General features: G+C 45.1%; 12 protein-coding genes and 1 long non-coding RNA gene across 19 annotated transcripts; 6 read left to right on the top strand and 7 right to left on the bottom strand.

Annotated features, from left to right (window-relative positions):
• The first annotated feature begins 7,277 nt into the window (after window positions 1-7,277).
• adora1b (adenosine A1 receptor b) lies at window positions 7,278-13,615 on the top strand. Its single transcript, XM_060050664.1, has 2 exons — window positions 7,278-8,825; window positions 11,089-13,615. Exons 1-2 carry the CDS (start codon window positions 8,485-8,487, stop codon window positions 11,876-11,878), a joined length of 1,131 nt encoding a protein of 376 aa, XP_059906647.1. The 5' UTR covers window positions 7,278-8,484; the 3' UTR covers window positions 11,879-13,615.
• An 8,973-nt stretch (window positions 13,616-22,588) lies between these two features.
• Window positions 22,589-27,303, top strand: LOC132456279 (matrix metalloproteinase-9-like). Its single transcript, XM_060050626.1, has 13 exons — window positions 22,589-22,889; window positions 23,064-23,302; window positions 23,491-23,639; window positions 23,736-23,864; window positions 24,049-24,222; window positions 24,348-24,521; window positions 24,639-24,812; window positions 24,927-25,082; window positions 25,201-25,366; window positions 25,476-25,609; window positions 25,891-26,041; window positions 26,426-26,529; window positions 26,639-27,303. The coding sequence occupies exons 1-13, from the start codon at window positions 22,755-22,757 to the stop codon at window positions 26,761-26,763; spliced, it is 2,010 nt and encodes a 669-aa protein (XP_059906609.1). The 5' UTR covers window positions 22,589-22,754; the 3' UTR covers window positions 26,764-27,303.
• Window positions 27,304-32,956: 5,653 nt separating this feature from the next.
• On the top strand, window positions 32,957-37,680 carry LOC132456286 (matrix metalloproteinase-9-like). The gene is made up of 13 exons (XM_060050636.1): window positions 32,957-33,237; window positions 33,453-33,679; window positions 33,868-34,016; window positions 34,113-34,241; window positions 34,426-34,599; window positions 34,725-34,898; window positions 35,016-35,189; window positions 35,304-35,459; window positions 35,578-35,746; window positions 35,856-35,989; window positions 36,272-36,422; window positions 36,807-36,910; window positions 37,027-37,680. Exons 1-13 carry the CDS (start codon window positions 33,103-33,105, stop codon window positions 37,149-37,151), a joined length of 2,001 nt encoding a protein of 666 aa, XP_059906619.1. The 5' UTR covers window positions 32,957-33,102; the 3' UTR covers window positions 37,152-37,680.
• LOC132456314 (uncharacterized) lies at window positions 37,486-38,058 on the bottom strand. The gene is made up of 2 exons (XR_009525426.1): window positions 37,917-38,058; window positions 37,486-37,881 (listed from the first exon to the last, which is right to left on the bottom strand). It is a non-coding gene; the product is annotated as an uncharacterized LOC132456314 (long non-coding RNA).
• A 68-nt stretch (window positions 38,059-38,126) lies between these two features.
• Window positions 38,127-59,226, top strand: znf335 (zinc finger protein 335). 6 transcript variants are annotated; one of them, XM_060050613.1, is made up of 33 exons: window positions 38,127-38,259; window positions 39,133-39,326; window positions 39,957-40,233; window positions 40,794-40,871; window positions 41,135-42,367; window positions 42,612-42,803; window positions 42,909-43,106; window positions 44,454-44,712; window positions 45,336-45,513; window positions 45,833-45,945; window positions 46,077-46,095; window positions 46,224-46,340; window positions 46,497-46,573; window positions 46,785-46,945; window positions 47,367-47,593; window positions 48,383-48,482; window positions 48,575-48,663; window positions 48,756-48,988; window positions 49,915-50,029; window positions 50,314-50,511; window positions 50,900-51,042; window positions 51,345-51,487; window positions 51,838-51,932; window positions 52,066-52,152; window positions 52,380-52,463; window positions 52,845-52,901; window positions 53,004-53,109; window positions 53,296-55,244; window positions 55,331-55,639; window positions 55,850-55,973; window positions 56,110-56,219; window positions 56,411-56,457; window positions 57,213-59,226. In XM_060050613.1, the coding sequence occupies exons 2-28, from the start codon at window positions 39,135-39,137 to the stop codon at window positions 53,427-53,429; spliced, it is 4,905 nt and encodes a 1,634-aa protein (XP_059906596.1). In that variant the 5' UTR covers window positions 38,127-38,259; window positions 39,133-39,134; the 3' UTR covers window positions 53,430-55,244; window positions 55,331-55,639; window positions 55,850-55,973; window positions 56,110-56,219; window positions 56,411-56,457; window positions 57,213-59,226. The 6 variants fall into 6 exon arrangements, with proteins under 6 accessions (XP_059906596.1, XP_059906588.1, XP_059906570.1 ...); XM_060050605.1 differs by having other exon boundaries at window positions 51,835-51,932; XM_060050587.1 differs by having other exon boundaries at window positions 46,770-46,945.
• Window positions 57,918-61,622, bottom strand: LOC132456298 (pepsin A-like). The gene is made up of 9 exons (XM_060050645.1): window positions 61,368-61,622; window positions 60,833-60,974; window positions 60,574-60,691; window positions 60,292-60,410; window positions 60,004-60,200; window positions 59,797-59,913; window positions 59,550-59,694; window positions 59,256-59,354; window positions 57,918-58,177 (listed from the first exon to the last, which is right to left on the bottom strand). The coding sequence occupies exons 1-9, from the start codon at window positions 61,421-61,423 to the stop codon at window positions 58,043-58,045; spliced, it is 1,128 nt and encodes a 375-aa protein (XP_059906628.1). The 5' UTR covers window positions 61,424-61,622; the 3' UTR covers window positions 57,918-58,042.
• A 4,002-nt stretch (window positions 61,623-65,624) lies between these two features.
• On the bottom strand, window positions 65,625-68,163 carry LOC132456303 (pepsin A-like). Its single transcript, XM_060050655.1, has 9 exons — window positions 68,041-68,163; window positions 67,661-67,802; window positions 67,414-67,531; window positions 67,157-67,275; window positions 66,763-66,959; window positions 66,554-66,670; window positions 66,303-66,447; window positions 66,002-66,100; window positions 65,625-65,866 (listed from the first exon to the last, which is right to left on the bottom strand). Exons 1-9 carry the CDS (start codon window positions 68,094-68,096, stop codon window positions 65,732-65,734), a joined length of 1,128 nt encoding a protein of 375 aa, XP_059906638.1. The 5' UTR covers window positions 68,097-68,163; the 3' UTR covers window positions 65,625-65,731.
• Window positions 68,164-72,300: 4,137 nt separating this feature from the next.
• Window positions 72,301-74,913, bottom strand: LOC132456230 (pepsin A-like). Its single transcript, XM_060050552.1, has 9 exons — window positions 74,791-74,913; window positions 74,408-74,549; window positions 74,149-74,266; window positions 73,869-73,987; window positions 73,484-73,680; window positions 73,275-73,391; window positions 73,028-73,172; window positions 72,758-72,856; window positions 72,301-72,547 (listed from the first exon to the last, which is right to left on the bottom strand). The coding sequence occupies exons 1-9, from the start codon at window positions 74,844-74,846 to the stop codon at window positions 72,413-72,415; spliced, it is 1,128 nt and encodes a 375-aa protein (XP_059906535.1). The 5' UTR covers window positions 74,847-74,913; the 3' UTR covers window positions 72,301-72,412.
• Window positions 74,914-75,521: 608 nt separating this feature from the next.
• On the bottom strand, window positions 75,522-78,809 carry prok1 (prokineticin 1). Its single transcript, XM_060050565.1, has 3 exons — window positions 77,718-78,809; window positions 76,831-76,956; window positions 75,522-76,177 (listed from the first exon to the last, which is right to left on the bottom strand). The coding sequence occupies exons 1-3, from the start codon at window positions 77,793-77,795 to the stop codon at window positions 76,058-76,060; spliced, it is 324 nt and encodes a 107-aa protein (XP_059906548.1). The 5' UTR covers window positions 77,796-78,809; the 3' UTR covers window positions 75,522-76,057.
• Window positions 78,810-81,410: 2,601 nt separating this feature from the next.
• Window positions 81,411-83,203, top strand: lamtor5 (late endosomal/lysosomal adaptor, MAPK and MTOR activator 5). The gene is made up of 4 exons (XM_060050532.1): window positions 81,411-81,571; window positions 81,655-81,716; window positions 82,050-82,167; window positions 82,864-83,203. Exons 1-4 carry the CDS (start codon window positions 81,537-81,539, stop codon window positions 82,922-82,924), a joined length of 276 nt encoding a protein of 91 aa, XP_059906515.1. The 5' UTR covers window positions 81,411-81,536; the 3' UTR covers window positions 82,925-83,203.
• A 2,638-nt stretch (window positions 83,204-85,841) lies between these two features.
• On the top strand, window positions 85,842-104,498 carry slc16a4 (solute carrier family 16 member 4). The gene is made up of 11 exons (XM_060050360.1): window positions 85,842-86,530; window positions 86,923-86,981; window positions 87,978-88,093; window positions 91,481-91,616; window positions 91,699-91,831; window positions 92,243-92,386; window positions 92,640-92,801; window positions 92,979-93,704; window positions 98,105-98,316; window positions 98,806-98,899; window positions 101,611-104,498. The coding sequence occupies exons 3-11, from the start codon at window positions 88,071-88,073 to the stop codon at window positions 101,799-101,801; spliced, it is 1,821 nt and encodes a 606-aa protein (XP_059906343.1). The 5' UTR covers window positions 85,842-86,530; window positions 86,923-86,981; window positions 87,978-88,070; the 3' UTR covers window positions 101,802-104,498.
• Window positions 104,499-107,831: 3,333 nt separating this feature from the next.
• On the bottom strand, window positions 107,832-112,006 carry rbm15 (RNA binding motif protein 15). Its single transcript, XM_060050257.1, has one exon. The coding sequence runs from the start codon at window positions 111,846-111,848 to the stop codon at window positions 109,260-109,262; it is 2,589 nt and encodes an 862-aa protein (XP_059906240.1). The 5' UTR covers window positions 111,849-112,006; the 3' UTR covers window positions 107,832-109,259.
• A 3,461-nt stretch (window positions 112,007-115,467) lies between these two features.
• Window positions 115,468-121,313, bottom strand: alx3 (ALX homeobox 3). Of its 2 annotated transcripts, none has more exons than XM_060050236.1 (4): window positions 120,890-121,313; window positions 117,814-118,082; window positions 117,218-117,343; window positions 115,468-116,293 (listed from the first exon to the last, which is right to left on the bottom strand). In XM_060050236.1, the coding sequence occupies exons 1-4, from the start codon at window positions 121,251-121,253 to the stop codon at window positions 115,904-115,906; spliced, it is 1,149 nt and encodes a 382-aa protein (XP_059906219.1). In that variant the 5' UTR covers window positions 121,254-121,313; the 3' UTR covers window positions 115,468-115,903. The 2 variants fall into 2 exon arrangements, with proteins under 2 accessions (XP_059906219.1, XP_059906227.1); XM_060050244.1 differs by having other exon boundaries at window positions 117,281-117,343.
• Window positions 121,314-140,555: the final 19,242 nt, after the last annotated feature.

The following is a 140,555-nucleotide window of genomic DNA, read 5'->3' as shown; positions in this document are numbered from 1 at the left end:
AAACACAAATCGAGGATTAGGCATTTTGCACATGAGCGGAAGGGAGTCAGACTGGAATAGGACCCATCAAAGCGTCACGGATGAAGACCAGAGAATAAATAATGGACAAATCGGCCAGTATTTAAACAGATAAAATATATTGAAAGATACCCTGTGTAGGGCTGAGCCCCCCAAACCACAGGGGAAGGTCCCCCCTTTACTCTTCTTTGGCGACTTGAATGTGTCAGACTGGGGACCCAATGTCTCTCGTCTCTAATTATTGTACATGAAGCATCCCATGGCAATGAAACATCATTGGAATGTTGGATATTTAGTTAGTAGTCTATTTTTTTGGTTTGTGGAGGATCAGAAAACCCAAAATTGGAGAGAGGGCAGGCGTTTCATTAAAGGTCCCATGGCATGCTACTTTATGGATGCTTTAGTATATATATTAGTGGGCCCCTAACATAGTATTTGAAGAAGAAGTACATCTATAACATATAATAAATATTATCAGGGCCAAAAGCTGTGTGTGCCTCCAGACGATAATATGAATCGCAAACGACTGCGTCGGATTCTCCGACGTCTCTGGTTCTTCCACTTCCACATCAATCTGAAGTAGACTGAACCGCACGCTGCCGGCTTCCCGCTGCCGGCTGTCCGCTGCAGGCTGCCTACTGCCGGCTGCCCGCTGCCGGCAGTAGGCAGCCTGCAGCGGGAAAAATTGGCTCCGGCGGGAGACAATCGCGGGAAACAATCCCTTTCTCCTCCATGTCGCAGTCCATGTACTACAGGGAGTCAAAGTTCCTTTCCCCCAATTCCTTCTCAACCATGGCTGAGATAACCCCAACTACAGTCTCGTTGTGGAAATACCCGAGACGCCAAAGAAACAACGTGTTATGCGCAGTGGTATTTCTGGACACATTTTACTAGGAGGGCCAAGGAGGGGCCAGTGTTTAACTAGAGGGGCACAAAAAAAAGGCACACTTTTTTATTTAAAGATTATAAATTATATTTTACTTTAAAATCGAAGAAAAAAAAGAAAATAAATGCAGGGGCCTGCATTCGATTTCGTTGCATAACCATCCCTCCCTACTTAACACGGGCAGATAGCCTACTACTCTTTGCTCAAATGTATTTGTTATCTCAATGGAGCAGCCAAAACGGATGAAATACGTGGTTAACACCACAACATTGTGTAGCCTAGACCTAGCAAGGATACTGACATTTGGACCACTGCTTCTGCTTCGATGAGTTAGCTAAGATATGATTAAGTAACTTAATTTCATCATCAGTGTGAGGAACTACATCAACACGGTTATGTGCGAGAACAAGTCTCTTATGAAATGAAATCGTTTAGCTTAGCTTCGACTCTTGCAACAGGATAAAACTTGGTTCCTATCTCCAAGAGTAGTCACTATCTTCATTTATCTAGCAACAGCAGCACGTTGTTTGGGTGCGGCGCTCTAATTTCCACGTGTAGAATGATGCATCGCATTAGTTCTGTAAAATCATTGAAATCATAATTGTTAAATAAGAACAACTTTCCATTTGTTCACTTTCTTTAATGAAAGATTGCAGTGAAATGACAATAACCAAACATGTCATGAGCAGCTAAAGGTGCTGGTATGTTTACATCTAAATAGTCATTAACTTCCGGTTCCGTTATGTGTAACAACATAGAGGTCCGTAGTGCAATATTCCCTATCTCCCCCTGAGCCTTTAACACTCTAACACAAAGGCTGATTAAAACAACAAAACAGCACCAAACGAATGGTTGGACGCACTATGCGCCACGAGCGGAAGGCCCAACATGAACACAATGCCCACAGAACCCATCAAAGACTACCCCATAGCAAAGTCCTTATGCCAGGCAGGCACACCGGCCCTCCTGGTGGACCGGCGCAAGTCTGTCGCCGGCGGCACATCGGGTGGCGGTGGGAGAGGGGCCATAGGGGCCACAAAGCCCGGCGGTGGCGTACGAAGGACGCCCTGGGCCGGCACCACTGGCACGATAGGGGTGGGCTGCATCCCGCGCCGGGGAGAGCCTGCAGGTGGCAGTGCCGGTGGTGGAGCGGGCCCTGACTCCGTCACAGGCCTCACCGGGCCGCTCACAAGACCAGGCAGCCGCGGCGTTGCACTAAGTGCTGGTACAGCGACACGAGACGCCAGATCGTCATAGATCGATCGAGGCGGGGGCCGGTCGCTGTGGACCGGGTAGAACTTGCGCAGGAATCTTCGGTTCCGATTTGAGATCCTGCCCGACCCGTCAATCTTGATCACGTACTGATCGTGCTGGCGCACCTCAACGACACTGCCCGTCCTGTCCCACTTGTTTGGGTGAGTTCCCGCCTGGTTCTGTACGCGGACAAAGTCCCCCACCTCGAGAGGAGGGAGGCGTTTGGTGTGCTCCGCCCAAGCGTCAGCTGTGCGGATGTGGCGTTTGCGGAGGGCCTCCTCCCTTGCCGTCAGCGTCTCACGCCATGTTACGTGCGGCCTGTACCTCCCGGGTGGAATCGGGATGAAGTCGCGGATGGGCCGGCCGAAGACACACATCGCCGGGGATAGCTTTGTGTCAGGGTCCGGCGTATTACGGTACTGGAGTACCGCCCTCTGCACAGCGTCGGTGTCGAGTTCGCCTTTCGGGCCTGTATTGTCAGTGATGAGCCGCTTCATCGTCTTCACCCCGATCTCTGCGCGGCAGTTGCTGTGGGGGAAGGCCACTGATGAGAGGCGGTGGTGTACGCCCCATCTGTGAAGGAAAGACCTGGTCTCGGCGGAGGTGAACTCTGGCCCCCCGTCCGATGCAAGCTCCTCCGGAGTCCCGTACGTGGCAAAGGCACGGCGTAGGTGGCATATGAGGTTTGCGGCGCCACCCGTCGACCTCGAGACGATTGGCCAATTCGAGTAGCGGTCAACTATCACAAGATAGTGCACACCCCTGTGCATGAAAAAGTCTGAACACACAGCCTGGAAGGGGTAAATGGCCATGACAGGCGGGGTCGGCGGCGCCGCGGGCTGAGAAGGCGCCATCCGGTGGCAGTGTTCACAGTTATTCCGAGTGGCGCAGATGTCAGCTGACATGCCTGGCCAGAACACAGACGACTCCGCGCGGGCGGTCATCATGGAGACGCCTTGGTGGGCAGCGTGCAGGGCGCTCAGCACTTCGCCACGGAGTGAGGGTGGTATGACTACCCTATCCTTGTACAGGACCACCCCATCAGCTGATGTGATATCCTCGCGGTACTGGTGGAAGCCACGAATCGCCGCCGGCATCCCAGCCCTTGACTCGGGGAAGCTGTCTGCCGCCATCTCCTCCAACGTGCGCATATCATCGCTGCTGCTCATGGCCTCCCTGACACGGTCCCATGTCACGGACTGCAGCGATTCAAGCCCCGCAGCGCACCAGGCCAGGTCGCCCTCCTCAACATCATCGGCCACCGGCCCTGCCCACCGTATGAGAGACAGCACATCAGCGTGTGCGCTGGGTGAGAGGTGGGTCACCATGGCGGTATTGTCGTCTGGAAGATCCATGGGCGACGGGCACGGTGTGCCGACCGGCCTGCGCGACATGGCATCTGCAGCCCTGTTCTTCATCCCGGGGACATGAATGATGCGGAAACGATAGCGCAGGGTCTTCTCCTTGAGGTTCCTGAGACGGGGGTTGGGTATGTCGTCGAGTGCTCTGTCGCCAAGGAGTTTGAGTAACGGCTTGTGGTCGACTGCCACAATCAGGTCCCTGCAGCCCAACACGAAGTAGCGCGCTTTGTCCAAGGCGTCAGCGACCGCAAGCGCCTCGCCCTCTACAGGCGCGTATCTGGACTCGGCCGCGTGTGTGAACCTGCTGCCAACCAGGGTCACCTTCCATCCATCAGCGCAGCAGAAGGGCCTGACCGGCGTGCACTGACAGTGCTTCTGGAACAGCCAGAAGCCGACGCCCTCCTTTGACCAGTCAGTTGCGAGGCATGTTGGCTTGGACTTGTCAAAGATGCGGACGCCACGCTCGATCTCCTGGACGATCTCCTCCTTTGATTCGCGGAAAACGTTCTCTAATTCCGGAGACCACTCGAAGCGTACCCCATGCAGTAGGAGTTTCCGGAACGGTTGCATGCGTTCGGCCATACTGAAGGCGTAGGCCACCTGGATGACCAGTCCGAACCAGGACCTGACATCGGTGACGTTGCGCGGTCGTGGGAAGTCTCGGATAGCCTCCAGGTAACGGCTGCATGGCCGTACGTCAGACATGGTGATTGTGAAGCCCGCGAAGTCCACCGAGGGTGCGGCGAAGACAAATTTTTCCGGGTTGAGGATGATTCCGTTCCTGCCACAAACGTCCAGCCATTGTGCCGCCTGGAAGTAACTCTCCTCAACTGTATCAGCCCACAGGAGTGTGTCGTCCACACACTTGGTCTTGTTGCCGATGTCCGCAACCACCTCATCATAGCGCCGTGAGTAACCGTCTCCCGACGCTATGTACCCCTGTGGCGCCGAAAGGTACCGGTAGCGCCCCCATGGCGTGATGAACGTCGTCTTGTGGCGGTCATCTTCATGCAGTGGGACGCTGTGGTAGCCATTCCAGGCGTCGAATACAGTCTTGCATTTCCCACTGGGCACCTGTCTCGCCTGGTGGAAGGGAGATTGCGTGTGGTGGGTCTCACGGAGCGCATGCTTGTTCAGTGCTTGGAAATCGACGGTACGTCGTGGCTTGCCGTTCTTCTTTGCGCAGATCACCATGCGATGACACCACGTCACTGGCGTGCCAATGGGCACTTCTTCCAGCACGCCAAGACGAACGTCCTGGTCAAGGCCCGCCTTCACCTCACCTTGCCAGTGTATGGCGACTGGGATGGGGGTGTGGCAGGCGACCGGCGTTGCATTCTCATTGAGCATGAGACGAAGAGGTGGACCAGACATTCTCGGCAAGGGCTGGTGGGGACATGTATTGAATGTGCTCTGAGCGTATAGTCCAAGTAAGTGTTTCCGTAGAGCTCCCCTGTTAGCCTCCGTGGCCGGCATGGGGAGCGTGGTTGGCTTGGTCGGAGGTTCCGCACGCCGCGGGCAGTCACATGGGTCTGAGGTCGCAAGGTTGACCTCCCCGAGTGTTGGGAACCTGTCTGAGATCATGCCCAGGTCCACACAGGCTGTACGAGACAGGAATATACGGTCTGAGGTGTCAGTCACGTACGCGATCTGGCGCGTCTCCAATCTCCGGGCGTCGCTGCTGTTACCGGCGAACCTGACGACGGCGGCCCCGAGGATCCGTATGCCCTCATTATTCGCGGCCTTCATGGTCATGGATACAGGAATGAGGTCGTCTGTGTTCAGGCCCATCTGTTGGGCGACCTTGACGCCGATCAGGCAGCTCTGGCACCCCGTGTCAGCCATGGCAGGCAGGGTCACAGTGCGGGTGCGTTTCCGGAGGTCGAGGCCCAGTGCTTTGTAATCCTCGTTTTCAATGCTGAGTGTGAGGTGGATGTATGGCTGTGAGTTGGACGGGCGCTTCATCCACTTGTCACACATGTCATCATACAGGTGGTGAGCGAGGGGGAGTGTGCGTACCATGTCGGCGGTGCTGGTGAGTGTGCACAGCTCGCCGAAGGCGGTCGCCTGCTGTTCGTCGCACACCCCATCAGTCTCCTCCGGTGCGGGCCTAGATGACCGGCCACCCAGGCAGGCCTTGTCGAGGTGGTTTTGACGGTTGCATTTCCGGCACGTCTTGCCGTACGCGGGGCACTCGGCGCGCCTGGCACGCCACTGAGGCGTCTTGCCGTGGCCTGCCTCGCCGCAGTAGATGCACGTCCCCTCGGCCTTGACCTTGGATTGCTCCGCTCTGGCGCCCCCTCTGGCGCGGACGTCCTGCTGCTTCCCCCGTCGATATGAGCTGCTGACAGTGTCCGTGCTCTGAGGGTTAAGCAGGCGTGACGCTGAGCGCTTTCCTGACTCTTTGGCTTCGATGTACTCTATTATGTCCTTTAGTGGCATATCCTGATTCTTTTCGCCAAGCAGATCGAGCTGTATTTCTTGGTCTGCTATGCCGCGGGCGATCACATCGCGCAATATTTCCTCTGTGAAGTCGTTGACTTGGTCACACCCCTCCTTAGTGCATGTCATTTCGTATTTACACGTGCCTGCCTGCCCCTTTAAGCGAGCATGAAATGATCGGATGGGCTCTTCGTGTCCCTGTCGCATGTTAGATAGGGCCACTCGAGCTACCATTGTGTTTTCTGCACGGACAGAGAGTGCCCTTATGGCAGAGAGAACGTCCTTTTCATCACTGTCCACTAGGCTTTTGCCTGCATTACGGGTGAGGTCTTTTCTCAGATCCTCCTCACAGCACTCCAGCAGTTGTGTGACAACATCTGATCCAATTAGTTTAGTGCCCCTCTTGTACTCACCCCAGCGGGTTAGGAAGTATGACCAGGTCTCGGCTGTCCCAGCCAATGCTATGGACGGGCGCCTGAGTTTCTCCACTTTGGCGTTTGCGCGCGGTTCCCTGGGGGCTGCAGTGTGTGTGGTCGCGTGTATGTTCAGCATGGCCACCACCACCGCTACTTCCGCATGTGTAGCCACATAGTCACACTCCTCGATAGGGCAAGGCACATCCATCCTTGGTTCCACAGTTTTATAAAAATTATTATTTATTTTTTTCATGCGCTCATATATTCAGGTTCCCGGGCGACGTCACTTGTAAATACACTCGCGGCCCGCTCGTTCGTTTGATCGCATTTTTTCGCGACGTCGGAGGTGTCTGCTTGGCTTCATCCAGGTGTTTGGTTATAAATAAGAACAACTTTCCATTTGTTCACTTTCTTTAATGAAAGATAGCAGTGAAATGACAATAACCAAACATGTCATGAGCAGCTAAAGGTGCTGGTATGTTTACATGTAAATAGTCATTAACTTCCGGTTCCGTTATGTGTAACAACATAGAGGTCCGTAGTGCAATATTCCCTAATTGTTTTATTGGTCAGCACGGGGGGGGGGGGGGCACAGACATGTCTACAGGGGCACTGGCCCCCGTGTAGAACCGCCATTGGTTATGTGCCATAACACCAACAGCAGAACGGTTATCCAAATAACAAAGAAGATAACAAATGTGTGGCTCGCACAGTCATAGCTCATTGTCGGGCCAAATTCTCTGGGCGGGTAAGGCAGAGAAAGGGGAGGTAACTTGGCCCCTTATGACGACATATGGGACCTCATTCCAAATCAGCGCGCCTCAGCTTCCATTTTTTCAAATGCGAGCAGGATACCTAGTGCTTGTTTTACACCAATTACAAGTTTAAGCAACTGAAGGACGATAGGCAGGCTAGGGGAACTCATATTAATGTTAGAAAACCTCATTAAGTGAGATTTTCATGCAATGGGACCTTTAACCTCTTCTTGGTGGACAAGGTCAATCAATTAATCTATCTTTAAAGAAAAGGCCAATCAATGAACCTATCTTTAAAGACAAGCAATTAAATCGATAATCGTTAATTATGTTGTTTCTAAGACGATTGTGATTTCCTAATTTTAGGTTGAGGCCATGGCTGGCCGTAACACTAAAACATGTGGCATTGTTATACATTTGCCACACAATGTTGTAAATAAGCATAGCAGAAATATGGCAAACACGGTCCTTGGTATTTCCATTGGTTGTTTGCTGCCCGTGGGTGTTGAGACGGGCTACAACAGCAGGAATAAAATATCTAACGATTAGAAAGCATAAGGGAGGGTAGGTGAGAGGCACAAGTAACATGACGTACCGAGTGTAGGAAGTGTGATTTTATAGCACCTATGCGCCACCGGACTTCAACGGGACGGTCCTGCGCATTTGTTTTTGAATGGTCGCCACTCGCCAGCAAGACGCACCAAAGAACACGATCTACCAAGATAGATACCAGAGATAACTTGCTGATACGCATGCATGAAGACATTTCCGTGTGTATGGACAGTGCTCGGAGCACAAAGCGAATAACACTCGACTCACTGGGACACATGCAGCCCGGGAGCGCGCTCCTTCGCCCCGAGCATAGAGTTGGCTTCTTCGTTAACGAAACCAAATCTATATTAGGCATACATAACAGCTGGGACCGGATACATCAATTCGAAGACAGACCGAAGCGCACCTCTGTTGGATGCATGGACCCCGCGCGTAAGCATGGCTCTGTCTGAAGCGGGGGGAGTTGGCGGTCGCAGCAGCACAGCACAAAAGCGGGATAGCGCACCATAGCCGCAGGAGAACGGCACCTGCTTCCATGAAGAACAATTGTATTTATACATAATTGTATTTCTGGCTTGCAATTTGGTTGAATATTCTCTGAAATATTCCAACGTGGTAGCCTACCCAATGGATTCCTATAGTTCAACTTTGGCGACATCCCCAAACGAACGTGGATTGCAGCGCTGCAGCCTAGGTTTGGTGTTGTGAATTCGGAACTGAGTGCGGAACGATTGCCTGGTCGTTTTTTTTTGTGTGTGGAATCAATTTGTTTCCCATCAAGGCCAGTATCATCCGTGAACATGCCAGAGCCATTCTCCCCAGCCCAGTTGCTCTACATCGGAATGGAGGTGGCTATCGCAGTCACTTCTGTTGTGGGGAACGTGATGGTGGTGTGGGCGGTGAAAATTAATAGATCGTTGCGAGATACCACGTTTTGTTTTATCGTGTCTCTGGCTCTGGCGGACATCGCGGTGGGCGCCCTCGTTATACCTTTAGCTATAACCATCAGCATCGGACTCCAAACCCACTTTTACAGCTGCTTGCTCGTGGCGTGCACGGTGCTCGTGCTCACCCAAAGTTCAATCCTTGCCCTCCTGGCCATAGCGGTCGACCGCTACCTCAGGGTCAAGATCCCAACCAGGTAAATATCTACGTATACTGTCAGTAGGTCACAACTTTCATTCACCCTAATAATCCTGATAGCCCATGCATTCCGGTATATTAACTACACATAAGTACACCGTTTCTGGATAATAAGGAATTCCCCCCTGATTGTTTGTGAATGGAGGCGGCCAGGTCGTTAAAACAATGTTGGTGCTGAGGCTGACGACTATGACTGCGGTGATGGTTGTGCTTGTGGAGAGGATGGTGTTGGTAAGTCACGGTGACTCTGAGAAGTTGAATGTCCTAGTATGTGTTCCCTGGCACAGATGTTCTCAAGGGTGTCATCTGGCTGTGTGGTAGGGGCACACAGGGGCACCATGTAAGTTACATGGTGATCTGATTCCCTCTACATTGCTGACGGGACAGCACACCAGAGCATGGGTAGATCAAAATAATTTAGTTGGCAGAGAAAATGTCCATCTTTGGTAATGTATTTAGTAAGTCTGCCTCTGCACTAAATATGGTCATTCAATGAGAGCAAAGTGTTTTTATTTTGTATTCAAATATACCGACCGCCGGGGTGAGAGCAGAGCAGGGGAACCAGCTGAGATCTGGGAGTGAGGCAGGTAACAGACGATGGGCATTGTATTTGCATGCTGATATCAATAGTAATTTGCCATTTAAGAATTTATATTGAGGAAATACTTTGGGATCAAATTGTGAGGCTATACATGCTGCAGCATTTGTCTGTTTGGATATCGGAGGATTAAAAAATGTCTTCAATGTAAAATGTGCTAGATTGTCATTTACAACCCATCAATGAATTTACAACCCATCTGCTAATGCTGCCAATCCTTGTTATTCCCTTTTGTTTTGGATAAATGTACTCATGTCAGGGAATGATTATTCACATTTCTTATATTAATAGAATGGTAATCAACCTAGAGTGTGCAATTTCAAGCCATTTAGAATAATATCTGCATATTAACACACACATTGTCTCCCTCCTCTCTCTCACTCACTCACTCTCTCTCGCAAATTAGTACAAAGGTCTTGACGCCTTGTGCAGTGGCGATTCGTCATTCGTCCTGCTTGATAAGATATTGGCATGGATCGTTCACCCCCAGCATGTGTTCCTATGACAACAGTGTGTGTTTACTGGTTTCACAGCGCTCCCATGCAGTGTGCCCAGTCTGGGTCTCCTTGCACCAGTCCCGTGTGGTGCACATCAGTGTCACCAATGTTCCCCCTCTCAGCGGTCCTGTGGCTCATTATCAGAATAATTGTGTTGTGCTACTTCAGAATCAGGGCCTTTCATAAGACTGTAATGTCTAATCATTGTTTTAATCAAGTAGTTATTAGACCATACAGTGGCTTCACCGTGCAGCCCGTGGAGACGCAAAGGCTAGACGGATATGTTAAACCTATAATTACTGAGCATCAGCGATCTGAAAACACATCCTGTTCTTGTTTATTTTCCCTTTGGTTAACCTCAAATTGATTTAGGCGACAGAGGCCAACAGACTACAGACCCTCTGCATCATCCCCTAGCCATCAGCCATCAGCTCTCTCTATATGGGGAAGTGGAGCATTGACATTTTCACCTCGCACAGCCTCTGCCCACAATGAAGGCTGCTGCTCCGCGGTGACCCGGCAAGACGACCTATAAGAACAGGGTTAGGAATGGAAAGGCCAGAGGGCCAACGGGAAACTCTGCTCACCGCTCGGTGCCGCCTGTGTGTTCGCCCCTGCTTGGTTCATTGGCGTGAAGTCGTGGGAGTTGGTGGGCGATGTGCAGACGCTCTGTATCATGGTCTGTAGCATGATCAGAGGCTTGAGGCTGTCAAGGGATCTGAGGTTATCAAGATATTAAGATGTGCTTTAGTTTGAGTTTTGGAGGGAGCATGCAGGGAAGCAATTTTCTCTTCAAGATGAATCTATGAGGAACAATGCCACGTCTGCACTATATCATATCATATCATTATCATATCATGAGATATGGATCAGCATCTTGTCCATTGTGCACATTCCGTATGCAAAGTGGTAATAGTGAGTGGAGAACAATGAACAATTTATCTCATTACCAAACATAATGGGCAAAATCATCTATACATAATTAAAATGCAGATTTATATTTCATGATATGAAAAACGTTGGTTGGTTTTGTAAACGATAAAACGAGTGAAGAACGTGAAGATCATTCAATGTCTCGATAAGGATTTTCCTCGTAGTGGTAATATAAGAAGGATGCCCGGTGCGATGCACGACTGAGCCTTTGCCTTGTCCTGTCATCCATGCAGCTACCGCAGGGTGGTGACCCCTCGGCGGGCCGGCCTGGCTGTGGTCCTCTGCTGGACGGTGGCCTTCATCGTGGGCCTGACGCCCATGCTGGGCTGGAACAACCTCTCGGGCCTCCGGGAGAACGGCTCCATCAGCCCCGACCTGGTCATCACCTGCCAGTTCGAGAACGTCATCAGCATGGACTACATGGTCTACTTCAACTTCTTCGGCTGGGTCCTGCCCCCGCTGCTGCTCATGCTGGTCATCTACGCCGAGATCTTCTACATGATCCACAAGCACCTGAACAAGAAGAAGGGCGCCGGCGGCCACTCGGACCCCCACAAGTACTACGACAAGGAGCTCAACCTCGCCAAGTCGCTGGCCCTGGTGCTCTTCCTCTTCGCCGTCAGCTGGCTGCCGCTCCACATCCTCAACTGCATCACGCTGTTCTGCCCCCACTGCCAGACGCCTATGTTCCTCCTCTACATCGCCATCCTCCTCACGCACGGCAACTCCGCCGTCAACCCCATCGTCTACGCCTTCCGCATCAAGAAGTTCCGCACCGCCTTCCAGAAGATCTGGGAGCAGTACTTCTGCTGCAAGGATGTGTCGGCGCTGGAGATGCAGGCCAGCGAGCGGAAGGAGATGCCGGAGCCAGACCCGAGGCAGGCGGCCGCGCCCCCGCCACCGCTCCTGCTCAAGGACATGCCAAACAACGGTCCCCCGAAACCACAGTCGCCAACCTCCCGACACCCGCTGGAGCTGGGCCCTAAGCAAGCACTGTCCATACTGGAGCAGAACTCTGTGTAAGGTGGCCAGCGGGGATCCCGGTCGGGTGATGATGCGTTACTTGGATGCCCTCTCACGCTGGATGTATTCCCGTGAGGGGAAGGAGTCGGTCCAACCTCCAAAATGCTTGGATGCTAAATAGTCACAGACTACGAGCATGACATTGGCGCCTAGCAGTTTAACAATATATGAATTGTGTATCTACACTCTACACGCGGAATGTGTGTGTTAGTGTGTTTGACGGTACAAAAGAGTGGAAGACAAGGAGGGAGATTGTGATTTGAGCAGGAGTGCAACAACTATGGCAATGAGGGTATACATTAATTTGCAATAATGCACCTCTCTTTGACGATAAGGTGTCCATTTTAGACTTAGACTTTAGGACATTTGTTATCTTTATCTACAAGGTTTTTTCTTCTGTATATAATGTCAACTCGTCCATGTGGCCATTACATAGTGTGCAATGTATATGAATGTTATTGTTCTGTATCCGGATTCAAGATCGTATTACCACAAGATGATGGGATTTGCAACAGGGATTACAACCTATTGTAGTGGTGATAGACAAGATCTGTCTCGCTACACAAACGTGAGTGCTGGTTTGAACTGTCAATGGCTGAAGAAATATGAATGTAACGATCATGTAACTTCTAATACTGTAGCAAAAGACTGTTTCTGTGGCGTGCTGTGAGCATCCTCCTCGCATCCTTCAGGGGCCCCAGAGGCCTTGTGGGCCCCTAACTGGCGGACGGTGAACCACCCTTGGAAGAGCCAACTGGGACAAAGAGATGTGCTGACAACGGGACTTTGGAATCCCTCTTCTATTATTATTATCTGGGGGTTTGAGTCCCACCGTTTACCAGTAGCTGGGTTCAGGTGCAGAGCGGACAACTGTGAGGTATGGACAATGGACATACAATGTTCTCTCAGAGGCTGTGTCTGTGCATACGTTCTGTGTATAGAGGGAGGGATCAAAGCTACGCTTCTGAAAAATTTTGCACTAAATGTTTACAGATGCACCAACGTACAAGCAAAACTGTGCATGTGCAAAACACACGCACAAAGCACTCAAACACATACACATCGACACACACAAACACACACACACACACACACACACATATACATGCACAGTGCGCACATACACATGTTCACAGAAGCACCACCATAATTCAGTGTGAATTGCAAACTGTTATCTGAGGGAGCTTGCAATTTCCTTTCATCCTGAGTAGGACATTTTTCTGGGAAACGAGGCATCCATAGCCTGGATGCTTAGTTTTCTGGTGTACTCATGTTCAAGAATAGTTGACATTGTGACCATCTTTACAACAGTGCTATATCATCAATGTACAGAACGCAAAGCGTGTGTCATCCGACAAAGACATTTACCTTTTATTTTGTACTTTAATGGCAAAAATGCAAAGGATGTAAAGTTTCATTCTGTGGTTTTGAAACTGGTGAGAGCGTCAACACAGATGTTTTCGCAAACTGAGTAACAATCCCTGAGTCCAGTTTTAGCTGTCCTTGACAACTGTGTTGTCAATGCTTTTCTGTGGAGTTACAATGAACAAAGAAGCCCTAATGCTGAGATTATATCGATTTTACATATTGTCAGAAACAAGAATCGTTCATGCAAGTCACACTGTATGTATCTTGACGGGCTCATTAAGTATTAAGGCCGGTTGTCCTGTACATAGCACACTTGAGGGTAAAAGTGAATGAATAAAGATAAAATGAAAAGATTTTTTTCCCTCCAGAGTACCAAGAGTGCTTTACTACTTAATGCATTGCATGTATGTGCCATTTGTTTCTGCCCTTTCCGGGTCAATTGACTTGGTTTCCCTTCCCATGGTGAGGTCTGATATCTTGCTTGGATTGATTCTGTCTTCTAAATAACACACCAGATGCTATTTAAAGGTCTGATGTTCAATAATACGTGACAGTGTGCGAAATCGACCAGTTCGAAATAAAGCGCATTGGCTGGAAGATGTACATAAGCATGCATAATTTGAGCAGCGGAGGTTAAAACTTAACAATGCATGAGGCAAAATGCAACAAGGGATAGCTTCCAGCATCATTTCCATGAAAAGATCTCATGAAAATGTTGTTGTGCAAACTGCGATACAATGCAAATGAACAAACGCAAACTTGCCTTCGCTTTCCTTACAGTGATCAAAGGGACAATTTGATTCCTTTCCAACTGTATTACCATGCATACCCTGGGTGTCGGCTGATAAATGCTATGGTGCAGCTTCATTCAAATCCTCAGACCACAAAGCTTGAGTAAGGCTAAGCAATCCCAACTGTATTGGTGCCTGCACGATGGCCTCAGCAGACCCCTGGAATTCCTATTACTGTTCCTACCTTGGGTCTGGGCAACATAGTGTGTGTTTCTGAGATAAAACTGCTTGTGTCTCCTCTCTGAGGATATACTGTTGAATAATTACAGGACGCCAGTAGTTTCTGGACAAACTGTACTGAGTATAAAGTGCTAACTCCTATTCTCCTCCTCCTCCTCTCTCTCGTTATCTCCGTTTCTTTCTGTGAGTTTGTGTGTGTGTGTGTGTGTGTGTGTGTGTGTGTGTGTGTGTGTGTGTGTGTGTGTTTCTCTCTCTCTCTCTCTCTCTCTCTCTCTCTCTCTCTCTCTCTCTCTCTCTCTCTCTCTCTACTAGGGGACTGGATATCGAATAGCATTGCAATCTTTTTAGTCTCATCTTTCATATGTTGCCACCCTTGAATCAATACCACAGGAAACACACCAGACATATTGTACCTTAATACCATGCAAGGCCACCCAAATGGCCTATTCAAATCAATTATCCTGGTCTGATATCCCAGATGTGTTTACATGCAAAAAGTCAGCATTTCACGTGTGAATGTTATTTTTCTCAAACGGTTGCTTGCCAGTCGACCTCGATTTCCGGGCAAAACAGGGGTATGTGTTTAGGGAGTGAGTTCAGATAAGAACTTAAAACGATCTAGAGCCAACTTCAATGTGTTTATCTCAAGGCGAGCGGCGGAGGTGACCCTTCCAGATGCGACCCCCCCCTCCCAAGGACTCCACGACCTTGGGGTGATAGCGCTTCCCGGAGGGGGCTTTGCCAGTGGAAGGGGTCTCCGCCCAACATTTAAAATTCACATCGTGCAGCGCAGGTACGTCGTCTGGCTTAGACCCATCCGTCTCTGAGATGAATCGGCCCGCGAGTTGACTGAACAATCTAGGAATACATAATAGCGGTGTGCTGTTTTCAAAGAGGATTTCAAAGAATCTCATCCGACGAGGCTTAAAGGGTGGCCTATTTGCTGGACGTGTCCACCTGATCTAAACATCTTAAGTACCCCTTTGTTTTTTCTCCTTCCTCTCGGTTGAATCGCTTCCTCTCACCATTTGGCAATGCCGCCGCGCTGTCCACAAAGGCATGCCCCCGCCTGGTCAGGCTTAGGGGGGAGAGATGGATATTTATGCCCCGCTGAAGGGCTTCTGGCATTAAAAATGGACGAGTGGTCTCATCTACCTGCCGGACCACAGGTCATGAATAGCCAAGCGGACAGGGCTCCAGGTGGCACTGCTCGGGGGGGGGGGGGGGGGGGGGGGGGGTGGGGGGTCGGGTGCCTGGGGGACTGGGGGGCCGGGGGCCCGTGTCAGATGGCGTGACATGACAACACTGACTGTAGGAGAGGGCAATAAAACACACACAAACACAAGGATGTCAACAATATAGCAGAACAGAACAACACGACGACGAAACAATACAAACAAACCCATTATAAACACAACCACTTTAATGGTTGTATTAATACAATACAGTCATATGAAAATGAACCATCCTAATAATATATTTGGAAACATACTAAAAGTAGATGCAACAATAAACTACAGCAATAGAAAAAAACAAATCTACACGATACAACAATACAATGACGTTGCAGATCAATTCTGTGGAAAAAAAAACACCTTCATGAAATCCAAAACACTTTTTTCTTCCTTTGTTTACTGTCAAGTTTTCCGAAATGGTTATTTTCTGTCCTACACGCAAAATGAAATGTCGTTGTGATTCACTGTTGGCTCTTAAATAGATGATATGGATAATTCAAGTCAATTGTTGTTTTTTGTTCTCATGTACGAACACGTGCGCGCGCCCGCACACGCCCGCCCGCCCGCCCGCCCACCCACCCACCCACCCACCCACCCACCCGCACGCACACACACACACACACACACACACACACACACACACACACACACACACACACACACACACACACACACACACACACACACACACACACACACACACACACACATTAATTATTAACAGAACATGACTTTGAAAATAAGGTCAGTTTCGATATTACATTTTCAGGCGTCAGCATGGAATTATGGCCACAAACTGCCAAGTAGAGTGTCACATGTAAATCTACACTGGTTGTGCTTTGCAAAGAAATTGAAGAAATTTGAAAAGCAGCCTTGTAGAAGTAGTTTACAAAAGCAGATTTAGCTTCATTGATGGGGTTGAATCAGTTTCTGCTTTAACTTTTGGCAAATTTCGTTTTTCTTTGTCTGACTCGGCTGAAGCTCGTAGCGTTAGTGACAGACCGCCCCCTGCTGGGAAGCCATGTAGTTGCATGGTTTGATAAAAAATACGCTCAGTGCCAAGAGAGAGAGAGAGATAGAGAGAGATAGAGAGAGAGAGAGAGAGAGAGAGAGAGAGAGAGAGAGAGAGAGAGAGAGAGAGAGAGAGAGAGAGAGAGGGAGAGAGAGAGAGATTTCTAGTCTTTCGATTGCCGCCCAAAAAGGCCTACTTAGATCCTCAAATAATTCATCAATATTCAGAAGAGTACATCAATTAGATCACATAACTGAAAGAGAGAGAGAGAGAGAGAGAGAGAGAGAGAGAGAGAGAGAGAGAGAGAGAGAGAGAGAGAGAGAGAGAGAGAGAGAGAGAGAGAGAGAGAGAGAGAGAGAGAGAGAGAGAGAGAACCCCAGGTGCTCCACTGTCTCCCTCATTAACTTCTCTCACAGGTCCTGATGAGAAGATGATCGCACACTATATTGCTATTGTCTTTTGATTGCTGCCCAAAAAGCCCTGCTTAGCTCCTCAAATAAAATGCATTAATATTCAGAGAGGTACATCAATTAGATCACCAAAATTGGTTAAGAATATCAAGGTACGGTAAGTTCTAGATTAGGTGCCTTGTCTACATTTTGAGCCTTGAAATCCTGTTTTCTTTGAAACTCCTTGAACTTGGCTTTAACTTTCCCCCCACCATTTGTTTTGCGGTTAATACAAGTGCAGTGGGCTGTTTGAACTGAGGCCTGTGGTTTTATTAGAGATATCCAGATTCCTAGGTTTCTAGTTTAGTGTGGTTCTCGGGTCATTTAACACCCTGTGGTTGTAGATTGAAGCAGCTAACAGACTGTAGTTCTGATACAGCGCTGAAGGATATTATATATCAGGGCAGGTCAAGTTTAAAGGAAAATCTAAAGGTAAGTTGTGTCTCATCCAAGTGCTGCTGGTCCAGCAGTGCTTTCAAAACATGATTCCATCGAAAAACAACTGCGACCGAATCAACCAACGTGTGACCATAGACGATGACAATGCTAAGGCACAGAGCAAGCAGTTTGGTGGGCATTCCAGGAAAATCATAGTCTTCCCGCTAATGACCCATGGCAGATGCCTCCGACCTGTTGGTTGCACGCAGGCAGCGCCTCCTATTGCACTAGATTGCATAAACTGTATTGTGTGTGTTTGTGTGTGTGTGTGTGTGTGTGTGTGTGTGTGCGCGTGTTTTTGTGTCCGAGAGTGAAATAAGATGTTGTAATCCAATAAACTATGGTCACATAAATACAAGCATTTTTTGTTTAGTCTGGTACTTACTTTAGCATGGCAAGTGTTTCCTGTTATGGAAATTTTAATTGTTAGACATTTACAATTTTCAATCATAGAGACATGTTCTTTGAATATAAATAAGGCTCCAGAGGTCATCAAAAAGCATCAGAATATAACTTGTTACGCATAAAAAGGATCCTCTCCCAGGGATAAACCCCGCCCCCCAAGTGACCCCCCTCCCTAAAAGCGACCCTTCACGACGGTACACACTGCAGCTAGCCATGCGTCCCTGTGGCTTAGGCCTTACACATGGATTTGTTACTGCGTACAAAGATGTGAATGAGTCTGCTGCATCAACATACCAGAACATGCTGAGCCTGACTAACGTCCCCAGCTTCCTACTATCAGCAGTCTGTCCTTAAAGTGAAGGGGGAAGTTCCCATCTTTCTTTCCCCTTTTTTCTCCACTCCTGGATCCATTTTTAAAGTCTCCAGTGACACACAGGCACAGGCACATACACGTTATGATATATTATCTCTGCTATCCATCCCTGCTATGCTGCCGTTCTACTCGGGCCTGCAAGTCTGTTGTCCCGAGGCTAAGATTGCAAGATAAGTGTCCAATGCGCTGTTCTATATTTTCCTTGTGCTCATCTGCGTAACACAAAACAGATTTATGTCGATGTTTTAAGACAGCTCTTTAAATAGGATTTCTTAAAATAAGTCATGAAGGCGTTGTTTCAACCAAACATCCACAGTTGACTTTTCAATAATATTGTTCACTGCAGCATGATCAGTCCCCCCATGACCACACCCATAAACCCAACCACTGTTGCCTGGTAGACATTAGCCTTTAACTGCATTAGTAGGAGGCAGCTTTCCATAAAGCCCCTACAGCCACACACATCTGTAGCCAGCAAGTCCATGCCACGGTCCCTGGCCTCGGGGGCCAAGGGCCTCAGCAGTTGCAGTCTTGATGTGTCCCACAGTGGAATCCACCCCTTCTTTGGTTCAGATAAAAAGTTTGCGTAATCTCATTTTGAGGAACCTCCACCATCAATCCCCTCTATAATTTCAAGACATTTGTTACGGTTAAGGATCTACTGTGAGGAAAGCAACATAACCGGTTCTCGCGCTCAGCTTGTGCCACACACTGCTGGTTATCTGTCACATCCTGTTTGATTCATTCATTCGAGTCACAGAGTTTGCTCACCTATTGGGATCGAATTATGGAAGTGAGTTATTCAATGTGACGCACTGCAGTGGTCCTCAACTTCATTGGCTGCTAAGACAGCAAGCATATTGATGAGAGGGAGCCTGAGTGCTGACGCTGATGTTTTTGGGATTGAGCTCTCAGTAGTATTACCTTACTGGTCATTATAGGGTTGAATGGGTTATTGGCACTATTTAGATGAATTAAAATATGTATGAATACCTACCGCTGTGGCACCTCAATTATATATGTGTTGTATGTCTTTAAGTCGGTCAGCCGGTCTGCTGAAACAAACAAGGAAACTAACAACAGGCTAGGTCTAATATGACTCATGGTCTTAAACATCTAAAAGAGGCTTATCTGATAAAGGAAACAGCCAGCCCTGTCTGCTGCTCCAGGCCAGCATGATTCAGTGCTGCAGTCCTCCATGGCAAACTTTAGCTGATTGACCCAATGTTGGTGGTGGAGATGTTTCACAAGTACGCTTCCATAGTCTCAGCTTATTTACATTTAATCATTCTCCCTGAGTTAAAAATACTAATCTCATTCAAAGGAGTTCCATAGTCTCAGTTTATTTACATTGAATTATTCTCCCTGAGTTAAAAATACTAATCTCATTCAAGGGAGTTTGGAAATGCGCTCTCAGCAGAGCTGAGCAGGGAAAAGTACCGTGACACACTTCAGAGTAGCATGGCCACAACGTCACAATGTCAACACAGCTCTGTGGTGGGCTTATGAGGAGTGGAGCTGGACAGAAACCATACCAGACAGGAAGTGATTTTGGTCACTTAAACGACCCGCGAGAAACACTGTAGTTTATATTGCAGTTTGAAAACAAACAGGGCTAGTCACAATCACAATTGGTAGTAAAATAGAGATGTTGAATCATAAATATAAAAAAAAAAGAAATGCATGGTTTTGCTAGGATACATTCTGCTGGACCGTATTCACTGTTGTGTTTCTTCAGTGCTCTCTCACGCACTCTCTTCCCTAAACAAATAGGAAGGTGGTGACGTCTGCAAAAGCTAGACCCCACAGGCCAACGTTTCCTAACCTAATCCTATACATTCCATCTATGTTTACGTTTTGACATGAAGGGCCGACTTCTCAACCATCATGTTTTCCTCTCATGCACTCATGACGTAGTCTGGCTGCGTGCTGTGTGCCAACAGACTCATGCATGGAGATCCAGGCTAAATTTGGAAGCGAAGCCCAACAACAACAATGTTAATATTTTAAGCGTCAGTGTTTGTTTGCAAGAAGTGGCAGAGCCAAATGAAATTTGGCGTGTGTTCACATTCATGGAGCCATGTTCATTAAGCCTTTGACGCCATGTAAAATCAGTGGCAGATGTTTTCAAAGGAGGCCTGGGGATGCTCCGGGGAGCCACACAGAGGCAGAAATAACCTTGTGATTGTGTCTCTATGAGTGTGAAAACATCATGAGATGATAGACAGTGTATGCTGGGGATTCTGTTTGAAGTTGGCCCAAGATGCTCATGCAGTGTCAATAAAACCTGGCCAGTGAACTGCAATAACACCAGAATATTCAGGCTATCATAAAAAAAGATAAACAGTTCTTGGTCAAATTACATGAACGGATAAGTCTCAACATACTTGGTAAGACATTTCTGATGAACCAAAAAAATCGGATGTAATTTATACCTGCACAAAAGCACATGAAATCTAAATGAAAACATTGCTCAGACAGCATTAAAAAACTATTTCCTAAATATAAACTTAAATGAAGATGAATAACTCCATTAAGGTTGCTGCTGTTGAGCTTCGCTGGTAAAATATACAATAATGTTCATAAAATGTGTTTTTAAGAGGGATTCAATGGTTTTAATTTCCTTCTTTTAAATGCCCTTGTAACCGTATGATGAACTACTTTTATAGTATATCCTTGACAACACCCTTGAATTTGCCCTTGAATCATCTTGAGAGGATGGGAGCTTGGGGTTGAATATAAATTAAACGTATCTGCGTTTTTGGGAATTATTCATTCAAAGTTATATTGTTCATTTAATCATTAATATATGATTCAGGCCATTTGATAATTGGTCCCTTCTCCATTTCATTGACAAGTAACATCAAATCTACAAACATCCAACCAGCATGTTTGATCCACTGTAGGCATTTTGTCTATTGTAAATGTTTAACATAATACCTTTAACCAAATGTAAAGTTTGAGTTACTTCTGCAAATTATTTCTTTCATGTTGTGGTTGGGTTTCATGATTTATGTTTGACTTCATCATGAGATGTGACTGGGAAGGCATATTCCATCATGATGATTCATAGTGACAATGGTAATGTTGGTAATTTGTGTGGTAACCTAGTGAGTCGCATCGGAATGACGGATCAAAACATAATAACTGCATCACTTATCCACAACAATTGTGCACACGCACGTAATTACAAAAAACTATTAATTCAGCAAAGCTAATAGGCCTATATTAGCGTCATCAAATTTAAAACTGTTAAATGTGTTTTGAAAGTATAGAAAGAAGAAACATGGCCTCTATGTAAAATATACCTCACATTCAAGTGCACACTCATGCATGCAGACAGAAATGGTTATGCAAGTGATAATGATAGTAATAGTCATAAAACATATACAAATAGTCCAATATGAGATGCAATTCAATGCAGTATTAAATGTGTTTTCTCAACAAGGTAAAAGAAAACATTAGAGCTGAACTTGGGATATTGACGCATGAGGAAGTCAGCAAGATCCCCTTTAAAGGCAAAATACAACAACATGTATAGTCTTAGAAGAATGACCAAATAAGGCCAGATGCAAGCTCTTGCAACTGGTAATTTGGTCGTTGTGGGAAAGCTGGTGTGAAAATTGCATTTGTCTCGACATAGATTAGCAATGACTTAACATTTATTTCCTGTATATGTGGACATAAATATCGCCATCTATTTATTAGGACTTTATTGCTCTGTCAATTTGTGTTTCAAATATTTGTGAATTTGACATGCATGGGTCTTATAATGCATTTATACTCACAAAAAAAGTGTCAGGTTCTGCACAATCATAAGGGTGTTATCATGTTTGTATATTTGCAACCATAAAAACGCCCTTTTATTATTAGCAGTTCCAATTTGTCCACTTCTTTTCGAAATCATATTTATTTCTTGAACTTGTTGTAGAAATGGCCATGCTAGATGTTTTTTTCCCTAAAACTGTCATGACCTGTTCATAAAAAGAGATCTTATCCAGTAAACATTTATAAAATAAAACAAAACAAAAAAATAATGTAATACAATTATCAGGTTCCCAGCAGGAGTGATACCTGACACAAGCCCCACAGCCAGCATCTGTCTGTATCTCAGGTGCATGAACCTAAAGGGAAGCTAACCTTTATTCAAACTCTAAAGATTTTAACCAAACCATTCCATGTGTCAATACTGTTGCCAGTTTGAAGTGAACCATTTGTTTTAGTGACTGTAATTAGATGAACAACTTACTAACAATCCACCCCCTTTAAATTTGAACAAAAAGAGAACAAAACAATCACACTTCATTGGGCTCTTGTGAAAGGCTAAATTGGGACAGTTTGGAAGTTCCCCACTCCTGTGCATCAATCTACGTTTCTAAAGGGGAGGTCTGAGGTTGGGTGTAAGAGGGGTTGAGGTCTAGTGACTAAGACTCTATGGTGCATATATACAGCAGTGCTGCCCTAGGAGTGCACAAAGGAGAACAACACTCACCACTCGTCAAAACAAAGGAGAGAAGCCAACACATTGAGATAGTTTACTCTGCTGGGTGTTTTAGTTTTTAGTGGATCTGCTCCTCTCTGCCTGAGTTCTTTCCAGCCACAGCTCAGATTGTTTTGACCTCAACATGAGGTCCACTGCGATAGCGTTGCTGGTTTTGGGGATGTGCACAATGGAGACGTTGAGCCTTCCTGTCAAGTCTGTGTTCGTCACCTTCCCGGGAGATGTCATCAAAAACATGACTGATGTGGAGATGGCAGATGTAAGTAGCAGATGGCATGATCACTTGTTAAAGGATAGATCAGCTTTTACCCCAAAAAAAGCATCAGCCATCGAGGCGGCGAATATGTTTTGACCAATGTCAAAACATATTTTTGATATGCAGTGAGCTCTCCCTGTACTAATTTGCATGTGCATTTGTGTTCTCAACCACCAGAAATACCTGAAGAGGTTTGGCTACTTGGAGACTCTGCAGCGCAGCGGCTTCCAGTCCCTCGTGTCCACGTCCAAAGCTCTGAAGACGCTGCAGAGGCAGATGGGTCTGGAGGAGACCGGACTGCTGGACAAGACCACGCTGGACACCATGAAACGCCCCCGCTGTGGGGTCCCAGACATTCGCAGCTACCAGTCCTTCGACGGAGACCTCAAATGGGACCACAACGACGTCACCTACAGGTGGGCGGAAAAGGGACAGGAAGTGAACAGTTAGGATTGCTGAAAGGGAGTTTTAAATAACCATGGTGATGCTTCAATACTTCTGCCATGCGGTGCCATAGATTACATAACAGTATCCAGATACATTTTTATACACCATTGTCCCACTATGAGTGATGTTAATGAATGAATGGCTGTCTCCTATTTAGGATATTGAACTACTCCCCTGATATGGCACCCTCCCTGACCGACGACGCCTTCGCCAGGGCCTTCAGGGTGTGGAGTGACGTGACTCCTCTCACCTTTACCCGTCTATTTGACGGAACCGCCGATATCATGATATCCTTCGGGAAAGCCAGTAGGTCAAATCTCTTTCAATCCTTACCATGATGAATTCTGAATCTTTGAAAATGAGTTGTTCTGATATACTATTTCATACAATTGTCTATGCTAGATCATGGGGACCCGTATCCATTTGACGGAAAGGACGGCCTCTTGGCCCACGCCTACCCCCCCGGCGAAGGGATCCAGGGTGACGCCCACTTTGACGATGATGAGATCTGGACCCTAGGCCAAGGGACAGGTAGGAACATAGATATATATAGAACATCTATGGGTAGGAACACGAAGGCCTTTATTACACCATGAGGGAACCGACTTCCACATCCCCTGCAGTATTTAGCCGAACACCTCCCCCTAGTGGTCACTTCATTAATGGCAATAAAATCTAGCTATTTATTTTCTGTTTTCCCTCTTTCCCACACAAGTTGTGAAGACGTTGTACGGCAATGCAGAGGGAGCTTTGTGCCACTTCCCTTTCACCTTCCTCGGAAAGTCGTACAGCAGCTGTACCACGGACGGACGCTCCGACAACCTGCCATGGTGTTCCACTACAGCCGACTTTGGAACGGACAAGAAGTTTGGCTTCTGCCCCAGTGAACGTAAGATCGACAATTTATATTGAGGGCCATGACATGGCCTCTTAAAAATGAAGCTTTCTGGGGGCTGGGGGATTGCTGACAACATCGATAATCATTTTCCATCCGTTCCTGTTTACTCCTGGCAGTTTTGTACACGTTCGGAGGCAACAGCGATGACAAACCATGCGTATTTCCCTTCGTATTTCTTGGGGAGACGTACGATAGTTGCACCACGGAGGGCCGTAGTGACGGCTACCGCTGGTGTTCCACCACTGACAACTTTGACAACGACAAGAAATTTGGATTTTGCCCCAGTCGTGGTGAGTAGCCAACCTTTGCCTGGTGTATGATCGATGAATTACTGCCCACACAGCACATTGTCTTTTTCCTCTTCTACTTTTTTAAAATTGTACAATTGAATTTCTTTGCTCCACCAGAAACGGCTGTGGTCGGAGGAAATTCAGAGGGCGAGTCTTGTCGCTTCCCCTTCCAGTTCCAGGGGAATTCGTACGACTCCTGCACTAGCGAGGGACGCAATGACGGAAGGCTATGGTGTGCCACCACTGATAACTTTGACACCGACACCAAATGGGGATTCTGTCCTGACCAAGGTGAGTAAAAAAAGAAGACTATTAATGCAACACTGAGTCTTCTTCTTATAAGATGACAGATTGAATGTTGAATGATGATTTCTTAATTTTAAGTGGCTCTTTTTCTGCCCCCAGGGTACAGTCTGTTCCTGGTAGCAGCCCACGAGTTTGGACATGCCCTGGGCCTGGACCACTCCAAAGTCAGAGACGCACTTATGTTTCCCATGTACAGATTCATTGAGAACTTTTCCCTAAATGAGGACGACGTTGAAGGCATTCAGTATCTCTACGGTAAGCCCACTTGCTTAAAATAAAAACAAAAAATCATTCAGTATAGTTCTCAATAAAATATTGCAAATTCGATGACAAGCAAACATTATCCTCCAATTCTAAAATTGTGTTTCCCCAGGACCTAAAACCGGCCCGGAACCCAGTCCCCCGGGTCCCATCACCACGACGACCACCAGACCAACAACAACCACCACACCTGTAGATCCAGACAATGATGTCTGCCAGGTCACGACCTTTGACGCAATCACTGAGATTGGGAATGTGCTGCACTTCTTCAAGGATGGGTAGGTCAATACGCAATGTACCTGTCTGTCTACGTTCAGGAAAGAAAACATACATTGGAAATTGCGGGGCCTTTGTTCTAACTTTTAATAATAATATTTTCTCCATCAGATATTACTGGAAAAAGACCAACAGCGATAAGGCTAAGGGTCCATTTGCTATTTCTGAGGGGTGGCCGGCCCTGCCAGCTAAGATTGACTCTGCCTTTGAGGACCCGGAAACCAAAAAGATGTACTTCTTTGCAGGTGAGCGATCTTCCCTCAGTTTGCTTACGAAACACATAAATCAATTGCTGTTAGATTTAATTATCTAGCAGCCACCTTTATCTTATCTCAATCAAAGTGAACAAGATACATGCACTGAGGAGTAAGGAGGGGTTAAGCATTTTGTTCAATGTTGCCCACAGAGGGAGGCTGCGGACATTGAGGATCAAACCAAGCACCTTATGGCTGGGATTGTAACACTAGTAGCCACTACACTATCCTGGCCCCTGCATTAACATAAATGTTTCCAATTGTGTTCAAAGGAACTCAGTTCTGGGTGTACACTGGCAAGAAGGTACTTGGACCCCGCAGCATCGAGAAGCTGGGCCTGCCGAGCAGTGTTCAGACGGTGGAGGGATCCGTGCAGAGAAAGGGGAGCAAAGTCCTGCTCTTCAACGGGGAGAACTACTGGAGGTGAGATTCGCTGGGCACTGAACCTTTATGCTTGGGTGCAAACATGGTGGTTGAAGAAAACCTGCAAACATAACAAAAACAGGCAAACCTCTGATTGATAGATGGATGGGTGAATAAGAACTTTATTAATCCCTCGGGAAGGTTCCCTCAGGAAATTGCACTTCCAGCAGCAGCAAACGCCAACAATTTTATAAATGTGCAAAAGTACAAAATGCTAAAAATATATATGCTAGGAAACAATATACAAGAAGAATGGTATACAAGCAATATTTACATGCAGGAATATGTTATATCAACAATAATTTCCAAAGACTTTCAGAGAAACTCACTTTCTTTGCCTGTATTAAACAATAATGGTCATTATATTGTATTTCATGCTACCAGGCTTGATGTGAAGACTCTCAAGATGGACAGAGGATATCCTCGGACAACTGACATGGTCTTCGGCGGAGTTCCCAGTGATGTCCACGATGTTTTCCTGTACAAAGGTAAACATCTGAATAGTTTCAGCCATTATTTGAACTATTATAAAAATTTGAAGTACTTTAAAAAGTTTTCTACATCTTACATGTCAATCTGAATCTCCTTCAACTCTAGGTCACATTTACTTCTGCCGTGATCGCTTCTACTGGCGCATGAATTCTCGTCGCCAGGTCAACCGTGTTGGCTACATCAAGTATGATCTCCTCAAGTGTTCAGACGCCTCCGACCTGCAGGCCTGAGAAGCCCACTTGAAGAACACTTATGCGATCAAATTAACATTTAGTAATAATTTGTTGGCAGTTCCTCTTGAACTGTGAACAGTAACATGCAATGCAAAATTGTTAACTGCCATTTTTGGGGTCCTGAGTCCCACTCAATCACATACACAACATCACGCTGTTTAGTTGAATGACTCAGATGAAGGTACTTTAAGTGTGAGACTTTGTTGTTGCATCACTCTTCATTTGTGAACAGGTTATGGATGCGAACAGCAGGAATAGGAACATAACTGTTCTCTCCAAAACAGAATCTGCATCAGATCAGAATAAGGTTTTATGTCTGACAGGCTCAGACTGTTTCAGTATTTAGTTTTTAAGCAACAGATAGGCCAAATGTTTATCCTGTCAAAATATTGTTTGTTTTGTGTATTTTGGCTTGATGCCAGTTATTTGCACTGGGTGGCATTGCATGTCTCCATCACTGAAATAATTTATAAAATGAGATATTTTGTATTGTATTTAAGTTGACATTTAATTCCAATAAATATACAACTAAATATTTTCAGAGTCCAGACCGAATTCTTAATTAATGCACAAATCATTGATAGTTATTAAAACGACGTACGGCGCATATAGGGACACCATGATGTTTTCCTTTTTTTTTTTACCATAATAATAATAATAATAATAATATAATAATACATTTAATTTAGAGGCGCCTTTCAAGACACCCAAGGTCATCTTACAGAGCACATAGCCATCATTCAAAACTATGTAAAACAGACTAGGAATAAAAGGAAAACAGAGGTTAAACATGAATAATAATAATAATTAATAACACTCAAACACTAAAGTGAAGGGGGGACCTCACTAACCACCACCAATATGTAGCACCCACTTGGGTGATGCACGGCAGCCAATCGGTGCCAGAACGCTCACTACACACCAGCTTGAGGTGGAGAGTTAGGGATGAGGTGGAGAGTGAGGGAAAAGAACATATTTAAACACTATCGACCATATTTAAACACTGTCGATCACATTTAAACAATATCGACCACATGTAAACACTATCGACCACATTTAAACACTATCGACCATATTTAAACACTATGGACCACATGTAAACCCTATCGACCACATGTAAACACTATCGCCCACATTTAAACACTATCACCCACATTTAAACACTATGGACCACACGTAAACCCTATCGACCACATTTAAACACTATCGCCCACATTTAAACACTATCGCCCACATTTAAACACTATGGACCACATGTAAACCCTATCGACCATATATAAACACTATCGACCACATTTAAACATGTAAACCCTATCGACCACATTTAAACCATGACGAGATTAATGTCGAAATGTCCACTTAAATCTCGGAATTTCGAGAATAAAGTTGAAATACCATGAAATATAATTTCAAGATAAATCTCGACATTTCGAGTATAAAGTCAACATGAGAATAAAGTTGAAATATCAAAAAGACAAGCATGATTTTGACGTGTCCATTTCAATCCCTCTGTCAGCGCGCAGTCGCTCCATGCATCCACCCAAGCGAGCAGCGGATGAAACGAAGTAGTCTATTAAAAGCCCAATCAGGTGTAAAATGGATCTTGGATATGTTTAGTATGATAACGAGTTGGGATGTTCGTTTGGGAGCAAAAAGTCGCATGTATACGCATTCTTAAGTTGGCTGTTTTTAGCCGATTCTACCAAAAAGCTATGAACTTGGAATGATGGGGCATGTGTTATGGTAAAACGAAATCGTTATTTTAAACCCCTTAAAACTCTTTGGCTCCGAGATTCCACGGCTGTCAGCCCCTCGGCCCCTTTTCCTTCCGACCACATTAGTAGTCGGCAGAGGTGGAAAGTAACGAATTACATTACTCGCGTTACTGTAATTGAGTAGCTTTTTTGTGTACTTTTTAATATGTGTAATTTTACTTTTACTTAAGTACATTTTCTTTGGAGTAATGTACTTCGGTACATTTTACAGCACAAGCGTTACTGAGTAAAAAAAAATCTCACTGAAACAAAAAAAACGTGTTCTGGTAATGAATTATGGGATGTAAAAAACTGAACGTTGTGCCCCTGCGCGCCGGCAGCTCTAGAATTCTAGCCTAGAACCTAGTTCTTTTATAAAGAGTGTTGGCGCGTACGATCTGTCTCTCACTGAAACGATGATGGCTGACATGGAGGCAGACGATGGAGATTCACCTGCTACTTCAGAGGAGACCAACACGAGCCGTTCATCCTCTAACCTAGTGCACCCCTGGCCCTATCTTGAAAACATGTTCAGCTTCGTGGAGAAACGTGGAGAAAGCTATATCATGCAATGTAAACTATGTGTGCCGAAGAAGTCCAACATATCAGCTTACAAGAATTCGACGTTGAATCTCCGAAAGCACGTTGAGGTAAGTCATGTTTCTCGTGCCTTTCCAGGTTTAAACTGACAACAAGCTAGCCATATCCCGAAAACTGTGTATGGTACTGCTAATACTGTAATACAATATTGAAGTAGCAACCTGTTGGCACTGTGACGGCAGTTAGCTAGAACTATGCCCACTAATGTGCTTATTCAGTTGGCTAATAATAGTATAAGCACGTTAGCTTGCTAACCTGCCGTTATCCGTCCTACCAAATGCATCCATCAGGCCAGAAAGCATATTAAACAAAACAAATAAGCCCAATGTTTCAATTGACAGCCGCAGATATGTAAACGGTCAACTGTCAACTGCCATTGCCAATGCCAACTACGACAGATTTGAGCTGAAGCATACTATGACAGAGGTGATCCCGTGCTGTGTTTTGGAAATGATTTTACCGTGAGTAGTCATTTTGCCATTTGGGGCTGCTCCCTTGCATGGGTGAGGCATAAATGCAATTTTCTTGTGTGCAGTGACTGAGCACTGTGTGCTGATTTTTTGACCGGTAAATTTACTCGTACTTTTTCAACAGAGTAACAGTACTTGTACTTGAGTAAAATATTTTAGTACTCTTTCCACCTCTGGTAGTCGGAGACTCCAGGAACACACGCTTTTTCAACGCTGCAACTCACTTTTTCCCCGGAGCCACGGTCCCTGTCTCATCACCAGCAAACTTCCGGGGCTTCAGAATATAAGCCCCGGAAGTTTCCGGGGCACCAGAATATAAGATAAACAGTTCTTGGTCAAATTACATGAACGTATAAGTCTCAACATACTTGTTAAGACATTTCTGATGAGGAATGAGAACCAAAAAAATCGAATGTAATTTATACCTGCACTAAAGCACATATAAATGAAAACATTGCTCAGACAGCATTAAAAAACTATTTCCTAAATATAAACTTTAATGAAGATGAATAACTCCATTAAGGTTACTGCTGTTGAGCTTCACTGGTAAAATATACAAGAATGTTCATAAAATGTGTTTTTAAGAGGGATTCAATGGTTTTAATTTCCTTCTTTTAAATGCCCTTGTAACCGTATGATGACAGACTTTTAAAGTATATCCTTGACAACACCCTTGAATTTGCCCTTGAATCATCTTAAGAGGATGGGAGCTTGGAGTTGAATATAAATTAAACGTATCTGCGTTTCTGGGAATTATTCATTCAAAGTTGTATTGTTCATTTAATCATTAATATATGATTCAGGCCATTTGATAATTGGTCCCTTCTCCATTTCATTGACAAGTAACATCCAATAACATCCAACCAGCATGTTTGATCCACTGAAGACATTTTCCCTATTGTGAATGTTTAACATAATACCTTTAAACAAATGTAAAGTTTGAGTTACGTCTGCAAATTATTTCTCAACAAACATTTGAATGGATAACTTTCATGTTGTGGTTCGTTTTCAAGTTTAATGTTTGACTTCATCATGAGATGTGACTGGGTAGCATATTTAATCATGATGATTCATAGTGACAATAGAATGGTAAGGTTGGTAATTTGTGTGGCAACGTGTGTCATAATAACATGGAACGACGGATTCAAACGTAATAACTGCGTCACTTGTCCACAACAATTGTGCAGACCAACATAATAAGTAAAACTATTAATTTAGCAAAGCTCATAGGCCTTTATTGGCGCCATAAAATATTAAACTGTTAAATGTGTTTTGAAAGTATGGAAAGAAGAAGGAAACATGGCCTCTATGTAAAATATACCTCACATTAATTTCATTTTTCATTTAACCTTTATTTATACTCGAAAGATCAATTCAGGGGTGACCCTCATTTGCAATGATGTCGAGTCAAACAAATGCAAAGCAAAAACAACCATACATACACAATAAACAATGCAAATACATAAAATATACAACTGATAAAGAGAAAAAAAACAATTATTTTTTTTAACATTTACACAGAGGTGTAGAATGGCTGGAATTAAAATGAAATAAGTGATATAGCTTTATTAAAACAGTTACAGGTAGAGATGGCAGATTTAAGATAATATGCCTAAATTGGTTAAAGGATATGAAGGTATTAATTGTAATTTGTTGCTATAAGTTGTTCCAGGAGTCAGTGGCACTGAAGCAAAAAGCTGTCTTTCCAAGCTCAGACCTGACTTGAGGAGCATTGATCCTCAAGTTTGAAATTGCATTCATCTCGACATAGACTAGTTATGATATAACATTTATTTCCTGTATATGTAGACAAAAATATCGCCATCTACTTATAGGATTTTATTGCTCTATCAATTTGCGTTCCAAATATTTGGGAATTTGACATGCATGGGTCTTCTCATCAAAATAATTGTAAAAATGCATTTATACTTCAGATTCTAGACAATCATAAGGGTGTTATCATGTTCCTATATTTGCTTCCATACAAACACCATTTTGTAGTAGGGCCCGACCGATATTGATTTTTGAGTGCCGATGCCGATTATTTTCAGAGAAAAATTACGATTACGATTTAATCGGCCGCTTTAAAAATAAAAAATAAAAATAAAAATAAAAAAACATATAAAACGTAGTTTTTGATACCTTAAATATACTTTAAACACTTTTGACGAATATGTGAATTGAATGCAGAATCTTGCATTCAATGCAGTGTTTTAGAATACATTTACAGTCAAAAATGAGTGTAATGTAAAATAAATAACTAACTCCCAATGTGCTGCGCTCGTGAGCAGTGACTAACACGTGCGTGCTGAGCAGTATGGTCTCACCGTTAGAGTCTACAGTATAACAAATTAACATGGCCTGGGACCTAAAGAAAAACAGGCACAACATGCTCAAACAACGCGTCTTGTGTACATTGGTGAGGTGAGCGCGCAGCTGCCTGAGCGAGCGTGCTTTCATGTTGTACGGTAAAATTCAATCTCCTCTTTTTTACTCCAGCTAAAGTTGTTAGTTAGCAAGGCGAGTAGGAGCGCAATCTGCAGGATACTAATCGCAATAACATTTATAAAAAAAAAAAATAATAATAATAATAATAAAAAAAATCGGTTGTAATCTGCGTCTTTTTGGCCGATGCCGATTATTTTCAAAAAGGCTATAATCGGCCGATTAAATCGGCAGGCCGATAAATCGGTCGGGCCCTATTTTGTAGTTTGTTTGTCCAATTTGTCCACTTTTTTTCAAAATCAAATTAATTTTTTTAGCTTGTTGTAGACATGGTAATGCAAGATGGTTTTTTTTCTTCCTAAAACTGTCGTGACCTGTTCATAAGAAGAGTTCTTATCCAGTATACGTTTATAAAAAAAAAAAAATCCTCTGCATGAGTAATACAATTATCCGGTTCCCAGCAAGAGTGATACCTTACAGTACACAATCACCACAGCTGGCAGAGGGAAGCTAACCTTTATTCAAACTCTAAAGCATTGACACATGTAGGGTCAATACAGCAGTTGGACATTGATACATACATATAAAGTGTAACAGGGATTTTAACCAAACCATTCCATGTGTCAATACTGTTTTGCCATTTTGAAGTGAACCATTTGTTTTAGTGACTGTAATTAGATTAACCATGCACTAACTAACAATCCACCCCCTTTAAATTTTAACAAAAAGAGAAAAAAACAATCCCATTTCTCTTTTTCTTTGGAAAGGCTAAATGGGGCCAGTTAGGAACTCCATTCCAGGGTATCATTATACGCTTCTAAAGGGGAGGTCTGAGGTTGGGTGTAAGAGGGGTTGAGGTCTAGTGACTAAGACTCTATGGTGCATAAATACAGCAGTGCTGCCCTAGGAGTGCACAAAGGAGAACAACACTCACCACTCGTCAAAACAAAGGAGAGAAGCCAACACATTGAGATAGTTTACTCTGCTGGGTGTTTTAGTTTTTAGTGGATCTGCTCCTCTCTGCCTGAGTTCTTTCCAGCCACAGCTCAGATTGTTTTGACCTCAACATGAGGTCCACTGCGATAGCGTTGCTGGTTTTGGGGATGTGCACAATGGAGACGTTGAGCCTTCCTGTCAAGTCTGTGTTCGTCACCTTCCCGGGAGATGTCATCAAAAACATGACTGACGTGGAGATGGCAGATGTAAGTAGCAGATGGCATGATCACTTGTTTAAGGAAAGTTCTCTTTTTTTTTTTTAATTAGCTTTTACCCCAAAAAAAGCATCGGCCCACGAGGCGGCGAAGCCTTGAATTTAGATGAACATAGCTAATCTACCGGTATGTCGAAAAAGATTTTTGATTTGCAGTGAGCTCTCCTTGTACTAATTTGCGTGTGTCTTTGTGTTCTCAACCATCAGAAATATCTGAAGAGGTTTGGCTACATGGAGTCTCCGCAGCGCAGCGATGTTTCCACGTCCAAAGCTCTGAAGACGCTGCAGAGGCAGATGGGTCTGGAGGAGACCGGACTGCTGGACAAGACCACGCTGGACACCATGAAACGCCCCCGCTGTGGGGTCCCAGACATTCGCAGCTACCAGTCCTTCGACGGAGACCTCAAATGGGACCACAACGACGTCACCTACAGGTGGGCGGAAAAGGGACAGGAAGTGAACAGTTAGGATTGCTGAAAGGGAGTTTTAAATAACCATGGTGATGCTTCAATACTTCTGCCATGCGGTGCCATAGATTACATAACAGTATCCAGATACATTTTTATACACCATTGTCCCACTATGAGTGATGTTAATGAATGAATGGCTGTCTCCTATTTAGGATATTGAACTACTCCCCTGATATGGCACCCTCCCTGACCGACGACGCCTTCGCCAGGGCCTTCAGGGTGTGGAGTGACGTGACTCCTCTCACCTTTACCCGTCTATTTGACGGAACCGCCGATATCATGATATCCTTCGGGAAAGCCAGTAGGTCAAATCTCTTTCAATCCTTACCATGATGAATTCTGAATCTTTGAAAATGAGTTGTTCTGATATACTATTTCATACAATTGTCTATGCTAGATCATGGGGACCCGTATCCATTTGACGGAAAGGACGGCCTCTTGGCCCACGCCTACCCCCCCGGCGAAGGGATCCAGGGTGACGCCCACTTTGACGATGATGAGATCTGGACCCTAGGCCAAGGGACAGGTAGGAACATAGATATATATAGAACATCTATGGGTAGGAACACGAAGGCCTTTATTACACCATGAGGGAACCGACTTCCACATCCCCTGCAGTATTTAGCCGAACACCTCCCCCTAGTGGTCACTTCATTAATGGCAATAAAATCTAGCTATTTATTTTCTGTTTTCCCTCTTTCCCACACAAGTTGTGAAGACGTTGTACGGCAATGCAGAGGGAGCTTTGTGCCACTTCCCTTTCACCTTCCTCGGAAAGTCGTACAGCAGCTGTACCACGGACGGACGCTCCGACAACCTGCCATGGTGTTCCACTACAGCCGACTTTGGAACGGACAAGAAGTTTGGCTTCTGCCCCAGTGAACGTAAGATCGACAATTTATATTGAGGGCCATGACATGGCCTCTTAAAAATGAAGCTTTCTGGGGGCTGGGGGATTGCTGACAACATCGATAATCATTTTCCATCCGTTCCTGTTTACTCCTGGCAGTTTTGTACACGTTCGGAGGCAACAGCGATGACAAACCATGCGTATTTCCCTTCGTATTTCTTGGGGAGACGTACGATAGTTGCACCACGGAGGGCCGTAGTGACGGCTACCGCTGGTGTTCCACCACTGACAACTTTGACAACGACAAGAAATTTGGATTTTGCCCCAGTCGTGGTGAGTAGCCAACCTTTGCCTGGTGTATGATCGATGAATTACTGCCCACACAGCACATTGTCTTTTTCCTCTTCTACTTTTTTAAAATTGTACAATTGAATTTCTTTGCTCCACCAGAAACGGCTGTGGTCGGAGGAAATTCAGAGGGCGAGTCTTGTCGCTTCCCCTTCCAGTTCCAGGGGAATTCGTACGACTCCTGCACTAGCGAGGGACGCAATGACGGAAGGCTATGGTGTGCCACCACTGATAACTTTGACACCGACACCAAATGGGGATTCTGTCCTGACCAAGGTGAGTAAAAAAAGAAGACTATTAATGCAACACTGAGTCTTCTTCTTATAAGATGACAGATTGAATGTTGAATGATGATTTCTTAATTTTAAGTGGCTCTTTTTCTGCCCCCAGGGTACAGTCTGTTCCTGGTAGCAGCCCACGAGTTTGGACATGCCCTGGGCCTGGACCACTCCAAAGTCAGAGACGCACTTATGTTTCCCATGTACAGATTCATTGAGAACTTTTCCCTGAATGAGGACGACGTTGAAGGCATTCAGTATCTCTACGGTAAGCCCACTTGCTTAAAATAAAAACAAAAAATCATTCAGTATAGTTCTCAATAAAATATTGTAAATTCGATGACAAGCAAACATTATCCTCCAATTCTAAAATTGTGTTTCCCCAGGACCTAAAACCGGCCCGGAACCCAGTCCCCCGGGTCCCATCACCACGACGACCACCAGACCACCAACAACAACCACCACACCTGTAGATCCAGACAATGATGTCTGCCAGGTCACGACCTTTGACGCAATCACTGAGATTGGGAATGTGCTGCACTTCTTCAAGGATGGGTAGGTCAATACGCAATGTACCTGTCTGTCTACGTTCAGGAAAGAAAACATACATTGGAAATTGCGGGGCCTTTGTTCTAACTTTTAATAATAATATTTTCTCCATCAGATATTACTGGAAAAAGACCAACAGCGATAAGGCTAAGGGTCCATTTGCTATTTCTGAGGGGTGGCCGGCCCTGCCAGCTAAGATTGACTCTGCCTTTGAGGACCCGGAAACCAAAAAGATGTACTTCTTTGCAGGTGAGCGATCTTCCCTCAGTTTGCTTACGAAACACATAAATCAATTGCTGTTAGATTTAATTATCTAGCAGCCACCTTTATCTTATCTCAATCAAAGTGAACAAGATACATTGCACTGAGGAGTAAGGAGGGGTTAAGCATTTTGTTCAATGTTGCCCACAGAGGGAGGCTGCGGACATTGAGGATCAAACCAAGCACCTTATGGCTGGGATTGTAACACTAGTAGCCACTACACTATCCTGGCCCCTGCATTAACATAAATGTTTCCAATTGTGTTCAAAGGAACTCAGTTCTGGGTGTACACTGGCAAGAAGGTACTTGGACCCCGCAGCATCGAGAAGCTGGGCCTGCCGAGCAGTGTTCAGACGGTGGAGGGATCCGTGCAGAGAAAGGGGAGCAAAGTCCTGCTCTTCAACGGGGAGAACTACTGGAGGTGAGATTCGCTGGGCACTGAACCTTTATGCTTGGGTGCAAACATGGTGGTTGAAGAAAACCTGCAAACATAACAAAAACAGGCAAACCTCTGATTGATAGATGGATGGGTGAATAAGAACTTTATTAATCCCTCGGGAAGGTTCCCTTAGGAAATTGCACTTCCAGCAGCAGCAAACGCCAACAATTTTATAAATGTGCGAAAGTACAAAATGCTAAAAATATATATGCTGGGAAACAATATACAAGAAGAATGGTATACAAGCAATATTTACATGCAGGAATATGTTATATCGACAATAATTTCCGAAGACTTTCTGAGAAACTCACTTTCTTTGCCTGTATTAAACAATAATGGTCATTATATTGTATTTCATGCTACCAGGCTTGATGTGAAGACTCTCAAGATGGACAGAGGATATCCTCGGACAACTGACACGGTCTTCGGCGGAGTTCCCAGTGATGTCCACGATGTTTTCCTGTACAAAGGTGAAAATCTGAAGTTTCACACATTATTTGAACTATTATTAAAAATTCAAAGTACTCTATGCATAAGATGAGTTTTCTACATCTTACATGTCAATCTGAATCTCCCTCAACCCCAGGTCACCTTTACTTCTGCCATGATCGCTTCTACACGCGTGTGAATTCTCGTCACCAGGTCAACCATGTTGGCTACATCAAGTATGATCTCCTCAAGTGTTCAGACGATTCCGCCCTGCAGGCCTGAGAATTCCTGACTTGAAGAACACTTATAACACATGCAATCAAAATAAAATTTAGTAATAATTTGTTGGCAGTTCCTCTTTAACTGTGAAGTCACATGCAATGCAAAATTGTTGACTGCCATTTTTGGGGTCCTTAGTCCCACGCAATCACATACGCAGCAACACACTGTTTAGTTGAATGGCCCAGATGAAGGTACTTTAAGTGTGAGACTTTGTTGTTGTATCACTCTTCATTTGTGAACAGGTTATGGATGCGAACAGCAGGAATAGGAACATAACGGTTCTCTCCAAAACAGAATCTGCATCAGATCACAATAAGGTTTTATGTCTGACAGGCTCAGACTGTTTCAGTATACATTTTTTAAGCAATAGTTAGGCCCAATGTTTATTTGTTTTGTATATTTTGGCTTGATGCCAGTTATTTGCACTGGGTGGCATTGCATGTCTCCATCACTGAAATTATTCATAAAATGAGATTTTGTATTGCATTTAAGTTGTCATTTAATTCCAATAAATATACGACTAAATGTTTCAGAGTCCCGACCGAATTCTTAAATAATGCACACATCATTGATAGGCATGAAATAAATGCATTACTTGACAATATCATAATCTATTTTGGGATGAAGCTGCAACCGATAATGCTTAAATGACACCCAAGGAATATACATGTTCCATTGTGCGAACACTATAAATTCTCTAAATTCAGATGATAGTTGATATTTTAAAATCCTTCTACTCGAGGAATCAATAGATGTATGTTAAACTAACTACTCGAGGAACGTATTACTCCGCACCGATTTGCGTAGTATGCCTTCCACTGAACACAATAGTCCACCAAACGTCCACAAATATCTCGAATTGAAAAAAGCCGCGTTTGACCAGAATATTAAAAAAATAATGTAGCACTTAGATCACTTAATAAAAATATATTACATTCTACGACTGTTTGTTTTCAGCCTAACGATAAATAAGATCCGGTTTGAAGAACAGGAAGCAAGGACATACTCATGGCGCCCGACTAGAATGGCGGAAAAAGTACCGCTCGCAAATGTATTTTCTTTTCAACCGGCCTACAACTAGATATACGATTCAACTCGTGAACACACGGTAAGAAAAACAGACGCGAATCACGGGATGGGGGGTGGAAATTAAATAATTTTCTTCAGGGACTGCATTTGGGCGGTCTGTTGTAGCTCAGGCCCTCGAGGTCCCCAGTAGAGCTTCTAGAATGCCTGAGTGGAAAATAGGAGCTCGGAAATGGCGACGCCGAGCAGGCAAGAAGAAGGACAGCTAGGCCTGTTTATATTAGCCACATAGCTAGCAGGCAGCTAGTCAGTGTTCAAGGTTGTAGTGTATGTTATGATACACTCAAGCAAGAGCTCTGCGTACAAGTCAAATATGTCTGGCCATAATAGTTTTCGCATGCGACTTAATTCTGTTCTCTCGATAAAACGCCGAAGTATAACGTGAATACAGTTTGCAGATTTGTTGTATCGTATCCTTGTAATGGATAGAAGTACGAAATGAAAACCAACATCTGGTGAATTTACTTAGCATCGTTGGTCCTTTATTGAACGTACTGCTTTATCTAAACAACTCAATGTGTGCTATGTAAGACTTCTTGATTTAAATATTATCATGTCAAGTACATACTTATTTTCGGTTTTATTTTCATTATGTTTTAAAACATAGATTAACCAGTCCCGCAAATAAACAACTTCTTCAAACAGTCCTGGGTGCTTTTCTTTTGGAACACACTCCAATCAGTGTGAAAACAAACACAAATATATTCAATTATTCCTTAATAAATATTCTTCTTATTTTTTTGTTGTTTCTTATCTGCATACATGATGTTTAGTTACATCATGTTCGTCCTGTTTTCTGTAATAGAGAAATAATAAATAATTCCCTAAGACATGTATGTAACAATGTATTTTAACACATGGTAATACATTGATGTCTTGTGTGTTCTGCGGACAGTGATGGATTTGGAGGAGAATGAGGTGGAGAGCAGCAGTGATGCCGGCCCCTCTGGGCTGGAGGAGCCCTCAGAGAGTGGCATGGGTGTGGAGTCATCAGAAGCCATGTCTGCAGACAGCAGCGATGCAGCTGCTCCACATGGACAGATCCCAGATTCTGACTGCCACGTGGGACAAAGCTCAGAGGGTGTTTTGGTAATACCCTTTAAAAAGCTCTTTTGAGTTCATAAAAGGGGATACAAATTAAAAGCAAAAAAAGTGTCGCTAATGTACAGGCTGTTCTCAAAGAAGTTGATAATAATTTCATTGCCTTTTTACTAACTCATAACTCAACATTAGTTCACCCTCCTTTACTACTGTCCTTACTACTGCTACATCTTCCTTGGTCACACCTCCACTTGCAATTTAGTATGCAGCCTTATGTCTGTATATTTATTTATGTTGCCTAGTGTCTATTTTTTATGCATCTACCTATATGGTAGATGTATTTTTTATACGTCTACCTACGTTAAAGAGAGTCAACACCTGCCAGAGTCAAATTCCTTGTATGTGTGCCTACTTGGCCAATAAAGCTGATTCTGATTAAGCAGACGCTTGTATCCAAAGCAACCTACATTGAATTCAGTTCCCTGTCAATAAGGAGCAGGAAGGGGGTTATGCATCTGTCTCAAGGATGCCTACAGGTAGATTGCAGACATGGGGGATACGTTCCTTTTGGATTGGTCATCAACCACTTTAGCCACTTGACTGCTCGGAAGGGACTTGAGTGTATTTTCAATCCCTCCTCCTGAGCACCTGAGCAACTTTTTATTTTTCATCCACAAGCTGTTCGTCCCGGAGACCAGCTCAAGCACGGACGTCCGGGTGTCTTCGGTGCACCTCCCGGACTCCTCCTCGGTGGCCCAGTCCACCAGCGTTTCCAGCGTCTCCACGGTGACGCAGTCTGTGCTGGTGTCCGAGTCGGCCCAGATGCTGGTTCACTCGAGCGTGGTGTCCGACGGAGCCATGATGGTGTCCGACTCGACCGCGTCCACCTCCTCAGACCTTGGCTCCGCCATAGACAAGATCATAGAGTCGACCATCGGACCCGACATTATGAACGGTACGGGGCTAGGTGGTAGGCGCTGAGATATTATATACAGTTTTATTTTTGGGGGGGGGGGGGGGGGTAGTCCTTTTAAAGTTTTAGTTACCGTTGTCTGCTGGAAGTTATTTATTTATGTAGCACTTTTCATACACGAGGCACACTCAAAGTGATCACGTAGAAACATCGTCTTACAATAAAATAAAATGGATAAGTAAAAGAATACAAAGGCAAAGTGCAATTTTTTAATGCATTGTAGAAAGTGCAATGTGTTAAGCAAACATACAATAAAATGAAATAATAGCTCACAGAAGGAGGGGCGTGTTATCCCAATGGTTATGACCCATTCTAAGATAGTATCTTTGTTGGGTTGGAGCATTATAATGAGCAATTTTGCATTTGATATGCACATAGATAGATTGCTACATTACTATGTGGATGATCATATAAGACATTTTCATTTCATGTTCATTTTTTATTAAAAATAAACAAACAAACGACCCAAAATAGAAACCGTTTGGCTTCACCCTACTTAAAAATCAACTAAGGATTCTTGACTGGTGTGATATGTTTCGTAGGATGCATAGCAGTAACAAGTGCAGAAGATGGAGGAGCAGAGACCACCCAGTATCTGATACTGCAAGGGCCGGATGACGGTAAGCTAGGTGTATCCTTATGTTGTTTAATATTTCTCCTCAATACATCTATTCAACTTCAATTGCGTTGCTCCTTTCTTCTTAGTGTTGAATAGCTAATTACATCACATTTTTGTTTGAGTTGGACAATTTTTAGATTACCATTATGACAATTTAAGTTTAAGAAGGACTAGAGGGGGCTTACCCTCAAACGGGCCACAGGTTTGAGTATTTTGCTTTCGACCTGTGTTTGAGTGGCCACCTATGCCATGTCTCTCCACCAGGTGCTCCTATGGTAGCCCAGATGTCCTCGGCACTGTCCAGCAGATCAGCCACCGAGGCGTCCGGAGAGGGACCGACCTCGACCTGTGTGGACCAGGGAGACCTGCACGGCCACCTGGAGCCCAGCTACCGGGCCGGATACTCGGGCTACGCCGAGGAGAGCGGCGACCAGCGGCCCGACCAGCCCGAGCACTCCCACCCCTCCCAGTACATGGACTGCGGCCCCGACCAGACGGGCGAATCCTCCTCGTCCGCCTACGGCGAGTGTTCCGGCGACGAGCCCGACCAAACGCGCTCCGGGTCGGGCTTCGCCGACTACAGCGGGGGCGACCGGGACCTGCCCGGCTACGTGGAGTGCAGCGGGGCGGACTCCAACCCCACCAGCCACGGCCACTACGTGGTGGAGTGCAGCGAGGAGTACCTGGAGTGCGGCGGCGAGGCGGAGGTGGAGCGTCCGCGGGGCTACATCGACAGCAGCGCCGACCACGGCGCGCAGACGGGCCGCCAGTACCCCGGCGAGTACCGAGGGGACTGCGTGGCGGCGGCCGACTCGGAGCAGCCGGGCTACTCTCACTGCACCGTCGGAAGTCACGTGAGCGATGACGAAGACGACGAGGAAGAGGACGAGGAGGAGGACGACAACGACAACGACTTTGGTGGCTTCGACGTCGAAACCCACGACCTCGATCGGCCCCAGCACTCCCACCAGCAGCAGCAGCAGCAGCAGCAGCAGCAGCAGCATCCGCTGAACTGCTATGTGGAGAACAGCGGAGAGGTCTACGCGGACGAAGGCTCTTCCTCCTCCTCCTCCAACCACCACCACCCCATGGCGGACACCGCGGGGTCCGGCGGGCTGCCAGAGGCCCTGGAGAGCAGCGAGAGCCAGCCGGGGCCCTTCATCAGCAGCAGCGGCACCTACAACGCCAACCCGGACCCAGAGCCGGAGCCGGAACCAGAACCGGAGTTGGGGCCGACGCTGGACCCCAGCGGGGAAGAGCCCCAGGGCTCCCAGGGCTCCCAGGGGCCCGAGGTGACGCCCGGACGGCTGGGGGACTCGGACATGTCGGTAGAGATGGCGGAGGGCAGTGGGGACCGCCAGCCGAACCTGGCGGAGCTGGAGGAGATGATGGAGGTGGTGATCGTGCAGCAGTTCAAGTGCAAGATGTGTCCGTACAAGAGCACGTCCAAAGACACCCTCATAAACCACATGCGGGATAAGCACTTCAGAAGCGCAGGTATTGGTTCTGATCCATAGTGAGTGACATCTTGCTCGGTGTTGAGTCAGAAATGTATACTAAAGACCCGCCTCTTCCTGATTCATATAGCTCTCAAGCAGCTCTCACATTATTGGTTTCAAATTTGAATTGAATTGGCTTGAATTGTCTCACCCGCAAGTCGCTTGAGCTAGAAGTAAAATGAGTAAATCTAGAACAATGTAATAAATATTATTCGTCTTGTCCTCTGGTGCTGGCTCTGCAGGGGGTGCTCAGAAGAAGCGAGGGCGTGGACGGCCCCCTAAGAGCGAGACCCTGGCCCGGCGGAAAGCGGAGCAGGAGGCGGCCGAGGAGCGGAGGGCCGCCAGGCACAAGGCGGACGAGCCGCCGCCGCCGCCGCCGGCAGAGGAAGAGGACGACGAGGTGGTGGACGCCGGGGCCATCGACGACCCAGCAGGTCCGGCTGCTTTTAAACCATGTGCTGATGGTCATTAATGTAGTTGTACATATTTCCCTCTTGTGCTCATTACACTATTACCCCCCCCCCCCCCCCCCCCACCAGAGGATAGCGACTATAACCCAGCTGACGAAGAAAACAGCTGCAAGCCGCAACCCACTACTGTGAAGCCCCCCCATCTTCCTCCTCCAATCTCCTCCTCTCCCTCTTCCTCCTCCTCACAGGGACGCCCTCGCCGCAAGGTGGGCCGTCCCAGGAAGTTCAGCCTGGTGGAGGAGGGCTACGGCAGTAGAGAGGGGATCGGTGAGAGCAAACAAACAATTCATAGCCTGATAAAGTGATTTACACTTTTTATGCAACGAATGATCATTAAAGGGGTAGTTCGGAATTTTGGACATAGGGCCTGATTCCCAAGTGAGCATTGGTATTCTATATCACTGGAGACAGTTTTCAACACATTTCATACAGTCCTTCTAGTTGCAGAGTTCGCTCGTGCTAGGCTAGCGCAAGTCAACGGGCAATGCTAGCCTGCTATTAAAAACAGTCTTACCCACTCCACAGTACACCCGAGGTAAATCAATTATAACGCCAGACTATAGATTTAAATGTCTGTGTTGATAGAATAATGTTAGAAATAAAACTAACCTTGCATCGCATGAATCATCGAGGGACTACTCTCTCAGCAGAAGCGGAATTTTACTATGCGCTGGTTAGGTTTGTAACCGAATCACGACAGAAGAACGTAAACAGAGAAGCGTGGGACAGAAGCGCAATTGAACGACTAGGCAACATGATGGTTCAGTGTGCTTTTAGAAATTGTAGAAATAAACGGTACAGATGGGCACCACAAAGTTTCCACCAATTTCCAGTGCGAGATCCAGAAAGGACTCAACTGTGGCTTGTTGCTGCTGGCTTGGACATCAAAACACCGGCTCGTACATGTACGGTTCGTTGGATACAACAAATTCCTCATGATCGTCTTCAAAAGCAGATGCATCGCTAACTCCTCCAAACGTGGGCATATCTTGTTAATTGAATACGCTTATAGAATTCCTTCGTTCACTGTACTCTGCGTTTGTAGCAATGACAGCGGCAGGTAACCTAGGTATCAGTCCGCCGCTGCCGTAGCCTACGTACAGGAATATAAACACTGCTGCTGAGACCCCGCAATTCCCTCAAAATGCAATGCAATGCAAGGTTGGTTTTATTTCTAACATTATTCTATAAACAGACATTTAGATTTATAGTCTGTCGTTATAATTGATTTACCTCGGGTGTACTGTGGAGTGGGTAAGACTGTTTTTTTAATAGCAGGCTAGCATTGCCCGTTGACTTGCGCTAGCCTAGCACGAGCGAACTCTGCAACTAGAAGGACTGTATGAAATGTGTTGAAAACTGTCTCCAGTGATATAGAATACCAATGCTCACTTGGGAATCAGGCCCTATGTCCAAAATTCCGAACTACCCCTTTAATGTGAATCTGTTGACGTGTGACTGGTGGGAGCATAGTGTTGCTTATGGATAGGAATCTAAACAAAACTGTGGCCCAATGGGCATGGACGAGTTCATGGCCTGGGCCACAGTCCTGCCTTTACATAAAGCTCCATGCACCTCCACCAGCGACTCATATTATACGCTCGCCTCTTCCAGAAGAAGAGGGCAGTCCTGCCAAGAAGCTCAAACTGGAGATGGAGGCTGCGGACCCTGATGAGGCCAGTACTTCTGGCCTGGGCAATGCTCCCACAGAAAACGGATCTCCAGACGCGGCTGAGCCCTCGGTCAGCCAATCAGACTCCGAGAACAAAGACCCGTCCTCACACGCCGGGCAGGAGGAGGACTTCCCTAAGAAAAGAGGACGGCCCTCCAAGAGGTTCCTCCGGAAGAAGTATAGAAGATACATGAACCGCAAGTAAGAGCTTTGCGATTTTGACACCATGCCCGGAATTTCTTTCCTACAGTCGTAATGTTTTAGGCCCAATCACATTTCTACCCCTTACCCCTTCCCCATAACCCCTCCCCCTTGTTTTGAAGGGGTGAGGGGTAAGTAACCCCTTCAAACCCCTTCAAAATCGCAAAGTAAGAGCTTTGCGATTTTGACACCATACCCAGAATTTCTTTCCTACATTAGTAATGTTTTAGGCCCCTTCCCCTTCCCCTTCCCCTTCCCCTTCCCCTTCCCCTTCCCCTTACCCTTACCCCTTCCCCTTACCCCTTCAAAACAAGGGGGAGGGGGAAGGGGTTAGGGGTAGTAATGGGATTGGGCCTTAATGTTTGTTGATATCACTCATTATCTGGGGAGCAGGATTGTGTAGATGCTAGGGTTATTGACTCTCAGTCAAATGGTACTGGGTTTGATCCCCAATGTCAACAGCCTTATTTTTTGGAATTGTGGAGAAAGATACCGTACCCTAATTAGCTCCATTGATCTGAATTCATTGTACTTCGCTCTGGATGTAATCATCTGCTCAATTACAAAATAGTGATCATAATTAGTTCTCGCCCTAAGCTCATCACTGCCCCACTATCTTGCAGTCGCTATTACAAATCCCTCAAGCCGCTGCTGAGGCCACATAACTGCTGGATCTGCGGCTCGCGCTTCCTGTCACAGGAGGACCTGCGCTTCCACGTGGACTCCCACGAGGGCAACGAGCCCGAGCTCTTCAAGTGTCTGCAGTGCAACTACCACTGCAAGCGCTGGTCCTCCCTCAAGGTCAGTCCGTGGCACTCTGCACAAGCTGCCCCCTGCACGGTTGAGTAGCAATGCAAGGAGCGGTTATGCATAAGAAACATGCATAATTAAAACAAAGGCATGCTTTAAATAGGTAGGGAAACCTACAACCGTTATGTTAATGTTTAACCGCATAGATTTTATTGATCGTGTTGTTGTTGATAAAACATTTTTACAATCATTTCCAAAAAAGGGAAAAGAAATGTAGAGGTAAACTATAAGAAGATGAATTAATTCATAAGGTCCACGACGATGAATTAGATGTATTGTGGTTGTGATGGTTTGTGGCCGTCTATTGCAGGAGCACATGTTTAACCATGAGGGCAAGAAGCCGTTCAAGTGTGAGGAGTGTGACTACAGCAGCGTGTATAACAAGGATGTTCTGCGCCACTCCGCCGTCCACAACAAAGAGAAGCAAGTGCCATAGATCTGCATACGCACTAGCTGTTCAGAACTACCAATACAGACAAGACACCGTGACATTTTTTTTTGTAAACTTATGTTTTACTTGTATTTCTGCTAATCTACTCTCGTTTTTCTTATAGGAAAAGAAAAATGGAAATGGTAAGAATAATTTTTATTTTGTAACTTAAATAGCATTTAAGGTTTTTGTTTGCTGTTGCAGCGGCAACAAAAATCTCCGTTATGTTGACCTGAGGTGTTAATTAATCTCTTCCCGTCCCCTATCTCAGCTTCCAAAAATCTCCCAGTTCCCGTGCCCAATTTGTCACAGGGTCTATCCTATGCAAAAGAGACTCACCCAGCACATGAAGACCCACAGCACTGAGAAACCTCACATGTGTGATAAGGTCAGCCCACCCCCAGTCACCTCCCTACCGGATTCATCTGTGCACCTTCATGTTATCAATTATATTACTGTAATTGTATTATATTTGTACAATATCCAGGTTGATGGCATTGTGTTTGGTTTCTTTTTAACACCGTCCTCTCTTTCACCTTGACAGTGTGGCAAATCCTTCAAGAAGCGGTACACGTTTAAAATGCATCTGCTGACCCACATCCAAAGTCTTGGAGACAGCCAGTCAGTATTACATTACGAGCACTTCCTTTGTTGTCATTGCATCACAGAAATTACATGATTATGAAACCATGTTCTCCAGCCCCCGTTACCCACTTCTCCCTTGCATTACATTTCCCAACTGCAAATGTCCATTCTTTTCACAAGCATCTGCATGTGATCCCTTTTTTTGTTTTTTAATCCTCCTTTTAACGTTAAGGTTATCGTGTGGCAGGTTCAAGTGTGAGTACTGCGACTACACGTGTGACAACAAGAAAATGCTGCTCAACCACCAGCTCTCCCACACCAACGACAAGCCCTTCAAGTGTGACTACTGCCAGTATTCCACGACCAAGGAGGAGTTCCTGGTGTCCCACCTGGCCATCAAGCACACCGGTCAGTAGGACACAAGCCATATCAACTCTAAAGAATATGCTCACTGTCCATGATCAGTCCTAGGTCCCACCATGTGAAGACACTGTTTTAAGTGCTACCACATCAGCAAATCATCAGTTACACAATCAGATGGACAGAGATGTAAAAAAAAATGTGTCTGTCAAGGTTCCAACACTGTTTAGGCCAGCACCTGTCTTCTACACTAGTATAACCAGTTTCTCTTCTGTAGATTATCTCCGTAACGAAACAAGGGATAACTGAAATAAGGCCTAGGCTCCGTACCCCGCCCCAACGAGTTCTGCCTCAACAAAGTCAAACTATTAGACCTTAGATTAGTTATTCATCCACCCAATCTCCCTCCCCCGGCCTCTCCGTGAAAATAAATCCATCCAACCGTCCATGTGCGTCCCTCCCCGGCCAGGTGAGAAGCCGTTCTCCTGCGGCCTGTGCCACTTCACCACCAAGCACCGCAAGAACCTGCGGCTGCACGTGCAGTGCCGGCACCCCGAGGCCTTCGAGGTCTGGAGCGCCACGCACCCCGAGGAGCCGGCGCGCCGCCGCCGCCAGCCCTTCTTCACCCTGCAGCAGATCGAGGAGCTCAAGCAGCAGCAGCAGGAGGAGGCGCCGCCGGGCCTGCAGAGCACCATCGTGAGTACCGACCGCCTCCCCCTTTCGCCCCACGGTGGTTGTCGTTTTGCGGTGCGTGACGAAGCGGCACACGGGTACACCGAAGGGTCTCAACGAGGTAACTTTAAGGGTATGAGGGTCGCAAGCGGAACATTGTGGCTGGCGCGCCACTATGAGCACGCCCTGAGCCAGGCACCCAACCCTAACTGCCTCCGACGAGCTGGCTGACGCCTTGCGTTGGCTGACCCCGCCGTCGGTGTTTGAATGTGTGCATGAACGGGTGAATGTCAGGCAATATTTTAAAGCTCTTTTGGTGGCCTCTGGTTACAAATAAGCACTTTATAAATGCAGTCCATTTACCATTTACCATTTGTGTGTCGTTGGTGTCTGGTGAGTGATCCGTGTCTGCCTGCAGGAGTGGGTAACTGAAGCACTCCACCACATTGACATCACAGCCTGATGAATCACCAGTGTCGGCAGAAAAGGGGAAGATAATTCAATGGATTGTGTTTTAATGGTGCTTTATCTGGCCCACTCCACTCATTTTACAATGGATTCCACTCATTTAACCACATATATTCAGGCACTGATAGCGGTGATGGCTGTCTACGACATCCCCCACCCTCCATCACCACCCATCTATTCTGGAGCTATTACAGAGAGTTAGGCCCAAAATACACCACTGTGCTTCTCTTCCAAGTGGTGAGTCATGGGATTCAGCCAGGTTCCAAGGGTAGGACGGCTCCCTGTCTGAAGCTTGTTGTGTCTTACCTGCTTTATAAGTAACCCCTTGCCCTCTCTTGTCACTAGGTGGCGCTAGATCCTTCCACGTTACAGCCCATCCAGGGGTTAGGGAAGGCCTCCGTCTCCCAAGATGCACATGGAAACACCACCATTATCTATGAATCAGGTGAGTGGTATCTACACACATATTAACCACGTCTTCTTCAATTGTAATTGGTAGTTGTTATTAAGAAGTCCCTCCCCCCATCCCTCCCTCAGCGGGACCCAGCGACCTGTCGGCCCAGAACGCCCTGGACCTGCTGCTGAACATGAGCAACGCCCGGGAGCTGGTGGGCAACTCTCTACAGGTACCAGTGGACCGGGAAGAAAACGTCCTACCCCCACCACCCAACCAGTCGTCGCATCCACCTCACCCTCTCTGATGGGTTCTGTCCACCAGGTGGCGGTGATGAAGTCCGACACCAAGGCCGCCGACGGGTCCACCCAAAAGGTGGTGACCTTCCACGTGTCCGAGAGCGGCGACACGGTGATGCAGGAGGCCTTTGAGGAGGCGGGCGCCATGGAAACGACGGAGCTAGCGCAGATCGCCATGGAGGCCTACGAGGCGGGTGGGGACTTTAGTGTGGTGGAGCAGGCCGTCGAGCAGATCAACAGCCCGGACCCGGGATACAGGTAGGGGTGGCACTGTGGACCCCACTTAGAATCTGCTGTCCGCATGGCATGACCCCTGATGCGTGTAGGCAGAGCTAGGATCACCCACTTAGAACCTAGTGTCTACATGGCATGACCTCTGATCCAGGCTGGCAGAGCTAGGTTAACCCACTTAGAATCTAGACTCTGGTCTAAAAGGGGTCTCACACTGAAGTCACCATCTGACGATGATGTAACGTTCTATGATTGTAATATGTTTTTTGGAATAGAGCACTCCAACTTGTGCTGAGAGTCGAGCAACGACCCAGTATACTACAAACAGAACAAGACCTAGAATGAAATCCCAAGACGTCTGTTCTACTAAGCTGCACGCAGTTAACTCTTCTTTGAGCATGTAGGCCGTGTAGGTCCTGAACCAGGATCCGGTTAGAGGGTGGTTCAGATAGTTCCCCTGGTTAACATCGTTACAGTCAGTGTCTTTAGGCCTGGGGGGATAATAAAGTGCCTTCGAAATCCATTACAATTTCAAAAATGTAGTAGGAAGTATTCTCCTTGCTAGCTTCAACAATACGTCCGCCTAGGCTTCCAGTAGACCACAGTCAAGCACAATGAGGGCACGGGAAGAGTGTGTGCAGTTAGTCTGTTAGTTAGGTAGACAGACATCCAATGATTTCAGTCGGGCTGAAAACAATAATTGAAGGGCTTATTACAGGCCTGTCAAAGATGTCTATGCATTTCATTTACCCAATGCTGTTAGGTAAATGGGAGGCAAACAAGAGAAACAACTAGTATACTAGTAGTGTACAACTTGTACACTAGCTCAAGTCTCACACCGTAACAATCCGTGATGATTTCATAGTGTTGCCATGCAGCCACAAGCTGTGAACGGATGTATGACTATGGGCTTGAGTCAAACCTAATTCCTCATTACTGTCGTGTGTTCGCAGCAACGATGAGGGAAGTCCATCTGCCGGGATTGACGTCAGTGAGTCAGAGAGCATGAAAAGTGAAAAATACTACCTCACCTCTACGCTGGCTGACGGAGTGCTGCAGCAGGTGGAGGTATGTCCAAGAGCTCCGCACGGCTTGGGAGCACCCACCTCCTTTTTATGGTTCAAAAACATAGTCCCTCATTGTTTATGATGTGTGGTTTATATAATGCAGCATATACTGTCAGTTATACTGGCTTGAACTGTTTGTAATGCTTCTGTTCTATTTGTCCTCTGTATTCAAAATGTGTTATTTGAAAAAGAGATGTCGAACCCGTTTATTATTTCGGTGGTGTGCCGTCTGTGACGCCCCAAACCTCCTGTGGTGTTTTAATGAAGCCCTTCTCCTGTTGTCAGTTGAGCAGTGAGGCCCCTCAGTCCCCCACCGCCGGGGGCTCCCCCGGTCAGAACACCAAGCGCTTCTCCTGTCGGATCTGCATGGAGGCCTTCCACGGCCGGTCGGACATGGAGAACCACAAGAGGGCGCACTTGGACCCAAGCACCTTCAAGTGTCCCGACTGCAACTTCACTGCCCCCTCCTGGCTCGAAGTCAGAGTGAGTCGCCTCCCCTCCGTTCTCCTTCCTTCCTTCCTTCCTTCCTTCCGTCCATCCTTTCCTACCCAGTCACAGGTGTTTCTGTATGTTTATATCTGACTTGAGCTCAGATGGATTTGAGGTTTTGTGTTCATACTTCCCATTTTCAGGGGTGTTACTATTCCTTTTAGTTTAACTCAGCTTTATTCCAGCATACATATGCAAACTCTTATAATGCTAATAATAGTATTTTAGTGTTCAATGAATGCTTGTTTATGGTAAGATGTATTTAGTATGCATGATTGATAGAACAGATGCATATATAGTGCCTGCATGCACCACACATTATATGTATCCCTATCTATACAATGGCTTTTTATGTAACCATTTGATCCGGTTTAAATTAAAGGACCACATGAATCTACACGCATACCTGCGGCCACACAAATGCCCCAGCTGCAGCTTCGCCTCCAAGAACAAGAAGGACCTGCGACGGCACATGATGACCCACACCAACGAGAAGCCCTTCGCCTGCAAGCTGTGTGGACAGAGGTAGCGCCCCAACCAACCAGCCCCTCCCCGAATGGCTAAATGTCACAGCGATATGATTCTCCTATTGAATATCAGATCAGGGCTCCTCATGGCACAGATTTAACTGCCAGTCATTCTAGACGTCCCCTCTAATGAATACCTTCTCAAATGTTCTCCCTTTCCGGTCTTTGTTTTGGTGGTTTCCCCCTGTCTATTTGTGAACCCAGCTTGAGGGCGTGATGTGTCTCATCCGTGTGGATGCACTTCAGGCTGTAAACTTGACTCTTGACCCACCCACCCTTCCCTTGCACCGTCCCTTCCAGGTTCAACCGTAACGGCCATCTCAAGTTTCACATGGAGCGCTTGCACAACCAGGAGAACGCCGTGCGCAAGAGCCGCGCCCAGACACCCCAGCAGCAGACGATCATCGTCCACAATGACGAGGAGGCCCTGGCCACACTGCAGTGTAGGCAAACGCGACCATCGCACGATGCAACCGGCTGAACCAATACAACTCACACCTGGCACAACACTAAGCACATGAAAGGCAACATAACTAGGACTATATACTATTTACAGTTAGGTCGTTTGGCTGATGCTTTTATGCAGAGCGACTTACAGTGAATTAGTGTAGATGTCATGAACCAGATAGGGGTTAAGGCATCGTGCCCGAGACTGGTAGGCCAACCGCCTGGTCGTATTATGGTTCAACCCCAAAACCTTTATTAGCAACACTTTTGTTCCTTTGTTGTGATACTTGATACTGGTGACGGTGAGTGTTGATCGGTTGGTGCTTTGTGTCCATGCTGCCAGCAGCCCTACAGTCGGGCCAGGTGCTCACCCAGGAGAGTCTCCAGGCCCTAGGGCAGGAGCACGTCATCATGACCCAGGAGCAGTCCCTGTCCGACCAGGTACGAGCTTGACAGCGCACCGACTCTTCTGGGGCTTATCCAGCCATGTTTGTTAAGATCTTATTCTTTGCATTGATTGGTGGGTGGGTTTATAACAGAATTGATTGATGAATTGATTGATGGATGTTTTCAGGAGGAGGGGTCTTACATCCAGCAGATCACCACCATGGATGGACAGACTGTTCAGCAGCTGATGTCGGGAGACAATCAAGTGACGGAGGTAGGGTTAGCTTTGAAGAGGACATTTACCTCCCATTTACCTCCCAGTTTTTAAACAGTGAAATATAGGTTTCCATTTTGCAGGTAAGCAGCCAGGTTTATAACCAAGTGCTTCCCAACGCTGATTCTGGAGCGTGTCACTTTGTGTATCTTCCCATTGCCCTCTATGCTGTCCTGAAACCCTTGAGGCCAGACTGAGGCCGTTCCTTAACGCTGTGGTCCCTCCAGGTGCAGTACATCATCTCAGAGGACGGCGTGCAGCACCTGCTGCCCCAGGAGTACGTGGTGCTGGGCGATGGGAACCACATCCAGGTATGGACCACAGCCTGGCCTGTGAAGCCTGGGAGATCATGACCCAAATGACATGCATTTTGCTTGACCAATTATCTACCACCACTAATCCTATAGATTAAATTGATATAGCGCTTTTCTAGAAGACTTAATGAAAGTAAAAAAAAAAGGCAGAAATCCATAAAAAAGATGCAGGAGAATATTCAATAGTCTACAGATAGCAGAAAGCAGGACAGAGGGAGGGGGAGGGTGAGACATTAAACGGTAGAAAACAAAAGGGTTAGTTTTGAATGATGCTTTGAACTAGAGTTGAGAGGCAGGGTCTCCGATCTGTCTGCGTAGAGAACTCCAGCTGCAGGGGGGCTGCGATGTCTTTTTTTTAACGTTGTCTCTTTTCCCCAGATGGCAGATGGACAGATCATCCAGTATGAACACGACGGGTCGTTTCTGCAGGAACAGGTGGGTTCAACCTTAAATACTATCTTTCTCTCTGATCACTCAGAGGGTGCAGAGGGAACCAAGTCGAGACTGAATGCTCTCCTCTTTCTGTTCTGTGTGCAGATTGCAGTGAGTCATGACGGTCAGATCCAGTACTTGCCTATCAGCTCCAAGCAGCAGATCGTCATCCCAGAAGAGCTGGAGGCTGCGGCCCATTCTGCCGTCACAGGTTAGCGCACACACACACACACACACACACACACACACACACACACACACACACACACACACACACACACACACACACACACACACACACACACACACACACACACACACACACACACACACACACACACACACACACACACACACACAGGGGTGGTTGAATAGTTTTGTTTTGAACTATTATTAGCAGTGGCGGATGCAGCAGCCATGGTCGAGTCCCAGACGGTGTACACAACAGAGGCCACGGCCGAACAGCTGGAGCAGCTCCAGCAGCAAGGCATCCACTATGACGTCATCACCATCACTGAGGCCCAGCCGTGAGGACCATTCTGACACGACGAGAGGAACACCGACAGATCTCACGTTTTGATCGTCCGTTTAAGATTCCTGGGATTGTCACATAGAGGGTTTGGGTGGGATTGAATTGCACTGTTAAAAAAAGATAAATGGCTTTTGTACATTTAGAATTGAGGAACAATCTTTTTTTATTTAAATCGTAGGAACTCTTCATTTAGGATGCACGTCAAGCAAGATAGGCCTGCTGTGTAAATATTTAAACGGATCCACGTCCATGTGCCTCGAATGCTTTGATTTGCAAATCAATTTTGGATAAGAAGAGATCTTTTATGTTATTGAGAATGTACTGAACTTTTCAGTTACAAACAGTAACATGCACGCAGAGTGTTTATTTTTGATCTGTAAAAAAAGGATACAATTTGGCTGATGATTAGCTTTGTGGCAACTGCTTATGGGTAATTTGTACATACTGTTCTAAGTCTCTTTCATGATGGGTGGGGGAAAACATTCATTGCTGAATGAAATCAAACTGTTTACTAGGTCATGGGGGAAGAAAACAAATAAAGAGCCACAATAAAGTTTTAAAAATAATGTTTAACAATTTGTTTGTTCGTTTAATTTGACCTTGTAGAGAATTGATGGATAATCTTTTTCTAAATGTTTGATATTTTTCAATGTTAATAGCTCACTGAATCCCATCAATCATTCAAACCATAAAGAACATTCTTAAACTACACAACATTCTTGAAGAGTAGTTAATTTGCGTTCATATTTTGCACCAAATACCAAGGAACGTTTGGCCTTCACAGACCACCTCATCAGTGGCACCTTGCTGCAGGTCAATAGGTTTTGAGAGTACTACAATTCATTCCCTGAACTTGCATTGAGTTCCGCTTTGAAGGCATATTCAATGCTGAATGGAAGCAAGCTTTGGACGGAGCTGAGTCATCTACGGGAAGAAGGAATTCAAGTCCTGGTGCTGTGGACCTTTTTCATGTTATTTATGGACATTAACCTGTCAGAGGTATTTTCAGAGACTGTCACACTACTTAAAATATGATCACCACACCCATGTCCACTGCAAAGGCTGAGAGGTGTTTTTAAACTCTGAAGAGGATCAAAACCTTCCTCTTGAACACCATGACCCAGGACAGGCTGAATGCTTTAGCTATCCTATCCAGGGAGGAAAAGCTTGTGCCTGAGAAGACAGACTTTCATTAGAAAGTCATTGACTAATTTGCAAGTCAGAAAGATAGGAGGGCTACATTTCTTAACAAGTAGTGGACACTGGTCTAAAACTCTTCATTTAAATTAAAATCACATCTACCAGATTAAAAATGTTCAGGGGGAGGACCCCCAGATCCCCAGTCCCTGACCACACCCCACCCACAAATTGAATCACCAGCCGCCACCCCATTTACATAGATAGAGCTATGAAGAGATAACGTAACTCTGAAATGTCAATATTCTTTGTCAATGTTTTTGTAGAGAAAATGTATTTCATAAAAACTCCAATCAACAATATATTCAACCAATAAACTGATCATTTATTTCCATTAGCCATAGGCCTGTATCAATTAGAAAACGTTCCAAGTTGTAGGCCTACAAATCAAAAGCAAACAGAAACACAGTTATAATAGTCGAACATTTTTCCCAGTTATTGAGAGAGGCTACATATTTCGAAATTGTTTCCAGGTCATCTTTTTTAACTCTTAAACCCACAACTTCTGCTTTCGACACCATTTCCTCAACGGTCAGGGGCCAGGACTGCCTGCAAACAGCCCGACCTGTGTGGGCATTTTAAGATGAACATCCCAATTGTCTTACTTATTTTATTGGGTGAGTGGCAAGATCATTTCCCAGATTGAATTGCCTATTAATTTAACTGAAAAAGCATTTATCAGACCTTATGCATTAACTTTCAGGTGTACATCTTTCCAAAGAGCAACAGACGACTGAGAGGTTTGGAGAAATATTGCTCAGATTGGACTTCCCTATGTACTTCGACAGCTTCGACAAGTCTTGCTGTAGGATGTTTCGGGCTGGATGTTTCATAGCGATGGACAACAGAGGTTATGTGTGTAACCTACTCCGGGGACGGGCCACCCTAACAGAGAGAAGCGGCTCGGTGGAGTTCAGAATAACCAACGCGCAGCTCATAGACGGAGGCCATTACAGGTGTTATGTTGAGGGAAGCCACAACGTCTTCAAAGACTTTGTCGTCGAGGTCTCTGGTATGACAATGCCTCAATTCATGAACACTGCGAATGATTTCAGCTTCAGCTTTGACTTAATTGTTTATTATAGGCGATAACCTTCTCTACTACACCATTCAATTAATAAACCCTTTCACTGTGTTGATGTCAGCAGTTATTGAAAAGAAGGACGTCCAACAGAAACACGCGTAATTGAATACATAACACAACATAACGTTATGTTTCCAGAACCTTCCGAGCTTCGTCCACACTCGCTAGTGTCGACCCTCCAACCCTCGTCGACGATAACGACCCCTCCGACCCCTGCTAGTACTGGGTCCACTCCGCCCCAGTACCGTAAGAGAAGTCCTATGTAAGCATACTAAGAATTACCGGCTGCTCATGATGTGTATTCCTCTTTAAGTCTGTGCTCGCAGAATGTAGAATATTATACTGTATAATGTAGAATATTATACAGTCTACATTCTGCGTTTATTCTATCCCGTTAGTGCTCCCTGGACGTTATACGTGCTGTTGGCTACGAGTTTGTCAATCACCACCATCGCTCTCATTGGATGTGTGACTGCCGTCGTTTGCTGCCTACGCAAGAAGTCGAAAAGTAATGCAACATATCTGAGGTGTAAAAGGGTATTTTAAACAATAGATCATGAGAGATATTGGTGAGTCTATTATGTTTTTATATATATATATATATATATATATATATATAGTTAAATGGATGTATGTTTATTTAACAATTTGAAGTCTGTTATCTATCTGTTATCTAAATATAATTTTCTCTGTCCTCAGACCAAGTTGTTGAAAGCCAGCCTGACTCATCCAAACACATGACCCCTGTAAGTGCTAAGCATGGATTTAGTACCTGACTCACTGTCACTGTGCTTTGTTGTTTTGTTCCTGCTTTGCACTAAGATACATCTTGTATTTTTCAACCTTGGCCCTATTTTCCCATTCTTTTTCCTCTAATTGACTAATAACTAACAGCCTTTTGCCATTATTGAGGGATACCGCTTCAGCCATTCAGATCCGTCTCGATTGCAATGTAAACAATAGCGTCCCGTAAGTGTACAACCTCTAAAATATTTCTTATTTTGCCTCTGACAGATTCAGATTGTTGATATAAGTGTATCACAACATTATGGAAAGGATCACAAACTTTTTATTTCCCTTTTGCTTGAGCCTTTCTGTTATAATTATGTCTAACCAAGTCTCACTCAATGAGAAATCTTTCAGTAATCTTGCACTCGAAAGAGTTGAGTGAAAGCGGAAAGCTTTATTTCTCTGTAGGGACCTCTGCCGTAATGTTGTCAGACACTTTTAATAACAATCTGATCCTGTGGGTGGCAAAAAATAAAAAACTTTTTAGAGGACGTACACTGACAGCTGCAACTGCCCCTAAGAAAAAAGGGTACAAAGGCTGAATCACTCTTGCTCAGTACTGAACCCAAAGTACTGACATTTCTAAAACTGTTTTTTACATTGGTCTCTTAGACCGAAAATGATGGGAAGTAGGATCCAGGTTGAAAAATCTTGAAGATGAAGCTTTGTTATAGTCAGAGCTGCCACTGTTTTGTTTTGCTTTTACCCGTAGGAAGCGAGCTCCATAGTCTACACAACAGTGGACTTCAAACACCACCAGCTAACACCCATACAGCTCTATGCAAACCTGGAGATGAGAGCCCTTACCACCAAACAGAGCAAAGATCTCCGCAGATCTCCAGAGACAGTGGAGTACTGCACATTGGCTCCTAGACGATAAATGTAGCGGCAAAGCAACATTCCTTTAGTAAGGTTCAAAGATGAATTGTAATGGGCTCTTTCGCTCATCCGTTTTTGGTGACCTGTTCTAAAGAACCGCATTGATATGTGATTCATGTGAATTGGTTTGGTATTAATGTACAGAAAACCATATGATAGGAAGTGTTAAAAGGATTGATATCTGTTTCTTCGTCTTCACCTCAAGTAGAAACCTGTTGACCTTTCAGGGCGCTTTTTCTACAACAGCTGTGAGGTTAGCGTGTGATAACTCTGTGTGCTTTTATCAGCTCCTTTTATAAAACATCATAGGGAATCAGTGTTCCTCTTTTCTTAGCCATTCCCTATCTTTTTCTTGAAAGGATTCTCTTTGTTCCATCCATGAATGGATGTGGGGTATCTCTTCCAAAGAGTTGGAAGAGTCGTGGGGTTACAGTCTCATGCCTGTGATATTTTGGTGCAAAGAGGACGACGCGAACACCGTTCTGATAAATAATTAAAGCCACACCTCAACACACATCACCAGTAAAGACAAAAGCTATTTTCTTCATTTGCAATGCTCTGGGATTTTATTTGAAATGAGCTATACATCATATGACTTCTACATCACTAATGATGTAGAAGTGGATATGTTCAGCAATAGCTTACTTAAAGGGGCTAGACTGATTAGACAGATGGAGCCAGACCGACGTATTTGCTCTGGCTGTCGAAGACGACGTAGAACTCCCTGATGAAGACATCTCCAAGGATCCACAGCTGTTGGTTGCCTCCACCAAAGCCGGTGCGGCAACCATAAGAAGACTGAAGAAACAAGAGGAAATGTCAATTCAACAAATGTTCATAAGGAATGATCAGACCTCTTCTTGATAGTTCACACTGTGTTTGTGTGTGTTCTTGAGTTTGTATGCAATCAAATATTGTGTGCATGTGTGCACGCAAGGGCATAAGCACTCATGCTTTCATCTCTATTTTTCTATTTGGCCCCCCTAATGCTATCTGCTCCATGCAGTCTCATCTTGGTGGCCTGTCCACAAATGTTAAATCTGCTGCCCGTAATCTGTGGGTGATTTTTGACCCTAATCTCCCTTTTAATGGCCAAACAACGAGTGTTGTTCATTCGTGTTTTTTCCAATTGGGGAACATCGCTAAAATCGGGTCCTTCGTATCTTGTACAGACTTTGAAAAGGTTATCCATGCTTTTATTTACTCACGTTTAAATTATTGTAACTCCCTATACTCACTGGGCAGAGTCAGAAAGCCCCATCCCACCTCCAGCTGGTACAAAATGTTGCTGCTAGGCTTTTAACTAATTCTAGGAGACGAGACCATATTACTGCCGTCCTTGCCAATCTCCACTGCTTGCCTGTAGTTTTGAGAGCTGATTTTATGATTTTACGGATAACTTTTAAGGCTCTGCATGGTCTGGCTCCAAGTTATATTTCAGACCTGTTTGTCCCCTATGAGCCTAAGTATAGCCTGAGATCCTCGGGTAGGGGTAGGTTGTTCCCAAATCACGCCTTGTAACCAAAGGTGACCGGGCTTTTGCTGTACGGGCCCCTCAGTTGTGGGGCTCCCTGCCTGAGAATCTCAGACAAGCTGAATCAGTATCATCTTTTAAGTCTCTTTTCAAAAACTCATCTTTATGCAAAACCTTTCTTATAGTAGTTTTATTATTGAACACATTGCTCTCTTCCTTTTGCTCTACTTTATGGGGTTTTTGTTAGTACTTTTGTACTCTTTTACAATGTTTTTTGTGTGTAATTTCTTTTAAATATGTTTTATTCTGTTCTGTGAAGCACTTTGTAATCCTGTTTCAAAAAGTGCTATACAAATAAAGGTTATTATTATTATCTCCTAAGGATTTGTTGGCACAACAGACCTGAGACACGTAGGCAGAGGCAGGAACGGTGAAGGAATGGCCACTGAGAGTGAAGACGACCTCGGGCATGCTGCCAATGTTCTGGCAGTTCACTGTGGCCTGTGGGGGAAAACATCCAACAGAAAACATCTCAGCGGTGGGACAGCTATATGGTTGAGGTGAAGGCAAACAAACAGTGTATAACGTCCTACTAATCCGACAACATTTTCCAAATGACTTCCTATCCCACTCAACCAAGAGTGGGGGATCTAACCCAACCCAAAGAAACAAAAAGGACGATGTCCTGCGACTCACATCTCCGTACTGGTCGGTGCTCGCTCCCACCCAGGAGTTCATGTTGCTGATGTCGCTGGAGGGCCCAACGATCAGGGAGGTACCAGTGTCAATGATGGCCTGGCAACCACCGTTGCACGCCACTGGGTTACCGTTGATGGTGACACTGTGGATAGCACAACAGAGGTTTGGATAGATTCTTGCAGTTCAACCACAACTTATTTCTTCTATTTCAGACGGTTCAGCTGTATTTATTTCAGGCCGTTACCTGTCCATCTTGATCTGCCAGTAGGTAGCAGAGGTCAGGGGGATCCAAGTGATTTGCCCGGACATTAAACTCTCATCGACTCCGCCGAAGACCACCACGCTGCCTTCCTTACCGCCTCTAAAGACAAGAGCGGAGACACAGCGTCATGCAACAAATACGCATGGACAAGAGAAACAAGTCACGGCCACTGGAGCACCTTCACTATACCTGCTCAGATAGACAGAGAACATTTGCTGGGACACCAGATTCTGCTGCACCATCATGTCGAAGACGGGAACGACGTTGTCGGAGGCAATGGACTGGAAGGCCAATCCGAGGATGCCGTCGGCAACCATGCTGGCCATGAAGGGAGCCTCGGTTTGGCTGATTCCAAACACCTGGTTGGCCACAGTGATTCCACCAACCTGTGTGCAGGAAAAGACAATGGAGGACCAGTATCTGTTTGTCTCCAGTAGCACTGGAGATGTTATGTAAGATGAACCGTGTCTCATGTACCTCAACTGTGTCAACGGCAAGACGGCCGGTCATGCTGCCGGTTCCGTACTGGATGGAAATAGCCTCAGTACCCCACTTGAAGGTGCTGGACTGCTGTGGGATGAATTTCCTATGGTTGTCTGTAAAACATTGTGCATTTTTAGCGTTGCTTTTCATGAGAACCCGGTTGAATGTTACTACCGGCAAATTCATTTTCTGTTAAGTAAAATTTGTAAATAATCTTTTTCGTAACAATTTTGCAGAAAAACTAAATTAATAAACAGCAGTTGTCGTGGAACTCACTGCAGGCTTGGCTGCTGCAGTAGACAGAGGGCACCCACAGGTTGGAGGAACCAGTGTCGAAGATGACGGAGAAGGACTGAGGAGGGGTGCCGATGGAGATAACGCCATAGTAGGACAACTAGTTGGACAAACAAAGACCCCGAGGTCACCAATGTTACTTCTAAGTGACTAGTAGTCCTCCAAATCTTAAGAACATACAGTGAGTCCCGAACTCCCGATATAAACTATCAGATGGGGGATCTTTCTGATCAGAACTTACATCAGCATCGTTGGTCATGGACTCAGTTCCGTACTGGATGAACTTGGCAGTGGGGTTGTATGGGTGCGCTCTCCTGAATTCCTCCCACAGACCCTGCTCCTGCAGACTCTGCCTGGCAGTCTTTCCCTTGATCAGGGGAATCCTAAGTGCATTACACACACACACACACACACACACACACACACACACACACACACACACACACACACACACACACACACACACACACACACACACACACACACACACACACACACACCGTCAGAACCGTCACAATAGCTCGGCCAAACAGTGTCACTTGCATGTTCATCTTATTCAAGGATGTTGGTTCGAAATCTCAATTCTGTTGGCCCACTTTCCTGAGATATAGGGCAGAACTAGTCTGATATCCATAAAGTTTCAGATTTTCTTTCTGCATAGAACAAGCATGAACTGAAGTATATTAAGCATGAACTGAAAATATTAAATCAATGAACATAAGCAACATATTAGGAAATGTAGACAGAGGTTAAAAAAATAACCAAGTTATACTCACTTATGAAGGCATTCAGCAAACGCCACAAGCACGGACAACAGAACAAGCCACTTCATCTTGATCACTCTGAATGGTCGACCCACAGTTCAGTGGTTGGTTGAGACTCCAGATTTTATACACTGCAGATCAAGATGGTTTCCTTGTAATGCCCTTGCAGTTGCCTCGGTATCGCTGCACTTTTGATAAGAGATTTATGATAAAAGATAACTAAGGACCACTTATCTGAGAGCATATACTGAGGTAGGCAACAATGTGTGATTGTTCCAAACAACATGTTCCTAAAAAAAAATGTAAATGTAAATGTTCCTCTGTAAATATTCAAACAAACAGAGTTTTGGATTTAGAACTGAAATACTGCTTGCTCCATATGTGTTAACAAGGCAAATAGCTGAACATTTCATGTATAAAAAGATTACAGAGGTCTGACCTTCATAATCTGATGTGTGATTAAAAAAGTAATCTTCATAGTAGGGGCTACTAAATTAAACATAAGATTAGCTTTATTAGGCTCTTAATCTGTTGACGATTTAAAAAGTTTGGAAAGTTTTGTTTAATGTTGATATCAAATGTTTCCATGCAGAAATGACCCAGCCTGTTAAGGCCTTGGCCATACCCAGCAGATGCTCTGCCCTGTCTCCCTCTCTTGAGCAAGGTGTTCCCTCATTTTTCCGGCCTCTACACCTGTTCGACTTCCACACCTGCCATCCATCTCCCGTCATCATCTCTGTCCTAATTAAACCCCGGTTCTTCACCCACTCATCGTCAACCCCGTATCTGCCAGCCATCCAACCAGTGTCTCATCTAACTGCTTACCTGCCAGTAGTGTCGCTTGCCTGTCATCCATCTTTGCCAGTCCAACTCCTCTTTATTCCCTACTGCTCTCATCCTCAACCCACGGCTTGGTTCGTTCCACAAAGCCCTCTCCAACCAAGGCCCCCAAGTGGAGCGACATGGTTTAGTTCTTGAGGAGGTCATGAAGAGGTCGGAGTCGGCCCAGATATCCCAGATTGGAACTCAGCTAGAATTTCTCTCATTCCACCTCACCCAGGCTGTTCCGGGAGCTCCACCTAGCAGCCTGCCCCGGCAGCCTCTCTGGCTCTACCTGCTCCTCTCCCCGGGGAGCAACACACCCCTGCACCAGAGCCCCATGCAGGTGATTTAGGTACATGTAGGGCTTTCTTAATTCAGTGCTCTCTAGTCTTTGACCAGCAGCCATTAAATTATTCTCCTGACCAGTCCAGAATAGCGTACGTTACAGGACTCCTTAAGGGTAAAGCCTTAGTGTGGGCTATTTTGGATAGTCAGTCGTATGTAAACTCCTCCTAAGATAGTTTAGGGTCAACATTTTCTTTGTCTTCGTCTGGTACAATTGAGTGGCACATTACTCTGTTGAGTTTAGGTCAATGGCGGCAGGCTCCAGGTGGAATAATGAGTCACTCAGGGGGACTTTTCTGAGTGGGCTTAATGACTCGATCAAGGATAAGTTGGCCGTTGGAGACGACCCGGAGAGCTAAGACACCACCACCACTCGCTAGAGAGAGCACCAAGCCTTCCCCAACTCTTTGGCCCAGTCCTTGCACTCCTTCTCCCATGCTCCCAAAAGAGGAACCCATGTAGCTTGGCCCATCGCTCACAAGCAGAACGCCTTCGCAGAGTGTCTACTGGAGCATCTACTGCGGCCAGGCCGGTTACTTTCCTGCCTCCTGTCCCCTGCGGCCAAAAGAGGAGGCTCAGCCGTTATAGTGGGGATTTTGGTGGGCCGGTTTTTAGTAAATGGCCTGCGCCCTGTCATTCTCCGTACCGTCCCAATGACTGCACCGTTGAGTTGTTCCCCGGAGCTCCTTTGCCCTCCAGCCATTTATATAATCTGTCCCGTCCAGAGAGGGAGAGCATGGAGTCATCCGCTGGGTCTCCGTTGCCGCAGGCATTATAAGGCTGTCTCCCTCCCCTGTTCATGCATGTTTTTTCTTTGTGACTAAGAAGGATCGTACCCCAAGCCCTTTTTTTGGGTGCACTCACACTAGGCCATCTGGCCGTGGCCGTGGCCGTTTTCACACCTAACTGTGCTCAAATCTGCCAGTGTGAGTGTGGCCAGCCCGGCCAGGCCGGGCCAATTTGGCCACTTGGGAGAGGTGTGCTGCTACGGCACGGGCCGCTACGGTACAGATGCTAATGAGCCGACTCGCGCACACGCACGGCTACGCAACCTGAGCTGGATGACGTATAGTCCATGCGATGACCACAGACATAATAAAGGCGACGAGCCTTCTTTCCCATTAAACGGTAAACATATATCCAAATAAGCAACAGACTCAGCAAAGTGCGAACTGTGTTCTTTGTGTTGTTGTCCATTGTTGTTAGAACTCTGACTGGCGGCAGACTTTATTATGGTCCATGCAGCGGACGCTTGGTGATGACGTGTTACTTACGACGTGATGACGTATGTACAAGAGCCTACCGTGGCCAGGCCACAGTTGCGACGGCCAACGGCCACGGCCAGATGGCCTAGTGTGAGTGCAGGCCAGAGAACAATGGGGCCATTGGAGCACGGTTAGGTGTGAAAACGGCCAACGGCCACGGCCAGATGGCCTAGTGTGAGTGCACCCTTATTGACTACCGTGGCCTAGATAACATCACTTTTTAGCAACGTGGCCTAGAGAAGGGCAACTTCCTCAACCGTTCAGTTTTTGTTTATCGATGACATTCCAATTTTTTCCCGCAACATGGAGGAACACATCATCCGTGAGACAGGTTCTCCAGAAACTCTTGGATAACAAACTGTAGGTCGAGGCAGAGAAATGTGAGTTCCATGCGAGTTCTGTGTCATTCCTGAGATAAAACAATGAGAGTGGGCCGGTGAAGACTGATCCAGGGCAGGTGCAGGCCGTGGCAGAGTGGTCTACACCTAAGATGGTTCAGCAGCTCTTTCTTGGCTACTCCAACTTCTACCTTTGTTTCATCAGGGACTACAGCAGTCGCAGCACCCCTTACCAAGCTCACCTCTCCTGCAACTCTGTTCTCCTGGAGAGCTAAGTTGGTGGGTCGCATACAGGCGCCCATTTACGGGAGGTTACTGTTAGGGCTCGCCCCCCCTTGGGTAAAGCGTTCCCTCATTTTTCGGGACTCTACACCTGTTCGACTTGCACACCTGCCATCCATCTCCGGTCATCATCTCTGCCATGCTTAAACCCCGTTTCTTCTCCCACTCATCATCAGATTGTTTTTTCAACCACAGTGGATCACCAACCCCGTACAAGCCTGCCATCCACCCAGTGTCTCATCTGTCTACCTGCAAGTAACGTTGCCTGCCTGTCATCCATCGTTGCCTGTCCACCTCCTCTTTATTCCCTACTGCTCTAATCCTCCCTACAATAAACCTCTGGTTTAATTCCACCTCTGTTGCACCTCGGTTTGAGGTGTACATGGTACAAACATAGGGAAAATCCTTTAGATGACAAAAGGATGTCAACCAACATTTTTATTTATTTTTAATTTAACCTTTCAAGTTGAGTTCCCCTTAAAGTATGAATTGAAATTTATGATTTCTTTGAGTTTTGCTGGGTCAGAAGAAATTCCAACAATGAGTTTGTGAAGGGGAAGGGAAGGGCAGGCATGTCAGACCAACATTGACCAACTTATTACTTCACTATTCAAGATAACATGTAATGAAATGCCGTCCCAATCTTGCACACCAAAACACACACACAATCAAAATACATAGAAATGACAAGCTGGATTCGGGAAAGAGTTGACTGCGGTGATGTTTTCATATTACGGTCAAACATTTATTTTGATAAATTATTCGACATTAGGCATGAAAACAGAAACCCAATAATCGAACATTTACCTAAAGACAAGGCTTTCGCTACAAATTAAGACGTTTGTTGTGGATTAACTGCAGCACTATTTAGCAAGTACATATTGTCATTGACCTTGAGATGTGAAATGATACCAGACTGCCCCCCCTCCCCACCAAAATTGTTATATGGTGCATTGTAAACACAGAGTGAGGTCAAAGAGACAAGATGTGTGTTTCTGCTCAATCATTCATCATTCTTTCTTCAAGTATTTCTCCTGGAGACTTTTGGTTACTGTAGGTCTATCTGCGACTCTTTTCACTGTTCCTCATTCTTTGAGGAGATTCTTGAAAAGTCCATGCAAAGAGGATGACTACCCTTTATTATCATCTTTGAGCACCATTTTGAAAAGTAACTAAAATCCAACCTCAACACCCAGCACCAGTAAAGACAAAAGCTATTTTCTTAATTTGCAATTTTGATTTTATTTGAAATAATCATCTCTACGTCATCATGATGTAGAAGTGCACATTTTCAGCAATATATTACATACAGGGGCTAGATCGATTAGACAGCCTGGGCCAGACCGATGTTTTGGTTCTGGCTGTCGAAGATGACGTAGAACTGCCGGATGAAGACATCTCCTAGGATCCACAGCTGGTCGTTTCCTCCACCAAAACCGGTGTTGCAACCGTAAGAAGACTGAAGAAACGAGGGGAAATGTCAATTCAAGAAATGTTCACAAGGACCGATAAGACCCCTTCCTGATAGTTCAAACTGTGTTTGTGTGTGTGTGTATGTGTGCGCGCAAGGGCATAAACACTCATAAAGACTGACCTGAGACACGTAGGCAGAGGCAGGAACGGTGAAGGAATGACCACTGAGAGTGAAGACGACTTCGGGCATGCTGCCAATGTTCTGGCAGTTCACTGTGGCCTGTGGGGGAAAACATCCAACAGAAAACATCTCAGCAATGGGAATCCTGATCCTTTAAAGCTATATAGTTGAGTTGAAGGCATATCAACAACATTTACCAAATGACTTCCGCTCCCACTCAACCAAGAGTGGGGGATCAAACGTGAACCCTCCGATCAAACCCAACCCTAAGAAACAAAAAGGACAAAATCCTGCAACTCACATCTCCGTACTGGTCGGTGCTCGCTCCCACCCAGGAGTTCATGTTGCTGATGTCACTGGAGGGCCCAACGATCAGGGAGGTACCAGTGTCAATGATGGCCTGGCAACCACCGTTGCACGCCACTGGGTTACCGTTGATGGTGACACTGTGGACAACACAACATAGGTTTGGAAAGGTTCTTGCAGTTCAACCACAACACATTTTTTATATTTAAGACGTGGGGTTCAGCTGTACTTATTTCCAGCCATTACCTATCCATCTTGATCTGCCAGTAGGTAGCAGAGGTCAGGGGGATCCAAGTGATTTGCCCGGTATAGTAATTCTCCTCGATTCCACCGAAGACCACCACGCTGCCTTCCTGACTGTGGCTAAAGCCCAGAGAGGAGACATGCAGCATTATGCATCAAATACGCATGGAAGAGAGAACCCAGTCGCGGACACTGGAGCTCCTTCACTATACCTGCTCAGGTAGACAGAGAACAGGGGCTGGGACACCAGATTCTGCTGCACCATCATGTCAAAGACGGGCACAACATTGTCGGAGGCAATGGACTGGAAGGCCAATCCGAGGATGCCGTCGGCAACCATGTGGGCCATGAAGGGAGCCTCGGTTTTGCTGATTCCAAACACCTGGTTGGCCACAGTGATTCCACCAACCTGTGTGCAGGAAAAGTCAATGGAGGACCAGTATCTATTTGTCTCCAATACAGTGGAGATGTAATGTAAGATGAACCATGTCTCGGTTAAGATACCGTGATTTTATCACGGTAGTTGTTCAGTTAAGACCAGAAACAACAGTCATCGTGTCTCCATATTCCGTATATATGGTGTCCAGGTATCAAGGTATCAGGTACCTCAACTGTGTCAACAGCAAGATGGCCGGTCATGCTGCCGGTTCCGTACTGGATGGAAATAGTCTCAGTGCCCCACCTGAAGGTGCTGGACTGCTGTGGGTTGTATTTCCTATGATTGTCTGTAAAACATTATGCATTTTTAGCGTTGCTTTTCATGACAACCCAATTTTTGTTAGTTAGAATTTGCCCCCAAATAAATAATTAAAAACGAGTGCATGAAAACAAAATGAATAAACAGCAGTTGTTGTGGAACTCACTGCAGGCCTGGCTGCTGCAGTAGACAGAGGGCACCCACAGGTTGGAGGAACCAGTGTCGAAGATGACGGAGAAGGACTGAGGAGGGGTGCCGATCGAGATCACGCCATAGTAGGACAACTAGTTGGACAAACAAAGACCCCAAGGTCATCAATGTTACTTCTAAGTGACTAGTAGTTACTCCAAAATAACATACAGTGTGTCCCGATATAAACTATCAGATGGGGGATCTTTCCGATCAGAACTTACATCAGCATCGTTGGTCATGGACTCACTTCCGTCCTGGATGAACTTGGAAGTGGGGTTGTATGGGTGCGCTCTCCTGAATTCCTCCCACAGACCCTGCTCCTGCAGACTCTGCCTGGCAGTCTTTCCCTTGATCAGGGGAATCCTACGTGCATTACACACACACAGTCAGAACCGTCACAATTGCTCGGTAGCTCTGATATCTGTAAAGTTTCCGAATAGAACATGAGCATGAACTGAAGTCACTTGAAATATGTTGAAGAATAACCCTGTAAAACTTTCTTTTTCTAAAACGTCTATTTTGGGAAACTATTTATTCAAGGACCATAAGAAACATATTGGGAAATGTAGATAGAAGTTAAAAATAAACAAGTTATACTCACTTATGCAGGCATTCAGCAAACGCCACCAGCACGGACAACAGAACAAGCCACTTCATCTTGATCACTCTGAATGGTCGACCCTACAGTGGTTGGTTGAGACTCCATCTTTTATACAATGCAGATAAAGATGGTTTCCTTGTAATGCCCTTCCAGTTGCCTCGATATCTCTGCACTCACACAAGAGATTTATGATAAAAGATAAGTAACAACTACTTATCTGAGAGCAAATACTGAGGTAGGCAGCAATGTGTAATTGTTCAGTAAAATATATACATTATAAATTTCGCATTTGAGTAAATAAGTCTATAAATATTAAAACAAACAGAGGTTTTGATTTATAACTGCACTACTGCTTGATCCATATGTGTTAATTTGGCAAATAGCTGAACCTTTCAAGTATAAAATTATTACATTTGAACTTAAATTTAAAAATGAGGACTGACCTTCATAATCTGATGTGTGATTAAAAATAATCTTCATAGTAGGGCCTACTAAAGTCAAGCTTAAATGAGATAAGCTTTTTTCTATATGGAAAGTTTGGAAAGTTTTGTTTAATGTTGATATCAAATATTTCCATGCAGAAATGAGCCAGCCTGTTACAGCCTTGGCCATACCCAGCAGATGCTCTGCCCTGCTTCCCTCTCTCGGGCAAGGCGTTGCCTCGTTTTTTCTGCCTCAACACCTGTTCGACTTCCACACCTGCATCCATCTCCCATCGTCATCTCTTTCCTACTTAAACCCCGGTTCTTCACCCACTCATCATCAGATTTTTGTTTCAATCACAGTGGATCATCAACCCTGTAACTGTCTGCCTTCCACCCAGTATCTCATCTACCTGCCTACCTGCCAGTATGCGTTGCTTGCCTTTCATCCATCCTTGCCAGTCCACCTCCTGTTTATTCCATACTGCTCTCATCCTCAACCCAGGGCTCGGTTCGTTCCACCAAGCCCTCTACAACCAAGGTCCCCAAGTGGAGCGACATGAGGTTCAGAACCATTTCGGCTCAGATATTCCAGATTGGATCTCAATTTGCAATTTCTCTCATCCCAATTTGCCCAGGCTGTTCCAGAAGCTCCACCTAGCCAGCCTGTCCCTGCAGTCTCTCCGGCTCTACCTGCTCCTCTCCCAAGAAGGGCCACACATCCCTGCACCGGAGCACCATGCAGGTGATTTAGATTCATGTAGGGCTATCCTAATTCAGTCTTCTCTACTCTTTAACCAGCAGCCATTAACTTACTCTCCTGACCAGCTCAGGATAGTGTACGTTATGGGACTCCTTAAGGGTAAAGCTTTAGAGTGGGCTATTTGGGTAGCCAGTTGTATGTAAACTCTTCCTATGATATTTTTGGCTCAACATTTTCTATCTCTTCGTCAGGGATCCCGTGTTTTGGCACATTACTCTGTGGAGTTTAGGACAATATCAGCAGACTCCAGGTGGAATAATGAGTCTTTCAGGGGGGCTTTTCTGAGTAGGCATAATGGCTCGATCAAGGACAAGTTGGTCGTTAGATACGACTCGGAATGCTTAGACACCACCACCACTCGCTAGAGCGAGTGCCGAGCCTTCTCCAACTATTCCCATTTTTCCCAGAGAGGATCCCATGCACCTTGGCCGAGCCTGTCTCTCACAAGCAGAACGCCTCCGCAGAGGGTCAGCCGGAGCTTCTACTTCGCCCAGGTTGGTCACTTTCTTGCCTATATCAAGCCTGACGCTCTCTCCTGCCAGTTTGCCTTGGTTCCCGTCTGTGAAACTATTCTCCCGTCGTCTTGTGTGGTAGCCACAGTTGTGTTGGGAGATTGTTTCGGGGAGCCCAACTCACTGAACCAGACCCAGACAATGGTCCTACCAAGCATTTATTTGTGCCTGAGTCATCTCTTTGTCCCAGGTCTTCAAGTGGGTGCACACCTCCAGATTTGCCTGCCATCCTGGAATCAGCCGTACACTCTCTCTGCTGAAGCTGCACTTCTGGTGTTCCACAATGGAGTCTGACAACCGGGCCTTCGTTGCCGCCTGCACTTTGTGTGCTTGCAGGAAATCCTACCATCAACTGCCTGCTTGTCTGCTTGGCCCCCTGCCAATCCCCGTCGCCCCTGGTTCCATATCACCCTCAAATTTATTACGGGTCTTCCTTTTTCTCAGTGCAACACGGTGATACCGACCATAGTTGACCGTTGTTCTAAAGCGGTTGATTGTGTGGCTCTCCCTAAACTCCCCACTGCTTTTGAAATGGCAGTACTCTCTGTAAATCATGTGCTGCATCTCCATGGAATACCCTCCGACATCGTTTCTGACCGTGGACCCCAATTCATCTCATAAGTTTTGATGCTTTCTGTCAAGCTCTGGGAGCCTCTGTGAGTTTGTCTTCTGGTTATCATCCACAGACTAATGGGCAGACGGATCAGGCCAACCAGGAGCTTGTAGCGGCACTCGGTTGCGTCTCCGCTAGAAAAACTTCTCGCTAGAGAACCCATTGGCTTGGATTGAGTTCACACAACTCCCTATCAAGTACAGCCACTGGCGTGTCACAATTTGAGTGTGTTATGGGTTACCAGCCGCCTCTCTGCCCAGCTTAGGATGTTGGCATTGCCGTCCCATCGGTTCAGTCTCATCTCCGTCGGGTTTGCAAGATTTGCTGGAATGTTTGTTCAGCCTTGCTCCGCTCAGCTGACCGAACCCGCCGCATCGCTGACTGCCACCGGTCCCAGCCTCCCAACTACCTCCCGGGGCAGAGGGTTTGGAATTCCTCAACGGACCTACTCCTCAAGTCAGTTTCAAAGAAACCCATCCCCCGTTATGTGGGCCCTTTTTTGAACACCCTACAGTGTTCAGACTCAGTGGAAGTTGCCTTCCCATAGGAAGGTTCATCCCACCTTCCATGTTTCTCAGTTAAAGCTTGTGATTTGGTTTAAGGGGACATATTATGAAAAAACACTTTTCTTGGGATTTGGGGCGTTGTTTTGTGTTTCTGGTGCTCCCACACACATACACATTTTTAAAAAAGTCTGTGCATGATTTTTTGAGTGAGATATGCATTTCTGAAAGTACCCCGCCTACAGTTACCAATCGAGAGAGTCAGTACGGCGCCCCCTCCTACGTAGGAAGGGGGGGTAATTTGTCTGCTTGCCATGTGACTGCCTGGCAGGGAGTCCGGTGGAGCTGCCGGACTGCCGCCGAAGCTCTGGCGGCAGTCCGGCAGCTCCGGCGGGGCAGCTCCGGCTGGGGGAGCTTGGCGACAGTCCGGCAGCTCAGCTCCCGGAGTACAATTCCTTTCTCCTCCATGTCACAGTTCAATATGGATTTCAGAGGGTCAAGGCCAAAGTTCCTTTCCCCAAATTCTTCTCAATCATGGCCGAGATAACCCCCACTACGAGTCTTGTTGTTGTTGTTGTGGTAGTACCAGAGACGTCAGACGCAGTCTTTATGATTCATAATATCATCCGAGGCGCACATAGCTTTTGGCCGTGATATTAGATATAATATTATATAAATACCTATATATTATTATTACATTATATTATATTGATCTAGAGCTCCGGGAGTCTGCAAACGGCAAAAATCACTTCTCCTCCATGCTGTGGTTCACTCTGACAGCTCATTGGTCAATCATAGGTCTTTTGCATTAAAGCTACAGACACCAGATACATCGCATTCTGAAGGGCCTGAAACAGAGCGGAATAGCGGTAGGCGAGATTATTTTTCCTAAAAGCTATTTCCAGCAAACAGCTTCAAAAACATGTTTTCTGGAACTCATATAGTATTTAACTTGTTGGGAAAACACCATAATCTGTCTCCTTTAAATGTATGTTAGGTCAGATGAAATCCCAGCAATGAGTTTGTGAAGGGGAAGGGAAGGGCATGGCACGTCAGAGCAACATAGACCAATTAATTATTTCCCCATTCATGATAACTTGTGTTGAAATCCCGTCCCAATCTTACATACCAAAACAAACTCACATTCAAGATACATAGAAATGACAAGCCGGCTTCTGTAAAGAGATGACCACAGTGATGCTGTTTTCATAGTACATTAAAACATATATTTTGATGTTTTTGCCATTAAAAAATAAGCACATTTCTCCTAGAGACTTTGGGTTACTGTAGGTCTATCTACAACTCTTTTCACTGTTCCTTATGGTTTGAGGATATTCTTCAAAAGTCCATTCAAAGAGGATGACTTCCCTTTATAATCGTCTTTGAGCCCCTTTTGAAAGTAACTAAAGCCCAACTCAACACCCAACAGCAGTAATGACAAAAGCGATTTTCTTCATCTGCAATGCTCTGTGATTTTATTTGAAATAATCATCTCTACATAACTAATGATGTAGAAGTGCACATTTTCAGCAATAAAATACATGCAGGGGCTAGATCGATTAGACAGACTGGGCCAGACCGATGTTTTTGTTCTGGCTGTCGAAGATGACGTAGAACTGCCTGATGAAGACATCTCCAAGGATCCAGAGCTGGTCGTTTCCTCCACCAAAGCCAGTGTTGCAACCATAAGAAGACTGAAGAAACAAGAGGAAATGTCAATTCAACAAATGTTCACAAGGAAGGACTGATAAAACCTCTTGATAGTTCACACTGTGTTCGTGTGTGTGCGAAGGTGTGCCGTCTGCTCGTGCATTTGTGTGCAATCAAGCATTGTGTGTATGTGTGCGCGCAAGGGCATAAACAGTCATGCTTTCTTCTCCTAAGGGTTTGTTTGCACGACAGACCTGAGACACGTAGGCAGAGGCAGGAACGGTGAAGGAATGGCCACTGAGAGTGAAGACAACCTCGGGCATGCTGCCAATGTTCTGGCAGTTCACTGTGGCCTGTGGGGGAAAACATCCAACAGAAACATCTCAGCGATGGGAATCCTGATCATTTAAAGCTATATAGTTGAGGTGACAACATTTTCCAAATGGCTTCCTTTCCCACTCAACCAAGAGTGGGGGATCAAACCCAACCCTAAGAAACAAAAAGGACGATGTCCTGCGACTCACATCTCCGTACTGGTCGGTGCTCGCTCCCACCCAGGAGTTCATGTTGCTGATGTCGCTGGAGGGCCCAACGATCTGGGAGGTACCAGTGTCAATGATGGCCTGGCAACCACCGTTGCACGCCACTGGGTTACCGTTGATGGTGACACTGTGGACAACACAACAGAGGTTTGGAATGGTTCTTGCAGTTCAACCACAACACATTTTTTATATTTAAGACGGTTCAGCTGTATTTATTTCAGGCCGTTACCTGTCCATCTTGATCTGCCAGTAGGTAGCAGAGGTCAGGGGGATCCAAGTGATTTGCCCGGTGTAGTAACTCGCCTCGATTCCACCGAAGACCACCACGCTGCCTTCCTGACTGTGGCTAAAGCCCAGAGAGGAGACATGCAGCATCATGCATCAAATACGCATGGAAGAGAGAACCCAGTCGCGGACACTGGAGCACCTTCGCTATACCTGCTCAGGTAGACAGAGAACAGGGGCTGGGACACCAGATTCTGCTGCACCATCATGTCGAAGACGGGCACAACATTGTCGGAGGCAATGGACTGGAAGGCCAATCCGAGGATGCCGTCGGCAACCATGTGGGCCATGAAGGGAGCCTCGGTTTTGCTGATTCCAAACACCTGGTTGGCCACAGTGATTCCACCAACCTGTTCGTAGAAAAAGACAGTGGAGGACCAGTATCTATTTGTCTCCAATACAGTGGAGATGTAATGTAAGATGAACCGTGTCTCGGTTAAGATACCGTGATTTTATCGTTAAGTTGTGCAGTTAAGAACTGGTCATAGCGACTCCATATTTAGTATATATGGTATCAAGGTATTAAGGTATCGGGTACCTCAACTGTGTCAACGGCAAGACGGCCGGTCATGCTGCCGGTTCCGTACTGGATGGAAATAGTCTCAGTGCCCCACTTGAAGGTGCTGGACTGCTGTGGGTTGTATTTCCTATGGTTGTCTGTAAAACATTGTGCATTTTTAGCGTATTTTTTCATGAGACCTCGATTGAACGTTACTACCGTTAAATCCTTTTTGTTAGTCAGACATTGTCACCAAATAAATAAATAAAAAATAGTGCATGAAAACAAAATGATAAACAGCAGTTGTCTTGGAACTCACTGCAGGCCTGGCTGCTGCAGTAGACAGAGGGCACCCACAGGTTGGAGGAACCAGTGTCGAAGATGACGGAGAAGGACTGAGGAGGGGTGCCGATGGAGATAACGCCATAGTAGGACAACTAGTTGGACAAACAAAGACCCCAAGGTCACCAATGTTACTTCTAAGTGACTAGTAGTTCTCCAAATCTTAAGAACATACAGTGAGACCCGAACTCCCGATATAAACTATCAGATGGGGGATCTTTCTGATCAGAACTTACATCAGCATCGTTGGTCATGGACTCACTTCCGTCCTGGATGAACTTGGAAGTGGGGTTGTATGGGTGCGCTTTCCTGAATTCCTCCCACAGACCCTGCTCCTTCAGACTCTGCCTGGCAGTCTTTCCCTTGATCAGGGGAATCCTACGTGCATTACACACACACACACACACCATCATCTTTACAACAGCTCGGCCAAACAGTATCACTTACATGTTCAGCTGGTTTGACGTTGGTTTGAAATCTCAATGCATGCATTATTGTGTGTCCGCTTTCCTGAGATATAGGGCAGACCTGATTTTATCTGAAACTATTTATTCAAGGAACATAAGCATTGTATTAGAAAATGTAGACAGAGGTTAAAAAATAACCAAGTTATACTCACTTATGAAGGCATTCAGCAAACGCCACCAGCACGGACAACAGAACAAGCCACTTCATCTTGAATACTCTGAATGGTCGACTCACAGTTTAGGTGTTGTTTGAGACTCCAGCTTTTATACACTACAGATCAAGACTGTAATGCCCTCTGGTTGCCTCGATATCTCTGCACTTTTGATAAGAGATTTTAAATAAAAGATAACTAACGACCGCTTATCTGAGAGCAAATACCGAGGTAGGCCACAATGTTTTTTGTGCTCTTCATATGTTTGGAACATTTGGAAAGTTTTGTTGAATGTTGATCATATATTTCCATGTAGAAATAACCAATCCATTATGAAGCTTATTTGATAACCCCAGATAACGTTTGATGTGTACATGGCTTGTGATTAAAAACATAGTTGATATTGTATGGAGCAATGTAGTTTGTGTTTATTGCACACAGGCAAAACATGCAACATATGAGCTCATAATAATAAGGAAAAATAAAAATAAAATCCTATGGATGACAAAAGTATGTCAACCAAAGAAGTATGTTTCGTGATGAATTATATATTTATTAATTTATAATTGTACCTTTCAAGTTGTTTAAGTTGTACATTGTATATATACATTGTATAAACTTAAAGTATGCATTTAATTTGATTGAGGATTTCTTTGAGATATGTTGAGTTATGTTGGTCAATTTAAATCCCAACAATGAGTTTGTGAAGGGGAAGGGAAGGGCAAGGCATGTCAGACCAACATAGACCAATTTATTATTTCCCCATTCAAGATAACATCTATTGAAATCCCGTCCCAATCTTACATACCAAAACAAACACACTCACACACATTCAAGATACATAGAAATGAAAAGCCGCCTTATGGAAAGAGTTGACTTTGGTTATAGTTTCATTGTTTTTATTTATTTTGATAAATTATTCTACATTAGGCATGAAAAAGAAACACAGAAATCTGAGAATTCACACAAAGCCAGACTTTTGCTACAATTAAGAAGTTTGTTGTGGGTTAACTGCGGCACTATTTAGCAGCTATATAAAGGTCATTGACCTAAAGGTGTGTTAAATTAACCCTGACCCCCCTCCCCTCCCAAATTGTTATATAGTGCATAGTAAACACAGATATAGAGTGAGGTCAAAGTGACAGGATGTTTTTTTCTGCTCCATCGTTGGGTTAGGGTTAGGGTTAGTGTTTCTCCTGGAAACTTTGGGTTACTGTAGGTCCATTTGCAACTCTTTTCACTGTTCCTCATGGTCTGAGGAGATTCTTCAAAAGTCCATGTTCTTGAAGTCGTAAGTACACCTGTACCTGGTGTCTGTGTAGCTCGTGCAGACCAGGTGGGGGAGGCAGGGGCAGGTGTGGTGCTGCCTTTTTCCTACGTAGGGCACCTGGAAATGTAAATGTAAATTATGTGTGAGCAGCAACCACACACACTGACGTGCACTCCCGCAAACTCTCTCACACACACACACACACACACACACACACACACACACACACACACACACACACACACACACACACACACACACACACACACACACACACACACACACACACACACACACACACACACACACACACATTCATGCCTACACACAAGCACACACACTGATAAACACTCAATCTCCCATCAACTAAAAAGCAGGTGTGGTGATGCAGTTGGCTCACAAGGATTAGGGCTTAAGAATCCGGCATTATGACTTATTGCTTCGTTGCTGTATCTCTCCAGAGTAGCAGTGTGATGCATGGTCCTGGGTGGCCCTGATTCATTGTACTGATCAATAACATCTGTGGTTATAAGCAGCTTACGCAAAGCCTCTGTCAAGTTGCAAGTGTTTTATGCTATCTTGGCTTGCTGTCATCAAAGTGATAAGGCGGGTGATGTGTGCATGAGTCAGGAGTGTTGTTCATGGCATGTGTATTTGAGTTTCTGGGCATGGGTAGTGTGTGCATGTGTGTATGTGAGTGAAGCGAGCACTGATTAAAATGTGCGAGACAGGTGGTTCGATATAATGCAGAAGAGAAAATACTTTCCAACCTTGTGGCTAAATGGGTGGCATTCCTCCCCTTCGTCTCCTCTGGGCACGCACATCCTCAAACCCCTCAACCACAGACTAACAGCACAGCACATCCCGAAGCCACACTGCACATCTCTCTCACACGCCTACAGGGGGAGAAGGTACCAGAGAGAGAGAGAGAGAGAGAGAGAGAGAGAGAGAGAGAGAGAGAGAGAGAGAGAGAGAGAGAGAGAGAGAGAGAGAGAGAGAGAGAGAGAGAGAGAGAGAGAGAGAGAGAGAGAGAGAGAGAGAGAGAGAGAGAGAGAGAGAGAGAGAGAGAGAGAGCCTTGCATTAATACTGTGGAAATGCCAAACTTTATAACAGGCATAGAAATGTCAGAGTAAGAAAGAGGGTGAGTTAAAACCTTTGATGCTGTATTCAATCAGTTGTTTCTTTTTTAAATTCACTCATATGCTCTTTAAGGTTTGTAGAATAAACGCAGTTTCATCTATCACCTGTCATCTGCTAATCCATTTAGAAATGAATTCCAATTGGCTAACTACTTTTTCCTTCCGTTAGACAAGTGTATTTGGAGAAAGAAAAATAGGATGCAGTTCTCCATGAGTCGATTGGATAATGAAATCATACTAACTATGACTCTATGGCTATGAGTGGTTGCACAAATGCCAGTCACTGAAAACAAATGGGTGGATCCAAGCACTGATGACAGCATTAGGCAGTCATATGGCCATCCTGTCTACAAAGTAGGTGGGCAGTGCAATTAATTTTTTCATATACGTACAAACATGTATCACATTATAATTTTTCAACGTAACAAAATTCCAAGTTTAAGTTAAATAACACACAAACCAATCTAAATCAATAAAACGTACGGTAATAGAGTACCGATGAGAACTATAGACTCACCCCAGTGATGACCGCTCCTCTGGAGCAGCAGACACACACCAGGAGGACGCAGAGCAGGACCGCCACCCTGGAGCCCATGGCAGCAGCAGCAGTGCAACACAAGCCCCTTAACCACACACAGTGAGCACGCTGCCAGCTACAGAAACAACCGCTGTCCCTTCCACTGAGCAGCCTCTGACTCTGACTGTATCCCTGGCTGTTTGGTCAACGTTCATCCCCAGGTTACTGTCGGATGGAGAGGGGGCGAGCGGCACTCTCTCATTCTCTTTTTATCCGCCCCGACCCACCACCCACCCTTCTCCTCCCTGCCCTACCCCTCCTCTCGCTTGTCTCCTCCCGACCGTTGTCCTCTTATTCATCTAGATGACAGGGCTGATGGAGGCCGGCACTGCCTGCTGCCTCTGCTCTGGTGGACTCTCAGCCTCTTACATCCCACCCAAACCACCTCCGGCTGAGGTTCATGGATCATGAATAGTCCTGATTCGATTTCAAATGTGACTCTGTACAATTCTTCATGAACTTGGACTATCTGCATTTAAGTTAATTGAATATGAAATACATTTTTACTCTACTTCCAACAGAGTTATGTATTGCTGTTTCAGAAGCGCAGACACTTGGCTTATGCTACAATCAATAGGATCGATTACACTATAATCAGATTACTATCAACTAATAGGTTAGAGCCAGTAATGACCAGAACACTCAAGTCTTCATACTGCTTCTCTAACCAATTGGGATAAATTATGACCAAATGTTTCTATTTGTCTGCATTTTATTGTGAGGTATCCGGCCTGGTGGAACACTGCTCCCTGGTATAAATATTCCTAAAAGGTAAATCTAGCTGTCCTAACTTCCACTTCAGTGGGAAAATAAATCCAAGAAACAAAATTTATTTATATGCACTGATTTATTTTATTTTTCTATCATTTAAAATAATAATGAGTTTAATGAAAAATAGGCAATCTGAATGCACAGTACAAAGAGGAATTTAATGAATGATGGTCCCTGCTATTTACACACACCATTAGTTTCACATTGGAGAATAAATTCCTGTGTGTGTGTGTGTGTGTGTGTGTGTGTGTGTGTGTGTGTGTGGGTGTATGTTTGTATGAACTGCAGGTGTGTGTGTGTGTGTGTGTGTGTGTGTGTGTGTGTGTGTGTGTGTGTGTGTGTGTGTGTGTGTGTGTGTGTGTGTGTGTGTGTGTGTGTGTGTGTGTTTGAACCATAAGTTCCATAAATGTGCGTCCTACCACAGAGGGTGTGCATAGTGTGTGCATAGAGGAAGAAGAAGAAGAAGAAGAAGAAGAAGAAGAAGAAGAAGAAGAAGAAGAAGAAGAAGAAGAAGAAGAAGAAGAAGAAGAAGAAGAAGAAGAAGAAGAAGAAGAAGAAGAAGAAGAAGAAGAAGAAGAAGAAGAAGAAGAAGAAGAAGAAGGAGAAAAAGAAGGAGAAGAAGACGGAGGAGGGCTTGTCCTCATCAGTTAGTCAGTGAGACATAAGCGGCCGGCTGGTGTCCCAGTGATGGATGCCGCTGAACACCCCCGGCCACATAATTACATCCACACATTTCTGTTCTGTCAGCAGAAGCAGTCTTACTGGCTCCGGGCAGCCAGAAGAAATCATGGAGGGAGGGGACCCCCCCCCCCCCCGTATTGTGAGTCAGAGAAAAGTTCGGAGGAAACACCATGCATAGGAGGCAGTCAATTGCTTTAGTAAGATATGAGGCTGCCGCATATGTCATCATTGAATTATATCATAAATTCCTCAGTCTCTATTGTAATCAATGCCATTGTGTAGTTGTCAGTAAGTAAGTAAGTAATTGTGTGTAGTACTTTATCAAACGCCAGGGGCATTTTGGTTATCAAACCAGAACAAATACTATAGGCTGAACGCACTCTTGATATTTAAGGATTCGCTCGCATGCCATTTTGAATTGGGAAATCAATTTATTAAATGTTGTAAAAGTTAATTGTTCAGTCGGGCAGGGATAAAGGGTAAATATGCTAGATTTATATTGGGCCTATTATTAAACTCTCACATCTAAGTCGGAAAAATAATCAAATATATATTTCATTTACAGATTGAATCAATGTAAAGATGCACAGGAATTTAGAAGAAGCATTGAATTTCACTGTTTATGAAAAACATATATCAAACCCATCTAAGAAAATAATCATGAATCATGAATCCTGAGTCATTTATACTTGCTCCATTCCATTTTTAAGGCATTTATGTAAACAATTATATTTTTTATATTTATCACATTATCTTTCCTTCTTTCCTGGTAGGAAAGGCGAGGCAGCACCTTTACCACCCCAGGCAGCTGAAGAATCACTGTCTCCATGACGATCCTCCAGTCCTTCAGCCTCCTGACTGCAAGCAGCACTGCCTGGTTCCGCAAAGCTCCGCTCCCGATAGGAGGGCTCTGCAGAGGGATGCCTGAACACAATATTAAAATTACCCCCCCACACCCCTGAAAAAAACTCAAGAGCCTGCAGAATAATGAAGGATCCTCACCACTCCAACAAGGGATTGGTTCAGCCGCTGCGGTCAGGCAAGTGCTATCCAGGTCACGACGAGAGAATGAGACTTTTATAGATGTTTATTTTTCCTTCCCGAGGCCATCAGGACTGTTAACACTGATCTCACCAGGGCCCCAACCAGGTTTCAAACATTGCCCTTCACACACACACGCACGCACGCACGCGCGCGCGCGCGCACACACACACACACACACACACACACACACACACACACACACACACACACACACACACACACACACACACACACACACACACACACACACACACACACACACACACACACACACACACACACACACACACAAATAGTTGTGCTTATTTGTAATGCAAACATGGTTGCCTGTTGTTATTGTACTGTTACTGTTGTTGATTTCTCTTAAACATTGCCACATTCATAAGCCTTCAATATAGGCTTAAGCCCTGTAAATAAATATCTCTATATAATCTATAGGCTAATCTTTATTTGATATCTCCGTCTGAGAGAGGGTTAGGCTTCTGGGTAACATCGTATAACGCCAGGGTGTATGGCGCATTTCATATTTACAAAATTGCCCATTAAAACGCTCCTTAATAATAACAGTCGAACGTAGATCTGAAGAGCTCATTCTAAGGGATGTTTTATAAAGAAAATACAATTTATTTATTCTTTAGCAATCTTATTGGCTGGGGTTTTCTTGCATTCTTTATGGCCTGAGTTTTTGATCGATCTGATTTTTCTTTTGGAAGATTGCACTGGCTGCGGTTTTCCAGCGATTGGACTGCGTGGGGTTTTCCAGCGATCGGACTGGCAGTTTGGCAGCCTGTTAGACACCTTTAAATCAAGATAATATTTTATTGAGAGTTAATGTTGAGGTGTTACTAGGGACAGAAACTAAAATACTTCTCTGCATATTTTAATATGCAAAATTAACTATGTTGTAGCCACATGTTTTGGGGTTTAAAAATAGGCCTATATATAAAAGAGTAAGCCTTATCCATTAAACTATCCCTAAAGTTCCAATTGGCTAGTTAATCAAGGACAAATTTCATAGGTAGCTAGATTATTCAATGTGCCCATTTTTTCTGTCCAAGTGTTGCATTATTACCTTAATAGGTCCATGATTATAACTGACAAGCTAGTATCGAAAACGCGCACATACTATATTTTGCAATTTGATCATTACGAGTACCCGTAGTGCACGTGACAATCAGCTGACTGAAGTTTGAGGAAGCAAAAGCTAAACAAAAACACATACAAAACGCTCGATCCCTTAGAATTATAACTAGTTTAGTAACCATGGAGGCGACGCTTGAACAGCATCTTGATGAGACGTAAGTATTTGACCGTAAAAGTGAATAAACGATGTATAATGTATTACATTAATTTATGCTCTCATATCTCCTCTGTATGGCAGTATGAAGCATCCAGCGATCGTGGGTGTGCTGGTTACAGATCAACAAGGACACAACTTGGGCTGTAAGACTGCACATATGTGTATTTATATTGTCTACTTATGGTCTTTGAATTGGTGTGTCATGGTCTACTCGATATTTGTAACGGATCGATCAAAAGAACAATCTCGATAAAACTAGACCAACTATTTGTATTATTTGGGAGATTTTGTATATTTGTGGGGATATGTGGTGGATGGGATTATGTGCATATTTAAAAACCAAAACTATCTACCTGAGCACTGACCCCAACATGTACCCCACTCAGCATATTTGTGCATTGCAGGCCACTAGATCTTTAATTGTATGAACAGCGTCGCCTAATACAATGATTCATTATTTATGTTATGGTGGCTAGGTCGTGGATCCTTGTCTGACGAACACGGGGGTGTGGTATCAGTACTGGCCAAACAGGCGGCAGGCCTTAGCAAAGACCCGACGGATAGCCCCACTGTGTGCCTGGAGTCAGATACAGGGTGAGCAAGCGCCGGGACGATGAGGTTGTTCTTGATCTGCTTGTGTATACCGCCATCTTGTGGATGCTGCTTAGCTGAGCTCGCTGCTTTGAAGTTCGAGCTCGATGTGCAGGCATGCAGTGCAAACTTTTGCTTCATTCTATACTTTGTCTCTCTCCCTCGTTCACTCAGAGGAATTTGGATAAGCCCTAATTTCTTAAAAAAGAACACCCTAAATATCCCCAAGCTCCAAGTTTTCTGTCATCCTAACGGGTAGCTTGCATTTCCAAACTGGCAGTTGGCAGAAAATAATTGTAGGCTACTGACTCTCAAACTGGGATTGCATGGTACCTAAACAATCCAGTATTGTATACATAATAATTGAGATTAATTAATTAATCTTACAAGAATAATCACCAAAGGTTTAACCTTGTGGGATTTACAGAGTGATATGACAGCAGGCTATTGTATTTCAAAACATTGACTTCATGCAACAAAGTCTGTATATTTTTTTGATTTATCAATCTACATTAAAGTATCGCGTGATTAAAGTCATCACACATTTAGGCGGTTGTTGAGGTAGATAATGAGAAGGCAAATTTTAGGAAGGTCAGGAATGGCAAGAATGTATAACTAATGATGCATGTTGGTGCACGTGTGGACAGAGTTCACTCTCAGCATGAGTGCATTGCTCATGCTATGGTCTTCTGTCCCCAGGAACGTTCTGGTTAGGACACACGGGAGCATCACCGTGGCAGTGCACAAAATGGCGTGCTAAAGATGCCCCGTTTCCTGTACAGTGATTTATACGAACATGCAGTCATGAGCTTATAAATGATACCTTTGTATTCTTTTCCTTGTATAAAACCTTTTAAAATGTGTAGTATTGTTATTATGGTTGTCTTTCACGCCACACATAAACAAAGTATGCATCATGTGTTCACATTTAGAATTAAAAGAATCTGCATACATCTTTCCTAGTAAGTGTCCTAAAATAATGCAAACTTCACCTGTGTCCCAAATGCTGTATATTACACATTAAAATACTTCAACCTTTTTGAAATAGATTGGTTTTCAATACTTATTATTAAGGACATATTTCTTTCATATCCTGCCTGTATTTCCTAAGGACATTGACCTAGTATACAGTAAGTATGCAAAAGTACCATTTTGCATAACCAAATCTATTCTTAACTTGCAACTAATCAACTTGTTCATATCTTTACACATTTTTACTGAGTCAACATCCTGCTACTACTAGTACTAAACGACTACTTCTACTACTGTCCTTGTTTAAAATTGTTAAAAAAATCAGGTAAACACGTATTGAGGTCACCATTTTATGTACACCTTCAATGGTTGTCCATAAGTTTGAAATCACAATAAATCCATAACCTCTACAGACCATAGTTATTCTCAAACGATAAACAAGTGTGGAATGACAAGGTGGAGCTGATGTCTGGGTCGGTCGGCGAAGCACCTTGGGATGTTTTTTTTCTACTGCACCTACCTCTGATGGCCTGGGCCAGAAACATACATCAACATGTCTATTCGGTAGTCTTAAGTATATTTGCTGCCCATAAAGGGTATTTTCTGAGAGATAAGTAGTACTTTATACGTTGATGTCATTCTGCTTTGACAGTGGTGATAAAAAAACAGTGTGGAGCGATGTCCTTTGCCGGAACGTAATCTACGAACGTATCAGGAATGAGTGTGAACACAGGTTATTCGGTTCCCAGGACTAGTTCAAGAGTTTTAGAGAGAATAGAAGAAGCTTTAGGCAGCCTTGCCCTTCAATTGTTCATTATATTCACCTTTGTCCACCAAAACAAATAGTTAAACCTAGGCAAGGCAAGCCCAGTTTATTGATACAAAACCATTCAAACACAAAGGTATTTATAGTGCTTACATATGCAGGAATCATATTTTAAATCATTAAAAGGACATTCATTAAAAGATAATTCATAAAGGACTAATGTAGAATAAATTAAAGATAAGATGGTAAGAGAATAAATGTAGTGCAGACTTAGATTTCTTTCCATTAAGTGCTTTGTGATCATAATACTAAAATTATATTTTATATTTTACATACAGCTGGAGGAAACTGGCACATCCAGTAACTGATTTGCTCAAGGCACCTGATGAGTGACTCAATCAGATAATGATCTCCTGTTGATTAACAAATGTTATAGGTTTTACATGTGTCAGAGCTCTCTGAGTGTGGCGATTGGGGGTAATCCTATGTGTGCCTTGATTATCCAGTTCACCACAGGTGCCCAGCTTCACCCAGCCCCAACGATGACAACTGGAGGGTTTGTCCCTCTATCCATGGTGGGGAATTAATCAGATGCACTATTTATATATTTTTGAAAGATACATTTGATACTATATAAAAAATATATATAAATGTCATTGGGTATCTGAAGTTTGTTTTTTCTCTTGTTTTCTTTTTAGAAATACTGATGTGGAATTTCTACATGTAGCTTTTTTCTGTTGTGGTTGCGATTTGTATCAACAATATTTGTCGTTTTAGGGCCCAAACTTTTCCCAAGGTCTTTGGCCAAAGTGAGTACAGGTGTGAGAGAAAGCCTCCATGAATAGAATAGTTGTGTTCTCACCCTCCGTTTTGAGATTACAACTGTCTGATTTGCACAGCAGTGGTAATAAACCTGCTAAGGAAAACACACAAGTGACCAGTTATTACAACCTTGGAATATTAAGACATTGTTCATTATTATATCCAGTGTGTGCTCCCTGCACATGGTAAGTCCGGTCAAATTCTGAGACAATCACAAATTTACAGCCAACATTTATGCACTGTCATCCAAGAGGTTTATAGAGTATTTATATGGCCTGCAAGTGGTTAAATAGATTTCAATATGGGAGCAAGATATTTAAAAAGATGCAAATTCTCTCAATTATATGATATTTGCCTGCATAGATGCGCATAATATATCAGGGATGCCCTCCTCTCGCCTGTTTATAGCCCGACCTCTCATTAGTGGACATTAGGAGGAATCCACCACACTAAACTTTGAATAAGTTCAGTGTGCTAAAGAAAGTTCAAGGTGATAGACATGAAGAGGAGCAGACATTCAATTTGAAAAGTGTACTGTGCAGGTTAAGGTAAGTTTCTGCTTCTATTTGTGGTCGAAACAGCAATATTGGAGTTGTGGAGTGCTCTCTGAACAGACACAAGCATCCCGGACACATCATTTGCTAACTTTGTCAGCACAAAAGTGGGACACCTTAGATTCCTTCCGATATTTGCCCTTAGAGCCCCCTTTGGCTGCAATATTTATTTTAGAGTATAAATCTGTTATAAGTAACAAGTTATAGCTACAATATAAGTTAATGTTCAACATATTATTACTTGAATGCATATTAATTCTATCCGGCACAATGGTTTACGTGAACAAAACAATGCATCAAACCATTCACATCATTAGATAACTCTGTAAATTGGAAATGTGTCAAATGTGCTTATGTACAGGAAGACATCGGGGAATGAATTTTCAACCTGAAAAAACAAGAAGAAAAGCTGTTATTTATGTATTAAAGCACTTGAGTGAACGCAGCATAACGTGTGGGCTATAGGTTCAGTGTAAACGTCCCGTATGGGCGAGGCTCCACCGCAGCACGAGCTGTCCCGTGTGGGATACCCTCGGGCAAAAGGGTGTGTCCACGTCCTTACGATAAAACTATAGAAAACAAACATCTTTAAGTGTTATAGCCTAAATATATACTGTATATATGTCACTGCGAGATAAGCTAGATAAACACACCATGCTGACAGTTTGCCCGTGCATTCGCCTAAAAGCAACCCTGCTGAAAGTGTTCTGGAAGATGGGGGACCCCATTGACTCAAACGGGAGCGAAGCCTCTGCCATATGATGTCCTGTTCCCCGGTGCACATGCAATTAAAACCGAAGTGCAAACTCCATTTACCTCCCTGCTTTATTGGATGCGGTTTATCGCAGTTTCCATGGCGTGTCCCTCGCAGCTGAATATCAGCACTCCTCACGTTTTAGGGGAATGTTTAACTGGGGGCTTCTTCTTTACGCTGGAGGACTCCTTTTTTTTTTCTCGACGTTTCACGTCACGTGTGTGGTCACTGTGTAGGTTTTGGTTTATGCGTCTCTCCTCGCTTAGCGATGTAGTGGTCGGAGATGTGAGTCTCAACTTGGAGGAATTCTCTCGTCGCGACCAAGTTATGGCCCGAGCATCTCCGAGCGAACACTCCGCGCAACTTTCTACAGACTGTGATATTTCTGCAGCATCTTCTCCCGCAACACCGAGGATGGCTCGGTCCAAATTGTAGTCCAACATTGGCAAATAAAAACACCACAATACCGTGTTGCATCTGATTGAAATTGGATCAAAGGTGAGTCAACATTTAGTAATTTTTTTGTAAATTCGTAAGACAATGTTACACCTATAGGTCTGTTGTGTTTTTTTTTCTGAATTATTGCTATCAATAACTATGGATCATACTTTGTAGTTTTCGCTTTCCGCTATAGTTTCGCTGTATAACACTATTGTTGATTGTAGGCCTATATCTTTCTATATAATTGTATGTTTGCTCATAAATATTCGATATTGTATTTGGCTATTTATTAGGCAACAGCATTCCGTCATCTAATGAAGTTTCACCTAGTTATGCCGCTTGGTAACCTTTACCATGAATGACAAACCCCAGAAATATGCATTTACATATGCCTTACATATGTTTCCCCTTCGTGTTTCAACCAAACTAATTCATCCTCTCTGAATCAGCAATGTTGAGTCCGGGACACAATGCACCAGGAGACAACAACTTTACACAACTTTACAGAGTAAGACCCCACTTCCATGTTCACAATTGTTTGTGCCGTGCTCCATTCGCCATTCAGGGATAATAAACTAAGCCAGGCTTTCTACCAAACACTGGCCACTTCACGGCATAATCTCACAATTCCTCATGCTGGATATATTTTGCCTTTCTCAGCACCCTAAGGAACGCGAATCGTTAGATTAGGCCGCTGTGGTCTCGGCTCTGGTGTTGTGAGGGTCTTGTAGAAACATCCCTATACCTGACAATATCATAGCACACATATATTTTCAGCTAGATATACATTTGAAGCAATTATCTATTTGGTAAGGTAGCCTACTTATCCATGTACCTTACACCGTAACATCTCATAATTTATATTCTCATATCCTTTAAAACAAAATAAAAAAAATAGAAATGTCCTGTACATGAAGAAAATATATTGTCATACCTTCACAAGTGTCTGTTTTAATATTTTCATTCATTTTACCGTCACATTTGTCAGGGAAGCCTACTAGTTTGACCCACATTTGCAAAGCTGATCATCATGTTCAGCCTTCTTCTGAGACACTTCAGGGCTATTTTCACACCAATTTAGCAATCAATTATGTGTCCCACATACATATCAAAGATAGGCATGATTGGTAAAGTGTGATGGTCTGGTCTGTGGTTAAAATAGTTTGAACCCAATTACGGCTTTTTGCACTACTATTATTTGACTATATACAAAGCCCCCAGTTAGGTTGATCAAGAAAGGTTTAACCCATTCAACAGCCTTGTTTAAGGTTAGTATATGCAGTACATTGATTGATAAGGGATGGGTTAATGTATGAAGACCCTACTTCAACTAATAATCTTCTGAAACACCTTTACAATAAAGCAGTTTGAAGGTAATCCTTCAAACTGCTCAGGACGGGTGCTCCAATTTCATGAATCATTCCCTCAGGCTGTTTGGACGTCAGGTCAAACAATTCTAACATATCCAGTATGTCGAGTAATGTATTTTTCATTCCTGCCCCAGGTGTAACCCGGTGTAACTCCATCTGAGATACACCAGGATGACACCCAGAGGATAATAATTCCCACCTGTCATTCCTGTCCATAATCTGCAGCCATGCTACCAAAGGAGAACAACAGGTAGTACACCGTCTCACATGTTGTTGTTACTGGCCCCTCAAAAGCACGCCTGTTCTTGGCTAACAGGTTCGGACACTGATGGGGGGGCTGCGGACGGGCATTTTCAGTTACGGACAACAAACTCTTCAAATGTCTTCCTCAGATGCCTTGCAGGACAAAAGAGTTCTTTCAAGACCATTGAAGAAGTTTAGGTGACTGTTTTTCTAAAAGGCTGATTTTATCTTTGACCCTGTCTGCCATAGACTTACATCATGGTGTGAAAAGTAAATGACAACCAATAACAAACAAAACAAATAATAAAACAGGAAGCATTAGAGTTGAGAGATCCAAAGACAGAAATGTATCGATAGCTCTTGAGTTTCTCTGTCACTTTTACATGAACATTAATGACAGCTCAAAGTGTTGCCTCACAGATTAGAGCAACCCCAGAGTGCTACTCTCTATCTCTTGGATGCAGTGTTCCAACATAATGAAGGGGCTGTTGTGGACTAAATGACTAACACGAAAGGGGGGTGGCCCTTTGGAAGCTGTTCATTATGTCTCCTCCATTCTGACTCCGTTGTTCATATTTTAATCACTCAGATGAGCCTTCATCTTTCAGTTTGAACAGTCCCATTTGTATTGTTGAATGTAATTTATCAGACTAAACTGTGGGTTTGTTTCTTACATCATGAAGTTCTATGTTTAATGTTTCATGTTGTCACTGAGAGGCATTCAACCATCCAACTATGGATTCAGACACAGGCAATAATGTTACCATACTTCTACAACCATCATTGGTAGTAGATCCTAGCTTTGGGTGTCTTGAAACACACTATTGCCCCTTTCACACCGCCGCAAAATCGGGGCCGGTTCCGGGCCAGTTCGGAGCTAGGGCCAGGGCTTTGGTTTCACACCGCCAAAGAACCGGCTCCGGCCCCTAAAAACCGGTTCAACTCTGGCCCCACTTTAGAGCTGGGCTAGAACGAGAACCGCTTTTACGCAGGGGGCAGGGGGCGGGGTTATCCCAGGAAGACCAACGAAGGGCGGCATTTTTAAATCATCGAAGTGAACGATGGACGCTAAGACAAAATCGCAGTGGACCGTGGAGGAGACAACCTGTCTCCTTGGATTTTGGTCTTCTGCCGAGGTCCAGAAAAAGTTCCACCATTGTTCTTGTTGTTTGAAACTGCGAGGGTTGCTGGTAAAGCGGAGACGTAAGCAAACGTTTGCAGTGACGTCATGACGTTGCTCTCGCCGGCTCCGTGGCTGGCTCTCACCGGTGTGAAACCAACCGGTTCTTAACTGGGGTAAGGCTGGAACCAGTTTGGAACTGGCCCTAGCACCAGCCCGGAACTGGCTCTCGGTTCTTTTTGGTGTGAAAGCGGCATATTTAAATGCAATGATTCATAATTTATTAATCAATACATGCACACAAAATATATAATTCCCTTTAATGTTATTTAGCAGCACCTGCATGTGGTTTGAGTAGCTGTTCTGCATGGGTGTTTTCTTGTACTTTCTCTGTTTTACATTAGCTCCCCTTATGATGATATACATCCTCTTGGCAGACAAATGATTTTTACTATCACTACTGTGTTTACAATTGAGTTTGCCGTGGGATAAATCTTTTGCATGTGTGATAAATAAGGATGTGCCGTCAAACCAAGGAAAGGATATCCAACTGGACTAATTAGCTGAACCCAAGGTTTAAAAGAGGGTTAGGGGGGAAAGGGAGAGAGGAATGGACAGAGAAAGAGATCGGCGAGAGCAAGGGGGAGAGAGAGAGAGAGAGAGAGAGAGAGAGAGGAAAGGGAGAGAAAGGGGGTAAAAGGGAGAAAGAAAGGCAGAGAGCTTTACATTTATATCCCAGACTTCAAGGGACTGATCTCAAATCCCAAGTTGACCAGCCCACAATCACCGCACACTCGCCGCCTAGCACTGCGACACATGCTGAGGGGAGACTTGTGAACGGCACATGAGGAGAAATGCTTGCCCTGCAGCACACTGGCTTGATTCATTCCCCTTTCTAATCCGCTCGGCGCTTAATTTGGTGCTGGACTCTTTTCGATGTATATTCTATGTGTCAAACAGAGAGAGATTCCAAATACACTTTTCCATCATAGCTTGGTTTACAGGGCCTTGTGTCTGGTTACTCTATTGGTCTACCTGTGTAGCATCTGACCCTGGACACCAGTGACTGACATCAGACCTAGTGGTATGTTGTTTTGGGGTTTTAACAGCTGGCTTTTGTCAGGGTGAGCAATTAGGGCATTCCACAGAGAGGTGAGATGTTAGGCGATGCTCCACCCATAGAACCCTAGAACTTTTACACAGGTCAACACGATCACCATGTCTAAATGATCCCTGACTGACTAGTACTCTAGTGCAGGGCTGTATGCTGATGGATTACCATCCCGTCAATTGCTTATCTTTCAGCTTGTCAAATACTTGTGGCAAATAATTATTTTACACACAATCACACAATCATTGTACAAGACACAGAGTAACATCGGGAATTTAGTCTAAATTCATCAGGTTGACAAAAATGCATCTAGTGTACAAATGGGAAAACATAATCTAGCACGTGTTAAAGTTTAGCAAAGTATCTGGAAACCTACAAGTATAAGTCCGATATTTCTTAGAAGGAGGGTTCTCAGAAATTGTAAAATGATTAATTAGCAGATGATTTCCCAGATTGGACATTTATTGACCGACAGTATAGACAAAAAGCCCAACTGTTGTTCTTCGACCGGGGTCACTGAGGGCATTGTTGAAGAGGTTTGGATGAGCAGCAGGTCGGACTGACATGCATTAATTTTGCAGCATGCGTGCGGACACTGACAAAGTTAAATAGTTACTTGTACCACAACACAACCCCAGACACCTGATCTAACACTGGGGGGTCGCTGCAACACACAAGTAAATTGGCCCTAAAGCCTCATCCCATGGCTACAATGTAATCATTGCATACATTACCCGGCTGAGCAATAAGTCACTGCTCTGGACACAATCCATGGAAGTTGAATAGTAGAATAGAATACAAATTACTCTCTCTCTCTCTCTCTCTCTCTCTCTCTCTCTCTCTCTCTCTCTCTCTCTCTCTCTCTCTCTCTCTCTCTCTCTCTCTCTCTCTCTCTCTCTCTCTCTCTCTCTCTCTCTCTCTCTCTCTCTCTCTTCTCTCTCTCCCTCTCCCATTGATTTGATAAAAATAGTATGCAAATTAGACAGTTGCAAAGGGGGAGTGCCTCTTGACTACGCAGAGCCGACCACCCTGCAGCAGTCGGTGTTTCCATAGACATATGGTTACCAAAGGAACGGTCAGGATCTTGTAGTTTACTTTGTCAAAATGTTGGTCTGACACCTTTCCTCCATAGGCTCATTATTTGGTCTTACTATTTCTTTCAGCGAAGCCAAGGCGGTCAAGTTAAGCCTGTTCAGCAGGGCTGCGTCCACCGATACAAAGAAGACTGAGAAGCATATCCAGTACGTGGACCCTCCAGATGGAGGGTGGGGCTGGATGGTGGTCATACATTGCTTCCTGGTAAGTCCACGTAACAAGCGTCTGGTTGCATTTGCACCTCACATGTCTGCACGGGGATAAGTCATAGGTTGTGTGACTGCAGGTCAATGTCCTGGTGATGGGCACTCTGAAGACCTTCGGGATCTTCTTCGTGGCATTCCAAGATGAGTTTGGGGGGTCTGCTGAGGGGATCAGCTGGATCGGTTCCATCATGTCTAGTCTCCGCCTTTCTGGAGGTTAGTCTTCAAAATCTCGGCGCTCTAGAGCCCCTCAGCAAACCGTCAACACCCCCATTAGGAGCGCCCGGCCAGAAACTTAAGCAATAGCAGCCGCTCTCTGTGATAACACGTTGTTATTGTGTACATTCGTGGCGAGACAATACTCATGCCCAAAGCTCTATGGCAGAAACACATTATATTTATTACGGATCGTTTTATTGAACCCAGGAGAGACAACTACAGTTGTTTAATCCCCAAGACCGGTTTGGTCCTTTAAATTAGTTAAACATAATCATGTGAGTGTGATGAGAATGACAAAGTATAGAATGTTATTTTATCCTACATAGTGCAGGTTCCCCTTCGGCCATCTTCACTACTGGCGTTGAAGACAAACCTTTCAGTATACCTGTGTCCTGTGGCCCTTTACAGCACCCATCGCCTCCATTACCTGTGCTAAGTATGGAACCAGGGCAACCACCATTGCTGGGGCCTTGTTGGTCAGTGGAGGCTTTATTCTCAGCATCTTTGCAAACAGTGTGGTGTACCTCTACATCAGTATGGGAGTGTTCGTTGGTAAGTTGAAAACAAGCTCCACAGCAGAGAAATATATAAAAGATGTCGGGTGTTGTAGCTTAGACAAATGGGCAAACCTACTATTTATTTTTAACTCAAACTGCTAGGGCCAATGTCTAACAACATTAGATGTTAATGACTGTACCAGTAAAATGTAACTACCTGTTCACTATGCTTTCTTATTCTGACAATAACATGCTTAATGAAAATGATCAGATGGCTAATGATTTATGTTTTTTGTTCCCCTTTTTAGGAATGGGTTTTGCGCTTTTATACCAAGCCTGCTCAGTGGTGACCGCATTGTACTTCAGGCATAGGTTAGCCACAGCGTATTCTATCGGGCGCTCTGGCATGGGCTTGACCTTTGCTTTAGCTCCATTCACCCAATTGCTCTTGGACAAATATGCTTGGCAGGGTAGGTTGAATTGTTTTATTATGTTTTATTTTATTTTACTCCAATCATAAATATATTGCTGTGATGTTATATATACAGTTTTCTAAATTAGAAGAACCTAAATCGTTTGAGTTTAATTTTGTTTTATGTGCTTGGGGAACGAGGTAGGATGAGGATTTTGTTTTTCGTCACTCACAGGAGCCTTGCTAATCCTGGGCGGTCTCATGCTGAACCTGGTGGCCTCCGGGCTGCTACTGAGACCCATCCACATAAAACCTTCCAGTATGTCGCCCCCCAGCTCAGCCGCCATTCAAAAGAGCCCAACCGCCTCCCTCAAGAGCAGCTCGGATAAGGATCACCCAAAGAGCTGTCTGAATGGCACCGGCTCTGCGAACCTCCACAATGGCGTCTGCAAACCAGACTCACTCCCACTCCCGCCCCCCCCTCCTTCTCCTCCTCCTCCTCCTCCTCCTCCTCCTCCTCCTCCATCTAGCCGGGACACAGAGGGCCCTGTAGGGCACAATGCCCAGGGGGGGCAAGTGGGCCACAACAACACACAAAACCCTGAACTGCACAGGCTGGTGCAGAGCGGCGTGAATGGACTGGAGTCCCATCGCCAGGACTCCGCGAGTCCAGGGAAACCCGCGAGGCCGGGCACCCCGGCCGAGCTGAACGGCGGCAAGAAGGGGTCCGCCCCCGACGGGTCCCCGGCCCCCGTCAGCTCCCCTGACGAGGCCACCGCTACTCCCTGCTCAGCCAACATTTTAGACTTCTCCCTCCTGAAAAGCCCCTTCTTCTGCATCTACACTTGGTCGTTGGTGTTCAGCCAACTGGCTTACTTCATCCCCTATTTCCACCTGTCTGCCCGGGCCAGGACCCTGGGGATCGACGCCATGGACGCCTCCTTCATCATCTCTTTGGCAGGTAAGGCTCCACACACAGGTGCACTGTTTAGCGTATGCGTACGCAACAACAGCTAGACGGGGTCAGGGAGAAATATAGAATAGTTGAAGCTCACAGGAAGCAACACCGCAAGAGGTGACCTACTCTTGTTCATGGTTTTAATTTGAGGAATTTATAGAATTTAGGACTTATTTTATTCTCAGCTGCTGGCATTTAGGATTCAAAAGTGGGAAGAGGGGGTGTTGATGGAGGACGATGTAGTTCTTGTCTTGTTCAATCAGGAAATGAAAAACTTGTAAACAAGGGTGCAAACAAACCTTTGAACCAGAGAGGTAAGAGAGTACAGCCCAGACTTTGAAACAGTCTAAAGAGAAGAGATCCTCAGTAAATTTTAGCCATGAATTATTTGTGAGCTGCTCCGAGACTCTGCAGTCTTATATAATGAATGTGCTTACATAAAAGCTGAACTTTGGTCTACTGACCAAAGCTGCTGGGTTCAGCTGTATCCCATTGATGAGACCCAAACATATGAAAAAAGAATTGCATTAGCATGTTGTGAGTCAACCGTCCATGTGCTTATAAATCTTTAACGTTGCTGGGGTAGCACTGCGTCAGGTGCAGGGTATTCTTGCTCAGTCTGCTTGTTTTTAACGCGTGGGCCAATACTTAATATAAAGAATAGAACCTTAAGACATAAAGAAAGGCTGCCCTGCCTGAAGATGTAATCAAAGGATCAGTAGGAAAATCAATGGCATTTATCATATTTATCATCATTTAAATTGTAAATAATTAAAATGTGTCATGCAATAATCTTAGGAACTTCCAAAAAAATCCCATTTAAAGCTTTCCTTATCATGTCATCTTTGGTCCTACCCTGGATGGTTATGTGTCAAAGACCAACGGGCTAATGCCTTTCAAGCGCCCAGCATGAATAAGTCATGACACTAGATGTAGCATTGCCACTATTGGTCCATTATGACAGCCAGAGCCCGACGAATTGGTAAGCCAAATGCAAGTAATGCAACACTTAACAGTAATAATTCAACCCTTCTTTTTTTCTAAAACAAGTGTACTGGGACCTGAGCCAACAGTAGCTAGGGGGAAAGTGCTGCAGGAGACAGTGATAGAGAAGTGTAGCACAAAGGGGATCCACGATCCCTAGTAGTCTCTCTCCCTACAACACATTAACATTTAGTGCCAGCAACAGACAACAGCATTCTGGAGACACGCCATCTCAAATTGTGCTCCTGCGTCCTGAGACAGACATAAAGAAAGAGAGAGGCCGAAAGGGACAAGAGAGACAGAGATAGGGATGGAGAGAGAATAACAGTGAATGAGAAGAGGTTCTCCTGCCACCCTTGATTGCCCCACCCTGTGCCAATCACAGAGGACCATTGATTGGTCCCTCATTGCCAAGGCGACAATCCTGGTCTCAGTGCCACCACCAACCAACACCACCCCGCCAGCAGCGCATGCGCTATCCCTAGGCAACCCCTCAGCGAGTACACACACAAACACACGCACACACACACACACACATACACACACACACAGCAAGCGCACGTGATGGCTTTGCTTTGTTTCAGTTTTTTCTGGTCTAATTTTGATGTGATTGAGATTTTGCCAGGATGCAGTGAAGCAGTGGAGCGTAGAAACAAAGAGGCAAGGAGAGCCGACAGACTTTATACAGAGCACGTTCTTCCTGTATAATGAGGAACATTTTTGATAGAGGAAGATGTTTTATTTTCTCTGAACGTTGCGCTCTATCTCCAGCATATCAAATCAGATTGCTAGAATTGATATACTACCCCATTAGTACATGGCGTCCCCTTCTCTAGTTAACCTCCATCCACACCACCGCACTGCTTCCTTTACCTCCCTGGGTACATCCTGAGGTACAACCTGGTACTAAAACTTAACTAGCTGAGAGGTAGTGTTGCAGCAACTGCTAAGCCTAGAGGCACAAATGCATGTGTTTTACGAATTTAACCTCTAGTTAAACCTATGACCGCAAGTTTTATCCCAGTTTTTAATACAAAAACGTTGAATAACAGCCCAACTCTATCGTTAAGCTTCAGTCAAACATCCATTCAGCCTCTTTCTGGGCTCTCGGTAAACTGAAAGCCCTCTGAGCAAACTCTCTTTCAGCTGTCAACACAATCTGTTTGACCTTTCCAGCCCTGAATCAAGTCTTCAACATGTCTGACTTGAAGTCCCTGTTCTGTCACATATGCTGTAGACTGTAGTGACAACAGCCATTGTTCAGGCCAGGAGTGTAATAAGTGTGAACAAGAAAAGTTGTGTTGCGCACACCATCGGCAAGTGCCAGAGTCTTGGGAGACCTAATCCTCATCTCCTAAAGAATCTCTGTCTAAATGTACGCAGTGCAGTATGCATCGCTTCGCCCCAAGGCAGCCGGAACATCTGCAGAGCCCAACCTTTCACATTGTAAAAACCACAAACAAGCTCCACTGGCTTTAGAGCAGACAGGGGGCCGCCCCTGGCCTCTCTCTGGTCACTCCACGAGGACACACAAACACGGCCCAGCTGCCTCCGGACAGACGTTTGGTGACTCCGACAGGGCCACACGTGTGTGTGTGTGTGTGTGTGTGTGTGTGTGTGTGTGTGTGTGTGTGTGTGTGTGTGTGTGTGTGTGTGTGTGTCGGTGCATGTCTTTGCGTGTGCGTGTGTATGTGTGTGGGTATGCATGTGTGTGTGTGTGTGTGTGTGTATGTGTGTGTGTGTGTCAGTGCGTGTGACTGCATAAGCACGCGGCAGGTGTGAGAGCGTGCCTGTGCATACTTTTATTACATAAGTAGGTCAGTGACACTGCAGATTCTCTCCTTTTTCTCTTCGAACACAGCGAGGCATTTCACAAACCTCCACAGAAGATTACGGTTACAAAAAAGTTGCGCACCCCATCAATCGATGAATGGATTGTTTCCCAGAAGGTCCCCCTATCTCTAGAACGAGCAGGAGGCTCTCTGGCAGCCGTTGTTTTGTCATATCTTATCAGAGCACATTGCGTGTTTGGGGCGTATCGATGCGTCTGAGGTGTTGCGGGGCAAGCCGCTGTAATCTGCAGTGGACCCGTTGATGGCATTGATTGATGGCACCGTGCGGCCGGCAGCCAGCAGCTATGTCTGCAGCCGCTCGATGCGCTCCTGAGGTGGCCACAGCAAATATCGCATTCCTGTTGACCTCAGCAGTGCAGCGGGTATCTGCTGCTTCATCATATCTGCCAGAGCGACACACACAGGAGGGGGGGACAGGATCGCTGCATCGTGTTGGGAGTAAAAGTGGTGCCCCCCCCCCCCCCCGGTATCTGCCATTATCTCTCTTTGTGTGGTAACTGTATCCCGACCTGGTGCTATACATAGCACAGCCGAGGATGCAAAGACTGGTTCATTTTCACTGTGAGACGCACACATGCACACACACACACGTTGTCTCGTACACAGATCCACCGAGAAGGATCACGTGTATTTTTGTGTTTTCCCACATTCATTGACCGATGCACACATGCAGACTGATATTACAGGATGTCCTGGCGGTGTATCCACATGCTGAGCCATGGTTTACAGTACACGTGTCCCTCTAGCAATCAGTGAGCGGCCGCCCGGCCTAGAGGAGCCAGCACCACTGACCTTGATGCACAACACTTTCCTCTGCAGTGCGAGTACTTCCCAGAAGACAAGACTCTCTTCACTCCAAGTCATCTGATACACTGCTTTTGCTATTTAATGGCCTGACGTTTGCAGGTACAACAGGCTGCACCTTCAAACGGGGGGGGGGAGAGCATCCTTCAGCAAGATGCTTAAGCCCTACATGCTCACTAAGGAGAACTTTGTTGACTCTATATGTCGATATATTGAATGGTAACGACTCAGGTCAATGTCTGTGCAGGTGTGCGTGTGTGGCTTTCCTAATGAGAGGTGGGTGTCTCGGTAGGGCAGATATATATCATTGCATGATCACCTTTATACTGTACAAGCTGTGCTGATCGGCGTTAAGGCGTGTTCCTACTCTTCTTCAATGTTTTTTTGTCCAGTTGCACAATTCTAGCGAATATTCATGAGTGTATTATTATTCATTATTCACGTCTGTGTTAGTATTCATTATTCCTGAATTGGTGCCAAGCAAACAACTAATAATGACTTAATCACGCCAGTAGGGCATCCTGAGATGTCCTAAGCAGCCTGAACGAAATAGCACTAGCATTTTGTGCTAACGGCGGCATCTTTTATCCCACCATCTTTTATATATAATATAATTATATATTTTGTGATCCTCTTCATTGTATCTAAATCCAAGTTAATTCTTCTTCTTCTTGTCTAGCCGTCTCTGAATATTTCTTTCTTTCTTTCTACCATGTAGTCGTGTGTGTCTATTTGAACAGTCGGTTAATGTGGTCGTTTCAGGCATCACGGAGACTGTGGCCCAGCTGGCGTCCGGCTGGGTGGCGGACAGGAACGGCTCCCACAAGTACCACTACCACAAGGCCTACCTCATCCTGTGCGGCGTGGTCAACCTGCTCTCCCCGCTCGCCACCTCATACTTCCTGCTCATGATCTACGCCATCTTCTTCGCCATATTCTGCGGAGGCTACATGGCGCTGCTGCTGCCAGTCCTGGTACGCCCGCACCCTGCATCTTAACCAATCAGAGCCCACAGGTTGTCTTGTATGCATGTTTACTAACTAGACTATTGGTTCCCACCTTAAATAATACATTGGGCTGATGAATGATTTTCCACGTGTTTATTAACAGTATTTGAATCTTTGTTACTGTAGTTTATTCATGCCTCTGTTGTTTATTAACACTCCATGGTCGTTGTGAATACATGTGCACACCTGTAGCTGTGGACTTTCATCATGCATAGGTCAATGTTGCACGTGTGTGGAAGAAGGCTTTGTTCAAACATTGACCAATGACCTCAGGGTGTTTTCTGATTTACTTTCAATAATCAGACAAATGTGTCTGGGCTAAAGAGGCTGATTGATTGATGACAGGAAAGGGGATGAAATAGTGAACAATTTATATTTTTCATTTTTATTGTTATTGTTTTAACCAAATAAAGAATTGCAAAACGAGATTTGACTATTAGACGTTTGCCTCTGCAGGTAGACCTCGTGGGATCAGAGAAGCTCAACAACTCCATGGGCTTCTCCATGTTCTTCGTAGGTCTCGGCTGTCTCACCGGACCCCCTCTTGCAGGTATTAAGATCACATGACTGTGTGTGTCTGTGTGTGTGTCTGTGTGTGTGTGTGTGTGTGTGTGTGTGTCTGTGTCTGTGTCTGTGTCTGTGTCTGTGTCTGTGTCTGTGTCTGTGTGTGTGTGTGTGTGAACCAGTTCATTTATTGCAGGTATTTAAGGTTATTAACAGGAGAAATGGAACAGGTGAAGCATGTTGTTCTCTTGAGGTCTCAGTGTCACTCTCTGGTTCCTTTTCTCTCCTTTGCATGTAAACTAGTTAGGACTGCTCTCAGGGATAGATGCCAGAATGACAAATTACTTGAGCAGACTTGCATTGGGGTGTGTGTGTAAAGGCCCTATCTCTGTCAAGAGGGGTTATGAGTCTTCTTCACATATGTTTTCCTTTTCAAGTGGCCTTGTGTGTCAGATCTTTTCAGAGGCCTGTAAATTCCACCCCTGAATGATGTGTTCATGTGTCGGAGGTCTGAGTGGGGGTAGAAGTTTTTTCAACTGTTAGAAAACTGAAACCAACAGGAGAAGAACCAATCTATACTACGGGTCTGAAAGCATACCAGCATTTTCAACTTTCAGGTCAGCCTTCAATGCTGGACAGAATGTATGGGAATTCCTAGGGATTATGCTGATTAGGTATATGACGAGTCAACGTATCTTCTAGTCTGAGCAGCTCTACTTGAGGTATGCAAATCACTTGAGGCTGTATAAACTGTTTTGCATGTTGAGCATCAATCTAAACGGTAACTGTCATGACCCCTGGCTTATTAAAACTGGTTTGCATAAGGTCTATCCCCTCGAAACCTCCACGTTGCTGACATTAAGGGCAATCAATCAGGGCTGGGAGCCGTCAAAGCTGGTTCTCAAAGCTCTAACAGGGCGTCCCCCTCTCACCTTGTCTCCTCAGGGTCAGAGTGGGTCTCCTCCTCTCACCTTGTCTCCTCAGGGTCAGAGTGGGCCTCCTCCTCTAACCTTGTCTCCTTCGTTTAAAGAGAGCCTCCTCTCCCCTTGTCTCCTCTGGGTCAGAGTGGGTCTCCTCCTCTCCCCTTGTCTCCTCTGGGTCAGAGTGGGTCTCCTCCTCTCTCCTTGTCTCCTCTGGGTCAGAGTGGGTCTCCTCCTCTCCCCTTGTCTCCTCTGGGTCAGAGTGGGTCTCCTCCTCTCCCCTTGTCTCCTCTGGGTCAGAGTGGGTCTCCTCCTCTCTCCTTGTCTCCTCTGGGTCAGAGTGGGTCTCCTCCTCTCCCCTTGTCTCCTCTGGGTCAGAGTGGGTCTCCTCCTCTCTCCTTGTCTCCTCTGGGTCAGAGTGGGTCTCCTCCTCTCCCCTTGTCTCCTCTGGGTCAGAGTGGGTCTCCTCCTCTCCCCTTGTCTCCTCTGGGTCAGAGTGGGTCTCCTCCTCTCCCCTTGCCTCCTCTGGGTCAGACTGGGTCTCCTCCTCTCCCCTTGTCTCCTCTGGGTCAGAGTGGGTCTCCTCCTCTCCCCTTGCCTCCTCTGGGTCAGACTGGGTCTCCTCCTCTCCCCTTGCCTCCTCTGGGTCAGACTGGGTCTCCTCCTCTCCCCTTGTCTCCTCTGGGTCAGAGTGGGTCTCCTCCTCTCCCCTTGTCTCCTCTGGGTCAGAGTGGGTCTCCTCCTCTCTCCTTGTCTCCTCTGGGTCAGAGTGGGTCTCCTCCTCTCCCCTTGTCTCCTCTGGGTCAGAGTGGGTCTCCTCCTCTCTCCTTGTCTCCTCTGGGTCAGAGTGGGTCTCCTCCTCTCCCCTTGTCTCCTCTGGGTCAGAGTGGGTCTCCTCCTCTCCCCTTGTCTCCTCTGGGTCAGAGTGGGTCTCCTCCTCTCCCCTTGTCTCCTCTGGGTCAGACTGGGTCTCCTCCTCTCCCCTTGTCTCCTCTGGGTCAGAGTGGGTCTCCTCCTCTCCCCTTGTCTCCTCTGGGTCAGAGTGGGTCTCCTCCTCTCCCCTTGTCTCCTCTGGGTCAGAGTGGGTCTCCTCCTCTCCCCTTGTCTCCTCTGGGTCAGAGTGGGTCTCCTCCTCTCCCCTTGTCTCCTCTGGGTCAGACTGGGTCTCCTCCTCTCTCCTTGTCTCCTCTGGGTCAGAGTGGGTCTCCTCCTCTCCCCTTGTCTCCTCTGGGTCAGAGTGGGTCTCCTCCTCTCCCCTTGTCTCCTCTGGGTCAGAGTGGGTCTCCTCCTCTCACCTTGTCTCCTCTGGGTCAGAGTGGGTCTCCTCCTCTCTCCTTGTCTCCTCTGGGTCAGAGTGGGTCTCCTCCTCTCCCCTTGCCTCCTCTGGGTCAGACTGGGTCTCCTCCTCTCCCCTTGTCTCCTCTGGGTCAGAGTGGGTCTCCTCCTCTCACCTTGTCTCCTCTGGGTCAGAGTGGGTCTCCTCCTCTCCCCTTGCCTCCTCTGGGTCAGAGTGGGTCTCCTCCTCTCTCCTTGTCTCCTCTGGGTCAGAGTGGGTCTCCTCCTCTCCCCTTGTCTCCTCTGGGTCAGAGTGGGTCTCCTCCTCTCTCCTTGTCTCCTCTGGGTCAGAGTGGGTCTCCTCCTCTCCCCTTGTCTCCTCTGGGTCAGACTGGGTCTCCTCCTCTCCCCTTGTCTCCTCTGGGTCAGAGTGGGTCTCCTCCTCTCCCCTTGCCTCCTCTGGGTCAGAGTGGGTCTCCTCCTCTCCCCTTGTCTCCTCTGGGTCAGACTGGGTCTCCTCCTCTCACCTTGTCCCGTGTCTGCCCGGACCGTCCCCCTGCAGGGTTCCTGTACGACTACACCCAGACGTACGACGGCTCCTTCTACCTGGCCGGGGTGTGCTACCTGCTCTCCTCCGTCTCCCTCTTCCTGGAGCCGCTGGCCCGGCGCTGGGAGAAGCAGAAGGCCGCCCGGCTTGAGAAGACGTCCCACCAGCCGGGTGGCAGCGGTGTGTCCCACAACGGGGTCGTTTAGGAGGGAAGGAACTTCTCCACGAGCCTCCTTGTGTGGCAGGATACCACAGAGCTGCCCGGCGACCTGGTCCTTCCGGTCAGGATCCCCGCCTGGTCGTTCAAACTTTAAAAGGCCCAGTCCAACGGATGTCAGGTGGCGATTTCGAACGTCTTCTCTGAGGCGTGAAACCGCAGGTTTGGGGGCGGGACTTATATTTTTTTAAAAAGGGGAGGGTTTGCCGCGGAGGCTAGGTTGGAGCTTCGCCTTGAGATTCAAATACGTCAAAAACCAAAGCTAGCTGTCAATCACCTTTATAGGAGTTATAGTTGACAATAGAGCGATGTCATTGGATTAAGTACTTGTCAGGTTAACGCCACGTAACCTGACAGATATGTGTTTCATAACACAGCTGCACAAAAGAAGTAAGCGAAAATACATTTTTGGCGTAAATATATGAAAAATACCTACAATCAATATTTTTTGGTATACATCATGGTATTTAACTATTTCAACTAAAGGCAACCCAATTTTGACCTAAGGGAGCTAATATAACATTTAGTTAGACCGCGGACCAGAAGAGGTTTTTGGCACCAGGACTAAATGCTGGAGGGTGTGATGGGGGCGGGCATGTGAAGAAAGAATGCTTTTAAAATATAATATATATATATATATATATGACAGCAAAAATCATACATTGTTATGCCATACAGTTTAGAACCCCTTTAGGTTTGTGTGCGGGATGTGGATGTGCATGTACAAGACATGCCTATAATTATGTTACCAACTTTGGAACTGTGACTTATATTGGCGTAGTATTTCCAATGCCAGCATTTATTAATATTATGATTACAGTAATGATAATAATAATAATAATACAAATAATAAGGCTCTCATGTAAGCGTATATATTTAACAGTTGCTTTACGGAGGTGCCGATCCCTAAGGGCCACACAGGGTATGCAACCGCAAGGTACTGGCCTTCCTTGACCACAGCATGTCCTGGTACTGATGAGAAACATTTGCCAATTTATCTTTCCTATATATTTCCTTTTTTTATTAGAACATTTTTATTGAAGAAAAACTCCTGTAAATAGCGTCTCCTCTTTTAATAATACCTCTTATATACCTGTACTCACAAACAGGCACTTTGGGCCCATTCAGAGACCTCTGCATAAATCTATTCTGTAACCCCCCCCAGCCAGGGTGCTGAGCCAACATTCGAGTCGCCGACTTGTAAAACAGGAAAAGGAGGCCTGCCTTAACTAGTCATGGAGCAGTGTCAAGTTATGTTCGATAAATGTTTTTTCAATATACCATATATTTTCTAACCCAGCAATCAGTCAGTGATTTTTGCCTGGACAACCTCACCATACACATTGGAAGGACCCCAGTTTTTAGTAATTTTGCATTTAAGATCTTTGATTGAACACCTATGGCCCATTCCCTTCCATGTCCATGTCCTGTTGCTCTATGCAAAAGACAAATTACCCTAACCCCAAAATGCACAATCTGGTTTATAATTAACCATTCACTAACCACTACTACTACCTATAAATCAATTAAAATATTTTTTTGTCATTATTGTTATAATTGATATGACCAGATAATCTTGCTATAAGCACTTGAGTGTGGGTGTGTGGACACAGGGGACAGTGTGACAAATGGTCCTTGTAATCAGTTTAACTGTGGTACATACTTGAATGAAGAACTTCCTGATAATGTATTATACACATGACGAATCAATGCCTTTACCTATCTCGGCTAGTAAGGCTAGAAATATAATATGTTGCTGTTACACCACAACAGTGCCTACCTGTGGAACATTGAAGCACCAATGTAATATCTCTTTAACCCTTCGCTCCTTAATGATTATGTTTATTGTCGTCATTTAATTAATTGGTTATGACCGCTGACTGTTGGCCTTGTGACGATTCCGTCCATCTTCCCTTTTTTTTATTTGAACCAAAGACATATTCGGTATAATTTACATACAAACTGAGCTCTGTAAATCCAGTGTTCACAAGGCAGAATAAAGTTTATTCTTTAAACATAGTTTTGAGAGTACCCATAGAAAGCTTTATGTGAATATATTAATCAACAGCGCGGCCACATCTTTCCCGCACCATGAGAAATGTGTGCTGTCATTGTGCCCTCTTGTGGCGAGTGATGACCTCTACATAAGGAATGTAATTTCAATTATACCCAAATCATTTCCCCTCCTGCACTTCCACAATGCTCAGTAGAACTCTTTGTACGCTTTCAAAGAACGACAAAACGATTACCAAGCCCAAACTCCAAGGCTGATCTGATTTACATTCGTTACCCATCTTCTTTGCCATGTCTCAAGTGGTCACTGAATGACATTCCTTTTATATCGTGACATATTGGGACACTTTAAACTAGTTCAGTTTCTTTCGTTAAGGTTTTCTGATGACATGATGTTTTAAGAAACAGTATGGCCAGGCTGTGTATTAAAGTGTTGCATGTCTCAAATACTTTTACAAAAGGTGCCGGGTTATTCAGATTACCTAATTATCTGAACTTTAATATTAGGCTTTTTTCTATTGTTAAAACTACTGTTTATTATTAAAGGTTTGTGGCTCTCAGCCTTTGTTTCATACATGAGGAAAGACCATTTGTTTAACAAATCGCAGACATTTTGTTGGTCTATTGTTGAAGACTGTGCAATCAGCTGCAATAAAGTGGTATTTGACTTGTCCCTTCTTGTGTTTTCCTGTTTTAAGTATCAAACTGCAACTTACTAAAATACTAAGAAGAAAAACTCAGTTAACAACACACTTGACTTTTTCCATCTTTATTCATAAAAAGTACATTGTATGGACAAGTTTAAATCTGAATCTTATGCACTAAATGATCATATATTTCTGATAAAAAAAAATTATACAGTAGAAATGATCAAAATACAATTATATTTGTATCTTTCACCCAAAAACATTGTGTGTAACACTATTAACACCCTTTGTGGGTACTATTCAGCGACAGTACATTTGTTAAAAAGTAATGGTACTTACAGTAGACGAAACCAAGGATGATTTGATGGCCAGATTTTGATGAGTCAATCTCATCCCAAGAAACCTTAGTGTAGGAAACACAGAAGTACTCGTTAACATGACGTTTTATGAAGTTCGATATTTACGATGTTTACTTGTCATTAAGGACATTAAACAGGTTTGATGTCTGTGACAATACTATGCGCATTGCACATTTCAGATATTATGAGTTAGCTGTACAGCTATGTCATAGATGTCTATTATAAGTGAAACGCCAACGCACATCAATTCCTTAATTCGATATTAGACCAAACCATACCATACCATCTCTCCCTATGTGTTGTGGAAGTTGTGTCCATTTATAGACCTGGACTGCTTTATAAAAAAAGTATCAGTCGGAATATAACTTGTGTGTATTTATTGATCATCATGTCAAGGTTATTAAATGTATATATATTTTTTTATATATCATCAGATATTTGGTACATTTAATATTTGACTACCAATCAAACCATTGAAACCTAGTTTTCCTACTGTGTGCAGTTTGGTTATAGGACATATTATTCATATCTTGCTCTATGTATGTGATTCTTTGCAGTTATTTGCTTTTGTTCAACTGTTTTGAGATAACTTTGAGGGGTAATTCATTAAAAACCTTACAATTATTGAAAAGATTCTGACCAAATTAGACCAGACATTATTTTTTTATCTGCAGTTCCCTCCATATCATCAACAGAGCTATGGGTTAGATTACTGTCTGGAGTGTTCAAGCCGAACACTAAATTATACTCCAAATAGCGATGATGTGACAAATCAATGCCTACACATTTGTATCTTGCATTCAACTTTAATGTTCTTATTAATTAATTTGTGTTGTGATTGAAAATAACAAATTATTAAATTATTTATTATTAATTTATTATTATTATAAAGATATATTTGTGTTCTCCTCGAAGATTGTTGTCATCATTTATTTTAATTAGGGCAGTAGCCCTAATTAAAATAGATTTTAATTAATTCATTAATTCGTTTGGCCAAATTTAAAATGTTGTTCTATGGTTATATTCCAAGGTATAGTGTCATTAGGGTTGTTATTCCATACAATGTGTGGCTCTATGATCATATTTCACATTGTTAGTGTTAATGGGATATTATGTCTCTACAATGCCGGGAGCATCAGTTTCTGAACAGAAATATCAATGCCCTCAATTTTTATCTAGGGCTCAGGGTTATGCACGTTGAGTTTCATCATTCAATATCCTTAGCCTGGCCAATTAAAAAATAAAATATATTGGAATGGCTGGTGTTTATCATGTCAATACAGATGTTTTGTCGATACTGTATACTTACCTGTATGCTGCCTTGGCCCAACGGATACATACCTGCCAGGCAGCCAGCACCAACTGCATACAGCACTAGTGCACAGGCTAACTGCTCCACGCTAACTCCCTGCAGTCAGTCGGGAGGAATGCGGCTTGTCGGTTGGTTGACTGGTGATGGACGAGAAACAGGTCCCCTCCTTGTCCTTAAGAGGGCAGCGTTTCTCCTCTGACTTGGCCGTCCTTCTCTTGCCAAGCTTACATGACTAAGAAGAGATGCTGGGGAAAGCCTCACTTTGTTAAGTCAAATATTTCAAAAATGGGCTTGGCTAGTTGTAGAAGTTAACAACTGTCGCTATCTGCGCGCCGACAACAATAAAAGTTTCAAACAACATAGCCGATGGATTCCTCCAGGTGGTCTTGGCCGGTTGTTTCTGCTCCCGCGGTCAAACAGGGGATGGAGGTAACTGATGGGGTTCTCTGTGGGCCTTGAGCCCATGATGGGAGCCTTGCGCCCATGATGGGAGCCTTGCGCCCATGATGGGAGCCTTGCGCCCAGGGTGGGAGCCTTGCGCCCAGGGTGGGAGCCTTGAGCCCACGATGGAAGCTTTGAGCCCAGCGATGGATGATCCTCCCTCCGTCCTTCCAGCAGGGGGTCACGTGGAAGGGGAAACCAACACACGGCGGCAAACGTGAATGTGAAGCAAATACTCCTAGCCGTGGTGTTGGTCTAGATCCTCTCCCTTTGAGACATGGGGTCAAATCATGACTTAAAGGAGGACCAGCGCCAGACCCCGGAGCTAGTTCCTGGGAACATTGGTTTAAAATCAGCCCCAGTGGGTTTCAAACAGCCACGGCATGGTATCTCGGAACGCTATGGAAACATCAGGACGTCACTCATGTCTTCCCCAGAGGACCGTGTGTTTCTGTGTGTTTGTTTGCACATGTGTGTGTGTGTGTGTGTGTGTATGACGGCAGCAAATCATACGACAATGAGGAATGGAGGGCCAGCCGGCGGCTGCAAAACAACAGGACCCTGGCTCCCACGTTTTCAGCATTTCCGGGCATATGTGCGTGACAGTGGGTGCCCCGTGCTGCCGTTTCACAAAGCAACAGCGGGCATGGTGCAGAGGTAGGCCCGTTCCTCGGCTCCTGAACAAGGCACGGCCCGGCAAAAGGAAGGATGTGGATCACAGGTGATTCTCTGCTTAGTAACTTGAGGATCAGCAAAAGGCCTCTAAAGATACCAGCGCTCCTCACACGAAACAAGGGAACAAGGGGACGCTCCTTTCTTTTCGTTAACAAAATCATAAAACGGCGGTCTCCCCTTTGTCTCGCGTGGCCAAACAACAATTCAAGATACAACTCCTTCGAAACACAATTAAGCATGGGGCAGCCCGTTTCTTCAAACTCACTTCCAACGGAAGAAACAGCGTTTTCCTTTCAAATGAAACAATTTATTTCATACTCGGGTCACGCAAGTGCACAGAAGACCTTGAGGGTATTTTTCGCCAAACAGCTTCGCACGGGATGTGCCGATTCTCCGTTTCCCCCCACATCAAATGACGGGTACATTTTGTCATTTTTTCCATTTTTAAACAGAAGTCATGGCGAGTGCAGATAGGCTGCACATCCTAATAGCTGCCTCGACAGTGGAGACTCACAACATACTTGGGCTGGTTCCGTCATAGCCATGGTGCTCAACAACCTCAGGCCGCTGAATTCTCTGCTGGTCCAAACTTGACATGTTCACAGATACAACCATTGATTTACACATCTTTTTTTTTTTCTCAGTACATACTAATCCAAACTTAATTTATAAAACTACAAATCAGCGTGGGTTAATATTTTATGACAGAGTGGCATTAACATAATACTATGCAGGCTTTGTAATGTTAAAATCGTTAAACATTTTTTTGCAATAGAACTCGGCTAAAAGCTCTAAACGTGAAGCTGCTAAGGGTTTAAATAGCTTCAAACGGTTTGAATTTAACCAAGCCCTGTTTTATAAATAAATAAGCGTGGATTGAGTCATACAAATGATAACCGATATGTATACTCATATTCTTGGTAGTCCTACTAGCTTCAGAGTGAGGAAAACATCAAAGATTGGTTCATGTCAACACAAAAGTCTTAGTCTAACTATTTTTTATCCAAACTATTGGAATCGGTCTTCGTAGGTCACATTACACAATAGTCATTGCATGGACAGGGATGCGCAAAATAAAATACACCATTAAAAGCAAGGAAATTAAAAAAAATCCTTATGGGTTAAGGGCTCATCTTTGGACAATAATCTATAAATATTTTGCATGCCAGATTAGGAGAAATAGTTATCCCAATAAAAAATATATTATGGTAAATTAAGTGACTAAAATGCCACTGGCCCTATACTGAATAAAGTTTCATTCACTTCCAAACAATAGTAATATAACTCAACACTTATTGTCACCAACAGAATACAGCACATGAACAAATGTTGTTTATATCAAAAGTAGTTTTTCTCTTTACTTGTCCAAATATTACAAGATGTGTTCATTTAGAATCGCTGCAGTCTATCCGCACCCATCTTAACAGAAGTATAATTCACCTTCAATTTCCTCCTTCAAGTGATGTGTTTGGCTTAGGGGAATATACTACGCATTCATGATTGCATGGAGCTTAATTTCTTCCTACAAGATTATCAATCTCATTATCGTTGTAGATCGTTGACACTAGAGTTGCATTAACAAATTATGCCAAATAACTTTGGCAGATCAACCCAAATGCCACTAGATGTCAAAATGAAGGACTTCTAACTCTACCGAGGTTTCAAGTCTGGTTAAATTCTCAATATGTTCATTGATTGGGATTTATTGTATTCATATGTATGCTTTACATAAACAACCCTTTGAGGGCCTGAAGAATGGCTTAAAGTAAAACACTTGAAGAACAAACATTCCATTAATTGTATGAGGGTAAAGGTTTGTGTTTTTGTCTTTTCACTTTAGTGGAACATATAGCTACACAGGTACACAGTAAGGGCCCAGTGACGGCCCCCCTAATGCAGAACACACAGCATGCAACAGCTACGGACAGAGCTTTTTTTTTTTTTTTTTTTTTTACATTTTTTGGATTTTGTGTGTTCTGACATTTTAAAGGTTTCGCTTTCTAAGAGGCTCCGCGGACTACAATCATGACCAGGTAGTCCTCCTCAGTTTTAGCCAGCGCTTTGGCGGAGGAATCTAAGAACTGCTGGGAGAAATCACAGGGCGGGAAAGCGTGCAGCACCCCCGCGTTGTCCTTATCTCTGCTGCCCCCAACCGGCAGGCTGATCACCCCCGCCGCCTGCTTTTGCTTAAGGTAGGACACCAGGTTGCGCAGGGGCCGCTGCGTGGAGGCGGCCCCGTCCGGCGTCGTCTCCTCCACGGCCCCCGGGACGGCCAGCAGGATGGCGTAGCCGCCGGGGCCCGCCACCTTGATGCGGCGAGCCACCTCGTCCAGCTTGGGCTGGTCCAGGCGCAGGCGCTGGGTGATCTTCAGCTCGCTCACCTGCCTCCCGGTCTGGCCGTCGATGAGCAGGTCGCTGGCCACGCTGTGGTCCCCCTCCAGCAGGTGCATGTTGGCCGGGAAGTTGCTGTTCTTCAGCAGCAGCATGCCGTGCCAGGCCATGGCCAGCCGGCAGCCCTCCTGCTTGGCGAGCCCTCCCCTGGAGCTGCTCTCGGCGCGCTCCCGCTTGGCCGGCGCTTTGCCCCCGCCGCCGCCGCCGTCGCCGCCCGCCTTTCGCTTGCGTTCTCCCAGGACGAGGAGGCCGCCGCCTGGCGGCCCTCGGTCCGAGAGGCCCTGGTTCTTAAGCCTCCTCTCCACGCCGCCTCCGCCTCCGCCGCCGCCGCGCTCCGGGCCACCGTGGCACTCCCTGCCCGGGGACGGCCTCTCGCCCCTCAGGGGCCGCTCCGAGTCGCTGAAGCGCCCGCCGTCTCTGCTGCTGCCGCCGGGGCTGCCGTCGGGGGAGGGGCGGCGCCGCCGGGCCTGCCGCTCGGTGCTGTCGGGGGAGCAGTCCAGGTGGCGGCCGTCCTCGACCGGGCGCCGCTTGCGTGCGGGGTCCCGGCCCTGCAGCTCGCATTCCAGGGGCCAGGGCTCTCTGGGCCGCCGGTCCCGCTCCAGGTGCTCCAGGGCGTCGAACGGCGAAGCCCGCACGCGCTCGCGCATGGCGGGGTTGGCCCACTCGGCTCCGGGAAAGAGCTCTCTCTCACGAAAGTGCAGGGGCGGTGGAGTCCTCTCCCTGACCCTCAGGGGCTCCGGGGTGGCGCGGTGAACAAACTGCTCCGCCACCAGGTCGAACGGCGGCAGCGGCAGGGGCTGAAGGAACTGCTGCTGGTACCGGTGCTCCGTGTCGGCAAAGTCCACACGTAGCCTCCTCTCTGGCCCCCCCAGAGGGAAGCCACGCATGTGGGTGCAGGCCGCCTGCGCCGCGTCCAGGCTTTCGTACTGGATGTAGGCCCAGGTGTCCCCCTTGCGGTAGTCGATTGTCCTTATGGTGCCGAAGCGGTCAAACTCTCTCGCTAGTGCAGCCAGGGGGACCCAGGGGCCGAGACCCCCCACCCAAAGGCGCGTGGTGGGCGTGGCTTTGCCGTAGCCTATCTTTATGGGATTGCGGCCGACTATTTTGCCAGACATGCTCAGTTTGGCACGGTGGGCCATGTCAAGATTTTCAAATTTCAGAAATCCATACGTACTAGTCTGTCCCCGCGTGGGTCTCTTGATGTCCACTTCTGTTATGACGCCGAAACGGTCAAAGGCTCTCCGTAGATCGGTCTCTGTAACCGTTATGTCCAAGTTACCAAGAAACAACGTCCTGTTTGCCCTTTGGTCATCTTCTGGAGAAATAAAATCCTCCTCTCGAAAAGCCGCTCTCTCCGCTATGAAGGCTGGTCGCGCCCTGGCCTCGAAGAGGGCAAACTCCCTCTCTCGCTCTAGGTCTCTGGCCAGGACAGGGGGTGGTGGAGGAGGAGGAAGTCTTCCTAAGGCCAGCTGTTGGAGCCTGTAGTCTCTATATCCAAGCCCAGTTGGAGAGAGAGGCCTCTGTGTATGCAAGTGTCTATGGCCTGGGGCTGCACCATATGGGTCTCTCTCGACGGGAGAGCGACTTCTCCTCCTGTTAATATACACCGCTTCAATTTTCAGCGGTCGGTCGTACAGCACCAGTCTTCCTCTCGCATGCTTAGCAGCCCGGGCGTCCTCGGGCTTTCTGAAGTTCACAAACGCAATCCGTTCGTCGTTGCTGCGGCTTATTTTGACACTCACGTCGCCAAATTTTTTGAATTCGTGAAAAAGCCCGTCTTCTATGTCCTCGTCGCTCAACTGGGTGCCCAGCTCGCTGATTTTCAGGGTTTTGTACTCACTTTCCGCGGTGGGCAACGGAGCCCGCGGTTCTAGCCGTGAGTTAGTCCTCTGTGCCGCTAAATCCAGTGTCATGTTAAGGCTGTGGCTCTTACCGAGGGAGCTGGCGGCGACAGCCTGGTAGCTGTGGTTGTTACCAGCCCGACCATGTCCGTCGAAATCCCGTTCCCTTTTCTCGCCGAGCAAACTCCTTCGTGTGGAACCACCTTCACTTTTGACCGAGCTGTTTCCATTATTACTTCCACTGGAGATGGAGATAGCACCCATTTTCTTGCTGGCTGGGTGGCATCCTCCCCTGTCTCGGATGTCGTCCAAGGCCCGTGATCGTTTTTTAATCGGCGATCGTTCTTTACCTTTCATTTCACCCCACGCGGACCGTAACCCTTACAACAATCAAGGTTTTCTTGATAATATTTTTGCTGATTATTTAATTAATTATTGGGAAATAAGTAGAAATGTATTCAGTGACCCTGCGGCAAAATAACAACATTCGCCATTTTGTCCAGAATGGCATTATCCCCGCCCCCTCTATCGGATCGGATTGGATTGGACGGGAATGTGGGCGGTCTACTTTGCCTTCTACGTCAATCATGCAGTTATTTTTACCATTTCTATAAAATTATATTTTCACATCTTAAATACAATGAAAAAAAATACAATTGATTAAGACACAGAAGCAAGCAAAAAGCGAAATGGTGGTAATAAAGATAGTATGTACAATCTACGAATTGGAACCCACAAGGTGGCAGTATTTAACCAAATCGAAGTTAGTTTTATCGTTTATAAAATTGCTCTATTTTATTAAAATATCTCTATCTACTGACACATTATTACCGTCATGAGTCACACCTGCTTTTATTTTTCATATATGCCTCGCTTATGTGATAGTAAATGACAATTTAAAGAACCAATTTCAAGCGTCGGTGAATTGTTAAGTAGACCAAAATAGTTTTCTTAGCACAAATTCGATTTTAGACACACAGCCACTGATCTTTTTAACAAATGGCAGAATTCTTCAGTTGCCTATATTTTATCATTGTTTCATAACATAATTTACCCCTGATAAAGGAACCAATCTTTTCGTATACCAAAGTGAATAAGTCATAAAGAGTTTTTTCCACGAAGGGAGAGGTCTATGAATACAAACCACATCACTTTTTGGAAAGACACGAACAGATGTCTATTGTTTTAAAGTTGTATCCTTTTTCGTCCGATCCGGAGGCTTGTGAGTAGGCTTATGTCATTCACTTATGTTAATGGTGTTAAGATCTTTCAGCCCACATACTGCTTACTGTCTTGTACAGTTTGGATCAAAACACCACATTTGTATTGTCTTCTCAGTCCAGGAAAGCCGGCATACAGGCAGAGTGTGTGTGAGTGTGTGAGAGAGAGCCTGTGTGTGTGTGTGTGTGTGTGTGTGTGTGTGTGTGTGTGTGTGTGTGTGTGTGTGTGTGTGTGTGTGTGTGTGTGTGTGTGTGTGTGTGTGTGTGTGTGTGTGTGTGTGTGTGTGTGTGTGTAGGCGTGTGTGTGCGCGTTTGTGCGCGTGCATGTATGTGTGTTTCCGGAATGTATAAAGTGTTTCCTCACATCTTTAGGGGAGAAAATCCTTTTTCCTCCTAATAACAATCACTCTGACGGTGTTGCTTGTTTTTGTCCACACTAAATGCTACAATCATTATTAAAACTGCATTATAGTGCAGTGGATATACTGTAATGTACTGTAATCTAAAGTCCATAACTCATATGGTCAAAGGGCTCCAGCTTTGGGTTAGGATAAATCTTGCCTGGATCAAAGCAGTGCATAACCCAAGGCTGTGTTCCGCAGACTGCTTTCAGATTTTAATGAGCATTGAATCATATTTAAGGGTTATGACCACCTTAATGATGCAATAGTTTACAGACCCCAGGAACTCTCCTCGCAAGATGGCCCTGCAGGAGGTAAATGGAGCGATCTCAAGAGAGAGAGAGAGACACACCCACACACACAACCACACACTGACACACACTCACACACACACACACACACACACACACACACACACACACACACACACACACACACACACACACACACACACACACACACACACATATACACACACACCCACACACACACACCCACACACACAGGTAAGCATGTATAGGCTGATTACACACACAGGTAAGCATGTATAGGCTGATTAATAGATAAACACCCAGACAAATATTGAGTTCAAATAAAAGTACCAGTTTCAATATTTTAAACTTAAAAACTAAATGATTTGAAACTATTTGTACCACATCTTGTTAGAATCCTAAACAATACCTAGTCAAATTATATATTGACCATATCTTTTGCTATCAATGCTTTGTTTTACATGAACAGAAGCTTCAGTTCACAATCTTAGAGATAACATTTTCCACCGTCGTCACCTAACTGTGTTTGATTATTTGTATGATGTCTGAATGAATAGTAGTAATCAACCAATAATCTGCCCTGATCTAAGAAACAAATATTATCATCGGCTTTGTCAGCTCTCTTCTTCAAGAGGGGGTCGTATTCTGGGTTCCCTATCCATTTGGACAGAGTGACTTATCTCCTCCACTTAATCTTGGACTCCAGCAGCACTGGGGCCCACGTCGTGTCAGCAGTGGCCTCTCTATCTCTCATAGCCGGGCAGGAATTTGAACCAGTGGATGTAGAAAGTGTTCCTGACGGGATTGTTCACATCCTCTATTGGAACCACATGTGAGCCAGCGCCTCCCTTCACCCCCAGCAGCACACTCCCTGGAAGGGTGCTGGCAGCTCCCCCCGGACTCAGCACACACGGCTGTCATGGTGAACCGAGGGAGAACGACACACCAACCACCACCACCACCATCGCCACCACACAGGGCTTTATAATCCCAGAGAACGCTTACCTTTTTCCACCGTTTGCCGATTACATGTCTGAAACGGATACTAGCGCTTATTTACTATAATTGAGAGTGGATAGTTTGCAGCTGCACATGTCACCATTAAATTCATATTATACATTTATCTTTTTTAATAGTTCATATATTTTTAAATTATTCTTTAATGCACGTATTTATGTTTTTTTGAATTTCTAAATCTGAATGAATTATTTGTAAATATGTCCTCATGATAGCAGGCCCGCTGCGCTGGGTTGATCCGTGTTGCCAGATGTGACCTGGGAGTTTGAGCAGGACTTTGATGGAGAGGAGAATGTGCTGCTTCATCATCGACAGTGGACGCCGGTCGCTCCGTTGGTTTTTCATTAATGGAGCTGCCACTTTGTTCTGATACATGACGTGCCACCTGAGGGCCTCCTGATGTGAAGGAACATACAGGCCTTTGTGTAAAGCCCTCCCCCACACTTCGCATTTCACAAACACACACACACACACGCACACACACACACACACACACACACACACACACACACACACACACACACACACACACACACACACACACACACACACACACACACACACACACACACACAATCATATATACATACACACATACACACACACACAGACGTATAGATGTATATACACAGAGACACACAATAATACATACATACACAAATACACACGCACAAACATTTATACATGCAAACACACAAACACAGACTTATACATCTATACAAACACACACACACACATGCACACACACATATGCACATTCTGTATATACAAATCCCACACACACTGATACACAAACACACTGATACATACAAACACACATGCAAACATACACACACACACACACAAACACACAAACACACACACACACACACACACACACACACACACACACACACACACACACACACACACACACACACACACACACACACACACACACAAACAAACACACAGCTTACCAATAACCACAGTTGCCTCACAACAAAAGTTGTTTCCTCACAAGTTGAAAAGTTGGCAGTTTTTTGTGAATAATGGATTCTTTTCAAACACATGAAATGTTTATGTATATATATTGTGACAATATGTATCAAATCCTTTATTTCACAACACATTATAAAGTACAACAAACATTTATTCATGGGTATACTGATAATAAACAATTGTAAATGTTTAAATAGCACCCCTGTGCTCTATTTGGAATCAGCAAGGAATGGCAAATCTGGGTAAAAACAAAATAAAAGTTTAAATGAAATTCCTTGAAAACAATGTCTTCCATGTTCATACAAAAACAGCTGTAATGTCCAAAGAGTGATGGTCTCATCGTGGTTAAAGGTCCCGTGGCTAACATATATGCTACAATGGAGAGGAAAAGAGAAATTCTATCCGAGTACCACTTTGACCTGTACACATTGGTTATGAATGTGAATGAATTTGAATGGCTATGGACGCTTGGGTTGAGAGGGGCTCAGTCACGGCGTGAAAGACACCTGGCACTGTGGTTGTCATGTGGGCCAGGAGATCAGGCTACCTGGCTCCTTGGCCTTCATGCGCAGGGCCACCAGGCCAGTGGGCTTGTACTCCATCTCGGGGCCTGGCTCAAAGCCAGGGGGGCCCAGGCCCCCGGGGAAGCTGTGGAGCGAGTAGAGGCCGTTGATGCCCGGGTGGTGTGGGGGGTGGTGGTGGTGGTGGGGGTGGTGGTGGTGGTGGTGGGGGTGGTGTGTGTGGGGGTGGCCGGGAGACGCCGGCATGCCCATGAAGCCAGGCAGGTTGCCGTGGGGATGGGAGTAGGGGCTCATGCAGGACGAGGCCATGGACTCGGCGCCCAGGACGCACCCCCCGTTTGGGACCCCGCCCCCTGTGGACGGGACGCCTGGCCATAGGTTGCTCTGCATCTGTGCGCGGGACGGGACAGGGTGAGCAGGACGTCACCAACAACAAAAACATCAGTTACATCACAGAGCATAGGAGAAGATGATATCTATCTCTGTACATGGGTCTCAGAATGAACCTGGTATATGTTCACCTCTTGGTCCGTTTGTAACAGTATGTGTTACTTTGTGTTTGAGTGTGTACCTGGTATGTATCAGTATCAGTATGTACCACTGTGTACACAAATGTGTTATCATGTTTCTGTATGTACCCTTATGTTTCAGAATGTAGTATTTCCCTCAATATCAGTATGTACCTGGTATATATCACTAGTAACAGTATTTACCATATGTGTATGTACCAATATGTGTCAGTTTGTGTCAGTATGTACCTGGTATATTTCAGCCTGTATCAGTATGTGTCAGTTGTCAACCTGTTTCAAGACATGTCAATACGTCTCAGTGTGTACCCGTATGAACCAATATCTGTCAGTACAGTGTCTGTACCTGGTATGTGTCAATGTGTCCATATGTCTCAGTATGTACCAGTATCTGACAGAACAGAGTATGTGCACATGTCAGTGTGCGTCAGTGTGTACCTGGTATGTGCCAGTGTGTCAGTGTGCGTCAGTGTGTACCTGGTATGTGCCAGTGTGTCAGTGTGCGTCAGTGTGTACCTGGTATGCGCCAGTGTGTCAGTGTGCGTCAGTGTGTACCTGGTATGTGCCAGTGTGTCAGTGTGCGTCAGTGTGTACCTGGTATGCGCCAGTGTGTCAGTGTGCGTCAGTGTGTACCTGGTATGTGCACATGTCAGTGTGCGTCAGTGTGTACCTGGTATGTGCCAGTGTGTCAGTGTGCGTCAGTGTGTACCTGGTATGCGCCAGTGTGTCAGTGTGCGTCAGTGTGTACCTGGTATGTGCCAGTGTGTCAGTGTGCGTCAGTGTGTACCTGGTATGTGTCATGGCGGGGGAGCAGAGAGATATCGTATGAAGCAGTAAAGTGGTTGCGCACCTCCTGGATCTTTCCGTAGCGCTCTCGTTTCCTCCACTTGGCCCTGCGGTTCTGGAACCACACCTAGCGAGACAAACAGTCCGGTTAACAGGCAGTCTGGCTGTCTGCCCCAGCTCAGAGAGGGCTCCCAGTACCAGGAACACCCTGGGTCTTACTTGGAAACCATTTGGCAAACTAGTCTACCTGTGTTGTTGAGGTTTTCTAAAGGTCATATGAAGGCAGCGCTATGGAGCTTGGTGTAATTTAATAAGCAGAAAGCAGGACAAACCAAATAAAAGTACACACACACACACACACACAAATAGTTTGATCATATTTGTGTAAATGCGTATACTTTGCTATTCTACACTGTAATCGGAAGTAAGAATATGTCTGTGAGGATAAATGCTAGCACATGCAGTCATAATAAATGCAGTGTGGGGATAACATCAATACAAGGATGCTAGTGGTAAGGTCATTTGCAAGAGGTTAGACTGAAGAAAATACGTAAAGTGTCACAACCGGTGGTCAGGTGATCCCCTGGCGTGCATTACCTGCACTCTGGCCTCGGTGAGCTCGGTCCTCAGGGCCAGCTGTTCCCGGGCGTACACATCTGGGTAGTGGGTCTTCTGGAACACCTTCTCCAGCTCCTCCAGCTGGAAGGTGCTGAAGGTGGTGCGGTTGCGTCGCTTCTTGTTTTTGCCGGATAGGTCAATGGAGTCGGCAATAGAGTCCCCCTGCGTGGCGCCGGTTGACTCCTTCAGTTTGGCACAGTAGTCTGAGCCGATCCCGGCATAGCCCATGGTTTTGGGGGAGGTCTTTTCTGTGAGATGCAGGGCATGAAGATATGAAACAGACTTTAGTAAGGCTAAAATGATACTTAACTAATAAAAGATGGTAACAGTTTTAAAAAGTAATGCTTTTGTTTAATTGTTATTAATTTACATGATACTAGTTATCTCACTTAATTTGCATTATCACTTTTACTACTATGCAAAATTGATTTGCATTGTTGTAGAGTAAAAATGTGTGAATTACGGTTGATATTATGACTTCAGCCTAGTGTTAAATGAGGTCTCCCGGATAAGACCATCAATTCTCAAATTTAATCACACTTTGATGATTTTTTGAAGAGGGTTTCACAGGCCATGAAGTTAATATTTCCAAGAAATTAAAAAAAAAACATTGTGGGTTTTCTTAAACGAGGTGATGGTTTAATGGCATTAGCAACAAGCATAGGATATGACTCAAATCCTTTCATTAAGGATGACGTCTTTTATTTCACAGCTCATAGAGAAGGCCTTGGAATGAAGCCACAAACCGAGTGTTGCAAAACAAGTCTAGCAGATACTTAGACTGGCTTTGAAATTTATAAAATGTATCTTTTGGGATCATTACTTCAACACATGCATGCCATCTGGACATTTCAAGTGTCATATGAAAATATTTCTTGGGGTAAATACAACAAATCAAACACGTCCATCAAATATGATTTGTGATCCATCTACACAGATTTCAGACAAAACATGTGACGTGTGTCTGGCTAAATTGGAATTTAACATTTGGAACTATAGGCTAATAGAGGTTGAGCGGTGTGTGGAGCAGCAACAGGAAATCTAGCATGGAGTATTTTCCTTAATTCTAACAGACCATGAAAAGGGCTGGTCCCCTCCTGCAGTGTTTGGATGTTGATGTCTATGTTCATTACGTCTAACCACCGTACCCCCCTTCACATGCACACATACACGCACACAAACACGAACGCACGTACACACGCAGACTCACACACACACACACACACACACACACACACACACACACACACACACACACACACACACACACACACACACACACACACACACACATACACACACACACACGCAGAGATGCACGCACACATACGTACGCTCGCACGTGCGCACGAACACACACATGCACGACCACACTCACAATCGATCCCGCTGCATGCAATCACAGGGGACAATTCAGATGACTATGCTGTTCAATTAAATATCGATAAAGAGATTTTTGATTGAATCCCTAATTTCTTTGTATCCATTCCAATAGGAATCAAACTGGAGGTTGTATGCTTCATTGAGAGTGGCCGACGGCGCTCGCTCTCTCCGTCCAAAAGCATGCACTCCCATCCGCTCTCCCTGCTGCCAGTGTAATGCGATAGCAGTGCAAAATGCCCAATATTTTCTGTACGGAAGAAGGGAAAGTGCCGGGAGGAATTGGTTGAAGGAAAAAGAAGGAGCGATTCTGGTGCACTGACATCATGGCAAGAATTCCGGCCTCTTTTTGTGGCCTCTCGTTTTTTATGAAGAAGTTTCGATTTTTGGACAAGAAGGGTTTCTAAGTGGACTGGCTGTCGGTGAACAAGAGGTAGGCTACGTTGTTGTTGTTGTTGTTTTGATTGTATAATTTACCCTTTTTACTGGTTCTAAATGTTCTATTCGAAAACGCCCACCTTTGAAAATAACAACAAAATCCTAGGTTAACAAACCTAAATTAGGTTGACTAGTTTGAAATGGCTTGTGTTAAATTGTAGACCTACAGGAAGGGCAACGGTATAGCTAAATAGTTGTAAAAAACAATTAAATTATTTAATCATTAATAATAGGCACATTAACACACACACACACACACACACACACACACACACACACACACACACACACACACACACACACACACACACACACACACACACACACACACACACACACACACACACACACACACACACACACACACACACCTTAATTCAACAAAGTCAATCTAGAGGTTATTGAAACATTGACCATTCCAGGGGCATCCAGAGGCCAAATAAAGAACCATAAAATAATGTAGGTGTTCTTAAAGAACGAAGGAAACATAAAAAATAAAATAAAAAATAGTTAGGCCTAATGGAAAGAAAGAAAGCCTAAAATAAAAATAATGAGTACGAAAAAGTTTTTAAAAAGTAATTGGCTGTCTTCAACGATAACCCAATTCATTCTTGTGTATATTTTTCTAAACAGCAGTACACACACCCTGTATCCACAAATAATATCCTTTCCTCTGCTGATTCACATTGAAGATTATTAAGACTAATAAATACGAGAAAACCCATATAGCCCTAAATCCGCATGCTTTGTTTGAAGAATCTCCCCCAGGATATTGAATCAATCAAACACACAATTACATTGATGAAGTCTGATGAAGTGTGAAGGATTTCCATTATGACCGACGGCGAAACACAACTTTTACAATGAGGGATTTCATTTTTTTACATTTGCTACAGATGTGTCCAGATGCTACCTTTTTCTGTCATATTTTGCTGCCACCATGAATAAACGGTGTTTAATATGTTTAATAACGGTGTATATTAATCTGCCTTTGTAATAATTTGATGCAGACCTACCGGATACTTACACGTTGTACAAGGCATGGTTGACATGTGGTTTAAGTGTTCATTAAATGTCGAGGTTCGAAATAAAGCCATATTATGAACATCATTATGATTGTTATTATTATCATCATCATTCGCATCGTTATTGTTATTGTTATTATTATTATTATTATTTTAGATGCCTATTTGTTAGAATTAAAATGATTGTCTTATTAACATTGAAGGATCCCTACCTTCGGTGTTGATCTCATAGAACGCCGTCTTCCCACTAATCGCTATCCCCTTTCGGTCTGGATTTATGCTGTCCGAGAACTTGTTGCTGTGTTTGGAAGGCGACGCGCGGTGAGGGTTTGCCGCGGCGGCGCCGTGCGTAAAGTCCGCGGGCGCGTCGCTAAACCTCCCCATGGAGGAACTGTAAAAATCCGCGCGCAGGCTGAGACGATGCGGATGAGGAGCGTGGGACGTCTTCTGAAGCTCATCACAGGGAAGGAAGGAGCTCGAACTGTGCTCGAGTCCCGGGGACGATTCTGGAGTTGTTCTGCTTGCCTGGGAACAGAAAGACAAACAACTTTCTGTCTCCATCTCACGGTCCAGCATCAAGTAATGACCAGGATCCTATAGTGAAGGCGCCTGAGTGAGGGCTCCGCACAGTTTTTTTCCCCCTCTGTTTCATCATGTCAAGTGGGTGGGATTTAGCAGATCAGAAACAAAGACCCGTGAAACTGGGAGTCGAGAGGGTGGTTGGGGGGGGGGGGGGGGGGGTGGTTGACAGCAGTCTGATATAATCCGCTAAAAATTCAATCACGTGTGGTTTGTGTCCATCCAATTAACCATTTAATTCCAATTTCTTACACGGCAATAGTCACAGAAACAATGTTGACAGTGGGGGCGAGAGGCGATTTTGCGCGGGCCAAGAAAAAGGTTTTACGCAACAAAAGATGAGCGAATTATGGTCCGTGTTTCTGATGGCTTATAGGAGATTCAACACGTATAAGTCTGTGTGATGTTTCATTAATATTGTTTTGATAATACAATGGGAGTTTAACTTATAGCCTCATCATTTTTCCCATTAACTTAGCTCAAATAGGCCTCTAACTTTTGTATTCTTTATGTAAACTGCTCAGTAGAAGATATCGGTATTTATAAAAAAAATATTGCGAGATATAATTGTAATCTTTTAAAAACAGGTCTATAGCTTTTATTTATTTTGTTGCGTTTCAACTATTTAGTAGGCCTACAGACCCGGCTACTTTTAATATAGCCTATCCATATATCGTTTGATCCTTTTTATAATCCTGCGAATTATAATAGGCCTACATTCATTCATAATTGAAAAATCCTAAATGTTTAAACAGTAAGTAGTACAGGCTATATGTTTGAATTACGCATCGGAAACAAGATGCGGGTTTAAGGTTTAAGCCCCCTTGTTTGGTGAAACAGGTTTTAAATTATTCGGTATTCTTATATTAATTTAATAAAAGTACTTTAGTAGCTATTAATTATCCTACATTTCCGAATAATCCAAAAGGGAGATTTTAAGGCGATGAAATGTTACGCCAAGTGACCACAGAAATTAACAAGATCCCAACTGATCCAACAAACATTAAACGTGTGGTGTTTCATTCTTCTTTTTAATGCCAACCAAATTTAGAAAAATACTCTTCAAAAACATTCACCGCTACATTTCAATTCTAGCTCAACGATGAATGCGTGAATTTATTTAGGTTTAAACAGATTGAAATAAGCGTTTCAAAATAATCGATATAACAGTTTATTTAATACAACTTCTTGACAATCGTGGCTCCACGATTGTAGGGTAAAAAAATCTTCTAGCAGGAATTTTTAGCGATCGATCCGAGCCTATATAAAAGAGGGCTTCTTCGTCTAAAGTAAGAGGCCTATAATGCGCTACTGCAAGCCTATCTCGATACGTTGAAATGCATGCGACCTTTATCTTATACTTACGCCTAACTTTACTCTTCACCAATGTGTGCGCCGTGCACTTCACATATCTTAATACAGTATTTTAATGTAGGCCAACTATTTAATATTGTTATGCATTATTGTTTTTCAAATAAGTATTGGGGAGCTTACCGATTGATTTCTCTATAATTTAGATGTGTAAATAATTACAAATTGGCACTAAAGTAAATTATATATATATTATTTACTATTTACTATTTATGATATTTACAAGTTCATCTAATAGCTCTATATATAGAGCTATTAGATGAACTTGTAAATATCATTAGTTCTCAGAGGGAGACTTTAGTCTTTCGGTTTTATAGAGCATTTACAACAAAACACAACCAAATGTATCGTTGTGCATAACTATGCCTATATATATTTGCAAATATAAAAGAAAAAATAAATAATATATTGACATATATATAAAATATGTCAATATATATTGTGTGTGTGTGTGTGTGTGTGTTTGTGTGTGTGTGTGTGTGTGTGTGTGTGTGTGTGTGTGTGTGTGTGTGTGTGTGTGTGTGTGTGTGTGTGTGTGTGTGTGTGTGTGTGTGTGTGTGTGTGTGTGTGTGTGTGTGTGTGTGCGCGTGTGTGTGTTAATATTCAAAACTCTATATTGTGGAGCTCTACAAAGCAGTAAGATTAAAGGCTGCCTCTGAGGACTGTTGATATTGACAAGTTATCTAAAATCTGGTTAGGCCACGTCTAAACAACGTGCACTTACAGAGTTTGGATATGGTAACATTGACTCTGAGTACATCTGACAATCTTTTGAAAAGCTGAGCCTGACTGCTGCCCAGCTGAGGGACAAGTGTATAAACACGAAGCCATTTGCTCTGGGCGGGGGCACACAACCTCATTTGATTCCATTTGACTTGTTAAAACCTAAAGTGTCGTTTGGCAGGAGAGCACATGGATCACTAAGGTTAAAGTTCTGTAGCATTATATTTGAATTACCTCCCCGGGTAAGATAAAGTACTTCTACATGATTTTGACAATAGGGGAATTGTGTCGTCTCACACACACACTGTCAAAGATATAATGTATAATACAGATGAATGAGATTTAGTGGAACTTAAGGGTAAGAAATTGTTCCATCGGAAATATATGAGTTTCCTTATGGGTTCCCAAATAATACACATGATGTGCTTGTAAAATCAGCTCCGAAATAAATATTGGGTTTCAGAATAGACAGCTATTTAAAAACAAAAGTGCAAAGTGAACAAAGTCCCTGATGTTGAATGCAGTAAATGCAGAGACATGGCTGTTGACGTATGAGAGCTTCTGTTAGCTCTACGAGACGGTTCCCGTCCTTAGACATAAGGCGTAATTGCATTTGTTTGTAACATGACTTCGATTAGCAGGGTAATGTCAGGAGAGTGGGGTCTGCGGAACCACGCTCCCTTCCCATGATGATCACCGCCGTGCTGCTCTTAAGCCCTCCAAGTGACTGAGAGCTGTGGAAAGACCAAGTATGGACGGCTCATCACAATCGTACCGTCACTCTGGGAGAGAACATGTCTCTAAGATGGATACACAATCCATCTTAGGGGAAGGGGGGTGGGATGGTGGTGGGGGAGATGTGCTCATGTTTCTGAAATCTCGCGGGCGTCCACGTCCTCTGTAGCCCAGGGCAACAGCAGAGCACTCTTGGACTCCAGAATCCAGCTGAGTAAATGCATTCCAGAATTGCGAGTAAGAGGAAGGAACGTTGGCGCTGTGATCCCCCCCCCCCCCCCCTTCCCGCCCCCCCCCTCCCCCATCCTTCCCCCCTCAGTCGCCCCAGGTAACATTTTTGTTTATATTAAAGGCCACGGCAACAACAACCAAAAAATAAAAATGCACACATATGATGAGAATTATGGGTAAATGTTTTTGCCATGGAATCGCCGGCTCATGCGATCTCTGTGGGTTAAGGTCTGGGTTGACTTAATGTGCATTCATTTCCGTATATTCTTGCCCATTTCATGAGTAGACATATTAAACACCAGCTATCCTCCTAAAGAAATGCCCAAAACCAAACAATGGTTTTGTGAAACAATGCCCAAAACCCCCAAAAACAGCATCAGAAATCCCCTGCACACATTCATCTCACAGAGCGATCATTGACTCATTCTGCCTCCTACCTCACTCAGAGATAAGTCCATTCTGGGGTCCTCACGGAACAGCAGCAACTGAAACCCGGCGACGGGGAGTCGACGGTGAGCTGCCAGGCCCCCTCGATGCTCCTCGGGGGCCCAGCCCTGGTCCCTCGGCCCTGTCCCTGTCATGACCCCGCTCAGGAAATCACTCCAGCCTGCTGGCGAGCCGGGCCCCTGTCGGCGAGCCGGGCCCCTCCCTGCCGCCTGCTGGTTTAGTGCACAGATAACCGTGTCTAAAGGTCAGCCACTCTGAGCCGGCTCACGTCTCTGCTCGCGGCCCCGGGGCTGGAGGCCCTAATACGGCCTACATCCTACATCCTCCACGCAGGGCCCCGCGCCGTGGGCCCCGTCACACCCTGTTACACCTTACATCCGTGAGCATGCACTGGCTCTGGTCACACACACACACACACACACGCACACACATGCGCATACATACGCACACACACACATACACACACACAAACACACCACACACACACACTCACACACACAGAGGCAGACACAGAGGCACACACACACACACAAACTCACACAAACACACGCGCACACACACACACACACACACACACACACACACACACACACACACACACATGCACACACACACACACACACACACACACACACACATGCACACACACACACACACACACACACACACACACACACACACACACACACACACACACACACACACACAGAGGCACACACAGAGGCACACACAGAGGCACACACAGAGGCACACACACACACACACACACACACACACACACACACACACACACACACACTCACACAAACACACACACGCACACATGCACACCCAGATATACACTCACTTATGCACACACACACTGCACACACATATATATATATACACATACACATGTGCGCATGTGTATAATGTTAACGTGCACAATTCCGTATGTGCCTTAAGAGATCCAAGATATAAAATATGCACACACACACACACACACACACACACACACACACACACACACACACACTGACACACATAATCAATGAGGCACATTATTGAAATCAAATGTCTTTTGTAACGAGGCATTGCCCTTTTTAATATATACTGAATGATTTGTCATCAAAAGCTATGAAACAACAGGCAGACAACCTGCTTCGATGTACACACGCTCATTAAACCTGGCCCCCTGGCCCCGTCTGCTTTCAACAACCTGGAGAATACTTTCATGGACATGCACAGAGCATGAATCCAGCCGGACTGAGCTGGGGTGCTCTCGTCTCTTCTGAACACACACATTGTCCACAAACGCAGCCGTCGTCCCCTGTCTGGCCATCCTCGCCCCGGGCCTTTCCTCTCGCGTACAGGGTGGTGATTCAACCTGAGGTTTGCATTAGAATAGGAGAAGGGATAGCTAATTTAATTAGCCGCCATGAATGCACTGAGATGATCCCATATGCAGAGATGGGCCCTCCCGTCTCAGGGGCCCCCCCCTCCTCACATCCTCCTCTCGGTGTCCAGAAGCCCGAGAGCCAGCTGAGGGTCCCTGACTGACAGCTGCCGACCCCGGGGGTCAACGTGGTGGAGTGGTGCATTGTGGGACAGGGCTGCTGCTGCTGGAGGAGTGCTCGGAGGTGGGAATGGGAAGTGGGGTGGCTGTCCTCCGGCTGACCCGGGCCGATGGACGCATCCCTCCCGGAGAGCGAGCCTCTCAGAGGAGCCTTCTCATGGGTCTGAGTGGACTCGTGTGAGGGGAACCATGGACTTGGCAGGCCGATGGGTTTGCTCATGAAAGGCCGTCATGGTTTTGCTATTAGTTGAGAGGGTTCTGGATGAAAAAAGAAAAATAATAGATTATTATCCCTAAAGGGTGTGAGAAAATGACCTTATTTTGTCAACTCTCTTTCGAAAAATGGTATGAAAAAAACAGTGGAACTCAGTTTTTATACTATAAACTGAATATAAATAAATTAGAATTATAGCTTAATATATAGCATCAACTTTTTTACTTGTCTATATTTATTGGTAGTTAGTCTAAATGTTTCAATGTATTGCCTTTCTTTCGCAGACATTACATTTCTTTTCACTTTCCTCTTAAATAACTTAAATACATTTTAATTCCCTCACAATAGGCAGGCATGACAACGATTGATTGATGAGTTTATCTTATTTAAAACAATTATATAAAAAAATCATAAACCAATTAACTGCGGTTTCTTTCCATTTTAGTTGCATATACAGTAAACCTATGGCGTGGAAAGAGTTAAGAGTGAGAAGTGAGAATCGCAATGTGAATTGAATGCTGACGACCACCGAGTTATGAAATATCTTGTCGCGATATTGTTCTCACTCCGACGGGCTCATAGAGAACCGGCCGGTGCAAGAACCTCTTGGCCTGCTCAGAAACTCACCGTCTGCAGGAATTCCTAAACACGCTCCCTAACGAAACCATCTGGACAGCGGCGCGGCCACGATGCCGCGGACGCGTGCTTTCCATCGCTAAAAATAAATAGTGATTTAATGTGGAGTGGATGGGATACTGTTCGAGAAAAATCAATTTGACCCAAGGGCCTTGATCAAATTAACGGTGGTAAAACAATTACCACTATACACGGATGCGCAGCACCATGAGACTTTGATTACACAGCGAGCTAGAGGACATCTCTGGTCCTCTGACCGTGGCCCTTAACCCTTTCCCTGGATGAGAGGCTCCCAGAACAGCTGAAGACAGGACAACACCTGCGGTAACTTGGTAATATAGCACAAATAATTATCCACAAAATTAGGATTTCTGCTCATAGAAGGAGACTGTTACTCCTGTTTTTTCAGGAGGTTATTTGGGGAAAGTAAATTTGTATTAAATATATCCTCCTCATCCTCAAACATACTTCATATATTTACATTATAATACAATTGTTAAACCAAATAAAGGTACAAAATTAAACATAATGCTTTAGGTACGCAATAGGCATATATCTATGTAGGCCTATTTAGTTGACATCTTAAAATAATACAATTCCTTTTTCTAATAGTCAGCAAACCAGTCAAAAGTAAAATAAGTCATGAATTGTAATCTTTAATGTCAAACTTTACAATGGCCTATGGCCCGCATTCACAACAGGGGTCAAACTAAATACGGACATAGCCTGTTTCTTTCAGAGGTTAACGTTATATAACCGCATTATAAAATTCAGCTCCTGTCTGATTTTGAAAGAATAATGTCTAATCTAATTGTCCGTCGGAAAATACCATTTAATTTATAGACCTATGCGTTAAAAATTAGAAGGAAATTTGTTAAAACTAAATGCTGGTCATTTGTTTATTTTCAATTAGGCCTACATTTCTCCTTTAAGACTTTAAATAATTATTAAATTACGTTAAGGTAACTCGAGTAAAATTGCCCAAACAATTTAGTCTATAGGAATTATTTCTTAGTGTGCTTAAATTCGCAAGAACATTGTTGTACATATCTGAGGCGTAAATATCTACGCTAATTGGATAATTGGATAAGCAATGGCTGTCTGAGGTCTGCAATTAGTCTGTAATATTTGGTGTGACAAGAAAGCTGGACGAAAAATATCAACCTTTGCGTACTCAGAGAAGGCAAAGCTTTCTTTAAAAAATAAAAACATCTTTAGAATCAATCCATAGCCTTTCAGCATATGATTATATAATAATAATATATAATTCTTGCATTAATATTCTTCAGAAATGTTTAATATGCGCCTCTGATGTTTGTGATTAAGCTCTCTTATCGTTTGGATAGTCGGCATATGATTTATGTTCAGCCTGTAAGGACGATAGCTGTAGACCTGCTACAGTCCAGAGAGCACTGCAGCCGTGGCCCCCGCATGCTTGGCCCCTGGACAGCAGCAGCTAGCCAACAGTGGACTCCAGGGTTTGGCCCACAGGGGCCACCGTCCAGAACACAATATCAGAACCCTTCTGACCCAAGGGAGTTCTCCGGGAGAATACTGTCGGCCTTATTCTAGATAAATATTTACATTTTACAGCACAGGATGGTTTTTAAACCGCTGTCCTTAAATAAATAGGGTGAACCTCTTTCGATGACACTTTCAGTAGGGTGGTTTGCTGAGCCCGATATAGGTCAAATTCGGCGTGCTCTGAAATAAATTATTGGATATAAAGCCTCCTAGTTAATGAGGCTTAAAACCTGACTATATTCTGTTTAATTGCAGAAACTCAACCTCAAAGTTGAACTGTAAATGGGACTTTAAGGCATCATGTTAAAAGTGACCCCCTTTGTGCATGTGGTTTCTGTGGGTCTTTTTTCAAGCACAAATAGGGAAAGAAACTGGTTTTGCAGTTGCTAAAAACAGTTTTACTTCTACGGGATTAGACTTTTTTCTAAACAACATAAAAAAACGAATGGGCCTATATTACAATCAATCGCATGGCAGTAGTGCTTCAAGTTTTATTAATATTAACTTTGTTGTTGTCGCTGTTTTTGGCCCATTATCTGCTATGTTGTTTGATGCAGGGTGTTTGTTGACAGCTATCTTATGCAAGTCCCTGTACGTTTAATAACATTTATTTTATCTAAGTCCAAATCCAACAGGCATATGCATGGATAAAGTTCTGATTGTGACATCAGTCCCTACAGTCCAGCCCATGCCCATATCTCTCTCCGTCTCTCATGCTCATCTAACCCTCTCTCCAAAACAGGACCTATCAAATATTTCCCGAGAAATATCACAATGCAACTCAATCCTCCAGAGGGGTCCACGCACCAGGAGCCCCATGCCCCCCTGGTGCAGCCCGTCCCGGGTCACATGCACCTCTTTGTTCCTGGCCAATCAGATGCAGCTGTGCAAGCGAGGCCGGGATAGCTGGGGGTCATCCCAGCGGATGCTCGGGCCCATCCTGCTACTTGTGCCCCCGGGGCCTGGGCATGGTTGTGTGACCCCCGAGAAAGCCACCCAGACGCTGCAGGATAATGGAGACCCCTACCCATGATGCTCTGCTCCCTTAGGACTGCAGCTTATGTTTTGTCTTTGGACTCTCTCTCTCTCTCTCTCTCTCTCTCTCTCTCTCTCTCTCTCTCTCTCTCTCTCTCTCTCTCTCTCTCTCTCTCTCTCTCTCCCCTTCTATTAAACACACACTCAAACATCCACCCTTGCACACACACACACACACACACACACACACACACACACACGCACACACACACACACACACACACACACACACACACACACACACACACACACACACACACACACACACACACACACACACACACACACACACAAACACACACATGCATGCACATTTAGTTACCAGGAGATCCAGGGACATTATAAATATGTGTGCGTGGGTGTGGGTGTGGTTGTGCATGTGTGTGCATTTCTGTGTGTGCGTGTGAGTGTTTTTGTGGGTGAGGTATGAGTTTAGAAAGGGAGCGTCACATCTCTTCTGGGGAAGAGAACGGAGCATGGCTAATCAGAATAAGTGGAGCTCCACAGTCAAAGAAAAGACATGGGCCAAGAGAGAGAGAGAGAGAGAGAGAGAGAGAGAGAGAGAGAGAGAGAGAGAGAGAGAGAGAGAGAGAGAGAGAGAGAGAGAGAGAGAGATCCGACGACCCTGGGGGTTGAAGTGACTGAATAGAAAATAAACTGTTTGGAATTACTCCTCACATCGAGGAATAGAAAGCAGCTGCGAAAATTCTCAACCGACTCGTTGGATTTCTGTGCAGTGCGGGGCGGGCTTTCAGCGCGCACATCACACTGGCGAAAACCCCAGGGCTTGGACGGCAAGGAGAAGTAAAACCCTGTGTTTTAACCTCTCGTCTATTTACAAAAAGTGATCCATTGTAACCTATTATTGCTGAAGCTGCGGAAAAACAACCCTTCCCCCCCCCCCCGCCCCCACCTGCCCAGCGCCACCGGGTCCTAATGAGGGAGTCTGTGACGGAAGCAGAGAGCCGTAGATAAGTAGTCCTACCGGGGCTTGCTCCGCTGATACCCGGCATATGTCCGCTGATCAGTGAGGTTTTAAGGGGTTTAGGGTTTTGATAAGCCGCAGCAGGTCTCGGTCTGGGCCTCGGCTGGGGGGTGAGGGGGGGAGTGGGGGGAGGGTGGGATACAGGGGTCTGAAAATATCCAGCAAACAGCACACTGGAGAGCGCGCGCTCTCTAGTTTGAAATCTAATTTATGGCCACTTCACTGCAGCTGGATTTACACATCCGACCAGGGGATACGTTACATACGCTGCAGAGAGGGCGTCCACCCTGCCCCACTCCCCACTTTGGACTCTCTCTCTCTCTCTCTCTCTCTCTCTCTCTCTCTCTCTCTCTCTCTCTCTCTCTCTCTCTTGCCCTCTCTCCATCATTTTCTCATTCTCTGTCTGTCAGTCTGTCTACCTCTTTGTTTTTCCGTCAGTGTGTCTGTCTGTGTGTCTCTCTCTGTCTCTATCTCAGTCTCTTCCCTGACCAACCCCCCAACACAACTAACCACAACACTCACACAAAAACACACACACACACACACACACACACACACACACACACACACACACACACACACACACACACACACACACACACACACACACATACAAACACACAAACAAACACACACGCACGCACACACACAAACACACACGCACACATGTACAAACACACCAATACACACACACAAACACACACACACAAACCCTTGCACACACACACACACACACATACACACACACACACACACACACACACACACACACAAACACACACACACACACACACACACACACACACACACACACACACACACACACACACACACACACACACACACACACACACACACACACACACACACACACACATACCAACTCGCAATGGAGGCTTTTACAATGTTTACAGTCTGGAAATTTCTTAATACTTAAATGCCTTGATACTTATACCATGGCTTGATTGAGCATTGGATATCTGTTTGTTATTCATACTCTACATCTATACAGTTAAACAACAACAATCTTAACTTATTACAAACTAATTTAATATTAAAGTCAAAATTATACATCTTCTACTGAAACGATTTATGTTTAAAAAAATATCTATTCCCATAATTCTAAAACCTAACCATGTCAGCTAAGCCAACTAGGCAGAGAAACCTATCTTAAATTGTAGGCTTATAATTCAGAGGGCATCCCAGAACGCCACCGCAGCATCGGCCTGGATGATCAGCTGCCAGCTCCAATGTGTCATCAACGAATCACAATTAAGCTTGGCCCTGGTCGTTTTACTGGAAAACACTGGGGATTTTAAATTTAGTTTTTCTTTATGTATGCATACTTTCTTCGTCAAAAATAAGAATCTCATTCGGGATACGTTGTATGCAGTGCCTAAGATAAGAAGAAATGTTTTGTAATCTGATAGCTCTGACCAAGAAAAAGAAACTGTTTACATTTCCAGATGTGAAGATGTTTTGTTTGCAACCGTTTCTTTGAAAACACACTGGCAAATCTTTACTCTAGAAAAGAACACGCTCATTGGAGAATAACAACCAAGATGGCTGCTGTTGCTGTTGTTGACTCCAGTCGACTCCAATCAAACTTCTTTAATTTCATCAATGTGCTCAATAACTTTGCATAAATCATTTTTGTATATCTCTTTTGTCATGCTGACCGCTAAGGTTGCCTTTTTTCCCATATCCACATACATTCTCCGTCACGCATTTCCGATGGCAGGACTGACCGCTGCCCTCTCGCCTCTGAGACCTGACAGTGAACTCTGCAAGGCCAGCCGGCCCCAGACAGTCCCCCCCCCCCCCCCCAACCCCCCGGGGGGGCTGGACCTCCACAAGCCAGCCAACGCCTGGGGAGCCCTCACCCCGGCTGCCCTCTCCCCCTTTCACTCTGTCTCTCTCTCTCCGTGGCTGGACCACCCCAGCCACCTCCAACCCTCCCTCTATCTCTGTCAATATCAACCCTGTCTCTCTTGCTCTCCGTCCATTTCAACCCTCTCTCTCTGTCCATATCAACACTCTCTATCAACCCCTTTTATTCATTTATCTTTACCCTCTTGTTGGCTCTTGCTTCCATTCCTCACTCAGTGCATGTTTTTCTCTTCTTCGCAATCTATCTTTCTCTCCCCCCCATTCCTCCCTCTCTCTCTCACTCATTTTCTATCTCTTCCGGGGACCCTTCTTCCGTCAGTGCTTTCAAGGGCTCCCTGTGTCACCGTTCTGATTAAAGCAAACATGGGCCCTATTTTGCTATCTAATCCAATTGTGCTCTTTTTCTTCTCACCGACGACGGAGCACGCAGAGTATCAGGTGTCCTGGGCCGCCCCCCTCTGTGACGCTTAGGTTGGATTTCAAACACTCGGTAACATCACATATGGCGGGCGAAGAGTAAATAACGTTTTTTGTTTCATTAAATCTCTTTTTTAGCATGCAGGTTGTAAACAGGATATGAGACGTATATCTTTGTTATAATCCCTCTGTGTGCTCCCTTGGAATGGTGTGTGTGTTTGTGTGTGTGTGTGTGTGTGTGTGTGTGTGTGTGTGTGTGTGTGTGTGTGTGTGTGTGTGTGTGTGTGTGTGTGTGTGTGTGTCTGTGTCTGTGTGTGTGTGTGTGTGTGTGTGTGTGTGTGTGTGTGTGTGTGTGTGTGTGTGTGTGTGTGTGTCTGTGTGTGTGCGTGCAAATGCTTCTGTGTGTGTGCGCGCGCATGTTTGTGCGTAAGTGTGCTTCTTTGTGTGTGTGTGTGTGTGTGTGTGTGTGTGTGTGTGTGTGTGTGTGTGTGTGTGTGTGTGTGTGTGTGTGTGTGTCTGTGTGTGTGTATGTGTACATAATTTAGGAGTGGAGTCCCAGAATGTTTCAGAACGGTGATGAAACTGGCTAGGTGGGTTATTGAGAATCGACTGATGTTTATTGTTTTATTAACAAGGCCATGTTGGCTTCAGCAGGTCACAGCCTTACCTTTGACCTCCACCATGGAACAGACAACGCTTTGACCTTTCTGTGCATCAACCTGAGGGCCCAGGCCTTTTGAGGTTTCACAGTTGGTGGGCACGCAAGCATTGTCTCATCATGTTTTTTATATGCTTCTATTTTATTGATATTTATGCATAAGAAAAGCTTACTTTGTGTGTTCATTCTGTTGATTGTAGTTTATTCTGTCAAAACTTAATAAAAGTCAATACAGATGTTTGAAAGTATTTTGTGACTAAAAGCAGTTTTCTTCTTGAGAGCGGTTGTTGATGACCTTGGCAAACAATCATTTTGACAGAAAGACCCTGAATGAAATGTGTTGTGTCCAACTTTACTCCTGGAACCCAGTAAATGTTTAGTTTGGGGAGCATATTTCAGTGCTGGGTTATAATCTGTAACAGTTGCATTTAGGTGTTTTTCTTATCGGTTTTGGATCTGTTTTTGTGTGTGGTTGTTTCATGTTATTGCCGTTAAACATTCTTTAGACTGCAGGCCAATTTCAAAGTACTGTGCAGAATATTTGAAAGGCCCTTCCCCATTTCAATTATTCAGGGTTAGGGTTAGATACCTCGGACTTTCAAATCTTCTAATTCTACAATACATGCCAATATAAGTGCTGCATCAATTCTGTATGGATGATGGATTTACATGGACCACATATAGGCTACTCTTTACACCCTCTAGTGGAGATCATTCGTTAAGTCATGTGAAAGCAGTCCTTGTTGATGCGCTCAGGCCATGTATTTGTATCACTGCAGCTTGCATACTGCTGTAACAGCTTCTCAGCTGTGTTGTGTTGTTACTTCCCTGTGATTATAACTAACACCGATTTGCCATCGAGAAACGTCTCAAAATTCCCTGCAGAGAAGCATATTCAGCATCCCCTCTGCCCTCCAGTCCTCTGCACTGTAAGACAACGTGTGGAGCGGCGTCCCATGCATCACCGACACCTCATGCAGTTTGAGCCTGACCTCCCCCTGCCCCCCCCTGCCCCCCCCCCCCCCCCCCCCCCCCCCCCCCCCCCCCCCCCCCCCGCCCAGTCACCCAGGGGTCACCGCTACACCCTGGCACCACGGCGACACGACTACAGCTTTATCGAGAGGAGAAATACGGCCTGCCACATATGTGACTTCAATGCATGGAAACCAGCTTTGATTCCCCCGCCCCCCACCCCCACTACCCCTGCAGGAGCTGAGCTGCGTGGAGCTGGTGAAATACTGTCTATTACCCCCAGCCTCTTATGGTAAGCATTTGTTTTCCCGACTGTCTGAGGCCGAGCGCGGGAGTCACTGTTGCCTTGTTGTACTTCAGTAGACAAAGGAGCGCCGCTTTGAATATATGGCAGCGGTCGTGCTCATTAATGGCCGCCGAGGCCCGAGAGCCCGGGGCAGTATTTATGGAGCTGCGACTGTAGCCATGTGATTGACTGACCGGGTCATTTAAACTCGGCGCTGGGTGTTTGGGGGGGGGGTTGTAATGGTAGACTGTTGCCACTTGTCATGGCCGTGAAGGCTGCTTCTAACTCAGGCAAGATGGCGCTGACCTTCCAGTCCTCCGCTCCGTGGCTGGAAGACGGAGCGGCCAGTGAGCCATTTGAACTGTCGAAAAAGGAGGCCCGCGTGAAATGTGTTTTAATATGCGTCTTGCAGGGGGCTTTCCCTTCCTGCATGGCGGCAAGCAGGTAATGGACTTGTATCGAAGACAGCACCAAAGAGAAGATGGGCTAGTATTGAAGACAGCAACAGTGAGGCGATGGGCTAGTATTGAAGACAGCAGCAGTCAGGCGATGGTCTAGTATTGAAGACAGCAGCAGTCAGGCGATGGTCTAGTATTGAAGACAGCAACAGTGAGGCGATGGGCTAGTATTGAAGACAGCAACAGTGAGGCGATGGGCTAGTATATTGAAGACAGCAGCAGTGAGGCGATGGGCTAGTATATTGAAGACAGCAGCAGTCAGGCGACGGTCTAGTATTGAAGACAGCAGCAGATAGGCGTTAGGCTTGTATTGAATAGAGGAGCAGAGAGGGGAAGGGCTCGTATTGAAGCAGGCAGCGCGATGATAGAACAAGACATCAGGCGACTGATCGTCGCACTCTGAATCGATAGTCCATCGGGGTGGGAGAGAATCGAGAGAATAAATCAGAAGGACAGAGAGAAGTGAGGAGGGAGGGAGGCGTGTGTGGTGGCGGAGCACTGGTCATTTATAAAATCGATAGAGGGAGAGAGAGGCTGAGACACAGAGAGCCGGTAGGAGAGTGAGAGAGAAAGACACAGGGTGGGTGAGAGAGAGTATGGAAAGAAAGAGTGAGAGAGGGGAGGTTGAAATAGACCGAAAGAGAGGGAGTGAGAGACTGCAAAAGTTATGGAGAGTGAGAGAGGAAGAGAGCGAGGGAGAGAGGGAGAACAGCCGGGAGGGGAAACATACAGACAGACAGAGCTGTTGGCACGCGGCCAAACTCCACATGAGGGCGTCTAAGAGCAGCTTCTGAAATGATTCACGACTGTGGCGGCCGGCCTTGTTACCGATGAAGCCATGAATCTGAGTGTGGCCGGGGGACGGGGCCGCGGCGAGGGGCAGGTCTCCGGGCCGCTCCCTGAGCCTCCAGGCGCCCCGGAGACCTCTTGTTCAGCGGCTGGTCCAACAGCGTTGAGAAACGCTTGAATCAGCAGAACAATGCTTTCAAAGAACATACTGCACCCAGAAAATCAGGTAGAGTATGTGCTGTGTGTGTGTGTGTGTGTGTGTGTGTGTGTGTGTGTGTGTGTGTGTGTGTGTGTGTGTGTGTGTGTGTGTGTGTGTGTGTGTGTGTGTGTGTGTGTGTGTGTGTGTGTGTGTGACATTCAAATACAACATTTGAGAGCTCCATGCAGGCACATGCATGCAAATGATGACAGACAAGGCTCGAACACACGGCCTGCATACAGTGAAGTTGCCTGTGTGACCTTCCATGTGTCTGTCTCCCACTCTCTCTCTTTCCGTCTCCATCTCTCTGTCTTTGTCCCTCTCTATTCGTCCGTCCTTCTCTTGCAGCCCAGATGGTGCTGAAGTCCAGGCTCTTGCGAGAAAGCTCAGCAGCCGGTGTCGCCAGCAGGACTGAGTGACAGGATTACCATGCTAATCACAAGCACACACACTCACACAGACACGTCACACACACTCTCACACACACACACACACACACACACACACACACACACACACACACACACGCAAAATGGAATGGTTGATTGGCTACTATGACCACCATGGATTAAAGGAAATTTAAAGTAAAATGCAAAAAGCTCTACATTTATATGGGAAATGTTTAGCTCATCCACCCTGAAACATTAGGATCTGGAACGTATGCTGGAAAAGTACATCATTTAAATGATGCTGTCTGCTGCGTGTTATGATGCTACAATTCGAACCAGCAGAGGGCATACCAATATCAAACTCACCACAATCTGGACTTCATTGGGAGGGGATGGAGCACTTTCTGCTATGTGTTAAGTGAATGATGAACAGAGGATGAAGTGGATGGAGAAAGGGCTATGGCCGCAAGGGAAAAAAAATATGATTACTGATTACTGAATTTTCAGCTAGTTGTTGGTTGACCTTAATTAAAGCAAAACAGAATAAACTCAGTGAGCTACTTTTACTGTGGGACTGATGATGTATCTTCCGTTAGGTCTTGTTGTTTTACCCTGCCTTTGTTCTAGAAAAAAACATATCTCAGTTGACAGGAGGATAAGTGGCTTGCAGCAAGGGTACAAGCATGTTATTGTTATGCTACAAAGTCGGTGAATACTTTGCCCCTCTAAGCCGTCCAATGCCCTCCTGCCAGCAGTCACTTTGTATAAGTCAGCTTTACACTTCAGGGAACAGGTTTTGTGGAGCATGGTTCACACACCACATCGAGTTTGGGTGGCATCGCAACATCCAAAAGGTCACCATTTTGTGCAAAAGTAATGCAGGAAAAAAAAGACTGAAGGAAGGGAAAAACAGCAACACACAGAGCGAATTGATGGAGTTAATTGTATAACACGTGGAAGGTTAACTTGCATCGTTTGGAATTAATCCTGTTCTAGATGGTTTGGTTTTTCATTCATTTTCAAAATCATTTGATTCGGGGCAAAAAATAATTTCGAGAATGGAAGAAAAGGCAAAGGTACAAGACTTTGTACATCTTTTTTTGTGAAGAGGGAAGGAACTACTCATCCCATAAACCATTGCACACATTTTTGCAATGGTTACATCCCAATCGTTAAGCACGTTTCTTGCATCTTATAACCTTTGTAAATTCTAAATTGTTTATATTGTTAATACAAGTTGTGACATTTATTCTGTGCAACAGTCAAAGACGATGTGTTAAACTTTAGGATTGTGGGGAGTATATTAGTAGGTTGATTCAAATGACATCACAAATAAAACGTTTTTTTCTAAAAACTACAAGTTTACGTCTTTAACTGGCTTCTACAGGAGCATATACCATCGTTTCACGATATAGCGGTGCATGGTAAGTATATTTTGGATGGTTACAACATAATGACTTTTAATCAAAGCCTCTATGGAGATAATGACTGGGATTTTTACTTCCAGATCCAAACTGTTGTTCGCTCTATTAAAAGGACTATTGTGGAAAACATTACTGGACTGTTTGTGCTGAACATTTCACAGTAATATGCATTATTGAACCACTTCGCTCTTTAGATTCTCTGATCACAAACACAGCCCTTTGCTTCAGTGTTTGCCTTCATCTCCAACGGAGCATAATGACTCGACCACTCGCCCATTAATACCAACATGCACATAACAATTGCTTCTGATTATGCACTATGACGATGGACAAACAGCGCTCAACAAAATAATAGCCTATTGATCGTGTGTTTTTCTACAGTATTGAACAGCATGGGTTGAAATGACCATCTGGTCCTCTGGCGAGCAGAGCGAACATAATGCCGGCCAATGAGCTCGCTCCATAGCTCCCTAGATGGCTGGACTACTCTCATTGTCGACAACACTTGATAATGTGACAGCTGATTAAATGAACAATTGATAAAATTTTCCTGATCCAACAACGAAAAAAAAGGGGTTATTGTGAATAACATCTAAGAAGATCAGAACACCTTGAACCTGAGCATAACCACACTAGTTCTTCTCTTTGGAATACTGCCTGTCTCTCTAGAATATGGAACGGTTCCCAGAGGAAGCTATGTCTACGAATGATGAGGCTGTGGTAGACAGCCGCTGTCTTCTCCTCCTGATGTCCACCCAACCAGTGCTGACAGTGTGTGTTTGTGTAGTGTGAAGACAGGCACACTCACACACACACACACACACACACACACACACACACACACACACACACACACACACACACACACACACACACACACGCACACACACACACACACACACACACCTACACACACCTACACACACACACACACACACACACGCACACACGCACACACACACACACACACACACACACACACACACACACACACACACACACACATACACACCCACGCACACACACACACATACCCATGCACACATTCGAAAAGCTAAATAGAAAGATAGATGGATTAGAAATACTTTATTGATCCCCAGGGGGAAATTCGATACACACGCTCGTACACACAAACACACACACACTCAGTGGAAAGGCTATATTCATCATAAAGATGCAGGATTTAACTCTCTCTGCATTTGCATTAGACGGGGATCCAAAGAGATAATAAATCTGAGAGATAAGAAATAGCCTCCCTCTGTTGTCTTGTCGTTTCAATACATGGGACAGCAGTGGACTGAGCTTCACAACCGCACGCAAATTGTTGTCATTTAGTTTAAAAAATCTGGTAAAAGCAGGATCAATAAATGTCAAGGAGGAAGACTTAGATAAGACAAATGATGAATCTTCTTGTTGGTTAGTTGTTATGTGTTATGTTTGTTATGTGTTTCTTAGACGTTTATCCTATGTCCAACGTCAGTAGCAACCCACTTGAGGGGTAAAAGAGTTATCTTTTACTGGCTTGTTGTTCTTTTCTCCACTTTATGACCACCCAAGTGCTCATGTAAGACAGGATTTGGCCTCAGAGTGGCACAATGCTGTGGCCGGTGGTCAATTGATTAGTGCCGGCTGGCTTCTGCTTGGCGCTGGTGTCAATGCTCTTTTAACAGCTAATGCCTTCGGCGATGACTCTGATTGTCAGGGATCGGGGCCTAATGGGGCTCCTTATCACCACAACAGAGAGATTGGCTGATAAAATGGGAGCCGGCTGTGAGCTGGGGGTTGAATCACAAACCACTGTCTCGCCTTGGGCGTTGGAGCACGGCCACAGTCAACGTTTACCGTTTACGTTCTTTTTTTTCAAAACTTTTGCTCAAGCATAAATATATTTTCTCTGCGATGTCTCTGCGTATTATATAAGAATACATTTATTTGTGTTTGTTTTTACTATTATATAGGTTACCAAAGTGTGACCTCCGTTCATGATGTCGTGTTGTTGAGTGAGGAACAGTCTGAGGGCTCTACGGGAAACGGTAGTTTGATGTACAAGTGTATTCCATGTGGAGCAGAAGAGGTCAGGAAAATGGAATTTCTACTAAACATATAGTACAAATTATAAATATCTGACCAATAAAGCCCTTTAGACTGTACCTGTGACATCTGGCCTCATAAGTCACATATATCTAACACCCCCTTACCCTAGCCCCCAAAGGGACAGACAAACCCATTTGATTAACAAAATCTAGAGAAGGAATGCACAGAAGGGATGCCTCCTTCTAAAGAAGGTTAGAAGTGTAATGTGTGCCATAACAGAGCTGGTGGGATTACAGCCAAACCTTTGGAAGAACATTTAAATGAGCA

This window comes from Gadus macrocephalus, chromosome 1, assembly GCF_031168955.1.
Source record: "Gadus macrocephalus chromosome 1, ASM3116895v1".
NCBI lineage: Eukaryota > Metazoa > Chordata > Actinopteri > Gadiformes > Gadidae > Gadus > Gadus macrocephalus.
The sequence above is the reverse complement of the archived record's forward strand: the minus strand, read 5'-3'. Positions and strand labels throughout refer to the sequence as shown.

What these genes read in the sequence shown, in the direction of transcription:
- adora1b (XM_060050664.1), top strand. Translation starts at nt 8,485, where the DNA reads ATGCCAGAGCCATTCTCCCCAGCCCAGTTGCTCTACATCGGAATGGAG. An exon ending in AGGGTCAAGATCCCAACCAG is followed by an intron (nt 8,826 to 11,088) that starts GTAAATATCTAC and finishes TCATCCATGCAG; the next exon opens with CTACCGCAGGGTGGTGACCC.
- LOC132456279 (XM_060050626.1), top strand. Translation starts at nt 22,755, where the DNA reads ATGAGGTCCACTGCGATAGCGTTGCTGGTTTTGGGGATGTGCACAATG. An exon ending in CACAACGACGTCACCTACAG is followed by an intron (nt 23,303 to 23,490) that starts GTGGGCGGAAAA and finishes TCTCCTATTTAG; the next exon opens with GATATTGAACTACTCCCCTG. An exon ending in CGATGTTTTCCTGTACAAAG is followed by an intron (nt 26,530 to 26,638) that starts GTAAACATCTGA and finishes CTTCAACTCTAG; the next exon opens with GTCACATTTACTTCTGCCGT.
- LOC132456286 (XM_060050636.1), top strand. Translation starts at nt 33,103, where the DNA reads ATGAGGTCCACTGCGATAGCGTTGCTGGTTTTGGGGATGTGCACAATG. An exon ending in TGGCTTCTGCCCCAGTGAAC is followed by an intron (nt 34,600 to 34,724) that starts GTAAGATCGACA and finishes TACTCCTGGCAG; the next exon opens with TTTTGTACACGTTCGGAGGC. An exon ending in AACGGGGAGAACTACTGGAG is followed by an intron (nt 36,423 to 36,806) that starts GTGAGATTCGCT and finishes TCATGCTACCAG; the next exon opens with GCTTGATGTGAAGACTCTCA.
- znf335 (XM_060050575.1), top strand. Translation starts at nt 39,135, where the DNA reads ATGGATTTGGAGGAGAATGAGGTGGAGAGCAGCAGTGATGCCGGCCCC. An exon ending in CGGCAGTAGAGAGGGGATCG is followed by an intron (nt 43,107 to 44,453) that starts GTGAGAGCAAAC and finishes CGCCTCTTCCAG; the next exon opens with AAGAAGAGGGCAGTCCTGCC. An exon ending in CCTCCTGGCTCGAAGTCAGA is followed by an intron (nt 50,512 to 50,899) that starts GTGAGTCGCCTC and finishes TTTAAATTAAAG; the next exon opens with GACCACATGAATCTACACGC.
- LOC132456298 (XM_060050645.1), bottom strand. Translation starts at nt 61,423, where the DNA reads ATGAAGTGGCTTGTTCTGTTGTCCGTGCTTGTGGCGTTTGCTGAATGC. An exon ending in TTTGCTGAATGCCTTCATAA is followed by an intron (nt 60,975 to 61,367) that starts GTGAGTATAACT and finishes TAATGCACTTAG; the next exon opens with GATTCCCCTGATCAAGGGAA. An exon ending in CTGCAGCAGCCAAGCCTGCA is followed by an intron (nt 60,411 to 60,573) that starts GTGAGTTCCACG and finishes AATGTTTTACAG; the next exon opens with ACAACCATAGGAAATTCATC.
- LOC132456303 (XM_060050655.1), bottom strand. Translation starts at nt 68,096, where the DNA reads ATGAAGTGGCTTGTTCTGTTGTCCGTGCTGGTGGCGTTTGCTGAATGC. An exon ending in TGGCAGATCAAGATGGATAG is followed by an intron (nt 66,448 to 66,553) that starts GTAATGGCTGGA and finishes TGTTGTCCACAG; the next exon opens with TGTCACCATCAACGGTAACC. An exon ending in CCTCTGCCTACGTGTCTCAG is followed by an intron (nt 65,867 to 66,001) that starts GTCAGTCTTTAT and finishes TCGTTTCTTCAG; the next exon opens with TCTTCTTACGGTTGCAACAC.
- LOC132456230 (XM_060050552.1), bottom strand. Translation starts at nt 74,846, where the DNA reads ATGAAGTGGCTTGTTCTGTTGTCCGTGCTGGTGGCGTTTGCTGAATGC. An exon ending in TGGCAGATCAAGATGGACAG is followed by an intron (nt 73,173 to 73,274) that starts GTAACGGCCTGA and finishes TGTTGTCCACAG; the next exon opens with TGTCACCATCAACGGTAACC. An exon ending in GCACCGACCAGTACGGAGAT is followed by an intron (nt 72,857 to 73,027) that starts GTGAGTCGCAGG and finishes TTTCCCCCACAG; the next exon opens with GCCACAGTGAACTGCCAGAA.
- prok1 (XM_060050565.1), bottom strand. Translation starts at nt 77,795, where the DNA reads ATGGGCTCCAGGGTGGCGGTCCTGCTCTGCGTCCTCCTGGTGTGTGTC. An exon ending in GAGGAGCGGTCATCACTGGG is followed by an intron (nt 76,957 to 77,717) that starts GTGAGTCTATAG and finishes CTCCCCCTGTAG; the next exon opens with GCGTGTGAGAGAGATGTGCA. An exon ending in GCCACCCATTTAGCCACAAG is followed by an intron (nt 76,178 to 76,830) that starts GTTGGAAAGTAT and finishes TTACATTTCCAG; the next exon opens with GTGCCCTACGTAGGAAAAAG.
- lamtor5 (XM_060050532.1), top strand. Translation starts at nt 81,537, where the DNA reads ATGGAGGCGACGCTTGAACAGCATCTTGATGAGAC. An exon ending in GAACAGCATCTTGATGAGAC is followed by an intron (nt 81,572 to 81,654) that starts GTAAGTATTTGA and finishes TCTGTATGGCAG; the next exon opens with TATGAAGCATCCAGCGATCG. An exon ending in TGCCTGGAGTCAGATACAGG is followed by an intron (nt 82,168 to 82,863) that starts GTGAGCAAGCGC and finishes TTCTGTCCCCAG; the next exon opens with GAACGTTCTGGTTAGGACAC.
- slc16a4 (XM_060050360.1), top strand. Translation starts at nt 88,071, where the DNA reads ATGCTACCAAAGGAGAACAACAG. An exon ending in CTACCAAAGGAGAACAACAG is followed by an intron (nt 88,094 to 91,480) that starts GTAGTACACCGT and finishes TATTTCTTTCAG; the next exon opens with CGAAGCCAAGGCGGTCAAGT. An exon ending in CACCGGACCCCCTCTTGCAG is followed by an intron (nt 98,900 to 101,610) that starts GTATTAAGATCA and finishes GTCCCCCTGCAG; the next exon opens with GGTTCCTGTACGACTACACC.
- rbm15 (XM_060050257.1), bottom strand. Translation starts at nt 111,848, where the DNA reads ATGAAAGGTAAAGAACGATCGCCGATTAAAAAACGATCACGGGCCTTG.
- alx3 (XM_060050236.1), bottom strand. Translation starts at nt 121,253, where the DNA reads ATGCTGGACCGTGAGATGGAGACAGAAAGTTGTTTGTCTTTCTGTTCC. An exon ending in TCACCGAGGCCAGAGTGCAG is followed by an intron (nt 117,344 to 117,813) that starts GTAATGCACGCC and finishes TTGTCTCGCTAG; the next exon opens with GTGTGGTTCCAGAACCGCAG. An exon ending in CCCGCCATGACACATACCAG is followed by an intron (nt 116,294 to 117,217) that starts GTACACACTGAC and finishes TCCCGCGCACAG; the next exon opens with ATGCAGAGCAACCTATGGCC.